The 144,179-nt window shown below is 44.5% G+C and overlaps 3 protein-coding genes across 8 annotated transcripts in view; all 3 read left to right on the top strand.

Moving 5' to 3' along the window:
• Positions 1-50,484: 50,484 nt before the first annotated feature.
• LOC117735185 (protein shisa-6) lies at positions 50,485-113,854 on the top strand. Of its 6 annotated transcripts, none has more exons than XM_034539667.1 (8): positions 50,485-51,038; positions 55,100-55,257; positions 61,541-61,636; positions 62,007-62,075; positions 103,263-103,325; positions 104,237-104,257; positions 105,676-105,834; positions 111,637-113,854. In XM_034539667.1, the coding sequence occupies exons 1-8, from the start codon at positions 50,485-50,487 to the stop codon at positions 112,269-112,271; spliced, it is 1,755 nt and encodes a 584-aa protein (XP_034395558.1). In that variant the 3' UTR covers positions 112,272-113,854. The 6 variants fall into 6 exon arrangements, 4 of the variants coding, with proteins under 4 accessions (XP_034395558.1, XP_034395559.1, XP_034395560.1 ...); XM_034539668.1 differs by lacking the exons at positions 62,007-62,075; positions 103,263-103,325; positions 104,237-104,257 and adding exons at positions 99,932-99,952; positions 100,825-100,850 and having other exon boundaries at positions 50,488-51,038; positions 61,541-61,645; positions 105,678-105,834; positions 111,637-111,725; positions 111,765-113,854; XM_034539669.1 differs by lacking the exons at positions 62,007-62,075; positions 103,263-103,325; positions 104,237-104,257 and having other exon boundaries at positions 50,488-51,038; positions 111,637-111,725; positions 111,765-113,854.
• Positions 113,855-141,441: 27,587 nt separating this feature from the next.
• Positions 141,442-142,849, top strand: LOC117735215 (transmembrane protein 238-like). The gene has a single exon (XM_034539716.1). The coding sequence runs from the start codon at positions 141,471-141,473 to the stop codon at positions 141,990-141,992; it is 522 nt and encodes a 173-aa protein (XP_034395607.1). The 5' UTR covers positions 141,442-141,470; the 3' UTR covers positions 141,993-142,849.
• A 1,093-nt stretch (positions 142,850-143,942) lies between these two features.
• The window catches only part of LOC117734480 (putative transmembrane protein), a 1,123-nt gene continuing 886 nt past the window's right edge, over positions 143,943-144,179 (top strand). The window contains exon 1 of the mRNA XM_034538489.1: positions 143,943-144,179. This exon is cut by the window's right edge and continues 74 nt beyond it. Coding sequence (XP_034394380.1) covers positions 144,124-144,179 — 56 coding nt within the window. The 5' untranslated portion in view covers positions 143,943-144,123.

The following is a 144,179-nucleotide window of genomic DNA, read 5'->3' as shown; positions in this document are numbered from 1 at the left end:
AATCGTTAGCAGCCGCACCTAAAGGGGATTGAGATCTTGCAATTTCTCTCGCCACTCAAACACAAACGAGCGTACTCCCAGCAACATATGTGACCCTTCTCTTCATTTTTAACCCCCGAGTGAACCGTACTCTCCGTGGGCTGTGACATCTGCCGTGGCCCCCGGGCCTCTTTAGCGGAGGAAGAGGAGTAAGGGGGGTAGAGGGGGGGGGTTGTTGTTGGAGTGATGGCTGATACGCCAGCCTGATCATTTCCCCAACAGGATGTCCTCCACAAAGTCAAGTCACACTCCAGTTGCCAATTTCCTTCCTCGTAAACAAGTGTGTGTGTGTGTGTGTGTGTGTGTGTGTGTGTGGCCGGCGTGGTGAACGCCGTGATGCAAATGTGGAGCGATGGGGAAGGCGGCCGGGATGTTAATTGAAAGTCAGACTGTGTTTCCCCGGCTTTGCTCTCCGACTGGAAGGGAACCGTCTTATTTCTACTTAACCCTCCGTAGCTCCGCCTCCCCTCCGCCTTTGTACACACTCTTTCAGGTGACTGTCAGGTGGAGGAAAACAACTTCCTCCTGTCGGGCGCTCTCCGGCTGCGGGGACACCAACAGCTTTATTGGCGCCGTTTGGCCTCTTTTTGTTGGAGCGATTTCCAAGTGAGATCGAGATCTTTTATATATTTTCACGACATTTGTAGCATTTTGACCTGAAACACTAACTCGACGTGGCTGCGTCGGCCTTCCAGGCGTCAGAAACTACTCTAAATTCTCCACGCTACTAAATTCTGCCGGCAGATGTCTTCGATCATCCGCTGAGCTTCAGCTGGAAGGCGCTCCTCTTGTTATCTGGAGGAGCTTCATACCCGACGGACATCCTTCCAACGTCTCACACGTTTTTAAAAAAAGTGCATAGAAGGATTATAAGGATTAGCATTGCAGTCAAAGTGTCCTCGTATGATATCGTACAAAAAGTTCCACCACATTTTACGTGCGTTTTACTCGTGTCAGCTTTAACACATGAAGCATAGACTTCTATACAACCAGAGGAGTCGCCCCCTGGTGGTCAGTAGAGAGAATGCAGCTTTAACAAATGAAGCATAGACTTCTATACAACCAGAGGAGTCGCCCCCTGGTGGTCAGTAGAGAGAATGCAGCTTTAACACATGAAGCATAGACTTCTATACAACCAGAGGAGTCGCCCCCTGGTGGTCAGGAGAGAGAATGCAGCTTTAACACATGAAGCATAGACTTCTATACAACCAGAGGAGTCGCCCCCTGGTGGACATAAGAGAGAATGGACAGGTGTAAACCCTTTTTATTTGAGAAATATGTAGAGCTCCCCTTTTAAAGCATTTTATTTCTCTGCGAACAAAGTGTCCTCCCTCTCTCAGGGGTGTGTCTGGGATTCGGCGTCTGATAGGCCGCGGGGCTGTGATGAGCGTCCCCGGGTGTTTCGTGTAGATCCGTCTCGCATAGTGCTCTTTGATTGAGGCTTCAAACTCTGCCGGGGGGTGATTATGTCTGCGGCTGAAAGGGACGGCTGCCAACCGGCGGAGCTTTCAGCCGGAGAAAGTGCAAATGTAGGGAAATGACGATGAAGACACTTTTATTTTCTACGTTTAGGTACTTATGCTCACGGGCCGGACAGGTCCCGCCCCTTTCTGTGACATGTAACGGCCGTGTCATTAAGGGGGGGGGGGAGGGACTTCTTCACCTCGTTGGATGAAATCATCACGATATATATTATGAAGATGCTCCAACTGTTGATTAGGGAATTCACAGATTGTTTTTCATTGTATGCAACAAAAATGTATTTTTTTTGTATTGTATTAAAAGCGTTAATCTTTTTTATTTGCTTCATGAACAAAACGTGCATCATAGTCCAGTTAGTTTGCTGTTGGATGTGTTTTCACTTTGAACTTCAAGGTCACACACACTGGGCCTGTTCGTGACCTTTAAGTTCAAAGCAAAGCAAAGTTTCTTTGGGTTGTTTTCAGTCTTGAGAAATGTGATGAAATCTATTATTAATGTTTTAATATTGTGAGACAGAGCTTTGAAGGCTCTAAAGCTTTTTGTCTTCATGGGGGAAAAGAAACAGTCGACATTCATTCCCGGGAGAAATTACAGTGCAGTCGTCCCCGAGTATTTATCGGATTCAGATAAAGAACAGTTAGTAACCATGGGGATATTGTTTACTGTTTACTAACCCTGTTTTCTGGCCCGTTGAACGTGACACCAGAAACCAGGCAGGAAGCTTCCATCGCCTGTTTTAACGGGTTTAAAAAACCTGCACTTTGGTGGAAAAATGTTGACTGACATGTGTTTACGTCTACAAACCAACCAATCAGAAAACAGCATGAAAAAAACGTGTCCTGTCATTCACAGTCGTAGCAGAATCGCTCCTTCTTCAATCCTCAGTGCATGAAAGAAAATATCTTATTCTTTTGATAAAAGGTTGACGGTACAAGACAAAAAACGTTGCATTGCATTTTGGGAAGAAAGCATTAAATCACCAGGCTTAAAAAATGCTCAAATGCGTGCCGATAATGGACACTTAAGATTAATGTTTTAAATCAGTTTGAAAAAATATTACATTCATTGCTAATATTTCTGACTCCGCCCCCAATAACTCTAAATATCTAAGAATTAAACCAAAAATATCTGCAGTGGTAAAAATACAGCACACACATTTTGTGTGTGTGTGTGTGTGTGTGTGTGTGTGTGTGTGTGTGTGTGTGTGTGTGTGTGTGTGTGTGTGTGTGCAACAGCTAAATAACCTCAATGGCTTTGAGAAATTAGGTGAAGGACAAATTGTGGATTGCGATTCATCGCTTGCCCTCACTTCATCCCTACTTTGAGCAGGCAGAAGAAGTTAAAACCACACACACACACACACACACACACACACACACACACACACACACACACACACACACACACGGACACACAAAGCTCCACTAGCTTTCTTTCAGGAGAGCTCTCGTCCTACTTAGAATTCCCCGTCAGTAGCGCCGGCATCGGGCCTCCGTGTGCAGTCGGCCGCCGCCGATCCGCCGCGTCAAACACACACTGTGCTCGTCATTAGTGGAACAACGGCTGAGCCCGACGACTCCACCGAGTTAAGATCTTCAAAGGGATTTCCACGAGCCGGAGAGAGAGCGTTTTCTTTGTGGTTTTCCTTCACGATTAGACGAGGAGCGCGTCGGCGCTTCAAGAAAGGTGATTAAACCGCTTCGCTGATTAATGTCAAAACGCCGGAGAGGTGTTTGTGACTTCTTCTTTAAATGCCACACACTTTAGTTGATGTCTCGATGACTGTAACAAGGGCCCCCCCCCCCCCCCCCCGGGGTTAAGAGGGTCCCCACTGAGATTGGGTGGACTGAACCATTTAAAGATAGCAGGAAAACGATCACGCAAAAAAACGTTTACACGTAAATCCGTGAAATTCTTATTTAAAGCTGCACTAATCAATATTTGTGGCGATAGACTCAAAGAATACGCGTATTGTGAAACGGGTGAACAAACCCAATAAATCGGGATAATCACTTTTTCAGCTCATTATTTTGAGTTTTTTCCGGCCCCCGTAACTTTACTGTTTTCTTTCTCAATGCAGCTGTTTTCAGAAAACCAAAACGCCCTCTTGTACCCGAGCAGCTGAACATCAGACCGACTCCATTAGAGACTCGCCGGTGAACAGACGGAAGCTGCCCGATGTTTCCAGGTGGAGGAGACCAAAAACGGAGAGAAAAGAGAGCCACTATTGGATTATCATTCATCAGGCGACGCAAACGCAAAAGAAAACCGTGCTCCGTAACGTCAACATATGTAATTATTATGTTTTACTCAAACAATTAAATAATTCAGAGATTTTGAATTTAATGTCTAACAATGTAAAATACTCCCATGTGATCATTACAGGGCTTCAAAGTAACTGAGCTGAAATGGATGTCCTCATTTTTTACATATTTCATGTAACAATAATAATAATAATAATGCATTTTTTTTTATAAAGAGTGCTAACAAACATTTTGAACCGCAAAACAAAGTAAACCGATGTTGGAAGTTTATTTTGAAAAAGACACCTTAATGCGTGTAACGTGAGTTGAGTGTAGAAATATTAAGTAGCAACAAAAGTATTATTCGAGTAAACCTCAGAACTGTATTGAAGTACTTTATTTACCCAATACGGTCGTTCTTTTTCCTCATGTTTTAATGTTTATATCTACAGTACCTGAGAAGAGAAGGTGTCGTAAGCCCTTTGAGGCAATTTGTGTTTTTTGGGATGGATATAAAAATAAAAAAAGGCTTGACTTTATTAAATATATTTAGCTAAATTCCACCACTGAGCCGGGTATATTATTCCGAGGGCTAATGAATCAATGCAGAAAGTACAGAGAGGAGTCACCTCTCCTGAGGTTTGGCCAAACGTCTCCGAACGCAATAATCCCGTGACATTTGCAGCTGAGCTTTCGACACACACACACACACACACACACAATTAATTACGGTAAATTCCAGCCCTGCAGAAGAAGGACTCTTAAGGTGGACTGTTTCACACATCCTCAGACCTTCCTGTCAGAGAGCCCCCCCCCACTTCCCCGAAGTGTCAAAAGATTTCCCGGCCGAGGAGCATTAAAAGGAACAAAGCGCTCGCCGGCTCCCGTTAGCCAGTGAAACGTCTTTGAACCCGTGACCCCTCCGGGAGGCCCCCCCCCCCACCCCCCCCCCGTCTGAAGAAGAAACAGCTCCCCTAATTAAGTGAAGGGATCGCACGGCGAGTCGAGGAAAGCAGCCGAGCGAGTGGACGTAAACTTTGACTAGAAAATAAAAGGTTTTTGCAGCGGAAGCACTTTTATTCTTTATGAAACCCGGGGGGGGGGGGGGGTTACGTCTGACAGCCGTGTGTGGAGGACCATCGGGAGGAACAGCTGATTAACTCCAATTGAGGACTCATTAACATTCCTGCTGGATCATCACATGCACGGTTGTTGATGGAAATCAGTACTGACGGGTCTGTAATTACAGGGGACGCTTCTGAGATGGGTCCGGATGACCCGACTCCCGTTTCAGGACGAGGAGGAACGAGAGGGAGAGTGGGAGAGAGGGAGAGAGGGAGGGAGAGGGAGAGAGAGAGAGAGAGGGAGAGAGAGAGAGGGAGCGAGAGAGAGGGAGAGAGAGAGGGAGGGAGGGAGGGAGGGAGAGAGAGATAGAGGGAGGGAGGGAGAGAGAGGGAGGGAGAGAGGGAGGGAGAGAGAGAGAGAGAGAGAGACAGAGAGGGAGGGAGAGAGATTGATTGTCTAGGGTCTTTATTTCTCAATCAAATCAGTTATACAGTTCATCAAATCCTTACAACAAAACTAAATCATGCAACACAAAACAAAACCAAAGAAGATATTAATAAAGAAAAAAAAAAACACAAGTCAGAAGTTCAGAACCAGAGCATCTCCTCTGACTGAACACAGGACGTCCTTCAGAGCCCAAAGGTTCACAAAGAGTTCTGTGTTGTTTGTGAGTCTGTAGAAACCAAACTCCACCCTGAGCCGAGCAGTCAGGAGTCCCGTCAGCATCAAACTCGCGTCTTCTGATCCTTTACCCAACACACGGTTTTTCCTCGTTTTCCAAATTGCCAGTTTGGCCAGTCCTGAAAGGAAATTCATTAGTGTGTGTACACGCTTCTTTTTAGCAGAGTAATTCGGACCATAAATAAACAGACAGAAAGAAAACCGTTCTCCTAAGCCCTGAAACCACGCCTGCAGGCGGCTGAAGAGTCTCACCAGTCTGGAGCACTCTACAAACAGATGATGGATGGTTTCTGTCTGAGAGCAGAAAGGACAGCCGTCCCCTGCGCCAGGATCGAGGTGCACCAGATACCTTTTCGTAGCTATGGCTCCATGTACAATCCTCCACTGGAGGTCTCCTGTCCGTTTGTCTACGGGGGGCTTGTACAGGGACCACCAACTGCCCCGTGGGGAGGATCCCGTGCCAAAAAACTCGGCCCACCTCGACACCCTCACCCCTGCCAGAGAACGCAAGTTAGAGACCTTCACACTGACCTGGTACGTTGCTTTACTCCCCAGAGTCTCAAATTCCCCCAGCTGGGGTGTCTTTAGAGACAGAAGGATGTCCTCCTCCTCCTTCCACTGTCCAACCGCAGGACAGACAACCAGAGGTGGGAAGACATACTCACACTCATCGTCCCATTGGTCAGATACTGTGGGGTCCCCAACAAACGCTCTGAGGGCTTCTGGCAGAGAAGCACAGACCTCCTCCACCAGCCTGAGCAGCAGCCTGCTGGACTGGATGTTGGTCAGTTCCGCAAGCTGAAAGATGGAGGTCTTCATTAGATGACCCAGCTTCACACAGCCGGCCTCTCTCAGTCTGGATCTCAGGCTGGCTGACGTCAGGACCTGGGATGAGACATAGCTGCTCCCAAACAGCGGCTCCTCAAAGAGCCACATCCCTGGTGTCGTCACAGCTCTCCGGTGAACTGTAAACACCTGCCATGCCTGTAGGACGGACTGGTAGAACGGTGTCAGACCAGTTAGGTCTACTGACTGGGGCTGAAGTAGAAATAGGTGCTTATCATACCCTAACCGTCCAGCCTTCCTCAGCAGCACACAGGCAGTGTCAGTCCATGGCAGGCCGAAGCTGTACAGCAGCCTCTGAGCCGTCTGCAGTCTGAAGGCTGTTATGCGGGATGCAATGTCCACCAGGCCCTGTCCTCCCTCCTGGACCGGCAGGTACAGCACCGCAGACCTCAGCCAGTGAAGCCCGGACCAGAAAAAGTCCACAACTGCCCTCTGGATTCTCTCGATCAGGCCCTGTGGTGGAGGTAGGACTATAAGTCTGTGCCAAAGGGTCGAGGCAACCAAGTTATTGACAATTAGGACCCTCCCCCTGTAAGAGAGCTGAGGTAGCAGCCATTTCCACTTAGACAGTCTGGTACACACTCTCTCCATAGCACCCTCCCAGTTCTGTCTCTGGAACTCCTCTGTACCCAAGAAAACACCCAAAACCTTCAAGCCCTGCCTTCCCCATCTAATGCTTCCTGGTAGTTTTGGTGTTTCTTTGTTTAACCACTGCCCAACCTGCAAAGCTTCACTCTTCCCCCAGTTTACCTTTGCTGAAGATGTCCTCTCATACAAAGCTAAACTGCTCCCTAGAACATCGACATCCCTCTGGTCTTTGACGAACACATTAATATCATCAGCATATGCTGACACCACCAGGGAGGGCCGCTGAGGCAGCCCAGGCAACATGAGTCCTGACAGACGGGATCTCAACCTGTGTAGAAGGGGTTCAATGGCAATAGAATATAACTGTCCAGAGATAGGACATCCCTGTCTAATGCCTCTCTGGACCTGGACTGGACAGCTCAGCGCACCCCCCACCTTCACCAAGCAAGACGCTTCCTTGTACATCAAACCCAACAGTGACACAAACCCTTCACCAAAACCAAAAGCCCTTAAAGTGGAAAAAAGAAAAACATGATCGACCCGATCAAACGCCTTTTCTTGATCTAATGATACAACACCAACATCAACATTATACAGTTTACAAAGATCCAAAAGGTCTCTCATGAGAAAAATGTTGTCCATGATGGACCTGTCCGGTACGCAGTAAGACTGGTCTCTGTGGATTATAGTCTCTAGAAAGTTCTTGAGCCGGTTAGCGAGCACCTTGGAAAGGAGTTTATAGTCCGTGCATAACAACGCCACCGGCCTCCAGTTTTTCAGAAGGGACAAATCCCCTTTTTTGGGTAACAGTGACAGCACTGCATGCCGACATGTTGCCGGTAACAGGCCTGTCCGGGCACACTCCTGCAGCACCTCCCACAGGTCGGCTACCAAACACTTCCAGAAGTGCTTATAGAAATCTGCAGGCAGCCCGTCCAGTCCAGGAGCTCTTCCAGCAGCCATTTGACCCACAGCAGTGGTCAGCTCCTCCAGGGAGATGCTGGCATCCAGGACAGCTCTGTCCTCGGGACCCAGCTAAGGAAGGTCTTGAAGCAGCTCGTCAACACTCTCCCTGTGGTTATCCTCCTTCCTGAAGAGGGCACTGTAGAAACTTACAGCATGCTGTCTCATTTCGGCCGGGTCAGTCGTCATCACACCATCAGGGAGGCGAAGAGACACCATCTGTTTGGTCCGAGAGACGGACTTCTCCAGGTTGAAGAAGTAGGAAGTCGGAGCATCCATGTCCCTAACACTGGTGAACCTTGACCTGACCAAAGCCCCCTTAGCTCGTTCTCGTAAAAAAGAACCTAGCTGTTGCTTCTTCTGCTGAAGCCTGTGAGTGTCTGTGCTGGTGTTAGTGAATAGACTGTGCTCCAAAGCCCTGATCTCATTCCCTAGATCCTCAATGAGCCTTGTGACTCTTACTGTGGAGTGACTTGTGTATTGTTGAACAAAGACACGTATGTGTGCCTTTCCTACATCCCACCACTGACTCAGGGACTCAAAATCGCTCTTCTTCCCTCTCCAGATCCCCCAGAAAGCCTCAAACTTTTGACAGAAATCACTGTCCTGAAGCACCTGAGTGTTAAAGTGCCAGTAAGAACTACCCTTGGTGGTTGGTGAGGTGTGCACATCTAAAGTGACTAAGTGATGGTCGGTGAATCCTACTGGGTGAATGTGACTGTTTAATAATCTGTTGCTAAAACTATGTGAAATGTAAACCCTATCTAGCCTGGCTGCCCTAATGTTCCCATCCAACACCTTCACCCATGTGTACTGCCTAGCCCTGGGATGTTTGACCCTCCAAACGTCCACTACACCCGACTCCGCAATCACCTGTGACAAAGTGGTAGATGACTGGAGGTGAGGTTCCTCTCCTGTTCTGTCCACTAAGGAATCTATGGTGCAATTCCAGTCCCCTCCCATCACTACACACTCGTTCTGGTCACACTGCTGCAGGACATCTCTCAGTTTGTGGAAAATACCCGTTCTGTGTGAGCCCTGGTTTGGAGCATAGATGTTAATAAAGACAAACAAAATGCTTTGTATGGAGGCTCTGACCACCAGAGCCCTGCCTTTCACTATCTCTGTGGAGGAGATGATGTTAACATCCAGCCCAGGTGCAAACAGAACAGCTACACCTGCAGACAGGTTGGTCCCATGAGACAGGACATACTGTCCCCTCCACCACAAGCCCCAGTCGACCTCATTATGTAGGTCACTGTGTGTTTCCTGCAGGAAAACGATGTCTAGTCGTTTCTGTTTAATCATCTCTGCAGAGACCGCTCTCCTCTCTCGGACCCTCCCACCATTAATGTTTAAAGACCCAACCCTCACCTTGTGCATTGAAATATGAAAAAGAAGTAGACAGCCAACAGTAACAGAAGTATTCAGTGCAGCACATCCATGACAGACTCACTTAATTATTTTCATCCTTTTGGAACTTTTATCTTTCTTCATCCCCCTGAGACCCGTCATGTATTTTTTAAGACGGTAGCGCTTCCTCTTATCTAAAACCTCAAACCCGACCGCTTTCTGGATCGATGACACACTCTTCATGAACTTTTCCGCATCTGGAAAATGCTCTAGAACCTGCACCGATTTACCAAACGTTTCATCGAGGAAGTTGTTGATCTCCTCCAACTTGTACAGATCTCCACTGTAAACCTGGGACTCGGCGACAGAGACACAGTCGGAGTCCGTCTCGTACTCCATCTCCTCCTCCACAACACAAGCCGCTCCACTCACCTCTGGACCAGCAGCCTGACTCTGGTCAGGTTCACCTGTCGGCCCTTCGCTGCTGCCTGCTCCACTTTCCTTCCTCCCTTCCACTGCCAGTGCTTCCTTCACCTTCTTCCCCTCTGTTTCTCCACTTTCCTTCCTCCCTTCCACTGCTTCCTTCACCTTCTTCCTCTCCGTTTCTCCACATTCCCTCCTCTCTTCCTCTGCTCCTGCCAGTGCTTCCTTCACCTTCTTCCTCTCCGTTTCTCCACATTCCCTCCTCCCTTCCTCTGCTCCTGCCAGTGCTTCCTTCACCTTCTTCCCCTCTGTTTCTCCACAATCCCTCTTCCCTTCCTCTGCTCCTGTCAGTAACTCCTCCACCTTCTTGCCCTCTGTCGTTCCACTCAGAACATCTGAGTTCTCCTCATTATTCTCTCCTCCACCTGCATCAGCTCCCTGCCCCCCGACCTGACTGTCAGTCTGCCCGCTGAGCCCCTCCACGGCCGCGGTGGGCGGGTCCCCGGCCGCAGTGGGCGGGCCTTCGGACACGGTGGGCGGGTCCCCGGCCTCCGCGGACGGGTCCCCGGTCGGGGCATCGCCGCCCCGCGGGCCAGCGATCACCACCAGCTCGCCACTCTGCGGAGCCCCGGTGCTACTTCCCTCTTCAGCCGGTGCGTCCCCCGGCTCGGGGCGCCCCTCGGCCGGCCTGTGAGGACAAGCGTCCCGCTTGTGCCCCGCCCCCCCACACTTAAAGCACTTGATGCTACCGGTGCTAGCGTATAGCATGTAGTGCCCGTCCCCGTGCTTCACCCTGAAGGAGATATCCAGCGTGTTAGACGGACTATTGAGGAACATTAGAACCTGTCTCCTGAAGGACTGGACATGCTTCAGCTTCTCGCTCTTACAGCCCAGCCCCAGAGTTCTGAAGCTACTCGCTAGCTTCCCGAAGCACTGCAGCTCGCGCTGCAACACCTGGTCGGGGATGAACGGGGGAACCCCGGACACGGTGACCCGGGTGGTGGGCACCGCCAGCGGGGACACCTGCAGGTAGACGCCGTTCAGCGTGACGCCGCTCGCTATTAACGCGGACACAAAGCGCTCCTCTTTCAGGAACACCAGCACACCTCGGTTCATCCTGGAGGCGGAGGACAGGTTACCGTGACCCACACGGTCCCCCACAGCCAGGAGAACCTCCTCCACCGGGACACCCGGGTCGGCCTGAATCCGAACCCCATGTCTCAAGGACGGCGTCTCAGAGGACGCCATCCCGGACAAGAAACACGGTTTATCCCCACAACAAAAAAAAACAAAAAAACACACAAAATACACAAACAGACAACACACAACAACTCAATCACACAGTGAACTATGAAATAAATGAATTGTAAACAGTTTGAGAAAAATCACCAAACATTTAGTCTCAGCACGCTCTCACCACCACCAGCTTCCTCCAGAGAGAGAGAGAGAGAGAGAGGGAGGGAGAGAGAGAGAGGGAGGGAGGGAGAGAGAGAGGGAGAGAGAGAGGGAGGGAGAGAGAGAGAGAGAGAGAGAAAAAAAAAAAATGACATTTGCAAACTTGGGCCCGGTTCTCATTGATTGCTTTGTCAACATGTAATCTCAGTGCGGCATCTCGAGGGGGAGAATGTGCAGATAATGTAAAGTGAAACGTGATGATGGGAACCTCTCTCCTCTCTCCTATCTCCTCTCTCCTCTCTCCTCTCTCCTCCTATCTCCTCTCTCCTCTCTTCTATCTCCTCTCTCCTCTCTCCTCTCTCCTCCTATCTCCTCTCCTCCTCTCTCCTCTCTCCTCTCTCCTATCTCCTCTCTCTCGCCTATCTCCTCTCTCCTCCTCTCTCCTCTCTCCTATCTCCTCTCTCCTCTCTCCTATCTCCTCTCTCCTCTCCTCTCCTCCTTTCCCGGTTCCGGTTCCGGTGAGCGGTGGTGGTGGAGATGCGAGTGGCGTTTTTTTTTCGAATTTGTTAGTGAATAGTTTCCAGTCCCTGTTTTCTACAGGGTGCGTACCTGCCTCATGTGCTGACCAGGTGAGTCTATAACTACCTGTCTTTGTGTTCGAGTGATCAGAGTTTTGTCGAGGTGGCGTCTCGGAGGAATGGCGTCCTCCGAGACGCCACCTCCGTCTCTCCGGCGTCACCGTGGAGGAGGTGCTGCTGGCTGTCGGTGAGCAGGTCGGACCTGAGCACCTGTCCTTCGCGTCCCGGATGAACCGAGCGGTGGTCGTGTTCCTCAAAGCGGAGGTTTATGTGTAGTGAGAGCGGCGCGGTCATCAGGGCCACGTACGTGCAGGTGTCCCCGCTGTCAGCGCCCTCCACGCGCAGCCGTTCATCCCCAGTGATCGCCAGTGGATTAAAAACGGTGAGTTTGGGATGTAAAGACCCCAAACTGAAGCACGTCCAGTCGCTGAGGCGGCAGGTGTTTATGTTCCTGGACTCACCTGCGCAGAGCCTGGAGGTGTCCTTCAGGGTGAAGCACGGAGACGGCGCCTACATGCTGTACGCCAGCTCCGCTGCTTCGAGTGTGGAGACATGGGCCACAAGCGGTCCGCGCAGAAAGAAGGCCGGCTCTGCGGATGCCGGCGAGGGGGCGGCGCCCGCAACCAGAGGACCGACTGGCGAGCCCGTCTGGCGGGTGAACTGGGCCAAGAGTGAAGCACTGTTGGTGGGGTAGAGGAGGGATCGGGCAGTGCCCAGTGCCTGGTGGACTTGACTGGGGGAGAGAGGGACTGAAAGTCTTGGGAAAGTGTGCGCTCGGTTATCTAGATGGAAATGGTTGCTACCTCAGTTGTCATATAGGGTAGGAGTTCTGGTTATCAATAACTTGGTAGCCTCGACTCGTGGTCTTGCTCCAGTACCCTTGTCGCCCCCCCCCCCCCCCCCTTCAGCACTCCGGCTTGTCCTACTTTCACAATGGGCAAGATTTACCACTTTGCAGACGGAGGAGAACACACTTTCACTGAGATGAAGGCTATTTATTCCCCCCTCCCCCCCCCACACACACACAGCGCTGCCTCCTCCCTTTCAGCGCGTGGCAGATTGAGAGCTTGATATACAGGTTATCACTGGTGTATCTAGGTTTCCTCCGCTGAGGATCGCACTCGCAGCCACATACTGTAGCCCAGTTCTATGGGGGGGGGGGGGGGGGGGTTGCACTGCCTTCATTCTGCCAGATGTGGAGAGCCGGAGAAGAGAAAACATGGCGGGTGATGAAGCGTTGAGTCACCGTGGTGACGCCTTTTCACCCGCGTGACGAACAGATGTTCCCCGACCTCGGACCTCCCTCATGGACGCCGCCCGCGGTGACTCCGCCCACGCTAATCGAACGCCTCCGCTAGCTGCTGTCAACCACGACCTCGTGCACTTTATTTACCCCGATAGAGGAACATTTTAATGCACTGAAAATATAGGCATGAAAAAAATGTGAATGGAAACACGACTACCGTCTTCTGGAGGACGTTTTTATGATCATCATCAAAGATAACGTATTCATATACTTTATATATTTTACTTGATTATGTTGTATAATTAAGACTACTTTGTACACACATCTATTACATGTCACATCACATCAGTGGTTCCCCAACAAAGAGCTTTTTGAAGAGCCATATGTTGATTTTAGGGCCATATAAATATAATTGATTTGACTTTAAATTCCACGTCCGATTAATATTTTTCATCTGATCTCGTCGTATAAGTATAAATAAATATTTGTACAATTTCTGACACTGAATTTCTTACACCTGCGCTTGTTTTGTGTGCTTTTCCACTCCAAACGCTCACCTGCCGTGAAACAGGATGTTTCTGCATTCACTAGGATCTCCCTGGACTTCATAGGGAATATTGTTGTTGCTTGTTATTTTTGTTGCTCTGTAACACCAACTTAATAAGCAGAGGATGTTTTCTTTCATCCTGTCGGGCTGCACGAGGCATCGGTTTCTATGTAAAACATAATCTTCCCACTTCAGACGTCTGTTTGACGCTTCAATTCGTGACCTTTCCATCACAGTTTAAGGTAGAAACGTGGCGAGGGTCCCCGGGTCTCGTGCTCCTGGCCGGGAAATATGAACGCCGTCACGTCGGCGGTCGTCGTGCAGCAGATCACGTTAATAAAAACGCCTCGATGCATCATTCTCTCTCCGGGCCCTCTGGCCTGGACCGCTGCCCAGAACAAAGAGATTGAAAGTCATTTGAATCGGGGGGGGGGGGGAATGAGAGCTGCCCGAGCGCACCGCCGGTGAATACCAATCAGCCGGCGAAGGCCATCAGAGCGATTGGGCCAGAAGAGACGTGGCGGCGAGGCGACTTATTCAGGTTTAGAAGAAGAAATAACGACACGTCGTCCCGATTCGTCCTCCAGGTTTTTTTTTTTAATTACGCAGAACGTTTTGAATCCTGTGTTCTTTAAATGCACCTTTCCTCTCTTTCACGACCTTTAGCTGACCTTTAGGAGATAATGGTAACTAATAAAACGATCCACTAGATCTGAGTAGAGTGCAGATCTACGCCGATGTCTGCAACGACCACTGCTGACCCCCCCCATCCAGACTGTGAGTATATCTCTCTTTATATCGACTCTTTTTTTTAACGCTCACATTTTAATTCATGCAGACTTCTGCAGGAGAGCGCATCGTTAAACAAACCCCTTTTTTATCGTGTTGACCCTTTGAGAAGAGTGCGCTGTCGCTTTAAGAGAAAAGTTAGAAAGACTTTGTGCTTGTGTTAAAACCGGGTACCGAGTTTCATAAAGGTTTCAATACCAAGACGGACGTGTTTGTGGACAGTTAAACATGTTTAATAAAAGCCATAACTGAGCACCCAAAATAGTGTTGCGATGTGGACGGACACCGAGGTGCACACTCACTCACGCACGAGCGAGAGATCACATTGATTCTCCTGACAGAGATATTAATATCATTAATTATGACATTGGTCTATGCGGTGGGGGGGCTGGCTACAATAAATAGAACAGGACTATAATTAATTTCATAAATTACTCCTGTGTTTACCCTTCATGTCAACACGCTGTGGAAAAGGGACTGCGGTCGCATCTGAGTGTGCAGAATGCAAACAAAATGTGGACACCCAGTTGTAAAAAATATAATTATTAAAAGCGTCATATTGTCTACTGGGCACTTTTAAGAGATTTATTTCTTAGAACAATCTTTTTTTTTTTTTATCTCACTGCTTAATTGAGAGACATTAAAAGAGCCCGTACACATTTTGACCATTAGATTTCCATGACCTTTCCATGACCTTTCCATGACTTTTCCAAGACTTTTCCATGACCAAACATTTTGTATTTAAACTAAGAACGACAATTCCAAAGCATACAGTGTACAACGTAAATGAACGTACGAATATATTACAAATTTCCATGACTTTTCCAAAACCTTTGGGATTTTAAAATTTATTTTCAATGTCTTTTCCAGGCCTGGAAAATAACCATTAAAAAAATTCCATGACTTTTCCCAGGTTTTTCCATGACCGTACGAACCCTGCGTAGCTCAAATAGAAACACGATTTTAATCGAGGGAATATGAGGAAAACGGGTTTAAAAACAATGAACAGCTGTGGATCTTTAAGATGCATCTCAAGAGCATCTCCCAACCGACCCCGAGTTAAGTTCTTAAGTTCTTAACTCCAACGAGTCACTTGAAGTGACCGCAGGTGGACTCGAGATGATCCAGAGACACGGGGAGCAAGTATCCTCCACGTCAATGGGATATTCCAGTTTTATTTAATCTTTAATAAACTTGCAAAAAGAAAATCACAACTTTGTCTTCGATGGTGTTTTTAAGTGTAGATCGACGAGGAGAACCCTTAATTTAAACGGCTGCAACATCACGACGCTTGAAGAGTGAAGGGGTCTGAATACTTGAAGGCACTATATATATATATATATATATATATATATATATATATATATATATATATATATATATATATGCTTCCATGCTTTAAAGGACGCATATGTACCACTTATTCATTTCTAAATGTATGGTACAGTGTCCCCATTAACTTTGCTCCGTAAGAGCTCTTCTCAGACTGTTTTTTATCTTCTGCAGCTCGTCGTTGGAGAAGATGAAGTGCACTGACGTCGGGTTTTTAATCCACGTGCACGCTGAAGAGTAAGTAAGTAAGTAAAGTCTGTGGAGCTAATTGCTCCACAAGGTACCAACACAGACAGTAACAGCCCGTCTGGACATAAACAAACACACATTACTGTAGTTCTGCTGCGTGGAGGTGATGAATGTGCAGCTTTTTTATCCAAAGAAAATTCCTTATTATTTTGTGTATGATTTACTTTTCATGCATTTTCACCACCCCAGCCTCACTTTTCTTTTTACCGTTTCAAAAGTCTGCAGGTTCTTTTCCAGCCGCATAATTAATTTAGCAGAAAAAAGCCTCAAAGGAGCCGTTTAAAAAAAAAAAAAAAAAGGAATAAAGAGAAACTGTGTTTGTTTAAATCGCCGCGACGACCTCGTTCAAATTAAAGAAGAGGCAAATAAAGAAAAGGTGAATAAAGAAGAGGCTAATAAAGAAGAGGCAAATAAAGAAAAGGTGAATAAAGAAGAGGCTAATAAAGAAAAGGTGAATAAAGAAGAGGCTAATAAAGAAGAGGCGAATAAAGAAGAGGCTAATAAAGAAGAGGCGAATAAAGAAGAGGCGAATAAAGAAGAGGCGAATAAAGAAGAGGCTAATAAAGAAGAGGCTAATAAAGAAGAGGCGAATAAAGAAGAGGCTAATCACGCCGACGTAATGTCGATAGCTGCGCGGCTTTAAAAACAAAAAGAAATGGAATAAAGATCAAACAGCTAACGGTTAAATTAGCAGACATCACATCTGCCGTTTAACAATTCATCATCAAATGATTCAATGCGGTGAAATTTAAACGGAGACAAAAAGAGGGCTAGCGCTCTTCAGACGTCGGAGATAAAAAATAAATAAAACGTTAGCATGAAAGCTAGAGTTTAGTCGTGGGTCCTCGGCTCAAAAGACCCGAGCCACGAAAAAACATGTTTCAGTGCAGATGAACATGTTTCAGTGTGCAGCCCTTCAGCTGATTGCATCTCTGTGGTTTTCACTACCGCTCTGATGCGTCTCAGGCCGCCCGCCGCGCACGGCGCTCGATATCACTGAGAGAGAGAGCGTCCCCGAATGACACTTATTTATTTATTAATCCAGCCCTTCTTCCACAGCGCTGCTTTTTGTTTTCCGAACTGACAAAACGTATTAGAGCTAATTGAATATGACCCACTGACAGCCGTCTGAAATAATGAAGCCTCTTTCCACCCCAAACACTCGGATGGCCTCTCACTCGTGCACTTCAGTCCACATCAAAGTGCCGTATCAGTGTGGAATCTGCAGGCTGGAGGGATTATTGATCGCACTGAGAGCCCCCGAGCCTCCATTTTACTGCTTCTGTCTTGTATTACGGAGCCAGAAGCCACGCTTTCAGAGTCCGGAGACGATGCTCGGACACCACACCGTGTTGGGGGTTTCTGGGGTTGTTTTTGTGTTGTTGTGTGAGATAATTCTACCCGAAACATCAGGGCGAGTGAAAGGGGTCTCCAAATGCAGCCGAAAGTGAGCGAGCGGTAATAGAAATCCATTTGTGGTGTTGAATGTGTGTAAATACGTGGGATTATGTTTGAGGTGCCCAAGAGACGGGTCCCAATTGCTTCAAATTGTCGAGTTGACTTTTCATTTCGGATGAAAAGCAACTGTAATCTCATTTGTACTCTTATTTATTTTGGAGCCTAATGACAGCAATCTCAGATGATAGAGAGAATATTTCAGATTGTCACGTAATGACGACTCGGCGTCACTTTCCAACACGCCGGCTAGTTAATTAAAACAAAACCACTTATTTTAGGTTCATAAGAACCATCATGTTTGGGTCGAAAGAACAACGCAACATTACAGAAAACACATCTCAAACATCTCTAAAAACAAAAAAGTGACTTTATTATATTTGTGTTTTCTGAGCTTTTCTCCACGGCCACCATGTGTAACATTTACCGAGGTTTACCGAGTACGTTCATGCTCCCCAGAGGATGAACCCTTTCCATTGGGAACAAAAGGGCTATGTATAAATGGGGACATTTAATTAATGTAACATATGAAGGAGTTTTACGGAGCTTAAATCTATATTGTGACCCATAATGCACCACGTTTAAAAACAAGGGACCCATGTGTTGTTTCCTGGTCTCCGGTTCACCCGCCATGAACCGCAGCTTCAGCTCCCCGGTATATTTATCACGACAGCTGACTTGACGCTTCCATGTTTGTGCCGGATTAATGCGGCCCGGTGTCATTTGTTTATAAGTGGAGATTGGCAGAAGAGGCTCTTGACATCTTACACAGTAATGAAAATGTAAATCTGCAGATGATTAGCCGAACCGCCGGCTGACAGGGTATTATAATGGCCTTCAGATTATAATGAGGTTACAGTATGTTAATAGACTGCAGTACGGCGGTGATATACCTCTCTCTGTTATGGCGATATTAGACGTATGCTGCAAAATATTCAAACTTTGAACTGGTTATGAAACAGCTGATGCCTCCAACGAGACGATCGGCTGTTTCCATGTTCTGGTCATCGGGTCCCACGGCAACGTCGAGGAAAATGTTTGACGGCACAAAATACGAGTGTGTAGGCGTTAATATCAAACTGTTATTTCTTCAACAATATGGCGTTACAAAAAGGAACCGACATGGCGAGTAATGTCAAAGGAATGCTAGCCACATTTTAGACATCTCATTACTCAAACCACTGGTGGTTATTTTGACGTGTTTTTTTAAAATTTGCATGAAACCAAAGTTCTGGCCAAATAACCATAAATCATATCGCCGTACAGAATTAGAATATTTCAGGTATGAATGTTGTCCGAGAAGCAGCATTGGTAACAGAGAGGGTTCTGGGTAAAAAAATGTGATCATGCATGTCGTAATTAGGGAATTCTAAATTAAACAATCACTTCATAAGTAATTATGACAAGAAATTCCACATTTCTATCAGAATAAAGTTCTGATAGAAATAGAATAAAACTCTATTTTTGCACCATTTTACAATTCTTTATTATTATATATTCCTTTGAACAATCACATACATGCCGTCCAACCCGAGGTTTCCACCTTGGCTGTTTCACTGCCACGTCTCACTCCGCTTTCTCTCACTTTCTGTGGACAGAACACGTATTTGCATTTTAAAAATGTGCTTTATTCATAAAAGATGCACGAGTGCAGACTGACTTTTCACACAGAATTCAGGAAGACTCTCATGACGCTCATAGTTTCACAGTCCCAGATATGTTTTTGCCCATATGCTGCGTCTTTTTAATAAGGAATGAGACCCACATTGGAAACTATGGATTCAGAGTTCGGAGCCTAGTATCGTTAAAAAGGCCCAACGTCTTTAGAATTGATCCAGACAATGAATTGATCATACCCCCCCTCCCTCCTTCTATCGTGTGGAGGTGTATTATTTATAGGTACTCTGGGCCAGAGAGAAGAAATACAACCCCGTTCATTAATTGTAAAAGTACCCCCGCGGACCCCCAGGCGGTGTCAGAACGAACGCCTTCTCAAAGGACCCTACCTTTTTTGACCAATTTACAATACGACGAATCATTAGACGATCAAGGCGACGTTCAGACCCCGCCTCCGATGCCTCGTGGATCAAACCGCTCATCAATCCAGATGAACTCCAGTCCGACGAGGGGGATGCGTCCCCCACACTCCCATCACAACTCACTTCCCCTCCGAGACTATTTCCCTCCACTCGGAAGATAACTTGTGTGAGGAGGAGGAGGAGGAGGAGGAGGAGGAGGAGGAGGCACGTCTGCAAACACAGCACTGAACTTTAAAAGTAATTTATTCAGCAGACAGGGGAGCTGAGAAAGATTGATGTTCATATTTCACCCATCGACGGTTTTCATAATTCACCACCATGGTGGACGGCTGCTAGTCAGAGCTTGTCAAGAAAAAAGCCGCGGTGGCGAGTAGCTTCTCGACTCGGCGGCGGGGGCTTATTGATAATCAAATATCAGCGGTGAGATGTCTCGTGGGCGCGTTGCGATCGGACAGAAGCGTGAACGGGCAGAAGCTCCGCAAAACCTTTGACGGATGTCTCCAGTGATCAGTCAGAAGCTTAATTTGACTGCGTAAATAAAGAACGCAGTTAAATTATTCAAATTCATGTTAAAACGTCCTAATTTTTTTTTGTCTCAGCTTATGTGATAATGAGAAGTTTCCAAAGTGAATAGAAGGTTTCTGATTCATCGTCGGCTAATATTTAGTTAGAATTGTAAGTCCCGAAGGTCAAGACTGTCCCAGATAATTATAAAGGTGGACTCACGGAGATCAAAAAGCACTGCGAGAGAGGAGGTTAGACGGGTCAAACCAGGACTTTAACCCAGGAGGCCGTTGTTCATGTCCTGGGAAACCAAGTCAATGTTATTTCACTTTAGTTTTGTTTTACGTAACTTACTTCACGCGTATCTAAGTTCTTTTGCTGCATATTTCTTTTGTTAAACCGATACAGACGCTAAGGAACTATATATATATATATATATATATATATATATATATATTAAATATATATATTTAATATATATAGATATATTAAAAAGATATATTAAATATATATCTACAGTATATTAAATATACTGACTCAAGCCCTGTGCTTGATTGTGGAGAGGGTGGGGACCAAAAACGGAGCTAAAAGGGAGAGAAATTAGACTAAAAATTAATAATAGTGTTGACATTGACGCAAAACAAAAAATAATCTTAACACACTTAAGCATTTCTCATCATTATCGTGAACAGGGAAAAAGATAAATATTGTCAGATAACAAAAGAAATGTTGGTGTTTTCCGTACCACATCAAATATTAAATTCCCTCTTATTACTTATTTATTTGACTATTCATTCAATTATAAGCTTGACTAATCAAACTATTAGTGTCACCTCTGGGATGACCTCCAGTTACCCCTGTTGTCTCTTGGAGGTTAAGCATCACTCTGGCTTCAGATATAACTTTTTGAGTCATAAAATCTGTAATTTCAGGTAAATCATAAAGCGATTGCGATTCATAAAAAAAAACATTTAATTGGTTCTTTTCTTGCTTTTTTTTTTCAATTTGCTTCAATTGAAAGGTCTTATTGACAATCTTAAGCCGCCAGACGTAAATAATTATATATATAATAACAAAAAAAAACAATAATCAAAATGCAAGCAAGCTCAGGCCTGTCAGTTAATTTTTAATGAGCAATATGCAGTTTGTGAAGAGGAAAATGGAATTACTGGTGGAATTGTTTCCCCTCCTCCTCCCTTCTCTTAATGTCATAAAGGGCAAAGAGTTAGGAGACGACTCCTCAGCCAAACCTGCAAGTACAGAAAATTAGAAAACTTTTCATCTTTTGCTTTATGTTCTCATTTTCCTTTACAAAACATTTTAAAATAAATATATATATATATAAATGTCTCTAACAAATAAAATATAACATGAGGCCTCAACTAGACCATGTTTTTATACAGATGTCACAAACATGTTGGGAACAGCTGGTTTAATCTTTAACAAAGCGTTATATTTTTATAAAATTTTCAGTAAAAAAAAAAAAGAAAATCTTAATGTCAAATATAGTGCTGTTTAAAGGACAATATTTCTAATGTAGTGGAGTATAGCTAAGAAAAATATAGCTAAGCACCTCAAACATGTATTAAAGTGTAGTAATAAAGTAAATGTACTAATTGTCAGTGGTAAAAATGTAAATAAGTAATTAGTAAACGGTTATTTCACATCCGTCTTACAGGCGATTGCATCAGATCAAGAATGAGGCGCACGGATAGATCTGAACGTCGTAAATAAATAATAATAAATAATAAAAGGGGAGTGAAATGTTTTTTTTTCTCAAATTAAAGTTCCTCAGATCTTGTCTTTCATTTCCTGATTGCCATTTGATAGTTTTCAAATGGCAACGTCATCGAGGGCAACAAGAATAAAAACAAGTAAACAAAGCGTGTCGTGAGAAAGACATTTATTCCCACAGCCGTAATGTTCTGTACGTCCTCCGAAAGGTGTGATCGTCCCCCTTGTGTTACAATGCAAGACCACAATGCATCAGACCTGTGAAGGAGGCCTACAGCTACTTCTTCCAACCTTAATTTGCACATTAATTCTTGCTGACAAGCATACAGATAGCCGGCGTGAAATGGCTCAGAAAATTAACCCGGTGAATTGTCCTAATAGGCCCCTAGCATTTTTAAAATAATACAAGTTAATGGAACAACGCTGCACAGTTTGTCTCCTTCGGGCATCCCAAAACCACTTTAGTTCAAATATTAGGACACAGATAATAATGCTGTTCATGAGTAAATGTGGAAATAGGAGCTCTAACTGTGACATATTGGACATTTGCAGGCACACTGATTTCTCATGCTGCAAATGTACTAAATTGAATCGTGAGTCTTTTTTTGTAACTGTGATTATATGTTTGTTTTTAAAGGCACTAAAAAAACACCTTTTTTGTGGTTTGGGTTGAAAGATTTGTTGGTGAACCACAGACAGTCGTCGGTTTGAGGACGGACATTTTGAAGCCTCAAGTCTGGTGTTATTGGCCGTCGCCATCTTTGATTTTTGCAGCCAGTAAACAGGAAGTGACCATATTTGGACTGTGGAGGGTTGACGGCGTATACGTCTCTAGTAGTGAGTTGTCAATCACCTGGTAGCCCCGCCCTAAAGCGACCCCTGCTTTATGGTCTGTTTGACTCTAAATTACCATAATTACTAAATGAACATCACGCTGTATTGAAGAAGACTTGAAACTAGAGATTGAGACCAAAAACTAATGTTTACAATGTTTACTGAGGGAATAAATCAAGAGAAGTAGAGTCATTTATATAGACTTCTATACAACCAGAGGAGTCGCCCCCTGGTGGTCAGGAGAGAGAATGCAGCTTTAACACATGAAGCATAGACTTCTATACAACCAGAGGAGTCGCCCCCTGGTGGTCAGGGGAGAGAATGCACCTTTAACACATGAAGCATAGACTTCTATACAACCAGAGGAGTCGCCCCCTGGTGGTCAGGGGAGAGAATGCAGCTTTAACACATGAAGCATAGACTTCTATACAACCAGAGGAGTCGCCCCCTGGTGGTCAGGGGAGAGAATGCAGCTTTAACACATGAAGCATAGACTTCTATACAACCAGAGGAGTCGCCCCCTGGTGGTCAGGGGAGAGAATGCAGCTTTAACACATGAAGCATAGACTTCTATACAACCAGAGGAGTCGCCCCCTGGTGGTCAGGGGAGAGAATGCAGCTTTAACACATGAAGCATAGACTTCTATACAACCAGAGGAGTCGCCCCCTGGTGGTCAGGGGAGAGAATGCAGCTTTAACACATGAAGCATATACTTCTATACAACCAGAGGAATAGCCCCCTGGTGGTCAGTAGAGAGAATGCAGCTTTAAGACACTTGGCTTCACTCTTCAGAAATGTTTAAACTATTCCTTTAAAAAAACAACCAAATAAAAAGAAAGACGTAAACAAACATGGTAATGGTGACTTTTGAAGGTCGTCCTGATTCCAACTCATGTTGGATGCAATTTGTAATTGAGCTAATGGTGGTGTGTGTGTGTATGGGGGGGAGCTAGAATTATGGCTTCTAACGGCATTCCCTGCATATAATGACTTTTTCTAATCACAAGTCTTTAACATGAGACGATATGAAGCATTTCAGCCTCCTGGCATCAACATCTCGAGCGGTTCTCCCTCTGCGACGTGTCACATTAACTCATGGCGAAGCTACTTGAGCACGTTGTTGCGTATTAATAGAGGGCGGTGGTGCACGTGAATCCACGGTGCAAATGTGTTTGTACTTGCTAATTCCAGTCTTTGTTTAAAACAAACCGCTCACATTCGTTCCCCCCCGATGCTCTTTAGAGTTCTCGAAAGCTGCTTCTGATTCAGTCGCAAGTCTAACAAATCACTTAATTGAATATATCATTTAAATCTAACTTACGGTGAATTTCCATTTATTTTTTGGGGTTTGTTTTTTAAATGTCAGTCTCAAAGTTTTAGTCCTTGAGCATTAAATTATTCACGAGGTTGTTACTCGACAAACTCATTTGACTGGATGCAGATTCCTCGGCTCCCTCGGTGGCAACAGTCGCTTGTACCTTTCAACCGCACGTCTGTTTTCATCGCTTCAACCAATGAAAGAGCAACCTGTGACCTGCAGCTATATAATGTAATTATTGCTTCATAATTAAAGTGTAATGTGGTGTGTTTCCGGACCTTTTTTTCTTTTTTAAACTGGCTCTAATTTATACACTGAGGCACATATTGTGCACGGAGCCATTGTATTAGCCATGCTTATTACGCCCACACGTAGCTCATTCATAATTAAGCCGCGTATCTTAATAGCTCCGGTTGATTTGTCTCACTTTACTTTAGTGGATTTTTTTTTTTTTATGGGGTGTGGGAGGTTGAGTGGGACTTTCCCTTTTTACGTTGCATTAATATTTGCACATTCGATGACTTCTAGTAGCTCCAAAACGAGAAAAAAAATGTCACAAAATGAAAAAAAAAAGGACAAAAGGGGTCGAGGAAAATGAAAAAGAATAAATCGTCACAAAGATCTGCCTCCTGTCGGTCGATGCCGTTAAATAAGTCAACGTGTGTTTTTCTTGCCTGGCGCTCTGGGGGCTGAAGACAAACCTCCACTGTAATTAGGAGATGTTTGCAACCTCCCGTGTTATTCCCCTTCTGATTAAAAATGTATCCCGATACTCGTTTGAGCCTCTGCCTGCCAAAGTCACACCCAAAACCCCGTTCCTCGTCGGCGCCCCTGCACATGAATACTATGAATGAAGCGATGGCGTAACGGTGTAGGAGGAAGTGGAAACGCCCTCCGGGCTTCATCTCTCTCCATCTAGTCTGTGGGAGTTGTCCTTCAAAGCTCTCAGGAGGGTGAAGCGGAGACGACGGCGCCCGACAGATAAAAAGCCCGGCAGCTCCACTGCGCCTCGTCATCCGGACGCCCCCCGTCACCGCGATAAAGATGGATGAGGTTGCCACGCCGATGGGAGAGGAAGATAGGAGCGCTCACTCCTCTCGTTCTATACGCATCGCTCACTTGAGGGGTCTTAATGTCGCGGCGTGCCCGGTACGCTGTAATTCGACCACAGTGGAAAGCAGTACGAGTAATTAACAGTTACAGTCAAAGGCTCATCTACACGTTCAATGAAATCTACTTTCACTTAAACTCTGCTGCCCCTTCGTCGCCTGTCACCCAGCGCAGCGTCGGGTTTAGATGGTTTCTATTAATTCTGCCAATTTGAACTTTTAATTGCGTCTCTGGAAGCTGGCGGGGGGGGGGGGGGGGGGGGGGGGGGGGGGGGGGGATTTAGCCACACAGATGGTTTCATTTTTTAAAACATTTTCTTTAAAGACGTGTTTCATGAACAACAGTTGTATTTATTGGTGTTTTAGATGAATTGACAATAACTCACTTGTTATTACTCAATCAACGGGCCCAACGGACACGGAGCGGCCCAAACCCAACTGCACGTTAGTTATTTAAAGGCTAAAACTTTAGATTTTAAGGCTAAAACTTTAGATTTTAAGGCTAAAACGTTTAGTTTTTAACGTCGTCCCAAAAAGAAGTCGTTCCTAGCGACATGAATAATAATTTTCGCATCGTGCATTCCTAACTCAAACCCGACGTCATTACCGTTACACGGGGAGAGTTTGAGCAAAACGATGCTGAATTGTTTTTTTATTAACAAGCGAGTTAAAATTGTTGGTCTACACTTTGTTTTGACAAAAGCAATCATCTCCACAAATGACTGGAGCAGCTGTTTCCTCTGAAAAAAAACAACTAAAGTTTGCTAATTGGATTTAGATGATCCATCCAGGCAGGTTTATCAAATATTGTACAAACGCTGATGATGGCTGTGTGTGTGTGTGTGTGTGTGTGTGTGTGTGTGTGTGTGTGTACAACGTATGCCTGCCTAGTAATGAGAAAACAGCCGTATTGATGAGCTGCTTTCTGGCCAGAACATCTGGCCTGACCTTGTACTGCGCAGCCAACTAAATAAGACTGATTGGTAATGATGTGTTCACTGGCCCGCGTCAATCTCCACGAGCAGGCCTGTGTTTACCTGCGCTCTGTTAGCATTGTGCTAGTTATCTGGCTGCTGTGTATCCTCCTCACATAAGGCTCTGTGGAGCGAGCAGAGCTCCACACCGACGTCTGAGTCGGGTGAGAAAAGGAATACCACGAAGAGACGCACCTGCATTCTAGTTTAATTCTACTTTAAGTGCAGCTCAGACGTCAAAAGACATCAAATTAATGATATTAAAGTCATTTTGTTATGTGCAGCTTGGAACACAGGACCCAAACGCCGTCAACGATGGAAAAGCAACTTTTATTGCTAAACAGGATTCCAAAACAGGATTCCAAAAAACCAGGATACAAAACATGCACACAAGATCTTCCACGATCTAGACAAGACGAACCGACAAAGGGGAATGACATGAACAGGACTTAAATACAGAGGGCTGGTGCAGGTGATTGGACACAGGAGGAAACAATCAGGAACAGGGCAGACAATCACAGGGACAGGAAGTGAAGAGAAACAGAGGACACGAGAGACAAGGACTTCAAAATAAGACAGGAAACACGAAACAACACTACATATCCTGACATAACCCCCCCCTCAAGGGGCGGATTCCAGACGACCCAACACAGTCCCCCAGGGTGGGTGGAGGGGAGCCGGAGGCGGGACCAAAAGCCTGGCAGAAGAAGTCCGGGGGACGGGCCGGAGGACGACCACCAGGAGGACTGACCTGCTCCGGAGGACGGGCAGGAGGACGGCCACCAGGAGGACTGACCTGCTCCGGGGGATGGGCAGAAGGGCGACCACCAGGCGGACGGAAGGGCTCTGGGGGACGGGCTGAAGGACGGCCACCAGGCGGACGGAAGGGCTCCGGGGGACGGGCAGAAGGAGGACAGGCAGAAGGGCGACCACCAGGCGGACGGAAGGGCTCCGGGGGACGGGCAGGAGGATGGCCACCAGGCACATAGACCTGCTCCGGGGAACGGGCAGAAGGGCGACCACCAGGCGGACGGGCTGAAGGACTGCCACCAGGCAGATAGACCTGCTCCGGGGGACGGGCAGAAGGGCGACCACCAGGTGAACAGACGGGCTCCGGGGGAACCCCAGGAACAGAAGCCGGAAGCGGCCATGGTGGCGACCGAACACAGGGAGCCTGAGTCGGCCGGGGCGGGCGACGTGACCCGGGGAACCGGGGTCTGCCGGGGCGGCGACGTGACCCGGGGAACCGGGGGCGGCGACAGGACAAGGGGAGCCGGGGACGGCCGGGGCGGCGACGGGACACAAGGAGCCGGGGTCGGCCGGGGCGCCGACGGGACACGAGGAGCTGGGATCGGCCGAGGCGCCGACGGGACACGAGGAGCTGGGGTCGGCCGAGGCGCCGACGGGACACGAGGAGCTGGGGTCGGCCGGGGCGCCGACGGGACACGAGGAGCTGGGGTCGGCCGGGGCGCCGACGGGACACGAGGAGCTGGGGTCGGCCGGGGCGCCGACGGGACACGAGGAGCTGGGATCGGCCGGGGCGCCGACAGGACACGGGGAGCTGGAGTCGGCCGGGGCGCCGACGGGACACGAGGAGCTGGGATCGGCCGGGGCGCCGACGGGACACGGGGAGCTGGAGTCGGCCGGGGCGACGACGGGACAGCAGGAGCCGGGGTCGGCCGGGGCGCCGACGGGACACGAGGAGCTGGGATCGGCCGAGGCGCCGACGGGACACGAGGAGCTGGGGTCGGCCGGGGCGCCGACGGAACACAGGGAGCTGGGGTCGGCCGGGGCGCCGACAGGACACGAGGAGCTGGGGTCGGCCGGGGCGCCGACGGGACACGAGGAGCTGGGATCGGCCGGGGCGCCGACGGGACACGAGGAGCTGGGGTCGGCCGGGGCGCCGACGGAACACAGGGAGCTGGGGTCGGCTGGGCCGCCGACGGGACACGAGGAGCTGGGATCGGCCGGGGCGCCGACAGGACACGAGGAGCGGGGGTCGGCCGGGGCGCCGACAGGACACGGGGAGCTGGAGTCGGCCTGGGCGCCGACAGGACACGAGGAGCTGGGATCGGCCGAGGCGCCGACGGGACACGGGGAGCTGGAGTCGGGCGGGGCGACGACGGGACAGCATCGGCAGGAACCGGCGGGGACTGCGGCCGAAGCAGGACCCTGTCTAACGCCTGGAGGGACTCCATCATGTCCCGGAAAGCGTCCTGGGACAAGGCAAAGGAAGCAAGGGCCGGCCGGAAGTCCAATAGGTCCCAGGAAGTTGGGGTTGGCCGGAACACGGAGGCGGCAACAGGAACAGGCGAGGGCTGCAGCACGGAGGCGACTGCGGGAACCGGAGTAGTCTGCGGCACAGAGGCGGCAGCCGGAACCCTCCACCGACGCGGTCCGGAGGTTTGCACCCCCCACTCCGGGGCTGGGCCTGGGTGACCTCTGCCCCTGGGGCTACGAGGCCCCCCATAAGCCAAACGGGTCCCGTTGAAGGGGTCTGGTGCCGAGACCCTATGGGGGTTGTAGTTCCCCTTCTGGAGGCTACGAGGGCCCCCATAGGCCAAGCGGGTCCCTTCGAATGGGTTTGGTGCCGAGACCCTATGGGGGTTGTAGTTCCCCTTCTGGAGGCTACGAGGGCCCCCATAGGCCAAGCGGGTCCCTTCGAAGGGGTTGTAGGCTGGGTCCATTCTTGGTCGGTTCGTTCTGTTATGTGCAGCTTGGAACACAGGACCCAAACGCCGTCAACGATGGAAAAGCAACTTTTATTGCTAAACAGGATTCCAAAACAGGATTCCAAAAAACCAGGATACAAAACATGCACACAAGATCTTCCACGATCTAGACAAGACGAACCGACAAAGGGGAATGACATGAACAGGACTTAAATACAGAGGGCTGGTGCAGGTGATTGGACACAGGAGGAAACAATCAGGAACAGGGCAGACAATCACAGGGACAGGAAGTGAAGAGAAACAGAGGACACGAGAGACAAGGACTTCAAAATAAGACAGGAAACACGAAACAACACTACATATCCTGACACATTTGTTCTGTACTTGTTCCATCATTACATTACATTACATTACATGTCATTTAGCTGACGCTTTTATCCAAAGCGACTTACAATAAGTGCATTAAACCATGAGTCCAAACTCAGAACAACAAGAATCAAGCAAGTACAATTTCTTCAATAAAGTTAAACTACAAAGTACTATCCGTAAGTGCCATTTAAGTGCTACTAAAGTGCTATCAGTAAGGGACATTTAAGTGCTACTACGGCATTTAAGTGCTACCTATTCAAGGTATAGTCGAAAAAGATGTGTTTTTAGTTTGCGACGGAAGATGTAGAGACTTTCTTCTGTCCTGATGTCAATGGGGAGCTCGTTCCACCAATGAGGAGCCAGCACAGCAAACAGTCGTGATTTAGCTCGAAGTGAAGGAGCTACAAGCTGATTGGCAGAAGCCGAGCGAAGTGAACGGGCTGGGGTGTGAGGTTAGACCATGTCCTGGGTGTGAGGTTAGACCATGTCCTGGGTGTGAGGTTAGACCATGTCCTGGGTGTGAGGTTAGACCATGTCCTGGGTGTGAGGTTAGACCATGTCCTGGGTGTGAGGTTAGACCATGTCCTGGGTGTGAGGTTAGACCATGTCCTGGGTGTGAGGTTAGACCATGTCCTGGATGTAGACTGGACCCGATCTGTTCGCAGCATGGTACGCAAGTACCAATGTTTTGAAGCGGATGCGGGCGGCCACCGGTAACCAGTGAAGGTCGCGGAGGAGCGGAGTAGTGTGGGTAAACTTCGGGAGGTTGAAGACCAGTCGAGCAGCTGCATTCTGGATGAGCTGTAGAGGTCGAATGGCATTAGCAGGTAGACCTGCCAACTAAATAGATGGATGGATGGCCTCTCGGCTAAAAACAACTAATAATAATACAGGACCTTTTTAGCAGATGAGTCATTCTTGGCACATTTGAGTGTGTAGTGCCGCAGCCAATAAAACAGGGTCGTGTTTACAGACCTTTGTTACTAAAGGTGTGTCTTTTAAAAGCTCTATCGGTACAGAGGTCAGGAGGTCAGCTGTATCCAAATTAACAAGGAAACCTTCTGTGTTTCTGTGTGTTCCAGAATCAAAGATCAAATCCTAGCTGGACTAAACATCCCCGTGTGTTTGAACTTCTAGTAATTATAGTAGAGGATGCACATTTAAGGATTCGGACACAGTTGAACCAATAGCCTTTCTCGGGACCCTGTTTACTGAAACTTTAAACTAATCCTCTCAAACATGTTTTTTCATGGTTTAAAACATTTGCTTTGATTATGTAAGTCAACGATTCACACAGGATGACTTCCCTCTGCAGACTTACCTACATTTGAATTAGAAACGTATTCTGAGCTGCCTCAATTATCACACCGAAAAAAAATATATATAATACATTATTAGCTGCATCTGAATGGAGGGACAAATGTGTTTTATTGTGAGTTTGTTGTTTATCTTCATGCTTATTGATTTAATGGACCAAACCAGCCATCTGAACCTCGTTTCCTTCGCCCACATCGAGCTGCAGCTTCATGCAGGGCGAGCGCTTTCAGAGACGTTCCTTCTCCCACTGAAGCGTCTCAGCTATAAAGAGAAATACCAGCCTCCAAAGTGCTCTGACGCACTCCCAACTGGACGGGGGGGGGGTCACTTAGTGTTTCTCTACACAATGCATTCAATAATCCAGGTGCTGTCATTCATCCTTTTGTTTGCGTTGTCATGGTGACTGCGCAGCCATAAGCCAGCAGTGGCTGGAGAATGGAGGACGGGGGGGGGGTTGCAGGACAGACCTGCACCCCCCCCCCCCCCGTCCTCCATTCTCCAGCAGTGGATGGGGGTGCTGGTCTGTCACCAGTTAGGATGCAGCACTGGTGATGCTGGGAGAGAGGCCACATCTCCTCCAGGTTCTAATTGGGGGGGGTCCAGGTGAGGGGGGGGGGTCCAGGTGAAAACGGGTGTTTTTGCAGGAATTTTCATTCACTGCGTTGTTGCGATGCACTCCGAAAGCATATTAACGAATAAGTCGCCTTTTTTCTTTTTTTTAAATACAAAATGACGAACAAGGGGGCACGTAGAAATATGTCACAGGCTGCCTGTTCAGATATGATAACGGGACGTTTCTTCTTCATACATCAATAACCGTGACCTGTTATCAATTATGATTTTTTTTTTGTGCTAAGGATGCAGGATGTACGCCGGCAGCGAGACGATATCGCCTGGCGATGAGAGATGGGACGAGCTCGCAGATTAATTTATGACAAAAAAGAGTCAACAAAGGAAAGAGGATTGTGTGTCACGGGGTCTAAATGATATTTGTAGACACAAACGTAGATGGATTACCTCTGTTCCCTGAACACTAAATTAAAATGCAGCAGTTTTCACCTCAGCCGGCGAGGTGAAAACTGTTGTTCTTTTTCTCTCTTATCTTATTTATTTGCTTATTTATTTTCACTCGGGGGCGGGGGGCGGGACGGAATAATAAACCCTCGTCTTTGGCGGTTGGTTAAGACTCATTAAAACTCGACTCCAATGTGGAATAGTCCGCAAAAATAAACGTTGTGGTGCCTCGGCCCACGTTTTCTTTTTCTTCTTCTTTTTTTCGAGGGATTTAAATTAATAAGACGGCGTGTGTGTGTGTGTGTGTGTGTGTGTGTGTGCAGTAATCAGCTAATGGCGAGCCCGGCCACGGACGGCTAATAGCGGGGGCGAGGTTGCGCAACAATTAGCTGGCATATCGATTGCAGGCGGAGGACGGAGAGGACCACGACGAGGAAGCATCTTTAAAGGATTATCTTGTTTACAAATATATATTTAACGCCGTCCCCCAATTTGTGAGCAAAATGTGCAAATGAGGCCTGTGATTTCTGACATCTGGATATCTGCACATGAGCAACTTTATGGCTCTTCATCTCCAGACCTGTCACATAACGCCGGCTCTTTTTAATTCACCGGTTAAACAAAGCAGAGGACCTGACCTCCATTCAGGAGGACATCATGTCAGGCGCTGCAATAGAACAGGGTGTATAAATAGGTTCCTCCTGGTCCTCCTGGTCCTCCTGGTCCTCCTGGTCCTCCTGGTCCTCCTGCCTCACCTCCCTTTGCCGTGTTCCTCCATCACTTCTGCTCTGACCAGTTAGTGAGAGTTAGTGTATTTCTGGCATTCAGATTCCTAAATATTATTGGATTGATGTTCAGATGGCATCTCGACACGAGAGACCGGAAACCGAAAGTCACTCCTTTTGGTTTTTGTGTCTGTAACTTAATAAAAAATTTTTAACCGAACCGTGAAGTTCGTAGTTAACAAGACAGAGTAGCTTTTTTCCAATTTACCACTTTAAATCACATTTCAGAAAGAAAAAAGGTTCCCCTTTTAAAACGTAAGTGGGAATGCGGTCGAGTCGATCGGGAACGTCGTGAACCACCAGCTTCATTCTTCTTCTCTCTTCGCGACTGTTTGAATCTTTTGGGGTTTTCAAGTCTCCGAGCTCGTTCGCGTTCGGCCTCTCGGCCCGTTAGCCCGACGCTTCCTGGGTCCCAAACGAATATTTTAACATAATAATTAAAATAGCACATGAATAAATAAAATAAGAATGCTTCTGCTTTGGTGGGATTTTCATTTTTTTTTTACTCAATGATATCTGCTACTTCCTGTCAATGAGGAACATCTTCATCTTGGCTTTAAGACCTTTGAGACCTTTGAGGCCTTTAAGACCTTTAGGACCTTTAAGACCTGACCCCACATTAATGCCGATGGTGAAGATTGCTTAAGAAACCTTCCGCGGGTCTCCGTGGTCACGCTTTCCCATTCACCCATTAACACGAGTGAATAATAATGACAATCTGAGCCAACAGAGTTATAGATTATACAAATTCATAACCTCCCGATTCTGTGATCTTTGTTCCTGGCCGGTAATTGAGGCCAAGACAAAGTCATTAAAAAAGCCGGGGAGTTACATTTATTAACTTTGCACATATGAATGATTAAATCTTGAATACACTTTGTCGCGTTTTTACTTTGCATTATGTGTATCTCTACAGCTCAATTAATAATATTTTTTGACTGCCGCTTCCAGTGAGGAGTGAGGACCCAGCGAGCCGAGCTCAGAGTTGTCTTTAGTTTGTGTTCCTTGCTTGGAGAACGTGTACTCTTGTTTGTCTCCGAGGTGGCGGAGCTACAAGCTGCATTAAAAGACCGAGAGACGCTTCCTCCCCCCCCCCAAACCCCTTTATGGTGGATTAATGATTTATCGCTCTGGCTTCTCGCTCTTCTCATCTTTACTTGGAGGGGGGGCAGTTTAACAAGCGCGCTCCTCCTCCCCCCCCCCCCCCCTCCCCGGCCTTCAGATAGTCCTCACTCACAGAGAAATGTGCCACGGTGCCACGGTGTGCAGCACAGCTGTGACCCAGTTCAGAGGCTTCTTTCACCAGAACGGCCTCAGCGGGGAGCAAAGAGATCCAGCAAGAAAAACCCAAACCCGACGGGCGCTGCTCCGTATCGCTGATGCACTCGTTAGGGTGGACGAAATAATGAAAACACTTGATGAAAAAAGGACTTTGAAGTAACTTAATTGCACCGTAAGGATGCATGAAAAGGGTCAACCTGGTCAATCGGCTGCCGAGTGAAGCCGATGCTTCATGTGTTAAAGCTGCATTCTCTCTTCTGACCACCAGGGGGCGACTCCTCTGGTTGTATAGAAGTCTATATAAATGACTCTACTTCTTGATGTATTCCCTCAGTAAACATTGTAAACATTAGTTTTTGGTCTCAATCTCTAGTTTCAAGTCTTCTTCAATACTACTTATTACTTATTACTGTGAGCAATGCTGCTGTAATCCTGTAATTTCCCCACTGAGGGACTAATAAAGGATTATCTTATCTTATCTTATCTCAATACAGCGTGATGTTCATTTAGTAATTATGGTCATTTAGAGTCAAACAGACCATAAAGCAGGGGGTGCTTTATGGATGTGACCTCAGCACATAATGTGTCCGATGCAAACTTCAGAATCATTACTTCTCTTACCTGTTATCCAGCAGCAGGTTGCATCTTCAAAACAATTTCTGCCCAGAATGATAAAATATGTTTCAAAACATTGAACATCGAAATCCCTTCAACACCATTCAGTGTTCCAGAATCAGCCAGGAGGGATTTTGGTTGGTTTCAACTTGTGACTGTTTGTCCATGCAGTGGGTATGTGTGTCTGTATTCCCATTACAATGCGTTGTTTACAAGGCTCCTGCAGTTAGAGATTAGATTTTACTTAAAAATTAAGAAGACCTTAGATTCCTCACGTATCTCATCATATAGGAACTGTTTTGTACTTAAATATGCGTTTGCATGCACTAATGTTAAAGGGGACATAGTTCTATTTGTGGTTCCTACTAGATTATTTTTCTCATGCCGTCTGCCTGTATTCACCTGTATTCACTTGTATTTACCTGAATTCATGTGTATTCACCTGAATACAACTGAATACACCTGTAGTCACCTGAATTCATGTGTATTCACCTGAATACAACTGAATACACCTGTAGTCACCTGAATTCATGTGTATTCATCTGAATTTACCTGAATACACCTGTATTTACCTGTATTCACCTGATTACACCTGTATTCACCGGTATTCACCTGAATACACCTGTATTCACCTGAATACACCTGTATTCATCTGTATTCCCCTGTATTCGCCTGTATTCACCTGTATTCACCTGAATACACCTGTATTCATGTGTATTCACCTGAATACACCTGTATTCACCTATATTCCCCTGTATTCACCTGTATTCACCTGATTACACCTGTATTCACCTCAATTCACCTGTATTCACCTGATTACACCTGTATTCACCGGTATTCACCTGAATACACCTGTATTCACCTGAATACACCTGTATTCATCTGTATTCCCCTGTATTCGCCTGTATTCACCTGTATTCACCTGAATACACCTGTATTCATGTGTATACACCTGTATTCACCTGAATACACCTGTATTCACCTGAATTCATGTGTATACACCTGTATTCACCTGAATACACCTGTATTTACCTGTATTCACCTGAATTCATGTGTATTCACCTGAATTCATGTGTATTCACCTGTATTTACCTGAATACACCTGTATTTACCTGTATTCACCTGAATACACCTGTATTCATGTGTATTCACCTGAATACACCTGTATTCACCTATATTCCCCTGTATTCACCTGTATTCACCTGATTACACCTGTATTCACCTCAATTCACCTGTATTCACCTGAATACACCTGTATTCACCTGAATTCATGTGTATTCACCTGTATTTACCTGTATTCACCTGAATACACCTGTATTCACCTGAATTCATGTGTATTCACCTGCATTCCCCCCACAGTCTGCAGCGCTTCGTTTTAGTGCCTGTCTCTTTAAGAAACCCCTCCCCAAAGTAGCCCGGGCTGCTCTGATTGGCTTGCATTAAAGTGCGTTTTCCATAATATGTGGCCTTAAATTATGAACCGAGTCTGTCTCACTTGACATTTTGTGCAGTTCGTCCTGATATATTGTCTTTATATTCACAGGAAATGCTTATTTTGATGCTGATAAGATTTAAAGCGTTTCTCATTTTTAAAGCTATAAACTTAAAGAAAGAGAGAGAGAGAGAAAGAGAGAGAGAGAGAGACCAAGCTAACCTATATTCATAAGACATTTACTTCATTTATTTTATGTTTACTACTCGGGAGAAAGCTTCTCGAGAGTGCGCCCAGACTTCAGCACGCATTGTATTAAAGCTGCAATAACCTTCAGGGTGTTCTCGGTGATTATGGGATGCTTTTGGTGCTGCACCAACATCATAGCCATAATCCCAGGGAAGAACACCCTCCTGGGTATTTTTGCTGGAGGCAATAACAAAACTCATAATCAATATAGTTTGAGTTTACGCCACTTATTTGCCTGTCAGGGGATTATAAAATAAATAAATATGTGCATTTGCAAAGATATGGTGAATATATATATATTTATATTCATATATATTTATATTTATATATATTTAAATAAAGATATATACATTTATATATAAATATATATGTATAAATATTTATTTATATGTAATTATATTCCTGTCCGTCACACTAGCGATCATATGCAGAGTGACGGGCGGCTCTTCCAAGAGAATGACAATAAAACAACATGACCTTCTTACATGAATAATAAAATAACACTATATCTCTCTTTTGATTTCCATGCTTATTGCATCGATCCACTCCAGCATAATATATTTAAAACTCAATTCCCCCGATGCCAAACCTCATCCTACCCGTTTATAACATTTTTAAATACCTCAGGTCGACTTCGTGGCACCTGGCCGATAGCCATCATAATCCTTCACTATCTTACGATCTATATCAATTACTTTTTAATTCTTTTTCTTAAAGCACAGGGCCTTTCTTATGCTCCCGGGTATTCGCTCTCTCACTTTCCCCCCTTCCTCTCTCTCTGTTCACGTCACTAATTTATGATCTGCGGTATCTCTGAAATCATTTCATTCAGAACTTTAATCCATTCGACCTGCAGAGTGACGTTCGATCTGAGAAACCACCAAAAGACTCACAGTTGGTATCAGTCATCAAGTCTCTGATTTGTTTCACAGCTTTTAGATCACAGGATTAAAACAAAAGGTTTTCCATAAAAAAATAATTAGAATGGAAACACAGTTTACCACACTCGGCTAATCAATATAATGATTCATAATTATAGCACAACTGTGGCTTTTTTTATGCGAGGCAAGATTATTTGTGTTGCACATTTCAACAACAAGGCAATTCAAAGTGCTTCACATAAAACCATTAAAAGCATAAAAAAAACATAATGCAAAAGAAAAAAAAGATTTAAAAACAATCGAGAACATTCATTAAAACATTTAAAAACAGTCAAAAAGCAAGAAATAGAATAAAAGTTGTAATGTAGTAGTGAGATGCAGAAATTGATTGATATCCTTGAATCGCGTTCAATTAACAAACAGAAGAGTCTTCAATCTGGATTTAAAGGAGTTGAGGGTCTCGTGTAGGCTCAAAGTTAAAATACTTGTTTTTGTCAATGAGTCTTTTGGCTTTTTCAAACATAAAGTTAGTTATGAAACATCCCGTTTTTGGGCCTAAATATTAAATGTATGGTATACGTAGCTAATGTCCAACGTGATGAAGGCGTTGCGTTTAGCATCCGGAGCATTAATATAGCATCAAGCTAGCAAAGAACGAGTAACGTCTACCTGAACTCAGATGAAGGGCTTTTAGTGCATGTGCGCGTTATGCTGCGTTCCCATGAGTAGATCCCATGCAAAGCAGAACTAGTGGTTATTTCTTCCGTGGTGGATATCGGAAATTAAAAGGCGCGAATGACGCGAATAAAGCACAACTTGTTTAGCCCGTCTCCTGTTACGCAACTCACCGTCGCCTTTGGTTGATTTGGGGGTTTCACATCGGACCGGAGCCTCTTAGGGGGGAAAGTCACGTTTGGTTTGGTCATGAACCGTCTCCGGGCAGAAATAAATGCTTTGTTATTCAACCGGTGACACCAGGCAGAGGAGTTTATCCGCCCCCCCCCCCCCATCCATCCAGGCCGGTCGGTGTCACTGTCACACGCAGCGCCGCCACACGGCGTGGGATGTCCCGCTCGTGGCTTCCTGTTCAATCAGCGCTCTCGGGCCGCCGGTGTCGCCCGGTGGCATTTTGATTGAATGTTTTTTTCTATTCACACGCAGAGCTCTCCTTCCCCCCGTGACAGTGATCCATACGCAGGTAATTACAACGGGCCGTGATGGATAGCCGCTGTCACGTGTACCGCGATTATCCCGAGATTAAACATGTTCCGGAAATCCCCCCCCCCCCCCCCCAAAAAAAAGATGTCACAAACCATCACGAGGAGGGGGGGGGGGGGGTCACGGGAGGAGTCGGGTTCTGCGGGTTCTTCACGTTTTTAACAGTTTTTTTTTTTACGAAATGTGAATTTCTTCTTTTAATGTTTGAAAAATATGTTCAAATATTTAGAAAATATCGTTGAATCTCTCACACGCATATGTGTGGTTTCTGAGGCTGAAGACCGCCGGACGTTTTTTAAGGACGTGAACACGAAGCCGTCGGTGAAGAAACTAAAATCCATAAAAATTGATAAAGTATTGGCGAGTGCCCTTTTTTAATATTTTTATTTCTCTTTAAGTTATTCAATAATCTTGTTGGCGTGAATCTCAATAGGAATTCATCTCCGTCGCAGTGAGAAACAATCTGCTCTAAATTGCCCCTTCCTTGTTAAATAAAGGTTATGGAGAAAATAAAATAAAATATTAATTAAATAAATAATTTAATCGCTCAAGGTCGTTCCCTGAAAGCTTCGGCTGGCCGCGCGCCAGAAGACTTTCCCGAAGTGAAAGGACGTTAAAGTCTAATGGGTCCTGATTGGAGGGAAGTCCTGAGCCAGCACTTCTGATTAAGTGGAGTGATGGAGGTGAGAAAGGCCGACTGGCGGGTGGCGCCGCGCCGCTAAGTGGGAACAATGAAACGGGGAAGCCGCAGCCGGGTGGGAACTGTGTCTCACGTTTCCGTGACATCGAGTTATCGAGTTATGGGCGAAAAAACATCTTCACACTTTCCATCCTTCGTTTTTATTCTCCTCGCGTATGTGTTCATGCTGCTGGACACAAACATGCTGCAATATGTGTACATATATATATATACATATGTATATATATATATAAGTATAAATATTTTTTTATATATAATAGATTTATATATAATATATAATAAATATAAATATTTATATATAAATTATATATATATATAAATATGTATTTATATATAAATATATATAATATATTTATATATAATATATATATTTATATATAATACATATTTATATATATTCAATTCAGTTTATTTTTTATAGCCCAATATCACAAATTACATATGTGCCTCATAGGGCTTGACCTGACCTTTGACCTCACATCGGATCAGGAACAACTCCCCAAAAATAACCTTTGACAGGGAAAAAAGGGAAGAAACCTTCAGGAGAGCAACAGAGGAGGATCCCTCTCCCCGGATGGACAGAAGCAATAGATGTCACGTGTACAGAATATAATATATTTATATATTATATATACGATAAGCCAATTAGGATTAATTTTCCTGTGGCGCAGACAGGAACAAGTAGAAACTGGGTTTAAGAACCATCACTGCAGCTCTCTTCTTCCCGTTTCCTGAGCTTCAGCTTTGAGCTTCACAGTTCACTTCCTTCCACGAGTCTCAACACTGAATATGAAGGAAAAAAATACAAGTGGAGATGCACTTTTATTTATTCGTGCGGTGCCATTTTTGGGGACGCGCGTCTTGATAAGGAATTATGTTGTTTTGCGTAAGGAAAAGGAGATATTAATGTTAATCCTGACTGCATTAAAACTGGATTCATCAAATCTGTTCATGTTCTCCCATCCAACCATCCTCTTCCTCCCTCAGGTTGTTTGTCATGGTTTTAGATGAACGTTGAGTTTAACGTGCTTTATTTGTTTATTACGTGACTACAAATGTGTGTTGAGGTCTAAAAGGCTCTGATATCTGGTATCAGTATATCAGTAATACTGTTATAAGATACATATTATTAAACCACATTACCACCCAAACTTAGAGGCCTTCACCTTTTTTATTTAAAGCCTGAATGCAGATTTTTTTCATTGGGAAATCATTTTAGGATCTCGCGTCATTTTGGTCAATGTGGTTAATTTCTTAAAAATAACCCATAATGCACTGCACAATACGCAAGTAAAAACACTTATATGGTGAACCTCTGTCTTCTAAGCTTTGTTATACGTCATTTAGGCCCAAAATCACCATCAATGGCGTTGTATTTGTTTCATGGAACACTTCTTAAGAGCGATGGCTTTTAAATGCTATAAAATGCTGTTTGGTCGGGCTTAAAATATGCACTTGGAATAATTACGTTAGGTCAAGTCCTTTTATAATCGCCTCCGGGTTATTAAAAGTAAACGTTCAATCGACTCGGCCTTATTGCTTGTTCTCCGAGACGCCGACGGGTGAGCGCTCGACGTACGAGGAACGTTGACAGAGTCGCCCAAAAAAGGTCATCCGTAGAATCTTTACGGGCGTCGGCCTGCATAATTAGGTTGCATCGACCCCGCCCCCTTTAAAGCGCCGGTTCCTTCTCGGCGTGTCGGCCCGGTGACATTTGTTTCCAAATGGTAATCGATTCAGACGGAGCTACAAAGTGTCCTCGTGGGGGGGCTAGGGGGGGCTAGGGGGGAGGGGTCAAGGGAAGAGGAGACACGAGATTCATTTATTTCTCTGCTGCTGTCGTTTTCTGTGTTTTGGGTAACAACCCCCCCCCCCCCCCTCCCCTCCACCCCTCCCCCCCCATCACCCCTTGCGATGGGAGAAAAGAGGTGGCATATACACTACACACACTCACACACTACACTCATAAGTACATACACACACACACACACATACACACAACACACATACACACTACACTTATACACTACACATACATACACAATACTCATAAATATATACACTCACACACATACACACATACACACTACACATACACACATACACTTACACACTACACACACATTCACACTACACATACACAGAGGCACTTAAACACTACACACACGTACACACTACACTCATAAATACATACACACACACATACACACTACACATACATACACACTACACTCATAAATATATACACACACACACATACACACACACACATACACACTACACATACACAGAGGCACTTACACACTACACACACTACACTCACACACACACAGACACACATACACTCATAAATACATACACACACACACATACACAAAGGCACTTACACACTACACACACATACACACTACACTCATAAATACATACACACACACATACACACACACACATACACACTACACATACACAGAGGCACTTACACACTACACACATACACACACTACACACACACACAGAGACACACACATACACACTACACATACACAGAGACACTTACACACTACACAAATACACACACTACACACACACACAGAGACACACACATACACACATACACAGAGGCACTTACACACTACACACACATACACACTACACTCATAAATACATACACACACACATACACACACACACATACACACTACACATACACAGAGGCACTTACACACTACACACATACACACTACACATACACAGAGGCACTTACACACTACACACATACACACACAGACAGAGACACACACACATACACACACACATACACACTACACACATACATAGACACACACACACACACACACACTTGTGCAGTTATTGATTGGAAGCCACTGTCAGAATGGACTTTGTCACAGGCGGTCCCCTCCGGTGTTTACCGGTGAGTCCGACCTGCGAAGTCGAGCCACCAGAATGGACGAAAAACAACAACAACAACAACAACAACAACAACACGAGGGACCGACAGGCAGCAGTAATCATCCCCAGATGCCGTCAGGCCGGCTGGACAGAAATAATGGCGTCGCGTTCCAGTGTGAAGACCCCCCCCCTCCCCCCCCCTCGGAGAGATCGTCATGGCTGTCGCTCACAATTACAAACCCGACACACTTACGGGGAACAGATGAAGCGATGATTGGCCGCATCATGTGACCTCTGGCCGCCGCCGTCAAGGGGTTCGTTGTGCTAACCACTTATCATGAAAGGCCCGGCAGAAGAAAGAAAGAAAGAAAGATGAATGGTGGCGCCTGAGGATCGGTCCTTCATCACGCCGATCCGAGAGTTGGTGTTCTGGAGCAGGAGGTTCGAAATGAGTTTAGCGCCACAAATCTTCGCTAAACAAGACAAATGCGCTCGTTTTTCTCCAGTTCGCAGCCTTTAATCCAGTCTCTCTCTCCCCCCCCCCCCCCCCCGACATCATTAGAGTGACGAAGAGGAGGAACTTGTTCGTCCAGGCCTATGTTTCCTCCGTTTCCTCACACACTCAGATGCTCTCAGGCTCTCATGCTAAACCACGCAGGGTAAGTACGCACCATCTCTCCTTCAGCGCCCAAAACCAGGACTCTTTTTAATTTGTCTATTTTAATTTGAAGCGTAGAGCGAGAGCCGCTCAGAGCGCTGCGATGTCCCTCTTACGGACCTTTAAAAACAAAAGATGCAACAACAAGTTTATATTTACCCCCCCGGTCCTCCTTTTTTTGTTTGCATTCTTTAGGAATTCATGAGGCATTCTTTACGACTCCTCCGGTCACTCAGGTCCAAATTAGGAGTGTGTTTTTAATATAATCACCTTGTCTGAAAAGCTGCTCCTGATCCCCTCAGACTGAACCTCCTTTCGAGATGTGTTTATTAAAACGTAGTGCTTTTATCCTCTTAATTGAGTTTGTCCACATCATAACCATAAACCCCTGAACACAGCGAGAAGCACGACGAGTCCGGTGAAACAGAACCGGTAACAAATGTAGCGAAGATTGGACCAATGTGGACCAATTTTGGTCAATGTGGTTGTATAAAAAAAAAAAATCTTACAAATAACCCATAATGCACTGCACAAATACGCAAGTAAAACACTTAAGAATATGGTGAACCTGCATCTTCTAAGCTTTGGAATGTGTCCTTTAGGCCCAAAATCATTGCAATGGTCAACGGCGTTGTATTTGTTTTCATGGAACACTTCTTAAGAGCGATGGGTTTAAAAAGGCGTGCAAAATGCTATAAAATGTTGTTTAAAAATCTTGAAAATTGCCCATATTTTCAGAGTTTTTTCCCTGGCAGACAATCGCTTGTTCACACAAAGTTACAGTTTTCTGTGTTTGACTGTGTGTTATTCACACGATATGAATAGAATACGACTCGATGTCAATAACATACGCGTCATTTAATTTTATTTGTAATGGCGCATAATCATACAACCCTCACCCGTGGTCATGAGCTTTGGGTAGAGATCCAAAGAAAGTTAATTCATGTCTGTGTGCTGTAATAAATCAAAGAAACACATGGTTCATCTTCATGTTGATGTAGCATGTATGTGTGTGTGTGTGTGTGTATTTATGTATCAATACTAGCAAGAAAACTTCACCATTAATTCTCTCCAATCCATATATCCCTCTCGGGTGTGAAGAGCACTCTCCGTGAAAAAAAAAAGAAAAAAAAAAGGCAATAAATCTGCGATTTCTCCTCATTTGCATATTATTTGCTAAATAATTCATCAGACCGTCATCTTCCTCCACATGGGAATGAAAGTTGTGGTGACAGGTGAGTTGGTAGAGTTGAACAAGCTCAGTCAGAGTGCACTGGCACCCTGATATCGCTTTACATTTGATCTATTAACTGAAATATTTTGTTCTGCCTCGAGAGAGTCTTGTAATTAATAAATAACATTTTGCAAGTAAAATTGTCAATCAAAACCTTTTTTTTTCTCACACCACTGAATAAAAAGCTGTTGAATAAATTTCAGGGAAGAAGCCGTCACTCACATACAAATGTTGTTTTTAGTGTAGAAATGTAATTGTGAAATAAATAGTTTGTGTAATAAAATGTGTGAAATTAACAATTAAAGAAATAGCTGAAAGTCATGTCAAAGTTTTATTTATTTTTGTTTCAAATAATTTCATAATGACATAAGTTATACTCACTTTTCAAGTGGTCCCGCCCTCCTACCTCTCAGCCAATCACACGTTCCGTATAAGCTAGCAAGCTCAACAACTGCTACCAAATTTAGCCCGTTAGCTCCCGTTAGCTACAATGCTAAGCATACTCTGTGAACCGACTAGATTCTACTGCTGTAAACAAACACAGCACACAAACACGGTAAGTAAACATTATTAACTTTTAATCCGTAGCCTACCGTATCTACCGTTAGCCGGCTACCTACCGTTAGCTGGCTCCCTACCGTTAGCTGGCTAACTAGCGAGGCTGGTAGGTAGAGTGTGTAGCCCCGTTAAAGAACACTGAACTGACAATTAGCTGAATTTACATTTTACAAGCTGTAACCCTGTGTGCCAGTGTATCATGGATACAGCCATTGGTCTCGTTATTTTGGGTGATTTCAGTTGAAATTGGCTATTAAAAGAACTTTAACAAACAAATCCAACCCTTAAATTGACCACATTATAATTTTTATCGCATAGTTAAGAAAAATACTTTAAAACATTTTATCGAGCAACAATTTTTAAATGATTTGCCTCACTTTGACCTTGAAATAGCTGAAAACCCGTCCGACTTCGACCCAGCTTTCAACAATAAACTCCAAAATATTTTTAGTAAATGCCTTAATGTTGATGTAATTTGAGTAAAACATCCTTTCCCTCACAAACATTTCCAGAACTCCTATTGGAAGAGATGCATCTTGGGAGGCAGCCAACACCATCAATAATCTGACTGACTGGCAGAATTTCAGGCATCAACGGCATAACTGTCTGAGACTTATTAGAAAAAGTCAAATCAGATCTTTGCAAATAACTCATTGGGAGTTTTGGAGAATTATCAAAACTCTGCCTTGCATATCAGCCAAAAATCAAATATGCGTGAAGCGTTTAATCATCATTTAAATTCAGTTCACCACTACTCCTTTAAGAGCTGGCTCACCATCTGCTGGTTCTCTACCAAATATTAATCACTCTGGAGATATTCTGTTCTTCATGACAGTAAGTGAGGCTAGTCAGAGACAATGCCTCTGTTTTATGAATAAACACAACAAAATAATACAGTTTCTCTCTCATTACATGCTTTGAGAATTGTTACATCAAGAGCCTTTTTTTGTGTGAAAAGTTCATTTCTTGAAACGAAATAAGACCAAATAATCATTTGTTCTGGGAAGAAAAAGCTTAAAACAACCGATTTATCGGAATATTGGGACATTTTTTAATTATCACAACTGGCCCGAAAACACTTTTTTCAAATCAAAAGTAACCCAATTGGGTGGAAAAGCAGGTAGCAGCGTACGATTGTCTGAGAGGTGAAAGGGTGGCGACAAATACGTGATATATTACGAAATACAAAGTGGCATAAGTACACAAAGAGTTATTATATTAACTTGTGGGCGCCATACCTTTAATGTCCCTCAATTATCCTCTTCACCTGTTTCCAACAACACGCTCTGTATGCCGATAACGTTGTCTTCAGGGGCTCTTGACCGTAAAGTTAAGATTTAAATGGAACCACTTTAAAGTCAACGGGGGGCCCTGAATGCAACGTCAGACACCTACAAGGTCGACGCGAGCAGCGCGGCCCCCTTCAGGGAACGCACATCCGCAACCAAAAACGGTGTTAAAAAAAGTCACTTTGCGTGGAGCGTTTAGCTCTTCGAGACACGGCGAGACTGCCTGGCTCATTAACCGAGGCGACGGAGCGGACCCCTCGGAACAGGGGCCGGTGTCAGAGGAGAGCAATTCCCCTCTGCACCAGAACTGGGGCAGACATTTCGGGTTGGTGCTCTGAGCTAAAGCCAAATCAAGACCAAAAAAATCCCTGATTGAAAAGACAAAATGTAGACCAGCTAGATACTAGAGAGAGAATGTGGGGCGAATATCCGCGTCGCTAATCAAGCCGACGAATACGAGGCGAGTGCGTCTCCAGAGCCCCCCCGCGGCGAGCGTAAAGCGCCGCGTTACTGTCGTCGTGGAGAGAAAAAAAACCCGCCTCCGCTTACAGTCATTCATTATTTTATTCTTCCGTCGGAAAAAAATAGCGTCTCATTATTCTTCAGCCAACGTCGACCCCGTCGTTACCTGTCAGCGCTTTTTCGCTGAGGCCGGCGTTGCGCGCTCGTAGCTGTTAAACGCTAATGGACCATCGCTCTTCCCGCCCCCCCCCCACCCCCTTTTTGTGCTCAACACGCCATCCGATGTGCCGACTTAACTGGCGCGGGGAAATGGAGGGGGCCCAATTTGCAAATGCTGACTTCCAAGAGCATCCCCAGTGTGTGGAGAGACATTCATCAGAATGTTTTTTCATGCCTCCTTGTCATATTATCTGTCAGTGGGGGGCGCCGTTGGAGTTGATCACACTTTATTTCCAAAGGTTTCCGGTCAAGGAGGTTCGCTGGTGACTTGAAGCACGGCCGCGCAATTAAAGTCCACTTCCTCTTCTGTCTGAGATGTGGAATTAACAAAGTCCAGAAGTAAAAGTGTAAATCAGGAATCGTATGAAATTACTTTTGAAGAAATGTCGGCGTCGTATGTTTCCGCAAACCCAAGAAATACGTTGAAGGACGACGTATCTGAACCGGAAATACGTTTCATATCGACTCTCGTAAACGCTCAATGCCACATGGTCGGGTAGAGGTTAGAAATAGTATCACGGTTTGTGTTCAAATAGTAACAAAACAATGCAACGTAACAACTGCAACAACGTAGCGAGTCTAAATGAATTACGCGTTTCTTAATGTTACATAACGACATAACGACATTGCCTTTTTGGTTTCACATGGGACCCAGACACAGGTCTCCTGTGTGAAAGTCCTGTGTTGGTTTGAGACAGTAACAAAACAATGCAACACAACTGTAACAACGTAGCGAGTCTAAATGAATTACACCTTCCTTAATGTTACGAGTTGTTCGTTCCATTACGCGTCCCGTGGAACGTCTTTTTTTGCCACGACGTTACAAAATGAAAGAAAGGATGTGACGACAAAACAAAAGTCAGGTTTAGGCAACAAACACAATTATATGAGGATAAACGTCCGTGTTGGGGCTTAAAATAACCATGTGCGGTTCTAGGAAAACCTTCACTAACGCCAGGTTGCATCCTCCTTCCCTTCCTCCCACAGTAAGTTGTCTTTTTGCCATTATTTAATGACACGCCCCTTTTCTCTGATCGTTGCACGGAGGCGTTTTAATGCGTTAGTCCACCAAGAAAACAGACCATAATTTGGCTTTGTTTTCGTCCTGGGCGACAAGAACAAAAAATGGTACTTTGTGTCCCCGTTCACCAAAAACCAATAGATTGCCTTTTGTGACAACAATATCGTGTGTTTTCATCCCCTCCTCGAGAACCCTGAAGTCCTTCCTACGTCTACATCATTTCATCTACAGACATATTAGATATGCAGAGATATGAGCACAACGTTTTGGGAAGAAGGTGACTCTTTAACACAAAGGGTGCACCATCAAAAAGAGGACACTTTGGACACCGGAGGAGGTGAAACTATCCCAATATTTGACTGTTCTTCTTCCCTAACGTATTCATCGTCCGTATGATTGATCGTCGTCGTCGCTGCTTTCATCAAGATTGTCGCCATCATCATCACCACCGTCCTCGTCGCCGATAAAAAAGGCAGAATTATCGTTAAGTAAACGTGAACCATCTGTCATCCAGGTGTGGGAGCTCCTTCCTGTGATGCCAGGTGGTTGTTAAAGGGAATCCAACACGGTCTTTGCCATCAGATGTAACATCTAACAGGATGCTCCTTTACAGTACAACCCGCTTTGAATCCTAACATCATTCTGGATCATAGTGCAGACAATAAAAAAATGTCAGCCTCGTTCTTTTTTTTTTTGTGTCGACATGTCGAACTTTGTTGGAAAGGCGCGGCGTTAAAAGAAACATGAAGTCTCCCTTTGAGTTTCTCCCCTTGTGTAAACATCACGGAGCTCCGACGAGGAGCCGAAACACGATCAAACTGAATAGATTTCATATTTTCAGACGCTGGGGGAATAAAAAAAATTAAAAAAGATGATGTTTTCAGCACCTGTAAAGCCACTGGAGGGGAAACTATGTACTTTAATATGTGTTAAGGTCTCAAGCGGTGATGTAACTTCTTCTTTCAGACAATCGTCACGCGCTCGACGAGCTACTTTAAATAATCGGGCGAGTAAAACCCATTTTTTGGGGCTCTGCGTGTATTCACTTTGCCTTCTGAAACCTCGCCGCTATGAAAGCAATAACCTTCATCAAACAGCCCTCGAGCCGGGGAAGACAAATATATCTGGGCCGTATAGTTGTGGTCCGGACACCAGATGGATGAGCTTTGACACGCCGGGTAATAACCGAGTGGACGAGGACAGAGGAGACGAGGACAGAGGAGGCGAGGACAGAGGAGACAATTTGATGTGGTTATGGGATGTTTGAACGTGGTCATTTTCACCGTCTGGCACAACCAGATTTAACCAGAATACGATTAATCCTCCATCAATATACCGGACCTTATTAATTATACACTGTTGTGTCCTTTTGTGTCCCGGGAGGAACCGATGTGTTAATTGATCTATTGATTAAATGAATGTTGATGCTGATTGGTTTAATGTGCTTAACGGCAACATGAAATCACAGAGGATTGACTTGTTTTCTTTTGCCAGATGTTTGAGTTCTGCAATCAAATTTGGGATTTTGGGAAATAATGCCATGATTTTAAGAGTCAAGTGGAAGGTAAAGAAAAATGTAAGATACTCGGAAGATAAGAGAATGAAGTCACAGACAGTGGAACCGTATAGGTGTAAATCAGAATGAATAAAGAGTGAATACAGTTACATTATACCTTTCTGAAAATAGAACATCAGAGAATAAAGTTATTATTTGTATATTATATTTTTTTATTTCAGAATTCTGTTGGTAAAATAAAGAATTTGAAGGTCCAGTGTCGCATTTTAGTGGGATCTATTGGCAGAAATGGAAAAATAATATTAATAAGTATGTTTTCTTTAGTGTATAATCATCGAAAAATAAGAATGATGTTACCGTTATAATGAGCTGTTCACATCTACACAGGGAGGCCGCCATATTTCTACAGGAGCCCAGAACGGACAAACCAAACACGGCTCTAGAAGGACAAGCTGAGCTTTTGAATGGTGACATTTGTAGATAAAATGTTTCCATGAACATAAACTGTGAAATCAATTCAAACGTAGAAAGGTGCTCAGCGTATCTCTTGCCTGCACATTGCTCTCCACATGGCGGCGGCTAGCGGCTAGCAGCTAGCGGCTAACAGCGCCGACCGAGCTAACGGTGTTCACCTGCAGCATTACCGGCTCTTTAAACAGACAACACTTACTTCCTAATGTATATCGTGTAGAGAAACTTAAACTTAAAATAAATATATTTATACCCACGCACACACACACACACACAGGACCCTTTACATACATCCAGTAATAACTAATTTAAATAAAAAACATTCCCAATTGGCACCAGACATGTTTAAGCAACTAAATCCTTTTCCACCTCCTCCTCGGCACTTACGTGGCATTTGATTTATTATTCTAAAGTAAACCAGCTCGGGCAGGTTTTTCACATTTCCCTGAACACACACACACACACACACACACACACACACAGAGGACGTGATTGGTGTCTTATGAGTGGATGCAGCTTGTGTGCGCACTGATGCATGAATGTACACCAACAGCAGCGCCTCGCCTCCAACAGACAACTTCTGCACTGTTATCTTTCTGTTTCTCTTTTTTTTGCTTCCTCCTCCTCCTCTTCCTCCTCCTCGAGTTATCGAGTGAAGCCTGGAGGCATATGCAGGGGGGGGGGGGGGGGGGCTGATACCGATTGATAATGAACTGAGGTACCTGAATCGGTGACGTCTGTGGAGAGTAGGGGTGAGGAGAGAGTGGAGGGGGGGGGGGGGGGGGGGGGGGGGGGGGGGGGGGGGGGGGGGGGGGGGGGGGAGGAGGCGGGCCGGAGAGGAGGGAGAGGTCTCGCCTCTTGTCTTGCTGAGGCTCTTTGATTCAGTGGCAGTGGCTGAGACAACCCCCGTTACCGGCCACCGTTTACCCGGTAAGTACTCCTCATCCTCTCTCTCTTGATTTTTTTATTATTATTTTTTATTATTAGCGTTCAATTCCTTCTGAAAGAACACATCCATCCATCCATCCATTTTTGTCTAAGTTAATGCTCCGTTTCCACAAGTCGGATAAAAAGAAAGTTCATGCGTAAAAAAAAACAGGCGAATGAAGCAAAAAAATAAATAATTTAAAATTTAACGGCGGCGTTTATTAATATTCATCTCTGTGTAATTCAGGAACTATTGTCGAGTTAAATGAGCCCGTGTTCGTGTTTGAAGTGAAATTAAAGGTCGAACCGTTGTGACTTGTGGATGCTGAAGCGCTCCAAATGGAGACGTGGGCGCTGTCCGTGGTGCTGAAAAGTGTCCTCGGGTCCAACGGTCGAGTTTACCCCCAATTATCGATTATTTCGATCACACCTGCTCATCAACGGGCTCTCCTCGTGCTTGACTTGGACCGACTAAATCATCCCTCTTGCCTCCCTTCTCGCAGCGCAACTCCCGAGCTTCCGTCACACCTCATGGTTGCAGGTTCCCCCCCCCCGGAGGACACCGCGTCTCCACCGCGTCTCCACCGCGTCTCCACCGCGTCTCCACCGCGTCTCCACCATCGAAATTAAAAGAGGACATTTTTGTGCCAAAAGCATAACTTTTTAATTAGAAAAAAAGAAGAAGAAGAAGAAAAAAAAAGAAGCCCATTCACGCTGGACCGAACAGCCCAAAAGGTGAGAAGATGCTGTGCGTGTCCGATGAGCCACACGACCCAGAAGGAGTAAGCAGTCCCCCCCACCGGCGATGAAGAACCCCTCCAGGAGCTCCACGCGGTAAGAAGTGTGGACGAGAGACACCGAGAGGGACCGGAGAGCCAAACGAACCAGCGCGTCCTCAAATGATGGGGATAAAGCACCTTCTGCTTCTTTTGATTTACTTCGACCCGCTGAATGTCCTCTGCGCCGCCGCCAACAAGAAGAGCAAAAACCCGAACCCGAGGAGGAACCCGAAGGTGAAGGAGGTCAACGGCAGCACCACCGCGGTCCCGCTGGCCGTGCCGGGGAAGATCACCCAGGTCCAGGCTCCCACGGTCCAGCACGACACCTGCCTGGGCTACTACGACGTGAGCGGCCAGTACGACAAGGAGTTCAGCTGCAACAACACGGACCACCGCTTCTGCTGCGGCAGCTGCTTCCTGCGCTTCTGCTGCGCGGACCGGGGGAAGCGGCTGGAGCAGAAGGGCTGCACCAACTACAACACCCCGGACTGGATCAAGACCCAGCCGCCGTCGCCGGCGCCCACGGGCGACACGTACGACCCGGAACTGGACCAGACCAACGCCACGGTGTACATCACGTGCGGGGTCGTGGCGCTCGTCATCGCCATTGGGATTTCTGCTAAAGTGGCCTACGACAAAGCCACCAAGCCCCCCCAGGAAATGAACGTGCACAGGTGAGTCTGCGTGGGCTTTTTGTCCACGATGAAGTGCTCTATGGCGACCTTAAAGGGACACTTCACCCCGTATTAGTGTGCTCATACCCAGGTGTGTGGATTATCTTCAGGAAATATATTTATATACAAGCCGTGTTAAATAGTCCCGTTATAATGCATCTCCAAAACTACAGTAGATTGATAAATATCACTTCAGGTAAAAAAACAACAAATGTATTTTTTGGGGGGTGAACTGTGCCTTTAAGTGTCAAACCGGGATGAACCCACTTTACAGTATAATCTTGGAGCTGCATTGCTTCTCATTTGAGCCAGAAAAACATGTTGGATTGATCTTCAGTCAGACTGGTACAAAGAATAGAGAAATGACTTTTAACGTACCACTGCATGTTTCTACCTGTCGGCACTTTTTTTTTGGAGTGTTCGGTCTACAAAAAAAATAAAACATGTTTTCTCTGTAAACGTAAAGTGTGAAATCACGATGGACACGACTCCTTAACGCGCAGCCTCAATATCACAAGTTCAGACAAGCAGGTGACCTTACACTCCTCCCCAGAGCCCCCCCCCCCCCCACATCTTCCTATGGTCCACATCCCTTTCCGGGTCCGTCTCGGGAGAGAGAGGAAGCGGCTAGTCGTCGGCGTACGTTCAAACCCCAGAGGGGTAAAAGTAAATGTCACTGAAAGCCATTATGATCACGTTCATCCTGATGGGAGAGGATTCTTCTCCAATGACTGTATGTTTTAGTCCTCAGGTCATCCATAGATATATAGATATAGATATATAACAAAACTCCCAGAGAGCCTTGTGGGTTTTGAATTAAGTCTCAATAGACCACCTCAAAAGATGAACTATGGGCAGATCTTCCCATTTGAAAGACTCGTCTGATAAACTGAGGGTCAGTTATTGTTCCAGACGACTTTCCAAAAGCTTCATATCAGGTTTTTTTTCTTCCTGATGATGTTAAATATTTTAAGTAACCCCATAACTGATTCATGATGAGAATGTGGCTAAATTCTGCTTGGTGCGCAGACGTGTGTGACGTCATCACTTTTTGAGCCCCGCCCACTTTAAACCAGTAATATATGCAAATCTGGGCCCTTTGTAAAAGTGGATGAATCGTGTAACTACAGCTGAAACGATTCCACGGTTAATCGGTCGACAGGACATTTCTTTTGTTTAAATCTTTTTTAATTATTGATTATTCGTCATTCTCTCGAAAATCTGAATAATCTGTCAACTGAATATCTTTGTGTTGTTAAGACTGCTGACCGGACCCAAACAAGCCATTGGAGCTGCATGGGAGTCCGTTATGGGCGGCTTTCCAACATCTTATCGATCAGATAATTAACGAATAATAAAAAATCATTGGTTGCAGCTCGACCAGTTCAACGTCTGGCACAGAGTTATGGTTAGTGTATTCTGTGGAAAAGCCCGAGGCGATGTTTTTAAACTCTCTACGGCACACACGGCTTTATGAGTGTCCGGGCGGTCTTTTCAGTGATGCAGCCCCACCGAAAGCAGGTGTTGAAAATCTAATAAAAAAAAGAAGTATAAATGGGTTTTTAATTGGTAGTTGAATCTGACTAAAATTGCATGTTTCCCACCCACTCATTGAGAATATAAAAAAACTGCTTGGTCATTGCTCTTAACCGAGAGGCCCCTCGAGTCAGAGGCCGACGTATTGCGTCGACTTAACAACACGAAGACGATTCGGCATTGTTATCGCTTTGGAAATGTCCAAAGAGGATGACTCTGCTTTCTGAGAAACACAGTGAGAAGTTTCTTGTTGATAAAGAAAAGAAAAAAAAGAAAAAACACACAAAGGAGCTCCGTCGTAGATTAAATTCAAGCTCCAGTGATTGCTGTAAAAGTGTCTTTTTTAAATATCCAGATGGACTCGTGAGACTTTATAATACGACATTTCATTTGAAACGACAACAAAAAACAAAGAACAACAAAAGCTCATGATGCAGCACTTTTCTTCCCCCCCCCCCCCCCCCCCCCCCCCATATTTGCTCAGAGAAATTGAAGCGATTGTGGAAGTGTGCGTCTCCTTTTGTGCTTTCATGTGGATCTGCTTAATGCCGCCAGTGGAGAGGGAGGTCCATGCAATGGGCCGGCATGGCTTGCTGAGGTTTTGCTCAACGGTGTTCTTTTTGCTTTTATCTTTTTACTATTTGTTTATTTTCACTCACCGTTTGGCACACGGTGACGTCTGCTGGAATAGAAGACCTCGGAGGCCTGGCGGCAGACGTTCGGAAGCAGTGCATCATGGGATCAGCTGTATATTGGGCAACGTTTAGCGGGGCGCTTCTCTAATGCACTTTGGTCTCTTACCTCCGCGACTGTGAGCAGAATACCGAGCTGTTGGCAGACCTTTGCTGTTCCGTCTGTGACCTTCACCAAAACACAACGAATGCAGAGTGAGAGCTGAAGCCAGCGGGTTTGAACGCTGTATTGATCACATTGTGCAGGCTGAACCGAGAGGCAGCGTACGCCGTTGGAAGGAAAAGACGACCGAATGGGCACAAACAGCTGCGGTAGAACTGAAGGTTCAATGCAAAAGGCTCAGAGAAGGCTCAAAGTCTCATAAGAGACTGAATCACAACAGGTTGCAGAGCGACGCCAAAGATCTGTTCGAGAACATCAACGTCCTTAAGAGAATGACGATGATGCTGGTGGTTTTGTAATTGGTACTATGGAGAAAACTCAAGGAAAGAACAAAACCGTCAATGTGAGACTCGTCTCCTTCCGAGTCCCAGACTCGAGACCCCACAGGCTCCTGCTGGAGGTCTAAATATTAACAATTTGATTGACATTGTATGTTTAGTTTTTTTCCTAAAATAGCTGCGGCATTAACCCACATGTGCTGCTCTAGTGAGTATCTGTGGGATTCAAAATGGTGGTGAAGAAACGTGTCACGAAGTCCAACCACCTTGATGAGTTCTTACTGCACGGAGGAAGATGAACGTTCGGAAACACACAATACTTGTTAGAAGGGTCGACACATTGCTAGCTTTGGCCTTTTCATTTGCTTTGTCGATATGAAAACTTTCTGAGGGTTCTACTTCAACACGGTTATGTTCATAGCTCTCAGAGGACAGAACTTTATGACGTCATATCAGACGTCCGTTTCTCTATAAGTCAGTTAAATCGTGGCCCAAGGGATCGTTTTTAGCCCATAGTTGTTTTCAGGATATAAAAGAGTGTAAAAAAAGAAGAAAAAAATGGGCTATATTGTTGACAGACGTTTTAAATTTCCAAATATCAATATTAGTACAACCCCCCCCCCCCCCCCCCCCCCCCCCCCCCCCCGAAAATGCAGTATTGATCCGGCTCTATTGCATTATAAACAGTTACAGCATTTCTGACAAGTTTCCATGCGACTTAAAAAACAATCAAAAGTGTTTTTTTAGGAGGCTAAATGTTTATCTCTCTCATTAAAAACCATAAAGAGTCCGGCCCACTGCACACGGCCGCCAGCAGCCAACTGGGACGAAGCAAAAAATCAGGTCGCCTGCGTCTGCGAGAAAAAAGAAATGGCTAAAGTGTCCTCATCCTGGAAGGGAAACGCTATTAATATAACGATATATCTCCCAAAAGTCACACAGAAGTTATGGGAAAGTGGAATGTGTGGTTGCTTTAGGTTGACATTGACACAGTTTAAATCGCCTTTTTTCATTTCCTTAAAGGAAAGAAACTGCCACCAAAAGTTGGAAATGGTGTTGGTTGAAATATCGCCTTTTTTATTCGTGACTTCAAAGAAGAGGCAATGGCTTCTAACTCCTCCGTAAATGTGCCTTGAGCTCGAGTCCGGACAGAATAATAGGACTTGTCTGTACTTTGTGTTCCGCGCTACTGAAGATCTCACTCCCTTATGACTCCGGGTGTAATTAGGATTTTCCTCTCTGCTGTCTTGTACCTCTATGATTCAGATTGGAGCTGTGGCTAAATAAATTAAGGAAGACATTCAAGGGGGGGATGACGAGGAGAAAGGGAGGAAAAAAAGCATGCTGGTAATTGCTCTTTTCCTCATTCGTGTGATGATTTTCTTTCTCCAGAGCCCTGGCAGACATTCTGAGGCAACAAGGACCGGTTCCAATATCTCAGTACGAACACGAGAACGTCGCGGCCATTGACGGATCGCCCAAAGACGAGACGCCAGTCAGAACCCTGAAGAATCATTACACGCCCGTTCACGCCAAGGCGTCCAACCACGGTAGGCGACACCGATCGGTTTCTATACTATGAGATGAGAGCCAATTTAAGTGTCTTGTGTGTAGCTTCCACTGCACGTCCATTTAAAAAATCCAACTTTATGTTATTATGATGCTAAAGCTTAAGTATCCACACCCTTCGCTTCCCTTAATCTGCCGCAATATTCTTTGATTGACATCCACTGAAATAGATGGACCTTGAATCTTAAGCTTTTTCCCCTCGATCTCTTTCTTAAGACGAAACACGTAAGGAAATACATGGAGAATAAAAAAAAGGCCCCGGTTCTTTACGCTGCTTTATGTTTCCCATAAGCCTAAAAATCTAAGATTGCAAATGATCATCTTCTGCGGGAGAGACGCAAGCTTTCTTTTCTTCTGTCCGGAGATAATTCTGTCGCGCAACGTCGTTTCCTCCCTACTTTTATCCGGTCCGGTCTCCAGATCCCGGCTCCGGGGATCAGCTCTACTATGGTGTCCCAGATTCAATAGTGTTGTGTTTTCACTCTTGTGTCACCCACCCGGCCTCCACCCTTCCTCTCCACCACCGCCACCCAACACGGAGGGAATGTGTCAGAAGAGATACAGACCGTACTGCAGGATGTGAGCAGCGTTTCTGCAGCACTTTTGACTATTTTCTCGTTGAGTAGATTACTTCGTGCTTGGTCACCAATATGAATCATGTCTTGTTTTCTACTCTACATTAGTAAATATTACCGCTGATGTTCTCAGACTTTAAGCTTTGCAATCAATGAAATCTGGGAGGAAACGTAGAGAATGTGTGGTGCTATTGGGCGTTATAACCAAAACCTCCAACGTATCTTGAACAAACGCCTTCATCCAGGTTCAGGTCAGATTTGACAGAAATCCATCACTCCTTCATACAATAGTAATTTAACCTTCAATATACAGTGTTGAGCGGATTTAAGACGGTTTAGGAAGTCCAGGAAGTGAACGTGTTCTTTGCAATGAACAGAAGGAAATCAAAAAGGAGATTATAAACCGGGGCCAATGGGCCACTGCACCAGGGTCACGGACCTCTCGGTCCACCAATTGCTTTGAGTCGGTGTTAATTTAAGTAATTGGAAATCTGTTTGATAATCCTGCACGAGCCACTGAAGCACGTTATGAATTAAAATGATATGCAACACCTGCGGTAATACTTGCTGGGGAGTTATAAATGATTTTTTTTTTAATTGTGCGTCTCTCTAAATACAATGAGGTAAAACAATCTAATAACAAACAATGCAAAACTTTATTGAAATTGCAATATGGCGTCCGGTAATGTTGCTGCTCAGATAGGCTTTACTATTCAAACTCATCACATGGCCATTTTGATTTTTTGTTATTACTACGTTGACCTGGTGCTATTTTCTGTGATATATTGCTGGCTGTAGGCCACTGAGCATCGAGTGTACGCAAGTCTCTGATTCACAAAAACCACACATGGTTATTTTCCATGCAGCGCCCACAGAAAAGATGTCTTGAATGTCCAACCTGTGTCATATCAGCTCCGCTATTGTTATTAATGTGTGAGTGGGACGCGACACTGCTCGGGGTAAGTGCTTTTGAAGGGTGGGTGTCCAAGTGGGGGACGGAGGCCCTGCAGGGAAGACATGACTCAGATTGATGACACATTCATGACAGTGATGGGGAAAGAAGTGAAAAAAGAAGATGGCTTTGTTCTTTTTTCACTGAGGAAATGGTCAAAGCTCATTATATTTTTAGTGCTACTTCTGGATATTATTTATCTTTAGCTCATTGATAGGCTTCTCTTAGTAGATTTTTCCAGGATGAACTTTTTGCATTTGAACATACCATTGAAGAACAGGAAGTGAATGTAAGGCTGCATGTGTGTTCCTCAACGTTGTATATTTTCAAGAATGAGGAATGTTTTTCTATTTTTTTATTTGTACATTTTGTGAGGTTCTGACTCCTTTAAATGGCTGTTTGGTTCAATATTGGGTTTTGAATTCCATTTAGATTTAAGGTTGATGATAAAAGAAACAAAACAAGGTTTTATTTACATGGAAACATTTTCTATACTCAAAACAACAATCACAAGGAGTTACAATATGCAGATGATGTCTCTGTTTATATAAAAGTTAGTTGATTGTAAAGAAGAACAATTATGATGATTAGCCTAATTTAGTCTTTTTATGATTAAGTGTATACTTTTTCTACTTCATTGTACAGAGTCACTTGTTTATATACATTTTATTTGGTTTTCAGCTACATACATGACACACTGCTAGCTATGAGCAAAACGTGACATGACATGTCAGTACTTTATTCATTTATGGAGCTGTCACTTCATTTAACATTGACCAACACATACTTCAAAATAAAAGCCTTGTGGTAACAATTAAAATAGATTCAGCCCACATTAAAATGGTAGATGGCTTCTTTTTGTTAACGAAACCGTTGAAAGTGTTGAAATTAAATGTAATTTTGTCATGTCTGTTACATATTCTACTCATGAAGATATTAACACTGTAATATTGTTGCTGAAATGATGAAATAGAAAGAGGATATATATATATATATATATATATATATATATATATATATATACATACATACATACACATAATGCATGATATATCTATTTGTGAGTTCACTACTTTATTTTTTTTATTTGACCTTTATTTAACCAGGTGAAATCAGTTGATAACCAATTCTCATTTTTAATGATGACCTGGCCAAGAGGCAGTAGCACAGTCCAGACAACACAGATACAATACAGTATGACAAACACATGAGAAAATGGCTAAAAACAATATAGGTAAATTAATAAACACTATGTACACAAAAAAAGGCGGATTACTACGCTGGAAAACAACTCGTGTTTTCTTATAAATTCTCCTTTCATGATGTTTTCCCCTCTCAGTGGAGAAAGAACAAGTGTCTCTCCTCCACATCTGATTCATAGGACGGCCTTCATGATGGGAAGAGATCCTTTGGTCTGGAACCATCTCCTGGGGTCACACTCAGAGTTCACGGGCGAAGATGATGATGATGGATTTGAATAGACTTTTTTTTCATGTAGCAGCATTAAGGAGTATAAATAATTGGTGATGTCAGAAGCCACGCTCAGTTTGATTGTGTCCTATATAATGTGCAGCTTATTTCCTCTTTTCAATCCTTTTCATCACTTCTTTTATATATACCCTCGGTGATAAAAAATAAATAAAGTGTCCTTAAGATAATAACTCAACAAATAGAACACTTTTATGGCATTTCTTCCATATAGGAAAGTATTAACCTGGGGAGGAGGGGCAATAAAGAGAAGCGAATGGCAATACAATGGTGGATATCTGGATTTAATATAGAAAACATCAGAAATACATGATGTGAACTTTCCCCCGCTTGCTGTTCCAGAAGAGTTATTATAGATGAGATGGTACTTCTCCAGGACTTTCCTTGAGTGGGCATTATCACTTCAATTTCCCATAGTTCTGCTCTCTCATTTTTATTTGTTCTGCTCTAAAGTTTCTACGGCGCTGTGAAAAATAGGCGACAAATGTCTTTCCACACTTTGCAGACGGAGAACGGACTCGTCTCCATCTTACTCTCACAGCTCGTTTGGGTTTTTCAAACCCTGCAGAAGTCGACCCGACTATAAAATGACACGAGACTGATATTATGTTTCCTACAAAGCAGTTGTGTTGTATGGGCTCAAATATGCTCAAAAACAATAGTCAACAACAGTCTGAAGGTTGTTAAAAGTAAAGTAATTTAATAAATAATATCCATGACATGTTAGGGACTCAAGTGTGCAGAAATGTGCACATTTGAGCCCCTAACTGACTCATTGTTCTCATAGTTCATAAATGTAACTTTTATCCAGAGATTTTGAAGTTTTCATCTCTAAAATAAAACACTTTGTTCATAAATGTGTGATGAAAACGGTCATTCACGAACGGAAAAGGTTAGCTCTGTTCTCATTATGCAAGGATGGAGAAAAAAAGGCAATTTTGAGGAACATTTCCAGAGATAATAAGGGGCTATAGCTATGGGAGCAATTCATATCACAGTCGGCGTCTCCAGCCACCTGATTCCAGCTCCACGGTGCCGTCCTTGGAGCATATGGAGGTTATGAATCATCAGCGTTTCACCCTGCAGGGCGACGTCATACAGATATACGACAATGTATCATCGGCATAGACGCAACAACAATTACAAGATCCAGGGAAATGCGTTTATTCCTTTTCTTCTCCTATTTACGGACTAGCAGAGAGTGCGTTGGTAACCAGTTCATATTCTATAAATATATATATATATATATATATATATATATATATATATTTATATAAGAAAAGAAACAAACGAGCCGCGGCGCTGGTGTGATGAAGACCAGGCCTAAAGGTCCCAGGTGTTTCTTTTCATTATGATAATTTGAAATGCTGTTCGATATCGGCTTCCCGAGGCCCAAAGGTCTGAGTGATGTTATTGACTTTGAAGTGGGTTCCCTTTGGAGGAGGAGGCATTTAACCGCTCGCCAGTTAATGTAGAAAAAGAGGGGGGTGGGTGGAGGGGGTGGGGGGGAGAGGTTTGATGAACCAACTCTCTTTGTCGGTACGTTTTTTCTTTCTTTTCGGCGTTTCTGTCAACACACTACCTTCTTTTATTCCTCCACTAAAGACTCGTCTGTGATTGACAGGACAATTGAACGCTGTCGGGGGTGCTAGCAGGCACCTTGTCTGAGGCTGCTTTGTGTTACAAATTACAGCGCTGGTGCGGAGGAGAGTTAACGGCGCTGTGGTACAAATTGCATTACGGAGTGGTCTCTTTAACACATGGGAAATCCAAAAAAGGGTTTATACCTGAGGTGTGTTGGGGGGATCCTACTGTATCCAACTCCAATCAGCCCCCGCCTCTGAGAAGCCAAAAGCATCGTCATTTTATTTTGTAATTAAATGTAAAGTTCACTCTCTGCGAAGGAGCGTTTGAGACGTGCAGAACTGCATCTTCGGCCTCCTCGTCGACGAGCTGATGATGCCACCCGAGAGTTGGTTTGGTCAGCCGTGCCATTTTAGCCCCGTTTAGTATTCTCGGCGTCGACAGCCAATCCGTCATGTGAGTGGCAGATGTGTTTCTGGGGAATTCAGTGCAGATACTCGTCAGTATTAAGGCCCGCGGAAACGGACACGATCGATGGGAGTCGCTCGTGGGTGTCACGTGTAGCCACCGAGACAGGACCCAAACTTTATTCTTCACTTTAACTAGTGGAACTATTTAAATTGAGGAATCACCAAAAAACAACAGGACTAACACAAGCGATCTCGAGGGATCTAACCAGGACGGACCAACACTGGGGAATGACGCAAACAGGGTTTAAATACACAGGGAAGGTGCAGGTGATTGGACACAGGAGGAACCAATCAGGGACAGGGCAGACAATCACAGGGACAGGAAGTGCAGGGAAACAGAGGATACGAGAGACGGGGACTTCAAAATAAAACAGGAAACAAGACACAAAAACTCCAGATCCTGACAGTGGGAACGGCGTCCTGCGAAAATCCATCTTTTCACAACAAAGTCGCCGCAATGAAATGTCGGCGTTGCACGTTTCTGATACGTTGAATAATCTCGACGTTTCTGAACCGGTAAATCACGCTTCACGGCAACTTATCGACGTATTTGTGATACGTGAAATACAAAAATAATCTGTGAGAAAATAGTTTACCCTCAAATCTTAATTGAACAATGCAGTTTTATTTTATGGGGGATACATTCTAAGGAGACATCCCCATCCCCTCATTGCCATGGAGACGATGCCATGCTCGAATCAGTGGCATCGGCTTTACCAAACTAACGTTTCTTTGTTGAGTTTGTGAACAAAACGTTGTACCAAAGTTTATGAATTCATTACGAAATCGACCCAGAATCCAAAATCGAATTATTTGAATCTTCACATTGTTTTGTTCGTTATAAAATCTGAATTGTTAAACCCACCGTTTGCCAAATGTCAAAGAATGTTAAACTCAGTGACTGGATGTGTGTGATGTACTGAAATGCACCTTGGGAGTTGTAGTTAACATCAGAACACTACAGAGAAAATTCTAATAATTTCAAGGCTTTCTGACTAACTAGCGCCGACATGTTTCATGTTGCTAGCTGGTTAGCCGTTAGCTCGCTAGCTAAAGTAGTTCAGTGAATATGCCCGTGCTACTAGTAACACCTATTTCAGGATAAATTCCACTGCACCACTTTCTGATGTGACCTTCAAGCCCCACTTTTTTTGCTGTAAAAATATTAATTTCCCACAACTCTTTATCCCGCCAGGGCACTATGGGAAAGAAAACCTGCGCGGCGGAGGCCAAGACATGCACAACTTCATCTCCTCTGGGTTCGTGACACTCGGCCGAGGCCACTTGAAAGGTAAAGCCCGTCCTCGTTCAGGACGACCATCGTTTCACCCACAAAGCCGCTGTGTCATGCTGTCGTTCTCTTTCTGCCAAATAATAAAGTGACTGCGACTTTTGTTTCAGCAAGTTGGACATGACAACACATAAATTGGCTTGAAGTGACATCTTGCAAAAAAGTCCACACACACACACACACACACACACACATTTATGATCCGTGATTAAATCCACACTTCCAACGACAAACTTAACACTTCCCGCCAGTGTGAACGCAGCACGGCACAGTAGTAGATTTCCCGGCTATTGTCCTAGTGAATCCGAAGCGAGGATGAGCTGTAAACAAGCGGCCTCGTCGTTGTTGTTGTTGTTGTTGTTTTTTACAGCGCAGCACTCCATAGACGAATCGGGGCAGATGTCCTGGCAGGGCGATCTGGACATCCCCCTCTCCTACGGTACGTTCCACAAATGTTTGGTGCCAAACGGCGTAATATATATATTCTTTTGGGACGGGGGTTGTGAGCCAAATCATTTGGTTTGAATGAAGGCCATACAGTTTTTTTGCATGCATGAACTTTATGGACAAAGCGTTACCATGGCGACGGTCGATAACGGTGTAAATCTTGCCAGCTGATGAACTTTCATTAGGCGTCTCAAAGGTAAGTGAACGTTTGATTTAAACACAACTTGACACACGTAATTCTGATTGAATCACCATTCCGTTGTTTCTTCATTCGTGGTGGTTTTGCTCTGTATTTGTTTATTGGCTCGATGTCGATGTCTATTTCCTTGAGGATATTTGAGGTTAGATGGTTTCTGCTCAGCCACGTGTGACGGGGCAGCCGATCCGGTACAGTTACGTTTTTCTGTCTGTTGTGGAGGTTTTACATTCTGGTTTGAAATAATTATATTAAAAGTGAATACATGAGCCGATTGATCAAAATGCTGGAGGTCCTGATTCACAACTATTGACTGTATAGAGGAAGTGGACGCAGTCAACCTGACGTCACCCGTCGGTTTGTGGACTATCGGTTTTGAAGCCTTGTGTTCGTCTTTTTTTCACTGTTGCCGTCTTGGTTTATGGTCGCCGCCATCTTGTTTTTTTGCAACCATAAGAGACATGAGAGGGTGGAGCTAAGTATGACCGAACTCTGAATAAAAGTTTTAGGCGAGCAAAATGTAACATTTAACTTTCTGGGACACACTGGGAAAGGTTTAGAGTTGTTTGGACAAAAAACACAGACAACTCCCAGACCGGACAATACCGTGGTGACAACCTGTCAATCAAAAAGGTAGCCACGCCCTAAAATCATACTCTGCATGTTATGCTCTATTTGACTCTAAATAGACAATAAACTCATGCTTACAATGTTTACTGAGAGAATAAATCAGGAGAGAAGTAGAGTCATTTTATATAGACTTCTATACAACCAGAGGAGTCTCCCCCTGGTGGTCAGGAGAGAGAATGCAGCTTTAACACATGAAGCATACACTTCTATACAACCAGAGGAGTCTCCCCCTGGTGGTCAGTAGAGAGAATGCAGCTTTAACACATGAAGCATAGACTTCTATACAACCAGAGGAGTCGCCCCCTGGTGGTCAGGAGAGAGAATGCAGCTTTAACACATGAAGCATAGACTTCTATACAACCAGAGGAGTCGCCCCCTGGTGGTCAGGAGAGAGAATGCAGCTTTAACACATGAAGCATGGACTTCTATACAACCAGAGGAGTCGCCCCCTGGTGGTCAGGAGAGAGAATGCAGCTTTAACACATGAAGCATAGACTTCTATACAACCAGAGGAGTCGCCCCCTGGTGGTCAGGAGAGAGAATGCAGCTTTAACACATGAAGCATATACTTCTATACAACCAGAGGAGTCTCCCCCTGGTGGTCAGTAGAGAGAATGCAGCTTTAACACATGAAGCATAGACTTCTATACAACCAGAGGAGTCGCCCCCTGGTGGTCAGGAGAGAGAATGCAGCTTTAACACATGAAGCATACACTTCTATACAACCAGAGGAGTCTCCCCCTGGTGGTCAGTAGAGAAAATGCAGCTTTAACACATGAAGCATAGACTTCTATACAACCAGAGGAGTCGCCCCTTGGTGGTCAGGAGAGAGAATGCAGCTTTAACACATGAAGCATAGACTTCTATACAACCAGAGGAGTCGCCCCCTGGTGGTCAGGAGAGAGAATGCAGCTTTAACACATGAAGCATAGACTTCTATACAACCAGAGGAGTCGCCCCCTGGTGGTCAGGAGAGAGAATGCAGCTTTAACACATGAAGCATGGACTTCTATACAACCAGAGGAGTCGCCCCCTGGTGGTCAGTAGAGAGAATGCAGCTTTAACACATGAAGCATAGACTTCTATACAACCAGAGGAGTCGCCCCCTGGTGGTCAGGAGAGAGAATGCAGCTTTAACACATGAAGCATAGACTTCTATACAACCAGAGGAGTCGCCCCCTGGTGGTCAGGAGAGAGAATGCATCTTTAACACATGAAGCATAGACTTCTATACAACCAGAGGAGTCGCCCCCTGGTGGTCAGTAGAGAGAATGCAGCTTTAACACATGAAGCATAGACTTCTATACAACCAGAGGAGTTGCCCCCTGGTGGTCAGGAGAGAGAATGCAGCTTTAACACATGAAGCATAGACCTCTATACAACCATAGGAGTCGCCCCCTGGTGGTCAGTAGAGAGAAGGCAGCTTTAAGGCACTTAGAACTGAGGGCTGCTTAATGATCCCAACTAATACACCGATGAGCTTATATTATCGATTTAATGTGAATTAATGTTTTCAACAACCTAAAAGGATCAGGACACGTTTTTCTAGAGAAGATTATTCACCCTGTGGTCTTTGTAGAACTTCGCCATCCACCTGCAACTGAAGAGATAAGATATCTCTCAGTTGTCTGACTGGTTCTGACTTCTCTCAGGTCTCTTATTGGAAAGAAATATGCTTTTCATTTTTTGTGTTGCTTCTCCAGGGGTCTGTTTCAGATCAGGTCCAGTAGTTTGGACCCTAGTTTCACACCTCTAGTTTTCTTAAATTAATGTACTGTTGCCGCTGTAAGCGACATAAATACCCAGAGAACGGCGTGCCATGAAGTTTCTCCTCAAGAGGGGTATTTTATTGAATCGATGAGCTTTATTTCAGAGCGTCTGTGATTTAGTGCGGCAGTTGAAATGGGTTTGTGAACATCGCAAAATATGAAAAGGAGCGTATGTGATTAACTTTCTATAATTAACCATTTGTCAAGATTTAGAGTTGCTAAGTGGCCCTTTGAGGCTGTTAGGAGGCAAATCTGAGGACACCTAAAAAAATACCCGCTTTGCTGCTGGTGATGAATTGACTGACATTTACTATTGGCGACACATTAAAATGACTCAACCCTGAAGATAAGTGACTATCACACACTGAAGAATAGGCAAAACGGTGTTTTATCCCCCTGCATTAAAATCATTTAAACTGAGAAAAAGAATAGAAATGTATACAGAAACTCAAAATTAACAGAATTGACCATTTTCCAAAAGCAGCAGACACCAGTCTGTGGTGACAGTCGGGTTGTCACACGTGTTCGTGAGGACTAAACGGGAGTTTGAACCGCCTCGAGCAAAAGACAACATATTTCAAAAAGGGGGCGCCCGAGGCAGCGACCCTCTTCTGACGGCACCCCGTCTCCCTCTCGCTGCACCCACAGGGTGACGGCGCCTTAGCGGCCTGACGGCGGCGGCTGTCACTTCAAAGCCGAGGTCCTGTCAGCCGCCGTCGTATGTTTAACACACACACACACACACACACACACACACACACACAGTGTCACCGCTGACTGCATCCAACGTCGATATCTGCACAGGTCATGTGACCCTCGGGGTGCGTCGCTTCAGGAAACTGGAGTGAAAGTCTCTATTCTGAGGGGAAATATTGCACTTTGTTCCATCTTTACTTCTTTTCTTTTTCTTCCTTCATTCCTTTGAAATTGTTTCACTGCATTTATCTGACGGACGATAACTTCCCATCTTTCGCCCCTTTCATTCTTTTGCTCCTGCCCCTCCTTTCTTTCCTTCCCTTGCATCCTCCTCTCCTTTAATGTGCTTCTCCACGTCTTCCTTCTCTCTCTCCATTCCCTTTCCTGCATGCTTCCTTCTATCTTTTCTATCTCCTTCCCCTCCTTTCTTTCCTTCCCTTGCATCCTCCTCTCCTTTAATGTGCTTCTCCACGTCTTCCTTCTCTCTCTCCATTCCCTTTCCTGCATGCTTCCTTCTATCTTTTCTATCTCCTTCCCCTCCTTTCTTTCCTTCCCTTGCATCCTCCTCTCCTTTAATGTGCTTCTCCACGTCTTCCTTCTCTCTCTCCATTCCCTTTCCTGCATGCTTCCTTCTATCTTTTCTATCTCCTTCCCCTCCTTTCTTTCCTTCCCTTGCATCCTCCTCTCCTTTAATGTGCTTCTCCACGTCTTCCTTCTCTCTCTCCATTCCCTTTCCTGCATGCTTCCTTCTATCTTTTCTATCTCCTTCCCCTCCTTTCTTTCCTTCCCTTGCATCCTCCTCTCCTTTAATGTGCTTCTCCACGTCTTCCTTCTCTCTCTCCATTCCCCTTCCTGCATGCTTCTTTCTATCTTTTTGCCCTCCGATCTTTTTTTCCCTGACATACTTTCCTTATTTTGTCTATCCATTCCTACCCCTTTCCTCCCTTCCTTCCATCCTTCATCACTACTGTCCTCCCTGCTTTCTTTATTGTCTTTCTTTTCTTCTTTATCTGCTCTAAAGAATTCCCCCCCCCCCCCCCCCCCCCCCCCCCCCCAAACGGAAGATGTGCTTTTCTTTTTTTTTTAAACCAGACTAACCTCTGAATAAATCTGCACTTTAATTTGGTGCCCAAGTGCCTTTCACGTCTCACATTGGTTGATTAAATATTGTAATTTCATATTTTCATATAGTGGCTTGTGTACTTACATTATAAACCTTCGAGTGGCAGCTTGTTCCGGCTGCTCTTATTTGCATTTTTCAGAGGTTTGGGGCGCTTTAGACAAACAAAACATTTCTCAATAATTCCTTGATAAACAATCCACAGTTTCTGAAGACAAAGCCCCGTCTGTCATGGAGGTTTGTTTTCGTGTTCAAAAAACACCTTGAGAACTGATTCTCCTTGTCAAGAAATAGTAATTACACATATACTTTAAATAAGAAGTGGACCATTGGTTTGTGGACTGATGTTTTGAAGCCTCGAGTTCTGCGGTTTTTTGGCCGTAACAGGAAGTGACCATATCTGGACTGAGGAGCAGTGACGTAGAGACGCCGTATACGTCTCTGGTAGAGACCTGTCAATCACCTTGTAGCCCCGCCCCTAAAGCATGCCCTGCTTTATGGTCTGTTTGACTCTAAATGACCATAATTACTAAATGAACATCACGCTGTATTGAAGAAGACTTGAAACTAGAGATTGAGACCAAAAACTAATGTTTACAATGTTTACTGAGGGAATAAATCAAGAGAAGTAGAGTCGTTTTTTATATACACTGATCTGCACTTCAGGCTAATTTCGTTCAAGTAGCCCCAAATCATGTTTTTCTTAAGTGTGTGTGTGTGTGTGTGTGTGTGTGTGTGTTCATTCTCACAATCTGACCAGCAGTACCCCTCCAAAAAAGGTAATCCGCTGCATAAAGCAGAGGAAAACCAATCTTCACATTTGAGAAGTTGATATTGTGTTTTATTTAATAAGGGGAAAAGATTTTAAAAAACAAACACAAACGAGGTTACGCAATCCCGTTTAGCGAACATCTCCCAGATAGGTTGTGTGCAACCCCCCCCTCTCATCCTCGGGGCTTATTCATCTCCCCACTCGCCTCCTCCGCCTGTGGCCTCCACTGATGTGCATCCTGCTTAATTACTTTTTCACGAGTTGCTCCCTGTTTTTCGTCCTGAGGGAATTGCCCTCCCCCCGCCCCAATTCACTTAAGGTGACCTTGCCTTTTTGGGACACATTGCTGCAGTGTAATCCCTGCAGGCCCACAGGGTGTCTGTGCACGGCTGCGTAGCTGAGCGGGAGTGCACATGGAGGGGGAGTCACGGCGCGCCGAGTAGGTATCACTCGCCCAGTGTGCTTCCATTACCGAGTCCTTATGTGCCCCCCCCCCCCCTTTGTGGTGGGGTTGGCTGTGGCTCAGGAGAAAAGAGCATGTAGTCCACTACTCTTTGGGCCGTTTGTTCAATCCCCAAGACACTGAACCCTCGTCCGGTGTGTCTTTGTCTGTGAAGGTAGAACAGCTCAGATGTCAGAAGAAGAAAAGGGAATTGTGTATTATTAACAGATGCTGTGTGATGATAAAGTCTTGACAGAGTCTTTGGACTCTACCGAGACACGCTAGTGCAGTACATGTCATTGTGTTACCGGGTAGAAGAGACCAGTTGATCAGAACAGCTGATATCGTGATTGACGGACCGAACAATGGCAGCAAGGAGATTAGGAGTGAGCGAGCCTGAGAGGAGTGAGAAATACACGGCGGGCTGAAGCGTGCGAAAGGAAAGTCTTTGATTGAACTCCATGAGGCTGAACTGGACCGTCAAAGGGAAAAAAGGACTTTGCTTTCACTGCATACCTTCAGCAAGATGACTTCCAACCGTAGTTTTGCGATTACCTGAACAGAAACCGTGCAATACTTCGGCATTTCGGGCTATTTCCATACATTTAAACTCAACTATCAACTGTCAGGTCGCGTACAGTTCATGTGTTGAGCTAACGTACAGTTCATGGGTTGAGCTAATGTACAGTTCACATGTTGAGCTAACGTACAGTTCATGGGTTGAGCTAATGTACAGTTCACATGTTGAGCTAACGTACAGTGCATGTGCTGAGCTAACGTACAGTTCACGTGTTGAGCTAATGTACAGTTCACATGTTGAGCCAACGTACAGTTCACATGTTGAGCCAACGTACAGTTCACATGTTGAGCTAACGTACAGTTCATGGGTTGAGCTAATGTACAGTTCACATGTTGAGCTAACGTACAGTTCACATGTTGAGCTAACGTACAGTTCATGGGTTGAGCTAATGTACAGTTCACATGTTGAGCTAACGTACAGTTCATGTGTTGAGCTAACGTACAGTGCATGTGCTGAGCTAACGTACAGTTCACGTGTTGAGCTAATGTACAGTTCACATGTTGAGCCAACGTACAGTGCATGTGCTGAGCTAACGTACAGTTCACGTGTTGAGCCAACGTACAGTTCACATGTTGAGCCAACGTACAGTTCATATGTTGAGCTAACGTACAGTTCACGTGTTGAGCTAACGTACAGTTCATGGGTTGAGCTAACGTACAGTTCACATGTTGAGCTAACGTACAGTTCATGTGTTGAGCTAACATACAGTTCATGGGTTGAGCTAATGTACAGTTCACATGTTGAGCTAACGTACAGTTCAGGTGTTGAGCTAACGTACAGTTCATGGCTTGAGCTAACATTAGCACTAATTTTATTGTTTCCGAGCAACAACACCAACAAATTTCAAACACAATATTATTATTATTTTTATGAGATATCTAGCCGCTTAAATACCTGAATCTCCCCCAACCATGTGTGCTGTGTGTGTGTGTGTGTGTTGCAAAAAGCCCGGTTTCCTCAGTAAAAACATCCGTGCAGCACAACAACAAACACAGCAATAGAGAAACAGCTTTGTGTCTTCATGCGATCAAAGCATCCTCAAGGCTCAAAGACCAGGACTCAGACTGGGGGAACCAGCAGTGAAGGCTTCACCCCCTCAGCCTCCCGTCACCCAACCGTGAACTTTTCATCCTGGGGATTTGTGTGACAGGTGGAAGCTCGTCTCGGCCCACGCCGGTGCCAGATATGAAGCCGGGCTCACGTAAATCTAGTAAAGCTGGGCATTTTGACCAAAGCGCCATCACTTTGGGACCAGAAGGCTTCTCTAAACATACGCTGAAAAACAGGAGAGACCCGAGTCTCTGTAGACCCGATCGAAAAAAGAAGATGAAGGTTAAATGAACCACTTTTTTGAGGCTCTTTACTAAAATCCATGTATATTAATTCCAAACACTAATTGACTGATTTGCATGAAGTTTTTTAGATTAGACATTTAGCCAGAAACCGCTTTAAACAGAGAATTAAATTTATTCTGACAAACTGAATAAAAGCATCTGTTCGGGAATATTTAAATATTCTGAAGGTCGTGTTGATGCAGGACTTGTTGATACTAAAAAAGAAAGATACTATATTAATATGAATATTTCATCAAAGTATAGGCAAAGATTACATTTTCAAAAAATTAGAATAATGCTCAGTTTTATAAACTCTGTAGACACATTTATGTTATATATATATTGAATGTTTCAGTCAATCTAGTCTAGCCAAACACAAAAATATACTTATTTGTTATCTTAATATACAAAACAAGGTTGTGAATTAACATGTTTCATGGTAGTTTTCCTTAACGACATCAAACACCTTTAGAGGCCTCGCACACCTGCACAGGTGTTTTCAGTCGTCTTCTTGTTCACACGCAGTGGAAACGGCTGTGAGGGTGAAACACATCGGCACACAATATGAACATATAAAGAAACAAACGAGAGGTTAAACACATTAAAATGCAAGAGTTGGATTTGGTTTTCAACCATTCAGAGGCCTCTAGCGGCGCTCAGATCCGCGGCCGCCAAATGCACAATATGAATTGATTCCTCTCTTTATCTCGGCGGTCCGTTAAATAGGAGGCTAATGAACCTGATTAGGTGAAACTCACACTCACAAGCCTTCCGTACCACATGGCCCTGACACACACACACACACACACACAGATAGCCTCTTAACACGTCTTCTGATCCAGCCGCTCCTCATGCATTATGTAGTGCATGTTCGTACACTGAAATCACATCTGAAGAGCTGACCGGATGGAACGTCAGCCGGGCTCTATCGCACATTTTAAAGCGTCACTCGCCTTCGCCAAACATTCTTTATCTCAAAATTGGAAATAAATATCTCGCCCTCCTTCCAATTTCATATCACGAGGCTACACCACATACATATATAGTGTCTGTGTGTATTTGCGTTAGGCGCGTTTTTTTCTATATTTTTTCATATTACAATATTCCCGTGAATTGGACCTGTTTGGTGAATGTGATTTGAATCTGGACTGAAGTGGACAATTACTCGTAAAAATACGTGCAATGCCTTTTGAGATCACTTGTCGGTCTGGTTTTATTAAAAATGGGGCTCTTGTGGCCGTTTGAGGATCTGCGGTTTTTGCCTGTTCCTGTTTTTTAGAGGTCGCTGCTCATCGCAGACGAGCAACAAAGCAAAAGACGTATAGAATCGTACAAACTAATTACTTGTAGCTGTAAACGAGACACAGTGGGAATGACAGTAATTCATGCACGAGAAGCCGAAGATATATCTTCAGCTCCTAGACACTGGAGCCTACACTTCCCATAATGCACTCATTCATCAGAGTCTTGTTGTTAGAGCAATCCAGCAATTATATTGATTATATATATATAAAGATCCATGGCCCCAGTCTGCAAGAGACCTTTAATGTAGCTTCAGAACCCAAACTATAAATCTATCTTCTGCAACATTAAAATAGAACACCTTCATCTTCAGCCTCCTCGTTTGTTCACTAAATCTTTCACGATTACATTTTCGGTGATATTAGTCCGCCGGCTCACCTGTAAACGAGTCACACCCTTCCCCGTGAAATGCCATTAGCAAGATAACAGAAGTGTGTGTGTGTTGAGGGGAGAGAAGAAAGCTGGCATGACTCGTGGAATCCTGTTAGGGTGCAGATTAGCGTTATCAGCGCCGCGACCTGTCAATATCTATTATGAGGACGACGGCGAGGAGGGGCAGAGCCGGACGTGGAAGTGCGTCCGTCAGCACAGTCGCCTTCAAACCAGATAGCACTTAAAGAGAGGACGGCAGGCATTGGTATGCAAGGATGGAAGGTTTCATCACAGGGGAAGTATTATCCCTTTACAATGAGGGGGGGCATTCAAGCCAGAGAATAATCCACAAAAAAGAAGCTGACACCCAAGGACGGAAGTGGCGAGAGGAGGCCAAGGGTTGATGGCTGTGAAGGACAATCTCCTCATTTGGAAAACAAACGGAGGGCTGGAGATGCAGAAGACTCACTCTGAGAGAAAGGTTACGACACGAGAAACAGTCAATGTTCAGCGTTATCTTAGCGAGGCCTCGGGAGAGGTAGAAGAGGAGAGGTAGAAGAGGAGAAAGGTAGGAGAGGAGAGGTAGAAGAGGAGAGAGGTAGGAGAGATAGAAGAGGAGAAATGTAGAAGAGGAGAGGTAGGAGAGAGGAATAAGAGGAGAGGTAGAAGAGGAGAAAGGTAGGAGAGGAGAGAGGTAGGAGAGGTAGAAGGGGAGAGGTACAAGAGGAGAGGTAGAAGAGGAGAGAGGTAGGAGAGGTAGAAGAGGTAGGAGTAGAGAGGTAGGAGAGGTAGGAGAAGAGAGGTAGAAGAGGAGAGGTAGAAGATGAGAGGTAGGAGAGGAGAGAGGTAGAAGAGGAGAGGTAGAAGAGGAGAAAGGTAGAAGAGGAAAGGTAGGAGAGGAGAGGTACAAGAGGAGAAAGGTAGAAGAGGAGAGGTAGAAGAGGAGAAAGGTAGGAGAGGAGAGGTACAATAGGAGAGAGGTAGGAGAGGAGAGAGGTAGGAGAGGTACAAGAGGAGAGAGGTCGAAGAGGAGAAAGGTAGGAGAGGAGAGGTACAATAGGAGAGAGGTAGGAGAGGTAGAAGGGGAGAGGTAGAAGAGGAGAAAGGTAGGAGAGGTACAAGAGCAGAGAGGTAGAAGAGGAGAGGTAGAAGAGGAAAGGTAGGAGAGGAGAGGTAGAAGAGGAGAGGTAGGAGAGGAGAAAGGTAGGAGGAGAGGTAGAAGAGGAGAAATGTAGAAGAGGAGAGGTAGGAGAGAGGAATAAGAGGAGAGGTAGAAGAGGAGAAAGGTAGGAGAGGAGAGAGGTAGGAGAGGTAGAAGAGGAGAGAGGTAGGAGAGGTAGAAGAGGAGAGGTAGAAGAGGAGAGAGGTAGGAGAGGTAGAAGAGGAGAGGTAGAAGAGGAAAGAGAGGAGAGGTAGATGAGGCTCTCCTCTTCTACCTCTCCTCTCTTTCCTCTGCCCCTCCTAGGAGAGGAGAGGTAAAAGAGGAGAGGTAGAAGAGGAGAGAGGTAGAAGAGGAGAGAGGTAGAAGAGGGGAGGTAAAAGAGGAGAGGTAGAAGAGGAGAGGTAGGAGGAGAGCGAAGTCGTACTGCAGTTCTTTCTCCACCAACACTGCTGATAAACACTGTAAACAACTAGCATACCAATAGAAAAGGAGCTATTACCACGACTGTAATATTTATTTATGTTTACGACTCCCGCTCAGAGCTGATGTATAACAGATAAATCATATTAAAGTGGTTCAGTGGACCCAACTCCACTTGAGTTGTGGTTCATTGTCATCCAGTGAAAACCGTGCGTCTTCCAATAGAGCTCAAAGTGACAGGAAGTGACATCAGAGCCAACCAAATACGACAAACAAACATTTGATTCAGAGCAAACAAAACTTCTAAAAAAAGGGACAAGACTTTTTATTTTTCGAGAGAGAAGGAACCTCTCATGTCGTAAACCACCTCCGCTTCCTCGCAAAAAAACTTGACCTCAAATGTTGTAATAAAACATAACTCAATCGCTTTCAGTTTCCCAAAAAGATCAAGTTGAAGTCCCGGAGCCGACGCCCACGGAGTGCGTACGCTTAGCATCGTGACATCGTGGGGATAAAACGCGTGTTGCTTATCCTCGTTTTACCATCTAGTCGCTTACGGCGGCGCCATTATGGACAATAATCCCATTCAGAACGTGAGCGCCATCGCCCCTCGAGCTGGCCGTGTACACACAGGAGGACAATGTTCTCAGGGCACACACACACACACACACGCACACACACGCACACACACGCACACACACACACACACACACACACACACACACAATGAGCTCATCAGAGACACAAACAAATCAGCGCCCGGTTGGGCTGAGATGTGATTTCTCTTCCACATCAGACCTCCCCCGCTCTCTCCCCCGCTCTCTCTCTCTCTCTCTTTCTTTCTCTCTCTCTTTCTCTCTCTCTCTCTCTCTCTCTACACGGCGTAACGTACAAATTTGTACGTACAAACGACATCAGAAAGAATTCCAATTGCGACTCGCCTGCGGGGTCTTCCCCCTCTGAGTCCTTCGTTAAGTCTCACCGCCTCTGATCGGTTTCTGTGAAGGGGAGAGAAGACGAGTGCGTCCGGCAACCGGCTTCCCGTGACCCTACGGGGCCGACCGGCAATCGCTCGAGTGATGCCTCCCACACACACACACACACACACACACACACACACACACACACACCTCGCTGCGTACCAATAAATCATTCGGCGTCCGTGCGGCGGCACGCTGTGACAGTCGGATCGTGGGACCGCGGGGCTCACCGCTGTGCACGCTTGCGGAGCGAGACATCGGTGTAAAGGCTCTGATTAGCACCGTCCCCCCGTGTGTCGTCTCGCTAAAGCACCCAGCATGCATTGCCCCGCCTGAAAGAGTGGCAAACAAGAGGGCGAGCAAAGCGAAGGGGAGCTGGTTGAATTGGAAAATGTGGATATTCTAAGAGAGTGTGGGGGGCGGAGGGGGTTCTTCTCCCCCCCCCCCCGTAATGTGAAACATCTATCAGAGATGTTTCAACAAGCAGTGCGGCCACTTTTTCTCAGCGCTCATTAAGAGTCGACACCAGCTGAGTGCCTGCAGGAATGCATGATGGTTCATTATAATATTTACCCATTTTGCTCTCGTTCATCACCGGGTATAATGTGGTTCGCAGAGCGCCATCAGCATTATTATGAGTGCGTGCAGCAGAGCAGCTCTTGTGCCTCGCGGTATTAAAAAAAAAAAGTAAAAAAGGTTTCTGGATGGAGAGTTTGGGTTCTTTCCTGGGTTTCATCTCGGCGCTTTAGTCTCCTTGCTTCGGTAGATCGGAGACGCCGTCCCATGATGCATCCTGCTTATCACCCGATGCATACATGCATGGGACAGGAAGGTCACACTTTAAAAGAAGGCCGCAACAAACAGAACGTTTTGTTTTCCATTCGCTGTTTCCGCAAAAACTTTATTATTTACAGTATATTACCGTCCCCTTAAAAACATAAATTCATGGCAGTAGTCTCTTTTAATCGTCATGTGTTGGGAGATGAATAGATTGACCTATTTGTTGGGGGGAATGTGAGTGACATCTTCAAGTCCAAATGCATTTCAAAAGAGTATCCCGACGATTCCGATCCATTTGTACTTGTTCAAAGATGTAATTTCTTGCATTTTTCGTAATGTTTTTTTTGTGCCACCTCCTGCCAGAGCACACGGTGTTACAATAAATATGTGGCTTGTCAGATTTGATGACAGTGAAGGGTCGGTATTGGAAGAAAAAAGAAAGACTGGTTGGTTTATAGATGTTGAGGTGAGGTTCTTGTGCTTTATGAAAGAATAATTACTATTATTATGATTCTAGTATACGAGCAACCAGCTTCTGTTCAATGATGTCAAAGTAGTAAACAGTAATAATAGTAGCTAAACTTGCAATCAGAAAAGAGAGGGACAATATTAAAACAATATAAAGAAACGATCATATTTTCTATATGCATCCTACTTATTTGATAAGTAGGATGCATATAGAAGTGGAAAACCACCTCAATCACTACGACATTTACGGTTGACCTCTGTAAAAATACAACAAAACAGAATACAGTGACTGGCAAGAAAGAAAAGAGAATCAATTCAACGATAAAGCGAAAGGTGACGTTGAATTGAATCGGTCATGGTAAGTCGGCGCCTCTCCCACACACCGGCGGATGATTGCCTAATCAGAGAGTGACGCCGCTCCTGTGGCGTCCGCTGTCCCTTCTCAGGAAAAAATACAGCAAGTCAAACGGCAAACTGAGGCCAGAGAATCGACTTGTTTTGGGGGGTTTTCTGGAGCACTGCCACTCCAATTTATGTGTTTGAAGCAAGCAGAAGCAACGATTTTTAGAGATTTTATTCGCGTTCAAGACGACGTCCGACTGATGCGATCTGTCAATTAACTCGAAACGCTTCCGTGAATTCAGATTAATTGTTAAATCTTCTGTTGGAACAAGATGGAAAAGAGACGTCTCCACGGAGCGGTAACGATGCATGCGGCCTTTATCGTCGTGATGCAAGCTTTAATATGCCGCAGAGCTGTGGCCCTATTGGAACGGGTGTGGCTCCGGGCGATTGGAGCCTTTCATGGGTGGAGGGGGGAAAGGAAAGAAGGAGCGGCTCGGGTGAATATTCTTGCCATTTCCCCCCCCGACTAAATGACCGCGGGTGCCGCCAACTGTGAAATTAATTGAACTTGTGATCCGAGAGGGTGTGCGGGACCATCATCCGGGCCCGAGGAGGCGAGTGTGCATCCGCGCTTACATTAGCTCGTGACGGAGGAACGGCCGAGCCCGGGAGGCGCTGACCGGATGGATCCGTGGTCGGTTTCCTCGACAAGATGTCTCCGGACGTGGCAGCAGAGAGGACTCTTCTTAGAGGGCATTATTTTTAAAGGGGAGAGCTCACAGATCCATCTTGTCAGGCTGATAATCGTTGCAGCGATAATGATTCAGTGTTCCGGACAGGTTTGGTGGCCCCGGGATTAAGAGTTTGGTCCGTCCGCCAACATCCAGAGGGGGTTTAAAAGGATTATGTGATTATTTTAGGGGCTGGTAGTTCAGGCCGTCATTTCTATCACTAATGATGAAATTGCAACTCATTGATTCAGCGACTAGACCAACGCGATCTCACGGGAAGCCGTTTAAATAGCACGACACTTTTAAAAGGACATTTTGTCTACGCCACATTGCCATGTCGCCACACATGGAGGCACGGTTCTATTTTCCTGGTTGGCGATGCGAAGGGCAAGATAAGAGATCATGGTTTTGCATTAAAATAAGGATGTTTTCTTACGTAAATTAAGTTTGGTTGAGTAGTCAACATCCAAAACACAGTTGACTTTTGGTTTCGCGCGGGACACGAACAGCGGTCTCCTGGGTGAAAGTCGTTTGTTTGTTCTACTCACCCGTCAGCAGTCTCTCACTCCTTGCGTGGCACACTTAAGGAAAAAATGTGAACCGACGACAAGCGAAATGACTTAATAAATTACACAGTTAGAAACTGTAATCGGAAATTAGCAACACTGTAAACAGTACAGTGTATTACTGGCAGGTTATACTGTGACAGAATTAACGGTAAGATACTGTTGAATTAAATTACGACAGTGATGCTGTAAAATAACGGTGGGATGACGGAGACCAGAGCTGCCATCAGCTTCAGATGTGCTCACTTCCTGTTTTACCCCACAAAGAAATATATATTTAGATAATCCCTCGTTGACCTTTTTACAAACCCAAAATAAAAACAGATGTTTTCATTCATCCTTTAACTCGTATTGGCTTCCTCACGTGTGGTCTGACTTAGTTTTAAGACTGCAGGATGCTCAGAATTGGCTCCGAAACAGAGAATCCATCAAATCACAGCAAACTGCAACTGGCCAAGTGTGCCGAGGTTGTGGAAGCGTGGGAGGGTATTAGCTCCTTTCTCTTTCTCTCTCTCTCAAGTTCTCCTTTGTCATCCTGCACACAATCAAACTTCTTTCTTCAACGACATGCCGCGATCGGCTTCAAGGACGGACTTATGGTACTGAGTGTGACCGTTTGCCTTCATATGAGTCTGGAGGCCTCCTCCTCCTCGCTGGCGGGTTGAACCTCAGATTAATGCTGAGTCATCGTGGATTATTTGTATTATTCTAATGTAGTCTTTTTAAAAACAGTCTCCACACATTCAAAGACAACGTCGTGAAAGAACATCTGGATCGCACTCTTGCATTAACACTTCCTTCTTTCTTGCTCCTTATGTGAAGGTAGTGTTCTTTGTATGCCTCTAATTCAAATACACATTTAAGACGCTTTTAAAGTCAAGATTTACTGTTGAAGCGTGATTTAATTGGTTCCCAGTCACGTTCAACGCCAAAAGAGGGAAAAAGTAAATCAACGGAAAAAAAGTGACAAATACGTCGTTGAAGCAACATCGGCCTCCGAGCTCCAAACCGTCGTCATCCACGAGTGTCTTTTCTGATGAAATTTAATCCGTAGGGAGTAAACGAATCAATTACTTTTCTCTCATTCTCCCTCTTGGCCTGCGACCAGAGAGCTGAGCCGAAGCAGACCGGAGGCTCTCGGAGTGAAGAGAGTAGGCCATCCTCTATCTGCTTCAAGCAGATCGTGTCCCTGAAGTTCCCCCCAGCTTATGCACTCCCCGGCCCCGTGGATACGACGCAATCTGCGCTGCCCCACATTAGATTTACGTGTCCTCCAGCTCTCATCCAGGTCACATCGCACCGCAGAGCGCGGCGACGGCTTCCAGGACTCGGCTGCCGCTGCTCAAGGTGGCGACGAACGTCCTGTTGGCCTGAAGAGTTTCAGGTCAGCTGAGTTTTCATCCGGCAAAATAATTTAGCTTCTTCTTCACTTCTATAAAGCTGGAAACCGGCTGAACACTGAAGCTTTTAGAAGGTCCAGAATCAGTATCATGTACAACCGGGTTAAAGTAAAGTCTCAAGTCCTTGAAGAAAAGACGCAAATCATGTCCAACAAAGTCAGAAAAAGTCCTGTCCAAGTCCTTGGAAACAAGTAATTTCCAGTCAAGTCTCAAGTCCTTGGTGAACAAGTCCAAATCAAGTCACAAATCCTTGGGAAAAAAAGTAATTTCAAGTCTCAAGTCATTGAAGAAAGACGCAAATCATGTCCAACAAAGTCCAAATCAAGTCTGAAGTCCTTGGAAACAAGTCATTTCTAGTCAAGTTTCAAGTCCTTGGAAACAAGTCACAAGTCCTGTTCAGTAAAGTTTAAATTCAGTCCTTTGAGACATGTCACAAGTAATTTCCAACTAGGTCAAAGGTCATGTCCAAAGTACAAATTAAGTCTCAAGTGCAACAAAGCCAAAATCAAGTCCCTGCAGACAAGTCCAATGAAGCCTCAAGTCTTGCCAACAAAGTCAAAATCAAGTCTCAAGTCCTTGAGGAGGACCCCTCGCAAGTCATGTCCAATTCAAGTGCATTAAAACGACTTTTAACATTTAAACATACCACCTGCGAGTCCCTGAAGACCTTCGCACCGACTCAAGTCCGACTGGACTTCGAGTCTCCGGTCGTCAGCTCTGCAGCTCAGAAATCTCCAAAGGCCTAAAATCATCTCGACTATTTTTCAAAAGCTCGTGGAGAATCCGCTCTGAATCGATTCTTCTTTTCTCGCCGCGGCTGAACCTCGGCGTGACGTCCATTTATTTATAGAGTCAAAGTATTTAGATATTTAATTAGAACTCTTTGTCGTTCGGGTATCACAAAAACAGCCTCCCTTTGTTACAAAGCCTAATGGCTGCCTGCTCGCCTTAATCAATTAGACGCGTAAGCTTTTAAGCTCATTCCTCTTGATATCTGTGATATGCATAATAATGACCTCATTACTGGAGGCGGCACGCATTGTGTTGGGGAGATTGGATGCAAACACACTGTCTTTTTTTTATCATTTGTAATCCATCCTGACGGGGCTGAGGTGGTAAAAAAAAAAAGATGGTTGAGAGCCGACTGGAAAGCTGCGGCAGAGAAACAACAAGACACGGTGTGAAATCTGAAACCCGTCATTCCAGACTCGAACACACGCACCCCCCCCCCCCCCCCCCCCCCCAACAACGCCACCGTATGTGGCATCTGCCGTGTACCTGTGTGGCCGGCCGACCGCGAGGTGGTCGAAAAAGTCACTTTTCTTTCATATAAAACATGTCGCTGTCAAACCCAGCTGCCAGAGGGGGAAAAAAGAAAGGTTGACCTTTGTTCAATAGAGGTCGGGCCTTGGACGTGTTCCCTTTCATCTCGCAAAGACGCCAGAGAGAGAGAGACCTTGTTTCAGTGGGAGGTTCATCCGTTAAAGGATAACGTTCCCGTTTGGATCGGATGATTGAATGGCGTTCGGTCCTGAGCAGAGAGCCTTGAACAAAGTGCTGGCTTTTTTCTCTTTTTTTAAAGAAATGCATCCAGATTTCAGCACGAAAAAAAAAAAAGAATAGCTTCATTACATAATGAGCTCCATTTGTCATGAAATAATTACTTTTGTAAATCTATAGAGGCATTCGGAGGCTTTTTGCAGATAAATAATTCATGGTTTCCTTTTTTCTTATTTTTCTCATGCCAACAGACCGTCTGAATGTCAAACAGGGGTGTGAAAAGCATCGCGAACAGAGCGGAGACGGAGAAGGGAAATAACCGGGCTCCAGTCTTCAGTTATCATTAAGAGACGGTTAACTTTAGGCCTCGGCTGCCCTTTAAAAACTCATTTTCAACAGACATGGAAATGTTCTGAATGCATTTGAGTAATGTGTGTCAGCACGGAAACATGGATTATTTAGACATTTTAATTTAAGAGAAAAACACATTGTGATGATGATTCGCTGTTGTTTTGTGGGATAATTTAACAAAATCAACATATCTGCAAATGGATCGCATGAAACACATCTGCAGAATATGATTTAATCTTTATAATCTTTTCATGAGTGAGATGTTGGTTTTATTTTGTATAAAAGGACATAAATTAACATACATGTGTCCTCTACATACAACGATGCAAAAATACTAGTATTGATGAACGTGCATATATTTTACCAAATTACATATTTATTTCAAACGAGTGGATGTTAAAGTGCGACATGTCTTTTATTTTTCTTGCATTATCTTCCAACAAAAAAGAACTGCAGAAGTAACAGAAGTTCCCCAGCTAAATATTCTCTTACTGGCACATTAAAACGACCTCTCCAAGGATTTTATGTTGTTTTTAACGTTTCCCAGGGTCAATATGTGGAAATCCTCTCCAGCTTCCAGCCTTCTGGAGTTATACTCCACGAAGAGTACGCCATCAAAATTGCGGTTGTTTGATGGTTATTCACATTAATACGTCCATGAAGGCTGAATGGATGGATCCTCTCCATTCTAACTGCATTTGAAACTTCCGTGTCCCGTTGTTCGCTCGCCACGCTTCTCCAATCTCTTACAATGGTACTCTATATCGAGAGCACAGAGACCTTTTTACTGATAATAATACAGTACATAACAAAAGGCGTCACCTTTTCTCTCCATAACTCGAGGCGTACAACGAGCTGCTCACATATTTAATGAAACTTAATTTGTCATTGCGCCTTTTTCATTTTCTGCACGTTTGAGAAACCACATTATTGGCGCGAGACAACACGATCAATCCTTAAACCCGTTTCTGACAGGTTTTTGATTATTTCGGCCCGTAAAACTTTGTAATTCATCTAGAAAACTGTCCCAGCAGCACATTAAATCATATTTCTTTTCCATCAGCATCAGTTACACCTTTCGATATCTCAGCTGTGAGGTTAAATCTGATTTGTGTTTTTGAAAATTACCCTTTTTTTGTTTTTGTATCTTATATCTATGGAAAAAAAAAAGTTTAAAAAGTTTATACTCTCTTCCTGCTGCCACCGGTTGCTTCTCATATCTTAATCTTCCATACATCCTCGTCTTCCACCACCCGGCGAGCTCGACTGCTGTGCACAGATGTTGTTTCTTCTCTTCCGCTCATCAGGGATCTTTGTTCGCTTAAAATAAGTGAAAAATGACGAGTTCCACCTGCAGCCGGGCGGGTTGGATGCAGTGGAGGAGGGGAGAATAGAGGCCTGATGAGGGGCAGCACACCGGCTGATGAGTCAGATTGTCACCAACGCTTTAAACTATCACTACCCCTGTTGTTGAACACTGAGGGCTGAAAACAAACGCAATCACGTTAATAAGGCGATTTATGTGTGAGATTGTCTTCCAGAAATTCACTTTCCTTCAGGTATTCATCAAAAGTCTGGATGATTTGCTTTTGTTTAAGGCTCCTTTCCGCATGCACTTTATATAAGAAGTGGACGTAGTCATCGTGACGTCACCTGTTGGTTTGTGGACTGATGTTATGAAGCCTTGAGTTACTACATAGAAGTGAACGTATACGTGTCTGGTAGAGAACTGTCAATCACCTGGTAGCCCCGCCCTAAAGCATCCCCTGCTTTATGGTCTGTTTGACTCTAAATGACCATAATTTACTAAATGAACATCACGCTGTATTGAAGAAGACTTGAAACTAGAGATTGAGACCAAAAACTAATGTTTACAATGTTTACTGAGGGAATAAATCAAGAGGAGTCATTTATATAGACTTCTATACAACCAGAGGAGTCGCCCCCTGGTGGTCAGGAGAGAGAATGCAGCTTTAACACATGAAGCGTAGACTTCTATACAACCAGAGGAGTCGCCCCCTGGTGGTCAGGAGAGAGAATGCAGCTTTAACACATGAAGCATAGACTTCTATACAACCAGAGGAGTCGCCCCCTGGTGGTCAGGAGAGAGAATGCAGCTTTAACACATGAAGCATAGACTTCTATACAACCAGAGGAGTCGCCCCCTGGTGGTCAGGAGAGAGAATGCAGCTTTAACACATGAAGCATGGACTTCTATACAACCAGAGGAGTCGCCCCCTGGTGGTCAGGAGAGAGAATGCAGCTTTAACACATGAAGCATAGACTTCTATACAACCAGAGGAGTCGCCCCCTGGTGGTCAGTAGAGAGAATGCGCCTTCTTTTGTTATTTTCTCTGTGCAGTACTATTAGTTATTATGTGACCTATATATATTATTATTTTTCATTTGTGTCTCTTTGTAGTCATTTTGTCTTTTTTGTTTTGTCTTTTTTTAGTCGCGTTTCTTGGTATCTTCTTTGTCGTCATTTCGTTTTTTATTGAGTCGTTTTTTGTCTTTGTGGTCATTTTAAGTTAGTTTTCTGGTCATTTTGTGTTTCTTTGTCGTCTTTTTGCATCTCCTGGTTGGCACGTGTCTCTCTCCAGTATTTCAAAAATAATAATTAATGTATCAGAGGTTTCTTTAACACACGCGTCACTCCGAGAGATTTAGTCGTTTTTTTTGCAATTAGTCGAGCAGTCAGCGGGGATCTCAAATGAAAAGTCACATTTGAAGAGTTCATTATATTTCAGGGGAAGTCACCGCGGCGACGGAGGAACCCTTCCGACAAACAACATGCGCACACGCAGCTTAACAAAAAGAAAACCGTCTCTCGAGTGATTAAAATATGTTGGAGGAGGGATTAGAGAAGGTTAACAGATGCTCCGCTTGGCTTGCACAAGGATCTGCCAAACACTTTGGTTTTAAGAGACTCACGTGTGAGCGTTTGTCAGACTTTTTAATTAGCTTTTTACTGTTTTGAGGATAAAAACCTCCGCTGCTGTAATGTCACTATTCATTCATATTTAGTCTGCAAATCACTTTGATGTCGTTGCGTCGTGATTTAAAATGAGTTGCGATGCTGCACCTATGATATATATTTCAGCTATTGTGGTAATTAAAGTGTCACAGAGGAGAAAAAAAGGCTTCAGTACGATACAGATCAGATCTGAGGGAGGAGAAAGAAGTGAAATTCACTCATGAGAGGTGACATGTTGAACACTTGACCTCCTTGACCTATTGGAGAGTGAGCAAAGAGGTGTGTCTCTGCTTCGCCGGCCATTATTGAAAAAAATGTCAGAAAATTACGTGATCCTCGGTCGGGATTCGCGGCCTACTTTCTGCTTTGATATCCACAGTGTCGAGATCAGGCTCTGAATTAATAACTCAAATACTCATTACGTCGCTTCTCTCTGCTCCCTCCAATATTAGACGTGTTCTTTTCTAACCTTATTATTTAACATCGTCTTCGTCCACGCTCCAAACTTCCAACTAGTTCTATTTTTTAAACCCGTCACTGATTCTAAAAGGAACGTAAAGAAAGGGGGAACATTTTGCATATCTTCCCTTAATCCGTCACAATTCATTACATTGAAACTACGCTAAGAGAAAAGGGTTTTGAAAATATGAACCGGGACCTTTTATTAGTTTTCAATCGAAGACTTGAATGTTTGTGATAGCAAAATGTCATTTTCTCTTAGACTTCTATACAACCAGAGGAGTCGCCCCCTGGTGGTCAGGAGAGAGAATGCAGCTTTAACACATTAAGCATAGACTTCTATACAACCAGAGGAGTCGCCCCCTGGTGGTCACTAGAGAGAATGCAGCTTTAACAAATGAAGCATAGACTTCTATACAACCAGGGGAGTCGCCCCCTGGTGGTCAGGAGAGAGAATGCAGCTTTAACACATGAAGCATAGACTTCTATACAACCAGAGGAGTCGCCCCCTGGTGGTCAGAAGAGAGAATGCAGCTTTAACACATGAAGCATAGACTTCTATACAACCAGTAACTCGCCCCCTGGTGGTAAGGAGAGAGAATGCAGCTTTAACACATGAAGCATAGACTTCTATACAACCAGAAACTCGCCCCTCGGTAGACTTTCCACTGACTCCTTTTTTATTTTGTATTCTAAATGTGCTAAGAACAAACATTTCTGTAAAATGCACCATTTCAATGACGGGTTTGTTTTGAATATCCACACTTGTTACTGCTTGTTACTACACACTACCGACAATATGCATCCTCCTTTTTTCAGCTCCTCAGCATCTAAATGCTCCACTTCGTTCACCAGATAGTCTCTTAGTGTGTCTGTCTGTCACATGAGGGCGCTGAGAAAGAACCAAACCAGTAAAGACGAGGCAGCTTTACACTTAATGAAAGAGGTTGGCGGTACCGGTCTGTGCGCGGTAACCATGGCAACACAGCTTTTGTATGCGGAGTTGCCTGTAGCGTGCAGGGCTGGAGGGAGGTTAGATATGATGTGCACATATGTGGACATGAGCCTCGCACTCCCCGTGCATGTTAATGCGCCGCCGCCCGGCTGGAGACGGCGAGCAGCCCTCGGGCGTTCTCCGTCAGTCCGTCGACAAGCTTCCTGTCAGGAGTGGCTGTCAAGACTCTTACAAAATAAACAAAAACAAGGTGGGGAGGTGGGGACCGTTCCCTTAACACTGCTGGAGAAAATAAATCCTTCACGGTCAGATAGTTTTAGGCGGTTTGTGGATGGATTTACCTGAGCAGGAGGGCGAGGAGAAGAAAAACAACCCAAGGCTTAACGTGTGAATCGCTGAGCAGGCTGTCCGAGGAGACTCCAGCTGGCCCAAGCGTTCTCATTACATCTGGGTTAAAGGGGCATTAAATGATCCGGACTTTTAAGACCCGAGTGCGTTTTGATTCAGTACCGCTCCGAATCTGGCATTCGGTTGTCAGACCGGTGATGAATGACCACAGATCTGAGCCCATCCGTATCTGGATGATGAAACTGGCCCAGAGCTGGTCTCGGTGCTGCCGGTTGGAGACGCTTTTGGATCCCGAACTGGCCCCAAGTCTGCCTCCTCAATGGCACAGCCAAATGTGGCATTGGGGGTTATTGCTGTAAACACAAATGACAGAACAGAAAGTCCATTTTCAAGGACAGAAACGCTTATGGACTTTGTTTCGTTTTACTTGGAAACCCCAGTCCCGGTGTTTCCAAGTAAAACCAAATGTCAGGCTGCATGTCGGCGAAATTGTATTTTATAAAGCGTTGCATGAGACCGCGGGCTGCAACTTGATTCATGTCTTGTTTTTCTTGCCTGTATTTTGTTTAATAATTTGGGCGAACTGAATTATAAGTATGCAGAAATAGCCATGTCCAGACAAATATCAGCAGATTGCTTTCATATTATATATATATTTTATATGATATAACAATGTAACCAAAACGTCCTCCTAAATTGAAAGAAAATTTACTGGAGGGGGCAACGTAACGAGAAAATCAGTTTAATCAGAGTTTAAGAAGTTAATTGCAGACTGAGCTAATAAAACATAAACATAATTAGTTTGGCTGAACGAGAACAATTCCATTTCAAGTCTCCGGTTAGTTGAATTGATTCCACGTTGAGCTCAGTCACCGGAGACAATCAAATGAAAAGGAGGCGGTTGTTTCTGTAAATATTTGGCTCGCTCAAACTCAAAAACCAAACCAATTTCTTTGTCTTGTTGTTGTTGTTTTCTTTCCTTTAATCTTTGCATTTTCACTCTAAAAGTATTATTGCTTCAACAAGAAGAGCACGAGGTGACGCGACGGGAGAATAGCTGCTGTTGCATTGTATAATGCAGACCATTACAGGAGCCGCAGAGACTATCATGACTCACATTAGATTTGACCGGGCTGCTTTCATCGTCCCCGGGGCCACATTCATCTTGTGGCAGTCGCCACATATTGACTGTAATGGTGACGAATGCGGTCTGCACAGTGCGACACTTTACGGCTCGTATTGTGCTCTCCTGTATGAGGCCGGTTCATTACTGGAATTCATTATTCGTGCAGGACAGACCGGAGCTGATGCTGTAAGAATTGAAAGGCGCCAATTTACTTTTAACAATATGCAAGGCTCCCCTTAATCCCTCGCCGTGGACCTCATCAGTGAAACGGATGGCCGTGAATATGCAGCCCATGAATCTTTAACCACCGGCGCTCCATTTCGCTGGTTTTTATGGAGAGAAAAAAAACACCACCAGTTTGTAGAAGTCGCTTTAATTTTTTTCGTTGGCAAAGTGCGGCGCTTCCTGATCGATCCCGAACATCGCAGGCCTTTTCTTCTTCTTCTTCTTCTTCTTCTTCTTCTTCTTCTTCTTCTTCTTCTTCTTCTTCTTCTTCTTCTTCTTCTTCTTCTTCTTCTTCTTCTTCTTCTTCCCGAAGGTGTCACGTGTCGGGTTATGTAACTCGTGGGGCGGGTTCGCCGTGCAGCGCGCGACACCCCGAGCCTGGTGCGCTGCCCTAGTTTAAGGGGTATTTTAAGAGTTCCCACACGGGGTTCCTTTGCCCTCGCCTCCTTCTCCAGTTCAGCCTTTTTTTGTTTTGTTTTTCCCTTGTCGAGCATCCTCTTTGGGGTCGGACCGGAGAGAAGCAGCTCAGGACGATTATTACGCGGTTTCACCAACAAGCCATCACACGACCTCTTTCAGCTCACATCGGCTGCTTGAACTCCAGTTTTAAGTGTAATTCTGCCGGATTACACTGGTGAGCTGGTCCACCAGCACCGGAGCAGCCCAGTCCATGCACGGCCTTTTAAATTCCTAATTGCAGTAAAAATCAATTATTGTCGTGGCAGGAGAATCCCTTCATATTACATTATTATATTATAGGACTCGTATTAAAACGGACAAAGTGAATATGACATTACTCTGGACAGTTCTGGAGGTAAAATGCCAAAAGCATAATAGATTAAAAGTAAATTAAATTAAAGCCCACAGTTTCCAAGACATTGACTTCCCCGTGTGCCTTTGACGACCGTCGTTTTAAACGGCGAGGAGCACATCTGGTCTCTGACCATTTAGACTGACCCCGTATGACACGGGGAGGACGGCGGCTCCACATGGTCCAAGGTCACCGGCGTCAGGCGACCACCTGCTGGCTGCGCACCCGTTCTTTTTTAAAATTGTTTTAGGGGACATTTGATGCCAGTTTTAGAGGAGATGGAGAGGGTGAACACCTCGGTGACGTCGGGCGTCTGATACCGAAGCGCCAAAGTACCTTTTTATTGTCTGTGTGAGACACGCGGGTCACAAGTGTGAAACCCATCCACGTCTTTATTGGACCATCAGAGCAACGGATGTGGACTAAAGTGTGAGTCAGAGAGGAGGTCGAGTTGGATGGACGGGTCAAACGAACACAGGACTTTCAGCCAGGAGGACGCTGGTCATGTCGTGTGTCGAGTCGGCGTCGGCTTAATTTATCCAACTTTTGTGACGTAATTTATGCATTTAAAGCAACTAGGAGGAATTTTCATTGTGTGGTGATTCTGGCGCCCCCCGTGGACTAAAGTGGTAGTGTTGGTTCTGGTGCCCCCTGTGGACTAAAGTGGTAGTGTTGGTTCTGGCGCCCCCCGTGGACTAAAGTGGTAGTGTTGGTTCTGGCGCCCCCTGTGGACTAAAGTGGTAGTGTTGGTTCTGGCGCCCCCTGTGGACCAAAGTGGTTTGTTGGTTCTGACGCCCCCTGTGGACCAAAGTGGTTTGTTGGTTCTGGTGCCCCCTGTGGACTAAAGGGGTAGTGTTGGTTCTGGTGCCCCCTGTGGACTAAAGTGGTAGTGTTGGTTCTGGTGCCCCCTGTGGACTAAAGTGGTAGTGTTGGTTCTGGTGCCCCCTGTGGACTAAAGTGGTAGTATTGGTTCTGGTGCCCCCTGTGGACCAAAGTGGTAGTGTTGGTTCTGGCGCCCCCTGTAGACTAAAGTGGTAGTGTTGGTTCTGGCGCCCCCTGTGGACCAAAGTGGTAGTGTTGGTTCTGGCGTAAAGGGGACCTTCTATACATCAGGTTATACACAAGTTGATTTAATGATGCGACCCAGCGGACAGTTTTTTACTCTTTCACAACTTTTTTATCTTCTGATGCGATTTCAGATGAATTCCGTTTCAATAACGCTGCCGTCAAACTGCCACCGGAGTCGCTTTAATGACTTTTAGCCGACTTTTTAAACCGTCGTTACATTTCTACTTCTCTCTTTTCCTCCGGTCTGGTTTTCGTGGAGATGAGTTTATGCATTTGGATATGTTTGTTTTTTAATGTGCCGCGGTGATGTCAGCAGTAGACGAGGAGTTCACTACGGAGGCTCGTCACCTCACAGACTCCAGATCAGCATTTCTGGGGAAGTTGTTGGAGACCAATTTTTTTCTTTTGGTAATTAAATTTTAAATCTCCTCCTCCTTTCAATTATTTGAAGAGCTTTGATCTTGATGATTTGTCAACCAGATAATTTAAAAAAGTTAATCTACGACCTCCATCGACCTCTACAATACTAATTACAACAGAGCAAACTGATGTGAATATTTTACCAGTGTATGTGTATGAATTAACTGTTTTGTCGTACAGCAGAGATCTAAAAAAGATATTCAAGCAAAGACTATAAATATCGATAATCTTAATCTTTTACTTGTTTACCTGCAACTCGTGAGCGAAGTCATTTGTGAAAACTGACTTCAAGCTGCAAGAATATGGAGAGGTTATCTTTTTATGTATGATACAGTTTATCTTTATGGCTGAAATGAAGCGCTGGCAGCGCCGCCCTTCATCAAACGCCAAGCCGTCGGCGGGGATTCATCAGCACCAGATATACTTATTAACGCTCGATGTATTTTGTTCTGCGAAGCAGCTCATTGGTGCCTCCTGTCCAATATAAAACACACACATATAAATATATATATATATATATATATATATATATATATATAGCTCATCTGCAGATTGCTCTTCGCAATCCTGGAGGAGCTCCTGTTTTGACACCGCGTTCCCCCGTCAGGGAGCGTGCGGCGGGCCCGACTCGGATCGCTCCACGGAGTCCAATCACGCGGCGCCCAGCTAGGATCTTCGTCTCCGAGCCGTCGTAACCCCCCCCCCCCCCCCCTCGACCCCCCCCAGACAGATGCGTCTGGGGCGCGGCGGGAGGCGAGGGCTTGTTAGTGCATCACTCCGTCTCGTGCCAAGTGCCTGGATGTTGTTCGCTCCAGCAGATCTCAGAGGTGTGTGTGTGTGTGTGTGTGTTGTTATTTTTATTTTATCGCACACCGATTCCTCCGGCATTCTCATCTCTCACTTATTTTGGGGGAGGGGGGTGGGGGGGGGGGGGGGGGGGGGGCTTGGTTTTTATTTACTTTTCATCTATCAGATCCAAGAAGTGCAATTTCCTGTTTCTTTTTCTTCATATATATTTATAGATGTATATAGAAATATATATAAAGTTCGACCACGCTGCATCGGCTCATATGTGCAGCAGATACACTGAGACATCTTTGTTAATGCAATATCTCTCACATTGAATAATGTATTTTAGGTTTAAGTCTCTTCCTGGGTCTAATTAAAAAAAGTGAGATGTTAGGTTGGAGAGGGGGGGGGGGGGGGGGGGGAGGAAAGAGTGAGAGACATTAAAGCAAAGATCAAGATGGTTGCTGGTGCCGAGACTGTCAGCAGGAGGTGTCGTGGACTTCATTCACTCCACACACACACTCCCCATCTCTCGACCAATCAATCGCCAGCGTTTGATTTCTTGACTGTAAATCAAACCTCCCAGTGTTCATCAGAGAGCAGAAAGCGTCAGGTTCGTTCTCCTTCTGTCCTTTCTGGTGCAGCTTTCAGTCAAACGTCGAGAGGTGTTGTGATTCCTGCAGGATGGGGGGGGGGGGGGGGGGGGGGGGGGGGGGGGGGGCGGGCTACCGAGGTGTTGTTTGGGCTTTTTTTTAAAGGCTGAAGCTTTTGCCTTTGAAGCGACACATCAGGCGCTTAAATGGGAGAAAGAAAAGCAGCTTTTCAGAGTGGAGGTAGCAGGAGTCGGTTAATGGTGTTACAAATGTCATCGCAGCAGGAGGTGCACATGTTGCTCCGGAGGAAACGAGCCTTCAGACGGAGGCCGGCGTGGGCGATCCAGGGAGCCACATTTGTTTGACAGGATTATGCATTCATTGAAAATCTTTGTCAAGAAACGATGCTAAACTTTTAATTTGTATTTCCTCGGGCCTCACAACTTTTAGTAGTTTTGAAAAAAAATAAATGTACATCTATATTTTTTAATTGCATATCTTTGAGTTTGGACAAAATATATATATTGAATAATAATTGTTGAGCGTGAAAGTTTGTGTGGACGCTGAGAAAACAAACGTACGTTTATAATTGGGTGGCGACCGCTAGTCGTCGTAGCAACCAAGGAAACACAACAGCGTCGCTTTTGTTCATTTAAAACGTTTGTAAGATACTTTAACTAGACCTCGTCTTCTAGAAGAGGTTTGAGGTTGTTGCTCCTCCTCCTCCTCCTCATCATCGTCCCTCCTTTGATGTCGTCCTCCTGTTCCAAGCTCTCTTTGTTTGTTCTCCACCTTGTCCTCCTTATCTCTCGGCCGACCTCCTTTTGATCGACCCAGACGGCTCTTCAAAAGCCTCCCGTCCTCGTCCTCTTTCATCTCCAGCCTCTCACCTGCTCCTTATCGGCTCCTCGTTTCCTTTGAATCAGAAAGCTTTAGATCGGATCGGAAGACACCAATCAGGCTTTTTGTGGTGGGAACGTTTTTTAAATTTGTTTTATTCTTTTTGTATTCAGGAATGTCCGCAAAACATTTTCTTCACTCGCCGCGATCGTAAACAAATCTGTTTTTTTCTCTTCCCGTCGTGGTAATCTGATCTCGCATCGCTTCTTTGCCGGTGGGCGATCATCACTTTCATATCTGCAACGCACACCTGTAAGTCAATATCGTATTTCATGCAGAGGATTGTGCCTGAGAACAGATAAATTAGAAGGGAAGCGCTTCTTGAATTAGAGGTCTTGTGACTAACGATGGGACACCCGAGGACATAGAGACCTCCCTGACTCGGCCGCCGTATAGCTTCCTGTCACCAGGAAGGTAGGTACCTTTTCGTAGAGTGGGTTAGAAACAGGCAGGAAGGGCCTTGTGCACCGGCCTCGTAATGAGAGTTCTTATTCTCCTCTTGTGTGTGATGCAGCCTCGACTCAACCAGAAGCGGTTCTTCCTGTCTTTTGCCGGACCGCGTCGCCGGTAACGTCTACGTTGTCTTTCTTGGTGAACGGCGATCGCCTCAACGCCAACGTACTTGTGCATTCACAACGGTTATTTAAAGAATACTTCATAATAAGACAAAGCACGCCGTTGGCGTCCATGTATTAGAAACAACAGCGTATGTTGTTGTTTTCAGAAGATTGGTCATAATTAATTTCTTCAGGTCGTGCCCAACGTCTCTGGGCACAATCCAGGCCGTGACATTTGCCAACGCTTCGCGTTTTGGTAAAAAAATGTTAAGTATCGTCACTTCTAGGAGGCTGTGACATGTGTGCCTCTTGGGGGGTGGGGGTGGGGGTGGGGGTCTCGGGTCCTTGTGAAACATGCAGCACGAGTGAAAGTGTGTCAGGGTTATTCCGGCGTGTCCAAGGAGACGGTCAGAGAGCCTCCCACCACACACCTTGGCACACACTCGCCGGCTCAAGAACCCCGAAGGCTCTTTGGGCTCCAAGCCGACGTTCTTTTTAATAAGCCGACCTCCCGACTGCGTACCCGAGACTGGAGGGCGCGTTTTGACTTCGGGGGGCTTCAGGCGCAGACGATTAGACATTTTAAAAGCACAGCGGGGGGGGGGGGGGGGGGACAAACACTTGATTGTATTCTGAATACACAATGAAGACATTTGTTGTTTTCCTCTGACATTTGCAAAAGTCCCACTGCGCTCGAATTTTTTAACGAGTGCCGTCGTCGCCGCCGCCCGAGGAGTTCATCTGAGATTCTTTCTGATGGAGATTGAGGATCCACCTCATCCATTAGATCCTGTGAGGAGCAGATCTTCTACTCCGTGTTTGTCTTAAAGTCTCACAACGAACACCGTTAAGACGTCTCTCGACGCGTACCGCCTCTTGGCGTTTTGAGCCGCCGTTAATTAGCGCCATCGTCCCCTCCCCCTCCCCCGATTGTTTACTCGTGCCGAATGATTATTTAATTATGGAACTTCAGACGGAGGATCCAAATATTGTGGATGGATCGGTAGCGAACGGCTTCCCACGGCGGCTTAAGGAAAGCTTAACTCCGTGGGACAAGTATCAATCACATTTATATGTATAGATGGAATGATCTGTTTCTAATCATCACGCGTTACTCACGAGGCAGAAGGGAGAGAACCGTTGCTCCGATTCTGTGAAAGTGGCCGAAGTGTGAAGGAGACAAAGAGTCGGGAAGTGTTCCAAACGGGCTGTAAAATAACCCCCGCTTATTAGAAATCCTCCTGAGGAAAGAGTCACTAGATGGTCGAGACACCGAACACCAAGGTTAGTCTGTTGTTGTTGTTGTTGTGGTTTTTGGGTTTTTTTTAAGCAAAAGCTATCGAATCCGCAGAGAAAGTCTCCGGCTTGGATTTCATGAGTCACCGGCTCAGACAGCAGCTTCTGATATCGTGTTTCCAGTATTTTTATCCCCGTGCGCCGCAAACGCGTCATCTCAACGGGTCTTTGGTCGTAATGGGAGGCGCTTTTTTTTGTTTTTATGTTCTTTAAAAGGTGCAGCGATTCGGTTGTTGGCGGCATCTAGTGGTGAGGTTGCAGATCGCGCCCAACAGAAACGTGTCAAACGTGTGGAGAACTGCGATGGTCGACCCCCAGGAAAAAAGACGTGAACATATTATTGTCTGTATCTGTGTTCTGTTGGTTTGGTTGGGACGACGTGCGCCGTCAACGAAAACACAATGATTTTTAATAACAGGCGATTGTTGTTGAAGTAAACTTGCATATTGATATTATATTCCAATATATTACCGTAATGCTATCTTTTTTTGTGTCACTATACCTCGGAACATTTTGTGGTTTTGTGTTATTTAACTTAAATATACAGAGAAAACTATCACGTTACATCTCTGCTCTGTTTACAGCCTTCATTTGGACTTTTTTAATTTATTTGTATTTCCGTTGGAAACGGTTCTAAATATTCTTTACGGTTCTAAATATTCTTCCTGCACTGTCAAACTTTTGTTTCTTCTTGTAAGTAATGAGACTCCTGACAGGCAGGAAATGCTGGGGGATGGAAATTCTAACGATTTACAATTTCAACTGAAGTCAAATTTAATAGAGTTAAATTATATTCACAGTGAAAAGGGTTGTTTCGTCATTCTGCGGCCCCTAAACGCCTTTGGTTTGGGATGCAAAGACGTTATGAATAAAATAAACCAATAAAGCTCCGCTACATGTCCAATTAATGGAAAATAAGCTTATTATACAAACAAATCCCCCCCCCACCCCTTCAGGAAAAATGAAGGGCAAATTGCTCTCAGCTGCAAAAACTCGATGGCCGTATCATTAGTGCAATGCTTCCTTCCTGGGAATAAGACGGGGCAGATATACTGCAGACGAGACCCGGCACGTGTTTAACTGGAGGATCTAAACCCCCCCCAAGGTCACCGGAACCCACCAGAACCCACCGGAACCCACCAGAACCCACTAGAACCCACCAGAACCCACCGGAACCCACCAGAACCCACTAGAACCCACCAGAACCCACCAGAACCCACCGGAACCCACCAGAACCCACCGGAACCCACCAGAACCCACTAGAACCCACCAGAACCCACCAGAACCCACCAGAAACCCACCGGAACCCACCAGAACCCACTAGAACCCACCAGAACCCACCAGAATATAAAAGGAGCCGGTGGCTCCAGCGCTGGATAACGTGGAGATTTGTATCTCGTAAAAAAACATCGTGGCCCTCGCTCATTTATCACTGCTGTGCTTTCGTGGCCTGCAGAGCTCGAGAGTCTGTTTGCACAAGGTCAGCCTGGAGGGGGGGGGGGGGGGGGGGGGGGGGGGGGAGAGACTGGGGACTGGGGGGGGGGGGGGGTGACAGGAGCGTACGCTGCACTCAGGAGCTGCGACACACGATCCCCCGATCGATAAATGAGAAACGAAGATCCTCGGCCTCGACCCCCCCCCCCCCCCCCCCCTCCCCCCCCCCCCCCCCCCCCCCCCCCCCTCCCCCCCCCCCCCCCCCCCCCCCCCCCCCCCCCCCCCCCCCCCCCCCCCCCCCCCCCCCCCCCCCCCCCCCCCCCCCCCGTCGTCGTCATGCCGACTGTCTGCACCACACACACACACACACACACACACACACTGATCTGTCAGAATTCTCGATGGGACTGGGAGGACGGCACAGACGGCCTCCTCCCTGCTGCAGCTCTGGAGGTGTCGACGTGGCCGTCGGGAAAGAAGACACCAAACAAAGTGTTTGTTCGCTCCAAGACGACGAACACTCGACGAGGGAAGTCGTCACTTTCATTGCTTCTGGCTTTTATTATTGTCTCGTGTTCGTCCCACGAGTCTCAGGACAGTATTTCCACTCGGTAGAAGAAGCACAGATGAAAGATGGAAACTAATTCCACTATTTGGCATCTGGGGGTTGAAGAAAAAAGAAAAATGGACTTTATGAAGCGCTGAAACTTATATCAATGCTGGTCGGGGTTTTTGTTTTATTAAAACATGAATTAATCTGCAGGTATGGACGGTTGATTCTAAACGGCGAAGAATTCTATGCAGCAATTTATGACAAAAATATCTTTATTTATGAAATGGAAAACGCAAAATCTAAAAGATATTACAGAATATTATGCTCATTTCATGCTATTGCTGCTGAGGCTACACACACACACACACACATCGTTTACTTTTAACTCTTGATTAAATGTGCATGTGGCAACTATTCACGTCCATACATCGATCTATTTTTAATTAATTTATAAACCCCCGCGACTTTGATAGGTCACGTTTAATAATGTGTGTAATTTGTTTCCGCTGCTCATGTTTCAAATCTTTCCGCACATTTGGAAACATTTCACTCACCGAGGTCTCTCGTCGTTATATTTTAACATAAAAGTCATAACATCCCGAGAATAAAGATATCATTTAATGAAAATAAAGTCATAATATTTCAAGAGGAAAGAACATTTGAAATATTAAGAAATTCAAGTCAAATTTAATGAGAATAAAGTCATAACATCCCGAGAATAAAGATATAATTTAATGAGAATAAAGTCATAATATTTCGAGGGAAAAAAAGTTGTAATATTGAGAAATTAAGGTCAAATTTAATGAGAATAAAGTCAGATTTTGAGTTCAAATGTTTTGTGAATGTTAACGTAAATATAATAAATACATATATCATTGTTGCACTGTGAGAGAAAAGGAAATGGACCTCGTTTTATAGTTCGATCCATCAATGTGGTGCCGGTTCTGGTCTGAGCTGCGGTCCCAGTTCATCCCAAGAGATGTTGTTCATGTTGCATCATCATCCTCCATACTTCTGTGCATATGCTATGTGTGTTATGTGTTAGAATGTGCAGGTGTTCCCCTCCAGAACCCGAAGAAGGGAACCGGTCCAGCATCGGTCCCACATTCCACGGCGAGGATAACGGCAGCTTTGTATGATGTTACTTCTGACATATCGGAGAAGACATCAGATCAATCTGTGCTTATCCTTGTCAGTAATTCACAGACTACCCCTCCCCCCCCCCCCCCCCCCCCCATGGGACACCGCCGCCGGCGGTCCGGCTCACGACAACCGCGAAGGGTGAGACATCACGCAGCGAGACATCACGCAGCGAGACAGGCGGCGACAGAATTAAGTGCAGGAAGAAACCGCCATGATTGAGTCGAGTGGAAAATGCTGTTTAATGGATGAAAAAAGAGGACAGATGTGGTACCAACATGTCGTTAGAGATGAGCATGAGCTGCATGAGACACGTGCATTCACAAAAACACCTCTATAATGTTATGTATAATCACCATTTTGTTTCATTTCATTCATTAAAGCCAAGACGCGTCTGTTTCTGTACCAGCTGCAGACATCTCCATTTCTCACGGGTGTAACTATTGTTTTAACACAGATGACTTTCTGAATAATACAACGTTAATAATTATTTATTTTTTTAAAGCCAATAAAAAACTTTCTCCGGGCGTCCATTGGCGTGATCGTGATGTATCACGAGGAACGGCTGCAGGGAATCTCCTCTAATTTAGCAACAAACGTCCATTTTGACCATCAAATTTCTAATGTGCCGTAACTAATTAATATGCTAATTATGACATTTTTGGACAGCGATGAACGTAATGAGGCTTACAGCTGTGAGGCGGTACTTCCTCTAAACTATTTATCTTGAAATGTCCCCCGTTGTTTTATATTCATCGTGGGGGAAGTGAACATCAGATCGGACACATTCATCAAAAGAGGCCGAAGGAAAAGAGACCTAACGGGTAAATAAGACGATTCTACAAACGGTGAATACACGAGGAACCGATCGGATAACAGGACATGTGGGTCTTTCTCATTTCCTGGTTTTGTGCCTCCTCGATTCCTCGCTCCTCGGACTCGGGACCTTGAAATTTGGTCTCCGGAGCTTGAAGGACGTACCGATTCCTAAAAGGGCAACGGGAGGAGCGAGGAAACACCGGCATAGGAGGCGAGGAAAGGTCTTAAGGAGGCACAAAAAAGGAGAACAGAGCAAGGCTGACGAGACAAATGATGCACAGAAAAATGGAAGACCGTAAAGACAGGAAGTGAAACAAAACCCAAGATTAATGAGAACATTGTAGTTTAAACGGCCTTTTTGTCCGATAACAACGACATTTCTTCCGATCTTTCGCCCGTCCATCGTTTTTTGATTCAGATTCTGGTCCTTGAGTTGTACATTTCTCCATCAGAAGGCCTGAGTAGCTGGAAGGTGAAAACTGTCTCTCTCTCCGTCACACAAGGGCAAAGCGAGGTGATCCGACCCACCGGGTCCCACATGGCGCCCTTCGCACTCTTTGCCAGCATAACGACAGAGCGAGGGCTCTCTCTCGCTCTCTCTCTCTCTCTCTCCACAGCCGGCGTCTGTCCGTCAGCTTCCCCCAGAGCGAGCCGTTTAAAATGGATCTGGGTCACAGCGGGATCCCCCTCCGTCCACCCCGCTGGGACCTGGAAGCGTTCGATTCATTTGTGACAGGGTCGCTGCCAGCGGTACTACGGTCCAATCCATGTGACACACTTCACGGCGGCGAAGGCTGCTGCATTATGTATTAAATGCGATCGGGTATTTACGTTCTCCTCCTCTGCACATGAGACTGATATCGGGAGGTGGAATGAATCCTCCGCGACATTTGCTCCACTTTCCTCGGGACAGTTGTGGGTTTTTGCAGCAACAGTTTGAACCCATTTTCAGGACCTGGAAAGAGTGGTGATGCACGATGATGCTCATTATTGACATTTTTTTAAAGATGGCTGGCAACATTTTTATTGCACTTGGAACATTTAAAACTTCATTGATTATTGTCAACGAATCCCATGAGAAGACCAAACACCATCGTTGTCCAAGACCAATTAAAAACAGATCAGTGCTGTTGCTTCATCACCATGATTTTAAATAAAAAACACACGCCATCCTGCTGCAACCAATAAAACTAGAAATGTGGATTAAACCGCTGCTGAAAATAGTCTCCAACTAAGGCGAAGACGGCAACCTCCAGTTCTGAACATTTAAGTTGATGCATAAGTGTCTTAAAGCAAAATGATCTCTACTGACCACCAGGGGGCGACTCCTCTGGTTGTATAGAAGTCTATGCTTCATGTGTTAAAGCTGCATTCTCTCTCCTGACCACCAGGGGGCGACTTCTCTGGTTGTATAGAAGTATATGCTTTATGTGTTAAAGCTGCATTCTCTCTCCTGACCACCAGGAGGCGACTCCTCTGGTTGTATAGAAGTCTATGCTTCATGTGTTAAAGCTGCATTCTCTCTCCTGACCACCAGGGGGCGACTCCTCTGGTTGTATAGAAGTCTATGCTTCATGTGTTAAAGCTACATTATCTCCACTGACCACCAGGGGGCGACTCCTCTGGTTGTATAGAAGTCTATGCTTCATGTGTTAAAGCTACGTTATCCAAAGGTGATTGACAGGTCTCTACCAGAGACGTATACGACGTCTCTACGTCGCTCCTCAGTCCAGATGTGGTCACTTCCTGTTCACTGGTTGCGGGAAAAATAGCATGTAGACGGACGTAATCCAAGATGGCGACGGTGAAAATGCTGAACTCAAGGCTTCAAAGCGGCGGTCCACAACGTAGTCGACTGTATGTTTCCAACGTTTTCAAAGATCCCAAGGGATGTGCCTCTTTTTTTATTGTTTGGGCTATACTATATGTTTTAAAGCAGCTCTTTAAGGCTGCAGCACACACTGTTATTTTAAAACACAGTCGGCTTCAAACTTTGTGGCAAACAGTTGACAAAGTTTCTGAGCTCAAAGCCGGGTCCATAGAGACATAGTTCCCCCTGGTCGCTGCATGTTATTCCTCGCTCCCCCGGCCCTGTGTGCCTCTACTGTCAACCATCCAATAAAGGGTGAAAATACCCCCCTTCAAAAAAACCCAGAAATACACGTTTTTCCCGTCCTGAAATTGCCTGGCTTGCACAGAGCCCCGAGCTCAACCCAATCCAACACCTCTGGGATGAACCGCATCGCCGACAGAGCCAGACCTGATCACCCAACATCAGTGTTGGACCTCACTGGCTCTCTCTCTCTCTCTCTCTCTCTCTCTCGGCTGAATGGAAAGCAAATCCCTGCAGCCGGGTTCAAACATCTGGTGGGAAAAAACAATGAAAGCAATAAAGCAGCAGATTAACACCTTTTTGGTTTTGGAACGGCACAATGTTCAATAATGGCTGCAATCTTTCAGTGTCCACATATGTCTGCGCACGTCACTTGTTTGTAGAAAAGTGACAAACAATGGCAGGAAACTCGGCTGTCGCAACAGCCTGCAGTTTATTGCACCAGCGGTGGACTGAATTTCATTAACGCTTCTCTTCTGGTGGAAGAGGACGTCTGAACAGATCAGATTCTGGTGTCGCCGACTTTAGGTTTGAACACGTCTTTTGTTTTTTTACGTCTCTCGGTAGTTATAATCCTGATAATGCAGTTTAGTTTGCAAATAACTGAGACCCAGCAGTCGATGGATGATGAAAGACGGAAACACATTCAACCCTTCCTCATAAACCAAATAATACATTTGTTTATACAATGCGTGCTCAGTTTAGAGGCAGAGTTGCTGCAGAATAGTAGCAATAACAGTCATATTCCTCATAAAGGGGATAATTGGATCGCACACGTGTAAAGCCGGAGCTGGAGATTATCTCGAAGAAAAGAAGGAATAAAAAAATAAAAAATTGGGTGATAAACTTTTGAGCCTTGCTTATTAAACACTGTGAGTTTTAACGTGTGGAATGTTTACGTGGCAGCTTCTCAAAAAAAAGAGTTTCTGCAATTACACAGATAGTAAAAGGTTGTTATTTATTTGGTGCAAAAAAGAACTGCTTTCATAGCAGAGTAATTTAGCTGAGCTTTCGTTAGCTGCTTTAATTGGTCCCTTGATCAAACCTGTGTGATTGGAACGAACAGCTGCAGGGAAAACGGACCAAAGCCGTGTTTTATAATTACGGTACACGGCTACTTAAATCCACTCAACCAGTCTTTACAATCCTCCCTTTTGCCTCAACTGAATATCGCTTTCAGTCAAGATTGAAACACAATTCCAACACCACTTTTTTATAAGTTTATATTTACATTGGCTTTTGGATCTCAGCAAAAGTCAGATAATATTTGTCAGAAATGTCACATCCAGCCATCGGGGGGGGGGGGGGGGGGTTGTCATTGAAACACAGGCGCTGATCTTTAACAAAAGAACACAACCCCCCTGTAGTCAGTTGAAAGCTCGCTAAAGAACTCGTATGTGTAGGTTTTAGCTATCAGAGAAGTGTTGTTTTTATCATCTTTAGCTCCCTTATCGGATGATAAATGATCACATTTAAATGCAAATAAGGCACAACTATCGCATATCCGTGTTTGGTTTGCTCCGCTGTTCAGAAACACAAAGCCTAATTGAATAAAGGCAATATTTTCACTCTGAAATTATTCAAACTCCCAGAGCTGCATGATGTCGCCTTGTTCTTTAACCACTCAAAAACAACACGTAATGATATCAACGCGGCATCAAATGACTCACTTAGAGCAAAAGATGGATCACCGCGAGGAGCGGCTGCCTCCGCCTTACCGGATAAAGAGGCCGTGATCAATCACTTTGGGGCGAGGCAGCGACACTGTGGATTTTGTCAAATGAAGAAACGCTCGCGAGTCCCACAACTGAGCCGTGACGGGGTTTTTTTCCTGCTTACTTGAGACGCTCTCTGCAAATTAAAGATCTCATATCTGGCAAACAGGGACCAGACCAGGAGGGTGGCGTTCGTCAGGCTGCTAGTTGACGAGAGGGTCTGTATAGCCCCAGAAAATAGGTGTTTATATATCACGGCTGAACCGTTTAATAACGCTCTTAATGCACCGCCCAGCAACCACCCAGAAACCGTCCGTCAATCATAGGATCGGCTGCGTGTCGATGTGTCCTCAGGCAAGACACTTAGTCCCAAATGGCTTCAGTAGGTTGTGCCATTCAGTTTATGAATGGCTGTATGAATGACTGAATGACATGTATTGTGAGAGCGTTTTGCTTGGTCGTAAGACTAGAAAAGAGCGATACAAATACAAGTCTCCATTGGTTGTGCTGAACTTTCTTTAAAAAAGGCGATCTTAATCAAATCCCAGAACATGTCTTTCTTCCACTTGTCCGTGGTGACAGTGTATCTAGATCATCAGGGGGTCTGACCTCCCTACTTAAAGACCCCGAGAGAGAGAGAAACAGGTTGAGGAAGGTTTAAGCGTTTATATTAATCCAACATGTTTCCCATTTTCAAGAATCTAGTAGTCTGATGGAGCAAACAGTTTCCCGGTGAAACGAAAGTTAGAGTGTCTTTCACGACGTATTCCCCAGTGACACTGAATATTTGGTCATGAGAGTTACAAGAGTGATTTGAGAGCTACAGAGGGCCGTTTGACAGTTTCCTTGAATGAATTAAACTTGAGTCCTTTATTAGCACTACGGTCTAACAACACAAGTACAGAGATGAGTCCTTCATCAGCACTAGGTCTAACAAAACAAGTACAGAGATTAGTCCTTTATCAGCACTAAGGTCTAACAACACAAGTACAGAGATTAGTCCTTTATCAGCACTAAGGTCTAACAAAACAAGTACAGAGATGAGTCCTTTATCAGCACTAAGGTCTAACAAGACCAGTACAGAGATGAGTCCTTCATCAGCACTAAGGTCTAACAAGACCAGTACAGAGATGAGTCCTTTATCAGCACTAAGGTCTAACAAAACAAGTACAGAGATGAGTCCTTTATCAGCACTAAGGTCTAACAAGACCAGTACAGAGATGAGTCCTTCATCAGCACTAAGGTCTAACAAGACCAGTACAGAGATGAGTCCTTCATCAGCACTAAGGTCTAACAAGACAAGTACAGAGATGAGTCCTTTATCAGCACTAAGGTCTAACAAGACCAGTACAGAGATGAGTCCTTCGTCAGCACTAAGGTCTAACAAGACCAGTACAGAGATGAGTCCTTCATCAGCACTAAAGTCTAACAAGACCAGTACAGAGATGAGTCCTTTATCAGCACTAAGGTCTAACAACACAAGTACATAGATGAGTCCTTTATCAGCACTAAGGTCTAACAAGACCAGTACAGAGATGAGTCCTTCATCAGCACTAAGGTCTAACAAGACCAGTACAGAGATGAGTCCTTCATCAGCACTAAGGTCTAACAAGACCAGTACAGAGATGAGTCCTTTATCAGCACTAAGGTCTAACAAGACCAGAACAGAGATGAGTCCTTTATCAGCACTAAGGTCTAACAAAACAAGTACAGAGATGAGTCCTTCGTCAGCACTAAGGTCTAACAAGACCAGTACAGAGATGAGTCCTTCATCAGCACTAAGGTCTAACAAAACAAGTACAGAGATGAGTCCTTTTCTGATGTATTTAAGAGGTCATTAGTGATTTTAGTGAAGTCACACAACTGATTTGCGACCACTAGAGGTCGGTCTGTAGTTAGCCAACACCTCTGGATCAAGACAGCTACTTTTCATTGAATGGTTTTCTTGTAAACGCCTCTCAGTTTACAGTTTACAGTGCAGGAAGACTCATCACACGTTTGGCAAATGAAAAAGAGACAAATGAAGACTTAACACAGGGACACAGGATTAAAAGTGTATTTTTCATTTCACTGTGACTTGACCTTAATATCAGTTGAAGTGGCGACTACAACTATCAAGATGATGCATTCTTTTGTTCGGGAAAAAGAAATCTTCTCCAAGGAGAGTTCCCTCTGCCACGAGGTCGTTCAACAAAATCAACCCGAATTGATGGTTCCAGTTACAATAAAAATGATTTATATAAAAAGTACAGCAAACACAATTACAAATTGAATCACACTAATAACTACACAAAATATATGTATGTAGTCAATCATTTGATATCACATAATATATATATATTTATTTATTTGTCTTGACCCTCCAACATGTAAACTCATTATATTACACAACTGCAATCGCTAGGAGCGCCATTAAACATAGTTTTCTCACACTTTACCTTCAGAGTTGCTGAATGCGATTGGGTCTGCAATGGATTTGATTCATCATCATCTCCAGACAAGCAAAGTACCGCCGGATTGTTAAGGCTTTTCTCAATTGCTGGTTTGTACATCCTCGTTTCCTTTCCTCGCGAGGAAAGAAGAGTCGAGGCAACTGCCTCTCTTTTATGTCACAGGTGCCAATTAGACTTCCACTAGTGTTTCCTCGCTTTTAGCTCCTCTGGCAAGCCTCCTCGCTCCATGAGAAGCATCTTCTTTTGAAAAGGTGACGTCCTTTAAGATGGATCGCTTAAATCGATTCCCAGGTCAGAAGTCAGAGGCAAGGAGGCAAATCTTAAAGACACATAACAGCTATTGAGCTCCCGGAAAAGGTCAAAAAGGGGGAAAATATATTTAAAAAAATGTATTTCCTTGAGTGGACCCTTTACCATCAACCATTGCCTGATGACACGTCTGATTTTCTTCTTGTCACTTGAACCCACCATCTTGAAGTGAAGTGTTAACGCTCTGCTTCTTCTTACAATAGGAAACCATCACCACGACTACCAGCACAGCCACCTGGACCTGACCGCGCTCACACCTAAACTGGGTAAGAAACCACAGTGAAGCTGTGTAGTTTACATGTGGTGCAACACGTCTGAAATAAGTGAAAATAAAAAAAAGTTTATATTAGTTTGGGACGCATGCCAAAATGAAAATCCCAGGCTGCTCTTACTTTAAGTGGCGGTGATTGACCCGACTTGACTTTCCCCAAATGATCCGCCTCATCATCCGTCTCGAAAGGAAAGTGAGCCAAACTATTCTTTCGATAAGACTTTGTTTTTCTCAATTTCAAGGACAAAAAGTATATCTTTCACGGGGAAATTAAAATCTAAAAGAGCTGATAAAGTCCTTGTGGTTGGGAGGGGAGTGGGGGGGGGAATGAAAAGCTAAACGTGTATGATAATCAAAGGATCGTTCGCGCGATTTGATGCAGTTATTGAAAACTCAATTACGGTTATTGCATCCCATCTATTTCTCTAAATGTGATTTTTGTGTGAAGGGAGATCAGCTTTTAGTCGCCGAACGCTCCAAAAGAAACACTGTGGAATAAAAGAGGGAGTCTGGCCTGACTTGTTATATACAGTATATATATATTATATATTCTCAAAACTGCAGTGTCGTTGAGTCATTAGAGCAACGTGTCCTGCCGTTAATGGAGCGTCCACATCCCACCTCTTAAACAGCGCGGCCTGTTCACGGAGAAAATGGGTTTGGAAAGTACTTTCAGCTCCAAATAAAACTCTTCAAACAGCGCTTTTGAAGTCTATTTAACTCCTGATGAGGGACGGTCGTCGCTCTGCATAATTCCACACTTTGCTGCTTTTTGGACTCTGGCGTTAACCCCGCGCGCGCCAACGTTCTCGGCTCTGAAACCTCCGGTGCGAGAGGTTCGGTTGAAACATTCTGTGGGAATTGTTGATTGTTATTGATCCTTTCTTTCTCACTTGGATTCGTTAGCCCACAGACAAATGAGGCACGGTAAGTAATACACATGCACACGGTGTTTATGTGTATTTATGTATTCCACATATATCATGTAGAATTAAAAAAAAAAAAAAAGTCCTTACCTGGGGGTCTTTTTTTATTATCTTTTTTTAATTTGAAGTGCTTGTGTATATACTTTTTTTTTGCTGTCACAACAATTCATGCAGCTCCATGACCTTTTAGTCCGATGTCAAAACCCTCTCCTTCACACTTAATTTTTTTCTCTTTCACTCCACCTAACCGGCTCTATCTTCCCCCCCCCCCATACACACACACATACACACACACACATGCCGACATGCTCAGTGGATGTCTCCCCTCTGCACCATATGTTCCTCGGTGTTGTGTGTCCCTGTCCTCCTTGCTGCAGTAGTCCCCCCCCCCACCCCCCACCCCCCAACCACGCCCCCTGACCCGCGATGGCTGGGCGGTCCACGTACTTTGAAGCCACTGGAGCTCCGTTGCCGCCGCCCAAAACAGAACCCGAGCACAACGAACCGACATCTAACGGTTGCAGCTTCCAGCTCAGAACGTGTGAAGGCAAAGAGGCACAGATTAGTACTTTTTATTGATGCCACAACTCGGCCACGTTCAATAAACAATAACCTTGAAAAAGCTCAAAGGAAAGTCAGCAGACTCCCTTCAAAAATCAACGGGTTTAGTTTTCCTCACGAGGAGAAACTCGACACAGCGTCTGTAACCGGTTCTTAATGGTTCTCGCCTCCTTCATCACATCATGCCACCTTTTATTAATATTAAGCTGTAATATTAAGCGGTTATCAAGCTGCTGGATGATCGAAAGCCATATCTCGTCCTTTATTGGGTGGTTGAGCTCGTCATCGCCGTGTTAGTTGAACATTATTGGTTGTCGGCTCGGTGTTATGCAGAATGACTGCGGATTTGTGCAGTATAGCTTTTCTATACTTTTAATAATAAAAATATGCCGCATGGGTTGTGCATGCATTTATAAGAAAAACCCAAGCAAGATCAGATTTTCTAAATCTCTTTGCACATTTTTCAGAGATCAAAGAAGAAAAAAAAGACAGCGTCTGCAGTAAAGTCACAGAAAAAATCAAGATTTCCTTATTTTTTAAGTATTTAAATGAGTCATAGGGCATAATGTACAGTCACCGCCAGCGTCTGTTGGCAGGAATGTTCTCAAATAAAGTAAAGGCAAAACTTCCCTCTGCGTTTGCTCTGAAAGCTCCTTTTTACGCAGACGATATGAAGAGGCTCCCGACCTGCAGCCGCAATTACGGAATCCTTTTTGTTTTTGAAAGCCTTTCCCGATCCCCACGTCTCCCCCACATCACACCTCCCTTTCCTCTCCTCCAGTAGAGACCCCCCATCCCCCTCAGTGTGTGAACCCATCTCTCTGACTGACTGTGCTCTGACTGCACCGCCCCCTGTAGAGAGACCCCAGCGGATGAACAACATCCTGACCTCGGCCACGGAGCCCTACGACCTGTCCCTGTCCAGATCCTTCCAGAACCTCAGCCATCTGCCGCCCTCCTACGAGCTGGCCCTCAAGTCTGACTTAAGTAAATACTCCTCCTCTCTACACAAATTGAGTAGGTGGTCCTTCATTCGTCCTTCGTCGCCGTGTTTTTTGCTTGATGCACACAAATTATCATTTATTTATTTATTTTAAACAGACGGGGGGGGGGGGGGGGGGGATGACATCACCCTTGTGCCCCCCTGAAGGATTAAAAGGGTCACCGCATTCTCCGTGTCCGGCCTGATGAAAAAAACATCTGAATGTCCATTACGGAGACATTACCATGAGCATCTCCAGATGTTTGGCGGCATCGTCATGCAGATCATCTTCACACCTTTTTAGGGAAATGAACTCCTTAAAATGCATGACGGAGCCTCCGCTCTCATTCCCATCCACTCATCTATCGGCCCATCGACTAACATCTAATTGGTGTGTAATTTGGCTCCATCTGCAGCCCGTATCGTGTTGCTAATGTCTCTTAATGACGTATTAAGAGCCGAATGGCTTCCATTCGCCAACAAGATGGCGCTTTAATGACATGTTCTGCTGGATGCCACCTCAGTGCACGCCCAGTGTTCGTCACATCGCTGGCATGTTGTTGATCTTCAGTCTTTTCTTTTCAATGAGTCTTCTTTGATTAAACTATCAAGAAAGCCGTCTGTATTAGCAGCATACATATTTATGCAAGATGCAAAAATTGGTAGCCATGGTAAGGGTCAGTTAGAACAACTTTGATGTGTGTGCATCCCACTTCGTCTGGTTTCACATTTCCAAATGTTCGCTCAAAGCCACGAAGATATTTCAAATTAAGCGGCAAGAAAGTCCACAAAAGTTCAGGTGGAACAAACGCAGGACTTTCACCTCTGTGTGAATACAAAAGGAAAAGTTGATCTCACTCTCGTTATGGAACCTTACTTAAGAAAGTCTGCTTTGGTAAATGGACGTTTAGTTGTGTAGCGCTTTTCTAGTTGTCCGACTTTAACACTACATGACATCGTTCACCCATTCACACCCTGATGGGAGGCGCTAAGGTTCCACCTGCGCGTCAGCAGTAACTAACATTCACACACCGTAGGCACCGCTACGGGAGACATTTTGGGGTTAAGTGTCTTGGCCAAGGACACATCGACATGGGCTAGCGGAGCCGGGGATCGAACCGCCCATCCTCTGATTGAAGGTCGACCCTGCTCACCGCTGAGCCAGTCGCCCCCCCACAGTTGTGGGTTACACTAATTCAACATAAAAAATGTTCTAACCTCTAAAAAGTCTTTTCATTTTTTTTCTAAACCAAACCGATGGTTTCACAACGTTAACCAGGTAGAGGCTGATGTGAAAAATCTGGTTGTTAAAAAGTGAGTGAAGCGTAGCTAACACACAGTAACTATCAAACTAAATATTGTAGTAATATTATGTATGAAGTATCTCGTTTTTGTCATGCTCCATTTGTGCAGAACAAGATTTAGAAGGTTGTAAATTGCATTCAAGGATCAGTTTCAAATGATAACTGAAGTGTGTTGGTCCGTAACACCCTGACTTCCTGTTGTATACCCGTTTATTTCGGCATAATTGAGTGAAAATGTAACGCAGATAGTGCAACTCATTTCTTTAATCTGAATGTTCTTTTGGATGATACCGAGGTTTATAAAAAGCAGAACTGTGTGTGTGTTTATGTCTCTTCTGCTTCAAACTGATGCTCTGGAGGGTTTTACAAACGTGGTTCAAAACGAGCCTTTATTAAAGCACCGGGAACAACAATATTTCATAAACTCTCCTATTTTTAGTTGACTACTTGCACTCCAGATCTTCCGCTGGAGACCGATAATATTTTTCATGCGTCCGTTTTTGGAGATGAACCGCTTTTAATTTAGATTCAGAGCGAGGGAGGCGGGGGGGCGGGAGCTTTTCACCGTCAGACTTCCTGTTTTCAAGTAATCAGCTAACGGTGTTTTGGCTCAAGTGCGACCGCGGTAACACACACACACACACACACAAAGGTAATGTGTGGCGTGAGTTATCGCATCGAACCCATTTGTTGACGCAAAAAAATATTTTTCCAGAAAAAAAGAAGAATTTCCATTCTGCGTTTACGGTGATTCGTCAGTGGGAAAGAAAAAACACTCCAGCTTGTGTGCGTTCTTTTTCGTCAAAGCATTATTTTTTTTGCAGGAAAGAAGAAATTCGATGCATAGCATATTTCCCAAATTGCTCCAAGCGCGCGCGTGAATGCACCGTTCGCCGTCCTTGAATCTTAAAGAGACGTCGCGGGCTGAGAGAAAAGACATTTAAATGCGTCGTTGGTTCATGCGACAGAAAAACACGCGTCGGTCCAATCTCCCCTTGGCGCATTCAACATTCGTCTTTTTATACGTCTGTCTCTCTCCCTTATCGACTCTGGGCTTCGCTCTTATCTCGCTGGAGCCTTGTACACACAGAGAAAACCAGAGATGAATCGCGCTGAACTACAAAGAGGCTTTTTAAAAATTATTTGAGACAGGAGCTCCGCAGAATTTGTCAAACGAGCAAGCAGTCGTCCCCTGAACAAAGCACTTCCACTGGGGAAGAAAGAACAGGGGTGGGGGGGGGCTTCAAGCATGAGTGAAGTCTTTTGGAAACAGGCCTAAAAGTAATATAATTAGTCATTATTTTAATTAAACCATCTGGGGAAATGATGATGATTAAATTAGTGTGGTGTGTTTTTGTGACTGCTCGTCCTCCGGTGATGTCAAGGAGGTTGAGATGGAGGAGGCAAAACATCTTGTTCACCTTAATCACCCTAAAAGGGATTAAAACACCTTTTAAGAACAAACAAAGCCGCCTTTTAATCCTCCCAAAAAAGAAAAACGATTAAATGAAATTGCTGCTTTTTTTTTTTTACTTCACCGCTCCAAACCTCTCTAAAGATCACTTTATAATTGATGTTTCACGAGTGTTGGTGCATTACATGATTACAGTCTTGCGTGATCAATAGCTGACACATAAATATACTGTTTATATTGAATGTAATCTAGCAGAGTGGGAGCTGGGGTTTAATTAGCCGCTGCGAGCCATTTCCTGTGTTTTGCAGCGCCGCCCCACGTTCGGGACCTTTGGGCCTCTCGCAATCACGTTAATTGTAAAGTGCTGCATTTTATTGGCGCCGCAGAGATGAGACGGAGCGTTTATGCATCAGCCCTCTTAAATCTCCTCAGTCACTTAAAGTGTAAACGGCGTAACATGTGTACACTCTTACAAAAAACTGGTTTTAAAATCAAGTGTGGGGGGGTAGTTATAGAGGAAGAGGAAGTGTATGTGTAGTTCAGGTAGCAGAGGAATCTTATTTCCCTCAAATAGTGGCTGAAGTCTCGAGTAAGAGAGGCCTAATTTCTCCTGATTGAATATGATTTGATGGGTTTAAAAGATACCAAATATACAGCTGCAGAAGTCAAAACATTTCAGTCAATGACTAAATTACATTATTTCACTGCTTGGTCCTTAAACTAAATATCCTGCTCTCTCTCCCAGGTTTAAGGGAATAAAATCTTTTTTTTTTTTTTTACTTCATAGTCAAAAAGGCCCAAAGAAATCCACATAAACGCAGGTCGTCCCTAACGTCCTCGTAGATGGGACATGGTGACGTTCCTGTGCACATAGAGGTGTTCATACAGGGCATGAATCTCCTGGGTTCAAGTCCTGTGTTTGTTTGACCCATCCATCCATCTATCGCTCCCCCTACGCTGTCTTTCTTGCTCTTTATACTACGTCGGTTGCTTTGACGGTCTAATAATGACACGGATGGGTTTACAATGGAGTTACATGAAAAAGCAACTGCATCCCATACAGACGCTCATTTCCAGGTGCTTCTGCTTCTGCGAACGCCACCAGCACAGAATGGTTTGCATTAAAGGTTTTCCAGGAAATCAATAAAGCATACCCTCCTGTTCCTGCTAAAGTTGCTACAATATTTGAGTCCTTCTTTGACCTGCAGAAGTACCCAACTTGGGGTCGATTTGCACTCGATCCACCTTCCAAATGCTGGGGAAAAATATCAGAATATAGAAGTGATAGGAAATTATTCCATTTCAGTTAGAAAAGAGTGGCATGACCCACCTCCCAGTTGCTTTTTTTTAGTTTATGTCTATTATCTAAGACTTGCTTTCTTATTTCAGATGTGGTGTCTTTTTCTATCATATCAGGACATGATCTATCAACATATGAGTGTATAATCACCACAGATCTCTCCCACTGACTGGAGGTTGACCTATCAACGGAGCTATGGGCCACGGCGTCTCCATTGTCTGTATACTTGTAGCCTCTGGTTGAGTTCGGTTGACATTTTCTGCCATAATGTCACATTTAAAATAAGCCCTCAGGGGGGAAAACGCTGCAGCACATCGCTACGGGCCAAACGTTGGCCGTTCTTCATTAGGAATACACAGAGCGGTGGACATGAAACCCCTCATGGACGGACAACGGGGTGACCTTCTGCGTCCAGAGACATGACTTCTCTCCCAGAGAGCCGAGCCATCCCAGCATCCCATTTCTCCACGATGCGGTGACGCGTGGTGCGCACATTCGACCTCTGTGTTGTGCAATAATTAACTTCTGCAGAGGTAACGACCCTCATCCGCTACAGTTAATCACAGAGCACCTGTTGTAGTGTCCACGTCCACCCCCATTGCCGCCTGTGGTGCATACAGCCGTAAATGACTTAACCATTAGGAGCGCCCAGCGGAGAGACCGAGGAAGGAAACGACCGGTTGACCGTTCAGGCACAACAGGAAGTGTCCTCTTGACGCTGAAGGACAACTACACTGAGGAAGCTATTCAAAACAGTTGGAATGGGAGACTCCAGATACTGTATGTTGCGTACTGTTGTCACCTCACCCCCCACAACAGCAGCCAGAAAGTACAGGACGGACATAACGGGGACGTAACCCGTTGATTATTTCCTCCCTCGAGCTTTTCCGCCACTCGCGGTCCGAATGGGCCGTTTCACAAAAGGGATTTGTGAGCACATGCAGATTTAAAATAATGGAGCTTGTAAATTTCCTGCAGGGCTCTCGCATCCATATGCATGGGTTGCAATCATTATTATTATTTGAGTCCCTCTGATACCAGTATTGTAAACCGATGCATCAGCTATCAGCGATTACACACGTCTATATGCATCAATACGATATCCCTGTTGTCAGCTCATTTACGCCACACAAAGACAACAACACGTGTGACTCGCTACTCGATCCGTAGATCGGTTAGATTTATTAAACACTCTGGTGCACTCCCATGTAGTGCTGGAGGAGAGCTAGTTAACGTTAGCAGCTAATTGTTAGCAACTAACGTCAAGCTCCGTTCACTAAAAATTAGTATTGGGTGAATGTAAATTAAACTTTTATCATGATGTGTCGTCTTGTTCAATTTAGTTTTTGTTGAGAACCTTGAATAAATGCGAGAAGAAAATGTTTTCACAGCAATATGAAATAGATATTAGAGAGAATTATGACCTGTTTCACTTTAGCTCAGAGGAGCTGTTCATACATAATCAAAAGCATAAATGAATTTGTTTTTAACACACTGGTATTATATCATTGCAACTTGCATGTTGTAAGAACTGCTGACACGGGCTCCAGGTGCCGTTTCATGGCATATGTTGTGGTCTTGCTGCCCCACTGTGACCAAAAGACTTCCCCAAGTGTGCATGATACTGAATACTGTAAGTATAGATTAAAGTCTTGAATGCAGCATGCTTGTGGGTGTTCTTGGATGTCCTTCTCGGAAATGTAGGACTCCGTAGAGTAGAATGTAATTCAAATCGTACAAGTGTCCAGGAGTGTATTTATTCCGGCAGTCTTGATACTGTCATTTCCCCCTTGATGACCTTGGTCTTCTTGCTCCTCAGGTGATAAGGACGTAGATGAGTACTACGCGAGAAAGCATCACCATCCTGAGTTTGGCGGCCGCGGTCCGACCCACATGGTGAAGCTGAACGTGGATCCCCCGCAGCACCAGCAGCACCAACAGCACCAGCAGCAGCATCATGAGCAGCGGCAGCGGCCCCGCCGGGTCCAGAGAGCCATGTCCCAGGACCATGTCCTGTCCCCTCCCAGGACGCCACGCCGCGGGGACTACGGCTTGTCTTCGTACGGCGTCATGGCGGCCGCCGCGTACAGCAGCAGCCGCCACCTCTCGGACGAGCAGCTGCTCTCTGCGGACCGCCTCCACTCCCAGGATCCCCTGCTGTCCCCGGCGATGAGGCGTGACAAGTTCCGGGAGAAGGCGATGGCGCGGGCGATGTCGCACGCCGACATGCTGCTGCCGGTCACGCCCGTCATGGACCGCCACAAGATGACCAAGATGCACTCTCAACCCACTGCCTCGAACGACTACAACACGCTGACGGTCAACCATCAAGGGACCACGTCCAAGAGGCAGGCGTTTGCCTCCCGACGAACACACACGGTGGACCACCTACAGTACATTCCCGGCCACCACCACACATACCGCACTGCCAGTAAGAACGAGGTAACTGTTTAACCGCAGAGCGGTTAGCTGAAGGGTTCCTGAGACACACCGAGGACGTCGAAGAGAAATCTCCTAAGCAGATACGTTCTGTCTTCGTATAAAAACCTCCAAGATAAAAAAAATTTAAAAACTCTTCCTGCTTTTCAGCACAAGCTTCCTGTGTCATCCAGAATCAACCCCGGCAAAGACTTCTCTCTCTTAGAGCATCTTAAGGGCTTTGCGCGTTGACACAAAGACGGAGACGTTTCACAGCCTGAAGAAAATATTTTTTAAACTCGACATGGGAGTGGCAGGGAATTGTATCAACTTTATAAATATATAAATATACTATATTTACTATTTGTATTTTCAGTCCTTGTTATAGCGTTAGAGATTGACTGATGTAAGCACTTCAAGAGGTGCCCCTTAAAAACGGTCCCATTTCAGCCATGAAGTGGATTTGTGGGTTAAAAAGCACAATTAATGAATTATCTTCTTTTGTTTGGTTTATTTTACTCTAATTTGGTAAACGGCCAGAATCAGCTTACTAGTGAAAACAGAGGTTATTTCTGTTGCATACAATAGAAGATTGTAAATAGGCTAAATTATCAGCATTAAAACAAGAAAAGCTGGCCTTTTTTGACATTATCGTTTTGTTCGGTTTTCGCCCACCGGGAATCTTATCATGGATTCTCAATTAATAATTTTACTTTTAGATAAGGCAAAAATCGAATGACTATTATTTCCACAGATGTGGATAATATGTATGTGGGGAGTATTTTTTTCTGTTTTTACCTGTGCTTGTAGCATAGAATGATGAAACCCCACAGGAATAGAATAGAAGTAGAACGGACATTAAACTTATTTTAGCAGTCATTTGACAAAAGAAAATGGCACTAGTAGTTATGGTAACAAGACAAATGGCTGGCTAGTTAGCTAGTTAGCTGGTGCTTATAGCACCGGGGACCCAGCTCTGCTGCAGCACACCAATCCGCTGTTGGGCTCAATTTTCTGTAACATGTAAAGTGTAGCATGAAGGCATGGTGGAATTAGTACAGCTATCTAACTAGCCAGCTTACCGTTAGCTTAATTCCACCGTGCTTTATTTCTACAAAAAATAAGCTGAACACAGTTGTCACTCATCTGGCGAACGCAATGTGCTTTAAATTTGACTCATGTGTTCTCTAAGCTTTGTTTACTTTACTTCTCCGCTGCTGGTTTGGCAAAGATACACATAAAAATGGCCGCCGCCCACCTCGCAATATTTTTTTTTTGCAGGGGAATGTCTGTTCTACTCTAATTCTATTTCTATGGAAACAACCTTAAACCGCAGCCGATCGGCTGCTTCAGTCTGCAGACGTAACTCCACGTGTGAAAAATCAAGCCCGAAAATGGTTGTTGGAATTAGATGAATTTCTGTTCAGCCGCGAGGATGCCCCTCCCCCTTTCCCAGCAACTCTGCTTGTTTTGTGATTGGCCAGCTGCTTCCATCCCTACAGATCAGGTACCCGTTGTGTCGGAGCTCATAGCTCGTAGTTTTGTGCCGCTGTGTTGACTGAAACAATCAAGAGGACGTCATAATCGCTAGTCAGTCAAGCATTAATTAAAACTGTGAACTGTTTGTCCAGATGTTTCATTAAAGCAATGCCTTATTGTATGGAATCTCATGTGCTCTTAATTAACAATCATGCTTTTATCGCACGTCTCGTTGTCTTAGCTTTTCTCTGATTATAGTCTATGTGCAACTGCAAGATAATTGGTTTCATGCAACTGTTTTGAAAGACAATAGTAAATCCAGATTTAAATCTAGGGTAGGTAATATACTGGTTATATTTGTCAAAATTCTTATTGCATCTTTATAGGAATCAAAAAATCGAATGCTCTGACGCAAAAAAAAGAAAAGTCCTACATAACTCTAACCACGTTCGTTGTTTATGTTCATAATGATAATTTTGGGGGAGTGGCTTTGGAGGAAGGCCTGAGGGGGCGGACTGTCAGTGTTGCCCAGGTCCGAAAGAAAAGCCCCGGACTTTGATGAAAATTTGACATAGGAACCAAACGGTGAAATTACAACTTCCCGGTCAGTCACATGAAGCCATTGTGCCCCAATATACGTACTTTTATATTGGGAAAGACATCTATAAATTAGTGCATAAAGTATTTTTTTAAGCTATTCAACTTCCCGATACAAATGCCCTTTTTTAAATCATTAGGTCCTAAAAGTTCTAAATTGCACAGATCGTTGAGAGGCGGGGTTAAAAGAAACAGTGGTGCGCTCGCTCTACGATAATCGCTTGAAGATCACCAGAGGATCCGGGCTATTTTATTCTCGGAAGTCAAACCTTTTTTTATTTTTTTATTCATGCATCACCGAGCAACTTTTATAGCAATGAACGTGGCTCCGCCTCCAATGTGTGTCAATGCTGATTTGCTAGAATTATGCTGCGAGCTACTATTATTTGAAAAGCGTCGTCAACACCATATAAAATCTAGCCTACTCTTGTAGGTTTTCGCCAATGGTAGCTACCCAAGCTTTTAGGTCCCAAATCAAGACGGTGAGTCCAGAATGTGGACCCATGAAGACCTCTACTCAAGAGTCCAAAGGCCTTGACAATATCTTTGTCTATTTGTCTAATATCTTTGAGCAACGTCTCATTACACATGAATCCATAGCTGAGTTGGAATGGGCTCATGTACATGTCTATGTGTTTTTTTAAATTTGACATAGGGATGTGGAAAGTTGGCCAAATTAATTCAACATTTAAGTTTTCTTTAATTCGTCTTAACTTTAATATGCATATTTTCTCTTTTTGTTTATGCCAGGACTGTTTTAAATGGTGTCAATTAGAGGATTTGTGTTCATTGTCTTTGTACATATATTGAGTTTTTGTTCCTTGGAATGAAGTACATGTAATAGCTATGGGTGTGAGACAGAGCTCCAGACTATATATCTGTACCCTTCCACCTCGCTAAACTAATCTTCTCAAACTTCTTTTCCCTTAATTAATAATGATGTCATCCCAAGAGCTTTTTTTTCTTCCTTTTTTTTATCTGTGCAATATTTGCTGGTCATGCAACATAACTCTATAGCCACTTCTAAAATGTTGTGAGGTTCATTCGCTGCCTATGGCTTTGTTGTCCTTTTTTTCCATGTGGGGCTGTTGTCTTCATAGTCAAAAAGGTTTTGTTTTATGATGCAGCTAAATGTGGTATGAATGAAACGTGCACCAATAACTGGAGACTAATTTAAAGGCTTCACAACAACAAAATACGACTGTTCTTGTGCATTTTCTGTTTGTTTACAAACTATTAAAGCACATTATGTGTGTTGTATGCATCAATTTAATCTCTTACGTTTTCATGGGAACGACTTCCCCACATTGTGTGCAAAAATAATGGCCAGTTTTGAGTCATATATCCTGACGTTTTTTTTCCTGTGGGCTCTGTGGACCAAATTAATAACATTTTGGACAAGAGTCCGGTTAAAAGTTAGAACACTTCATCCGAAACCGGCGAGAGGTATTAGTATTCAAGCCCTTGCACCATACTACACATTTGTTGTACTTTTAAATAATCTAAATGAGCTGTCGGCCGTATAGAGACTTATGGAGAGTTATGGCTTTCCGTTCCACCAGCTTAGGAAAATCACTGCAAACTCCGAATTTCTTTCATGTGTGTTCACTTTTTCATATCCAAGACAATTGTACGTCCACTGCAGCAGTAAATAAAACCTGTAATGATTTGAACAAAGTTAAATGATGATTACCTTGTGAAAGGCTGTATTTATTAGTTATTACCAGAGTTCTTCTAATACCAATCAGAAATCTCTCCGATACGGCTTAAAATGCTCATCGGCTATTGGCGAGTGTTCAAGCCTCCGCACCGATCCACCACCCCGATATAATATTCATCAGCTCATTTAAGCTACACAACAAAAGCAACAACAAAGACAACGCGTGTCGGTCGCTGCGTCTGAAATCCATGATGGATGTATCCGAGGAGTGAACCGTCTCGCTTCTTTCTCGTCTCTGTTGAGTTGCAGATGCTCAGTGCCGACGGTGAAGGGGCTATCAGGGGCTGGCCAGAGCAAGCAATGTCAGCAATTTGGCAATATTTTATCTTAAGCAAGCAATGTCAGCAATTTGGCAATATTTTATCTGTCAAACTAGTTAATAAAGGAACGCTCTATGACATGTATTTAATGTTTCATTAAAGGGTTTTATCCTGAGCCAGGCCCTAACATTGAACACTACTCACATCCATACAGGATTATTAATATTCAGTTGGAAAAAAAAGAATAATATATATAAATATATTTGTGTTCTTAACTCACTGGTATCAGATTGTCGATGGGAGTTTTTACAAGGTTTTCCTCCCTGAAGTTTGTTTATGTTTGTTATGTCTAATTTTTTGTTGGGGTTTTATCCATAAAGAGATTCCCTCTTCCCGTTGCTCTGCCACCTCCATCACAGGTTTCTTTTTGTATTTCATCAAAAGAGAGCGCAGATGTTTGCGGAGCTCTTTTGTTAACGGTTCAACGGCGGTGCAGCCATAACGGTAATGGAATGCGGCACTTGAGAAGTGATGCTTTCACTTGTCCCGCGATCAGAAGGAGAACGGAGTTAAAGCAATCTGGGGATGTGATTGAACAAGCGTTTACTTAAAGGCAGTCTTTGTAAGGTTTTTATCTCCAATCCTTTTATCTTCTCGTGGGTTAAAAGATGTGGTCAAAAGGCCACTCCTGTTTGCCGTTGCGTTGTTGTTATTGTTGTTGTTCCCGACACACGGCTCCATCTGTGATGATTATGTCCAAGAATGCAAGTCGATACCTGTGACCTTGAGTCGCTTTGCAAAGAGAACGACTTTCTTACCTTTTGACATTGTGCACAATCAATAAAAAAAGATAATAAAAAGACGCAGCGCTTTTAGTTTCCTAGATGGTCACAATGGAACGTTCCCAAAGGATAAGTCATCCGTGTTGTGAATATTAAGACTTACCTAGCATTTTTAAAGGTTTTTGTTTTTAATGCAGCAGATTTTCTTGATTCCGTGGAGCAGTTTCCTTTTTTACATTAAGGTCTCAAATGCAACTTTTACCTTAAAAAAAAGAAATCCCAAGACAACCAGGGTACGTGATGCTACACCGAACTCAGAATGCAGTCAAAGTACATTCATATTGAGTGTCACCAGATTTCAACATATTCGACCATGGGATGCCCACCAAGTGTGAGGTAGATCGGATGGGCGGTTCTCGAGGAATGCGAAGGACAGACAGACAGACCTTCTTTGCTTTATCGATATCCAAACCTCCTTTTCGCCTTACAAGCTAAAACTTTTGTTGTACAACTGGTCACTGACACCATCAACAACAAACAAGCATTGAGACTCCTATTTCATCTATGACACATGTATTAATACCCACTGTTCCCATCTGAAACCTCATTGAAATTCATTGTGGAGCGAGCGGCCGATGTGTTTTCTCACAATACCAGACGATGAGAAAACGTACGCTTACAACAGGCACAGAGACAAATGGGTAGATAGCAAATGGAACTGGTTCCCACCTTCAACACACCTTACATTTGCATTTAGATGGGGAAAAAAAAGGCACCGGGGCTATTTGGACAACTGCGCCCCAAATGGAGGAGCAACGGTCAAATGTTTTGTCCGTTAAACAATTTAGTTCAGTCCTCATCGTGGACTTGTGAGGGGAATTAATTCACCGCGATGCTTCAATGATCCCGATCATCGGAAACGACCATTCTTTATCTAGTTACCATCCTAAAAGGGGATCTTGTGTGCATTGCAGCACACACTCTTATTATCAGTATTTTAACCATCCGAGGGGTTCATCTGTGCCTCCAGGAAAAAAATACGGTCTATTCAAACTAAATGCCACTGCCAACAATGAAAAATATCCCCGTTTGTCCATAAATCTCCCCGTTCAGTCGTCCTGTTTCTCTGAAGTCTTGCTCTGATGGGATGACCTTTCCATTTTGTATGGAAGAAAACACATGCAGAGCTCCGGGATGAAGTCTGAACTTTACGCCTTTATTTCACTTTATTCTATTATTCTGGCCGCCTGGTAGCTGAGTTGACTGGCAGAGTGAAAGATTTTTAAAAAATTAAAAAATAAATAAAGAGAAGGCAGCAGTTGACCTTATATATCACCGCCGACCTGATCCGATCAGAAGCCGCCGCGTGGCGAGGGACAAGTTCTGCTCCGAGTGATTGATGTGCCACACAAAGGACAGAAGGACCAGAGGAACCCGGGAGGATCCGAGCCGGTTCAACACAAACAAACACCAATACCGTTACGTTAAAGTTAACGCAATGAAGTTTTAACTGGTTATGAAACAATCTAAATGGCATACTGATAGCCACTCTTTAATCAAGATTGGCTATTTGTTTGTAGTTATATGGATGAAACTATTTGAGACATGCAGAACCTCAGACACCAGCAGGGCCCAGACCCAGCTCCTCAAGTCCACGTTGGTCCGGATTGAACCAGTCAAAGACAATGTTGTGGTTGTGAGGATCTTTGGTCCAAGACAACCTGGACGTTGAGTCTGATGGAAGCGGAGCAAAACTGCACCGGGACAACAGGGTCCGTCTGCATGCTGCAGGACCTGGAGCTCACCGCCTGGACCTGGAGCTCACCGCCAGGACCTGGAGCTCACCGCCTGGACCTGGAGCTCACCGCCTGGACCTGGAGCTCACCGCCTGGACCTGGAGCTCACCGCCAGGACCTGGAGCTCACCGCCTGGACCTGGAGCTCACCGCCAGGACCTGGAGCTCACCGCCAGGACCTGGAGCTCACCGCCTGGACCTGGACTGAGCGGGGAAGACTGTAAGAGGCCCGCTGCAGTAGAACGATTTCTAAAAGGGACTCTGAAACAATACCACTTTTGTCCACAGGGACCGCCAGAATCAAAATGAAAGTAACTTGCGGTGATGAACCCAGAGAAATGTTACCCCGACTCTGCAGTTCCCCTCAGGGATTCATGTTTTCAGCTTGTTTTGGTTTCAAAACCCACATATTGCCAGTTTTGGTTCACTCTCTCTCTGCTCTCAAGAGTGTTTATTGAAAATCACTGTGTACATTGAAATAAGAGATAAAATAAGATAATCCTTTATTAGTCCCTCAGTGGGGAAATTACAGGATTACAGCAGCATTGCTCACAGTAATAAGTAAAACAAGTAGTATAATAACAGAAATAAGATAAAAGAGTAAAAAACAAGAAGAATATTATATATACAGACGGAGTAGAAATAGAATAAAGTGTATAAAATAAATTTTAAAAAGTACTTAAACGTATTAGTATTGCACAACTGGGCTAAAGTGCGAAGTTCAGTGCGAAGTCCAAAGTGTTCAAGTGTTTGTGGCTACTGGGAGCTCAGCTTGTTATGAACAGTGATGTACATTCGACTCTCTGTAATGGTTTTTAATTCATATTCTTTGTTTTTCATCTCCTTAGATTTGATCAAATCCACATGTATTTTTTATTAAATATTGTCAGAATTAAATATTCTTACTTGTATTCAATATCCCCTGATTTTTTAAAGTAATTAATTTAATTGTAATTAATGATGTCCTAAACACTGTCTTGGAAAGTCTCAAATCTATAACGATGCATGAAATTTTGTACTGTAAACCCAGGAATGTATCAAATAAAAAGTATCTAGCACCTATACCTACACTATGGACTGAAAAGTAGAACATGCTCAGATAATAAATGTATTTGTTTACTCCCCCACTGATGACCAGCCGCCTGGACAGAAACAGAACCATTAACTGAGCTGCAATTACAACCAAACAGCATCCGACCCGAGCAGAAATTGACCAGTTCCTGTTAGTTATGGTCCACAGCCCGAGCTCCTTTCCTCTGGGGAGAAACCAGTGGATGTGGGCATCAGACACGCGGGGCGTTAATAGAGCCGGTTGCTTAAGGAGTGCGTAAACAGCGGAGCGTTCACCGGTGCCTCCATGGGAGTCTGATGATGAATGCAGCTAATAGGCCGAGGCAGTTCTACACACACACACACACATGTACACACATATGTGGTGTTCATAGGCGGCTGGTATTGATCCCCCCCCCCCCAAACACACTGCTTCACCACTGCTTAAATGAGAGAAGTCAATAGCAGAGCTGTCTGTGTGACGCCCCGAGTGTCTGCAGTGGAATGGATAGTTGTTGAAAGAGGAAGCAAAGATTTATCAAAACTACGGACTAGGGAGGAAAAAATCCACTAACACAAAAAAAAAATCTATATCTGTGTCTTTTCTGCAAACGCAGACAATCTGAATGTCTGAATGTTTTTATTTCTTTCTTCTCCTTTTGGTTTTATGAGCTCCTCGAAAATTGATACGAGTGTTTTCCCACGGAAGGCGTTGACCTTCGTTATGGTCGCGATAAGAGATTGTTTCAGGCAATAAGATTTATTCATCACCGGCCATTTCTCCAGAATAAATCATACGCTGTCTCCAAAAGTATTCTCTTGACATTGAAGAGTCAATGCCCTCCCCGATATTAATGGTAAAAAGTGGAAATTGTAGTGTGCCTTTATTTCTTTGATTTATTTTCTTGATAATCCAGCATCTTACTTCATTCCAACTGGAAACATTAAACGCATCATCACCTCCAGAGGGATTTTCTTACCAGTGAATCCTCCACCAGATGCTGGAGGTTCGGGACCGAAAACTTGACATGAATTCTTTAATTTGTACTCCTTTCTTTAAAATGTCTAATAGCAGAGACTCCATGTGTCCTCACATTAACACTGGGCTCTCTCTCCCTATTTTCATAACTCAGATCTTTCACAAATGAAGACGTTAATGACCACGAAGAGGCCACATGCAGGTGATAATCCACGACTTGGATATGATTTGAGCCGTTTCCTAATGAGGCTTGGCAAAGCACCGGCGGTCAGTTTCACCCACCGAAGGAAGTTACCGGCCATCAGAGCATCGGGGAGGAGGAGGACTCTGACCGCAAGACGATGATGATGATGATTAGCGGCACAATTGCAATCACAATAATTATGGGATTCATTATAAAATCCCTCCTCAAATATCATGAAAATATCCTCTTCAGTGCTCAAAAAGAAGTGTCGTGTTTATTACTGCAGCTGCTGAAGCGCCGGTTTCTATTAAAACCTTCACGTCTGGTAAAACAAAAGGAAAAATAACGACTTGATTTGAGCACTATTTGTTCCACAAAGCCAAGATATTGAAGAAAGTTCCTGGAAAAGAATGGTCGGCCTGTTATGTGCACAAAACGTCCTCTATTGCGTAACAAAATAAGTCACACTTTCTTGTATAAAACAATAAAACCTTTTTTTTTTTTGTTGCCCTCAAAGCTATTCTGTTTGATCGGATAATAAAAACAAAAATGCCAAAGTGTATCCAAAATGTCTACATTGTAAAAAACTAAATGTGCAAAAGCATCTGCCAAATTAAAGTTCTGTATAAAACCCTTTAACTGGTTCAATGCTCTAAGAACTGTATTTTATGCATGTTTACCATAAACGGGATGCTTAGTTTAATGCTCAGAAAAAGAAAAACCCAAACAAACAAACACAGGACTTTCATCCAGGTGTTCGTGTCCCGAAGTGTTTTTAGGTTACGCGAGTAATGTTCGTGACACGTTTTCTATTCTCGTGTTACATTGTTGGCGTTTCACTTTTGTAAACATACTTATTTTAAGACCTTTAAGACTTGTTTTTCCCCCGAAACCCAACGAAGTGATTGAATTCACCTCGTGAGCCACGCAGAGCGACGCGGTGGAGTCTCCTGGCCGAGAAGGGGGTTCAGCAAACTCCCGTCTCTCGGCTTTGTTCCTATAAGAAGTCATATTTCTACGCGAGAAAAACATTCTTTAATTATAGCCGGAGCCTCCTGCCAGACTGATGAATTAATATCCCGCCTGCTTCGTCTTATTGACAAGCGGCCGTCATTAATCACAGAACACACAGTTCAGTCTCCATCTGCTGCCGAGATAACAACGGCGGTGGTTTGCTAAATTCTCCACACACCGGTGTATTACTCCTACTCTGTCATTCTCCACCTCCTTCCTTCTTTCCTTCCTTTCATCTTCTGGTCAATGTCACTTTGAGGTTGTTGTTGTAGTTTTTTCTCTTTCCAGGACCGGACCGTGAAGCCATGAAGCCGAGCAGCGATCCCAGACTTCAGACGAGTCCGGGCCACAGAGCGGATCAATGTGCAGCGCAGCAGAGATCAGGGCCCTCTCCAGAGGCTGAGACCGACTCATATATAAACCATACGTCCATTTGATCAAATGCCAGCAGAATATATAAATATATAGAGCAATGTGAGAGAACACCGAGCTCGGGTTCATCAACTGCTCAGTTTACCGGCTGTAGAAACACGAGCTCTGTTGAGCAAACAACCGGCTTCTCGGATGAAAAGACTCTCAACTTGTTGAATCTTCACTCGAACGTCTCCGATGAGGGAACGCTGCAAAAACGTGTTGAAATGTAACAAAAGTTGTTTGCGACTCATTATCACCAAATCTGCAGCTGTTTGAATAGTGGACTTCCATTCACCTGCGTGGTCACCATTCCCATGATAATGTCAGCCCACATTAGCCAACCTCTGCCCGCTGAGTTTGTGGACCGCCGGTTTGAAGGCTGGAATTTTTGGTCGTCGCCATCTTGTATTACGGACTTCACCATTTTAGCTTTTTGCGAGCAGTTAAAGGAAGTGACCATATTTGGACTGTGGAGGACGTAGAGACGCTGTGTATGTCTCTGGTAGCAACCTGTCAATCACCTTGTAGCCCCGCCCTAAAGCGTACTCTGCTTTATGGTCTATTTGACTCTAAATGGAGGTGTGTGGACCTTAACGAACCGGACAAATTTGATCCAGTGCTTTTTGCGACAGACCGAAACATGATTGAGGACCCAAACCATTGAGTTCTGTACATTGTTCCCCCTTCATTCACCAGGTGTGGCACAAGAACGTAGACCTCTAGGACTTGAAAAAAACCAAACATTTTGTAGGATATAAACCTAATTAATGCTGTTGACAACACATTTAATGTGACGTGTATAATATAACCTTTCTCTTTCTTAGTCGACATGTTTGCTTTTGACTACTTTTACTGGTTCCTGGTGCTTAACACAGGAACATGATGGGGCACCTCCTGTTTCCTCTGTGTGAGGGAGGGGTGAGGTGTGATGGTGAGAGGCTTCCTACTGTTTGAACATGATGAAACGAGGATGTTCGCGACGAGATGCTGCTGATCAGACGGCGTCCCGCTGAGAACTATCTGACAGAGGAGCCACCAGCAGAGACCAGCGCTTGTTTGTGTGAGTTCGCCATTCGTCTGTATAAGTGTCAAGGTGTTTTTCACGCGATAGTTCCTATTCTTCCAAGCGTTTGGATGTATGAGACTTTGTAAGTGAGGGGGGTTTGAAACATCTTTATGTGCCTGCCTGGACATTTTTTTAGATGTATTTGCAGTGAGGGCAAACCTACTCTTCTACATTAAAAAGTTGCATTCCAGCTCAAACCGGCAGAGATATTTAATCTGGGCAACTAGGCTGAAGTCTCTCAGAGGATTTACTGGAGGGGGCCAGAGAGCAAGCACACACAAGAAAAGAAAACACTCACCCATACATTTCATCGGCAGTAAAAGCTCCAAAAGGCCTCCGGCAGGTTGGCTATTCACATCACAAATTCATCCATCAACTACAGCGGCCGGCGCCCGGTGGATGACCAGCTCCAGTTAGTGTGGCGACTGGTGCATTTTACACCAGTACAAATGGACTCGAGTGAGCCGCCGGACAGCTGTGAGATAAAACCATGCACGACTCACTTTATGTGTTTTTTTTTGTGTTGCCGTTTTTTGTTCGCTTCCCCGTCGCTCTGCCACCCTAATGTGAGATGGATGAACAGCTCGTCTCATGAGGAGAACTGTCCTAGATTATAAAAAGACACCGTGTGACCTTGATTTCTCCAGGAGAGAAACCTACGGAGTGCCGCTTTATTTCCTTAAGCCTGAAGGGAAAAGCTGCACCTTATGTGTGTTGAGCAGCGTGATGGAGTTGCAGCCTACTTTAAGCTAAGGAAAGGATTTTGAAATCAAATATTCTAGTTTTGGCCCATGTTCCAAAAAAAGGACAATATTCCTACGAAGCTGTTGTCAATACATGGCTAAAGACAATTAATAATCCACTGATATTCCTGTTTATATGGAGCTGTGCGTATTCCGTTTAATGTAAAACGACCCCATTCTCTGCTGTGTTTTTATGGGTCGATGTTGCATTTATCACATAAAAATATGGAATAGTGGAACGGCAGGAGCTTCTTGTGCATCCCGCCCCAAAAAATGTCACAACAGTGGTTGTTGAGCCGTGTTATCCCAGCTTTCCTCTTTCCTTCCTGCAACCACTTTCTTGAAAAGGTTATGGGTTGCAATATTGTTCATATCCAAACATATATGATATGTCCTTCATGATGTTTAAAACTAGGCGGGTTTCTCCTAATTTGGGCTCTTCTCCAGCTTTGAAAATGTTGCATTCTCGGTTTGTGTTCAACACACAAACTGCCATAAAAATCATATTTAGACTCGTATTTCCAACGTATTGTACACAAATCCAAAAGAATGCTCGAAACACCTTAAAAATATTGCATACGTCTCAATCGGAAAAATGCCACATTCGTAATATGTTGTTCATATAAGCCACATCAAATTCAGAATATTGTCATTTTTTGGATTAATAGTGGAATATCTGCATTTAAACTTAGTCACTGACTTCAATGCATGATGTGCAAAAGCGGACATTTGTTCTCTGACTTCGCCGCCGTTCTTCTCATGACCCTGCTAGAAAAACCAGCATAGAAAGTATGCGGGGAGGAAGTCATTTATTTATTTCCAGGATACAGATTAGTTTCTTTGCCGTCTTCCTTTTATTGAGGTACAGGTTGAAAGACGTGAAGTGCCGCCTGTTAATGTCTCAGGATATTTTGCCACCTAAAAAACGGGGTCACATGGCATAAGAAAAAGCTGTTTCAATCAATGACTTCATGAAATGCAAAAATTAAAAGTGCCACATTCGATTCCTGGGATGTGGGAAACCAGGCTAACGTCTAACCTAATTAACGTGTCTTCCCTCCTGTGAGTGCTAATTTCACCCAGCGCTGCACAAGCTAACGAAAGCCGAGAGGAAAGTGTGCGTCTTCCGTTTGTTATCCAGTAACTGCCGTGTGTCGGTGGACGTGCTCCGGTGTTGCGCAATGCTTTTGACTGAACAAGAAGCAAGATGGAGATAAGAGTTCATTTCAGGGGTGTAAAGTTGTATTTATTTTTAAATCCGGGGACAAGAGCACACACAGCTTTTAAAGACTTGTTTCACGTTCACAGGTTCAGAGGCCTACATAATCTGCCTTCTAAATCCAATACTTTACATTTACATATGTTGAGACTGTCAGAGATTTGTTGATTTAATTCTGTTTGAGGTTGTCGTTTTTTTGGTTATTTTTGCAATTGCAATTACAGACTAAAAAAGTGCACTCAGCAGAGTGCAAAACGTCCGCCATTTGGGGTCTGCAACGACCACTTCTGTAACGTTTGATTGAATCAATACAAACAATTCAAGATGCATTTTTCATTTGAATCTATGCAGATGTCTGCAGCAGCTCCGTGCAGCTAGACAGCAGTTTAGCGGTCGACATGAAGACAGTGAACAGCGGTGTGTCTAGTTCCGTTAGCTGGTAGCTCCGTTAGCCGAACACACTGTAGGACTCCCATCAGCTAACTAGCTCTCTTTCCAACAAGAAGACAAACTCAATGGGTGATACATTGCTTACCTAGGCGGGCAAATAGGGAAACAAGAGTCCAGACTTGTTGACGTCAATAAAATATTTTAACAAAAAGATATGTTTTCAAAAAGTGAATCACTGAAACCACAAGACGTTAATCATGTGGTCATTAATGAGCACTAAAAAGATCTGGCCAATGCTCATGTGTCTTTAAACCTGCATTCTCTCTACTCCTTTGGTTGTATAGAAGTCTATGGTGCATGTGTTGAAGCTGCATTCTCTCTACTTACCACAAGGGGGCAACTCCTCTGGTTGTATAGAAGTCTATGCTTCATGTCTTAAATACAGCATGATGTTCATTTGTACATACAAGTACAGCAATATTAAAATGCACTATATATATATATAAAGAATATAATAATATTAAATTACCAACAATAAATAGTGCAAAGATGTCACCAAACAAACAGTGTAAATGTGTTATGAATTAGTTCCAATGACGGGAAATCTTAACAACACAACTTAATAGTCTTCTGATGCGTTGCTTTTTATGTTTTCAAGTTTTTCTTCTTCTGCTTCATTCTTTTGTTGTGCTGCACTCATCTGCGGAAAAATAACCCAGGAAGCTCCCCACCTCACCTCCACTGTATCTTTTCTAATTCCCTGAGTGAGCGCAGGCTCTCTTCACCCGATCCCATCTCCAGTCTGAGTCTCTGGTTTCTGGCTTTTCTTCACAGTCACATGTATTGATTTTGAGCCTACGAGATCGCAAGAAGATCATCGAGAATTTCTTAAATGTGGATTTATGGGCCAGCTCTCAAAGCCTGATATCGAGAAAGAGAAAATTGGTTTTATTTATTAACTTCATCTGGCCTTTCAACTGTCCTGCCAACCACTGTGATTAATCCGCTAAAGTGTTTTGATCTCTAATGGCAAAAAGATCGCCCCGTTAAGGTCAAACCTCTTTGTGTTTCCTCCAGAAGTCGATGGAGGTGGCGGGATAATTAAAATGCGGCGTGACAGTTTGGAGCAAATAAATAAATAAACAATAACTGATTCGGGAGAAAAAAACAAGAATATGCGCTCATGAATAATTCAAAACGCTCATCTTTCTGCAAACACCACTTTATAATGAACTGTGAGTGTAAGAAAATAAAAAGCTGCCAAGAACGTGTTGATACTGACAATGTTGGAGACAATTAGGAAACACGAGCGTGCAGAAAGGAGGTGGCGGATACGATCACACGTACAGTTTTGAGTATAACTTTGCAAGAAAAACATTTCCAACTCGTTTGTTTTGAATCTTTAGACACGCTGTAATCATCCGCCCGTTCCCCTCTATGAAACGAAGCAAGCGAAGAAGAAAAAAAATATGTTTTTGTCTCGATAGAGAGATGAAAATGAAGGAGGGGAAAAAAATCAATTGTTTCGACATAATCTGGGGGAGTTAGCGTTGCTCCGTTTGTTCGTGCTGAACCGAAATCTTTAAACCTGAATGAAATCTTTTAAAAAGCTTGAAACGGCCCGGGAGGAAGTGATACTTCCATGATCACAGAGGAGTCCATCGATCAATAAGTTGCATCATCATCGGATGGCAGCGGCTCGTTGAGGAAAATAGTCTGGGTGACGTCGGCGTCCGCCACTGTGCGCTCTGCTTGGTTTGCAAATGGATAAAAGTCCATTGAGGCTTTCTTGTGAAGACATTTAAGCACCAATGTGAGAGGAGGAAAGTCTCTTTGTTAGTTTTACATTTAAAAAGAAGACGTTTCACCAAACTGTTCCAACAGCAGGAGAGAAGGCAGATTGAATTCAAGCCATTCTGGGGGGTTGTTCTTATTGTGTTGTTGCATATATTGTAATATTTAATCAGCGTTGACCTTCAACCTTTGGTTTCTCTCTATTTTTGCTGGACCTCAGGGTTTTTATATTACTTTGTCTGTCGCAACACTTCGTGAAGTTATTATTGTTATTAAAGAAGTTATAAACAGCTGACGTCACATCACGTCCGGCACAGATTCATCTGAAGGGTTTTGGTGCCACGGAATCATTTGTGAAGGTTTCAGAAGATGTGCGGGAAGCTACTTTGTTGCGTCTTGCATGTCCAGGTCGTTGCAAATGTATGAACTCAAGTTTCACTGACAAACATCCAGAGTGTTCTATACACACTGGAACATGTTCATATACGCCAATATACTGTATGTATATACGTCAATTGATTACAGGTCAATATTTCAGAGCTTTCGCACCGTGAAGAAAGGCATCAACCAATCAAGTTGATCGTAATAAGTTGCGTCTATATTTAGAAATCGATCAGAACGAAGGGTCCGTGGTCCAGATCAAGATTGCAAACTTGAATTACTCGTTTCAACCTTGAAATCTGGCACAGACCAGATCCGCTCCATCCGTTCTAACCTTTCACAATAAAAGCCCAAGATGAATAATATTCACAGGCGAGTATTTTACATTTTCATGTCGTTTGTTCGTCATGCCCGAGGTCTGTAAACACCTTTTTTAATCTAAGCAACTATCGTCTACCTCATTCTAAACTTTCCTTTTACAAATAACATTAAAATGCATAATTTTGTACTTTTTATTTTTATTGAATGCTTTAAAAACAAGAATCACTTGATTTCCATCTTTTTAGCTTTATTTATAATATAGTCATAAAATATTGGATTAAGTGACACTTTAGTCGATTGATTCATTTATTTCTAAGGCCCGAAAAGAACATTCAGAAGTCGTCATAACATGACATGTGTGCATTTCATTTTTATTGTATTTATTTTATTTTTATTGTATTTATTTTATTTTTCCTCTGGTGGTATTTAAAGCACAGCTGTGTTATGAGTCCACGATGGATAATGTACTTTTTTTTGTACAACCTCTGAAAGGAAAAAGGGTCTTCCCGAACTGCCGGACTCCTCAAAGTGACTGGATTTCTCTCCACTTTTCCTCAACGCCGCGCTGCATAACAAGCGGCGCCAACGTACACAATGCAATCAGCAAAAGAGCATAAAATCAATGTGTGTTTCCCTTCCCGACACACGAACGGAGCGAGTTGAACGGGAGGTCCCGTCTCATCTGAACAATGTGCCGTCTCCACGCTGAGGGGGAAATTAACAAGAAGACCTCGTGACGGCACGAGAGGCGGGGGCCACTCGTCACACTGAGCGTTTGTGAGTGCCGGTTGTCCGTGAAACCAACATCCCCGATATGTGAGATGTGAATTCTGTAAATCATCCTGCAGGGTTTCTCTCCATCAAAAGGCAGAGACGTCTCTGTACCCTGACTGGGAAAATCTCCATCATCGCTGCACCGCGTTCATCCCTTTGACCCCGGCCAGATTGCTCTTATTTCCCATGGTTCAGGAAGCCGAGGCCCTCTCGATATCTGAAATTACATGTCTGAGTCTCTCTCGTGAAGCGGAGTCATAACTCGCCGTTATATTGCTTCACCGGGGGTTTGTAACCTCGACCGAAAGCTCTCCACTCCGATTCGGGGGGCCGACACCATTAGAGTTTTATTGCTCCCGAGAGGATCGCGCAGAGTTTGATTTTTTGTTTGAGAGCTTTTTTCTCACTTTCTTTGTGTTTCGCCACTGAATCTTCTTCGGTGGGATATTTCGATTCCCTTCCCCTGCTCAAAGATTTTAAACCACAAGAAAACAAGCCTTCACACCTTCAACGACTGTCGTGGTCCTCTGTGACATCTTGAAAATGTGATATTCGCAGCACAGGCTCACCTGTCTGCTGACAAACATCCAGAGTCTTCTATACACACCGGAACATCTTCATGTACGCCAATATATGTATATACGTCAATTGATTACAGGTCAATATTTCAGAGCTTTCGCACCGTGAAGAAAGGCATCAACCAATCGAGTTGATTGTAATAAGTCGCGTCTATATTTAGAAATCAATCAGAACGAAGGGCCCATGGTCCAGATCAAGATTGCAAACTTGAATTACTCGTTTCAACCTTGAAAAACAGCCATGCAGACCACTACACTGTATCACCTTTTACGTTGATACGACAAAGATGTAGTTACGGAGCGACACCGTCATTCTTTAAGAGTCTCCTGATCAATGAAAGTCCAATATTCTCTCTTTTATCTCTGTTTTTAGTCTCCACCACCTCCTGAGAGAAATATCTGTCTCTTTAGCTTCTTAATGCTCCACTATGTTCACCAGTATGTCTCTCTCTCTATATATATTATACAGTATGGCTGTTTTAAGCCTTAATACAGAGTAACAACACAATTCAAACCACACTTGTACTCTGTTAGACATTGTTCAGGTTGCATATATTAACAGGAGGACCAGAAAAACCCTTTCACACAGCTCTTATTGCCCTTAAGTGCACTCTACTCTACACAGTCTTTTCTATATTTCTGACTAGTACTTTAAGTATGCGCTCCTCTAAACATAAAACACCTCTGATGTTCTTTGATGAAAGTTGTACAGAGTTCATTATTAAAGCCAGGAAAGAGATGGGAGCTGTTATTCTTAGAGTTTTTTTTTATCATTAAGTCATCTGTTGGCCTGAGTTATAATATATAGAACTGGCTAACATATAAGACTAACAGCATATGCCTTCAATGAAGAAATGCATAGCAAAATACACCTTCAAAACCTTCAGTAATTAACAGTTTTTTACAAAAAAAATGAAACGTAAAGATGTCACGTTGTGGATTTACAGGGATTATGTATTTCTTGACCGTGGGATTAACTTCCTGAAGTCACGGGCCACGAAATAATTTAATTATCTCTCATTATCAGAAACGTGGCCAATAAACTCTCCACCCTCTTGAGAAAATATAGGAAACGAAACTCCTCTAAAAGCATATAAAACATAGACACCATGTGAGCAGCACCAGCCTCCTCAAGCTTTCCAAAGACATTTTACATAAATCATAATATGTAGAAAAAACAACATGTTTTTTGGGGATTCTCAAGTGCACGTTCCCCAAATCAAGGTTTTCCTCTCTGCTGTGTTTCTGTCAAAAGGCTGCTGGCCCAAAAACATGACTCATCACAGACTCATAATTAGATAACGTTGTGAGGGGAAAAAACGCATCAAATTATTCATTTTAAGTGTGAAAATCGCCCTTTGCGTCTTCTTCCGGCCGGCGTCGTTCACCCACTGAGACTCGGCGTCTCCGTCATCGCTGGCCGGTTCATTCTGGCTGATTTCTCACCTAATCGCACAGCGTTCGTGCAGACGGGCGGTGACGCTCCTGTGAGCCGACACCTCGGGGTCACCGTTTATTTTCTCAAATCTCTTCTTTTGGCTCGATACAAATATATATATATATTTTTTAAGCTTCCTCTTTGTAGCATTAGAATTCATGTCTCGCTGCAGTATTGAAAAAAAGAAGAAGAAAAACAGTCTAGTGGGTCAGATATGGAGGAAAATGTTAATGCACTTTGCTTAAAAGCTGCATTATTGAACCGTGGAGGCCGCAGGTGATCGCCAGATTTGTGTGTTTTGAGTTATTCTAAAGAGTCGAGGCCTCTAGATGCTGCTTCGGCTGTAAAACAAAAGATGTGGGGAAATAAGCTTTCTACCCTGGAGTTACATGAAGATAAATATCATAATAAATAAGGCTCCCAGCAGCAGCCGGTTAGCATAGCTTAGCACAAAGACTGGAAACGTCTCTCTCCAGATATGGTCTGACTCACCGGCTATAAGAAGCATTCTCTTTCTTCTGATATCTGCGTTTTCTATTTTGTAAGATCATGTGACTGGTTGAAAGAAATACAAACAAGTGTTTGTTGTTGTTGTTGTTGTATTTAGCAGACTGATGAGAGATAGCCAGAAAGGTGCATCAAATACAGACCCTAAAACAAACAGGATTTCGGGTAACGTATTTATATTAATGTTAACATTAAATCCCTCGTGACGCCACTGAGTCGCTTGGCGATCTTACCTTACCTTTTCCAATCCTAACCCTTAGTTTTATTTATTTATGATTAATAATGCTGGAGGCAGTCTTCTGCATCAAGAGCGTAGTATCTTCACGCTGAAGGCTTCCTCCAGCATTATTAATCATAACCATCAATCGATATATTTATTGATCATGTCTGGCTGTCCAAAGGTCACAAGATCCACCTCTGAAGCTCAGTAATTAAGTAGTACGGAGGTCAACATGAAAGCCTCAATATAGATGTTTATGCTTTTATTCTCAGAAAGCTTTCTGTTGGCTACAGTTAAGAATATGTAGAAATCAAAACATCAAAAACTACAAACACAAAAAGGTGTTTGGTTCCCACTCAACATCCCAAAGTCTACACATGCCTTCAATAAAGGCACAAATAACCAAAATCCGCCCCCCAAAACCTCTGAAGCTCACTAATTATCACGTTATATCTCGTTTGTTTTAATCTGTGCTGAAAACCGAAATGGTAAAAACATCCCGTTGAGGTTTTACCGGGACTATTATTACGTATTATTAAGTATTTAAATTTCACAAAACAGAAGTATCGTCGTAATGAGTTATTTTGGGGGTCAATGAAACGTGTATCTATATGCGTGGATGTGTTGAAGCAGAGAAAGTGAGGTTTATGAAAAAAGGGGCAGCTGGACGATCGTGAGTCATTTCTCTTTTGATGGGCGAGTCATATTTATTCTAATCGTGGTCCACAGACGAGTGGATGAAGAGAAGACGAAGAACGGAGGCAGAGATTCTCCTCGTGTACGATGTTTTCGCGGATGAGGCGTGCAAAGTTACCTTGACCCCCACCCCCCGGCCGCAATTACGAGCATAAAAATAGAAAGAATTGTATAAAAATAGAAAGAATTGTATAAAAATAGAAAGAATTGTGGGAAAAAGAAACAACGATATGGTTCCTCTGTGCATAAATGTGTGTATTTTCTTACTGACAATAAGTGTCACATTTTAGTGTCCTGACTGTATGAGTGTGTGTGTGTGTGTGTGCGGTCAGCTACAGTCCATCATCCCCACCTTGACAAGAATACAGCAGTGAGCCCCAGACGATCCATCAGATCCACAGGAGTGTGGCCCACTTTGTTATTTGCCCAATTATCAGATCCGGGGGGAAGCAAATGTGTCAGAAGTGAGATGTGGCTGAGCTTATTGATCTGTTTATACAGTCCACATCTTTTCCTCCGCAGCAGCATCAATTAGCGCCGCCTTTCTCCGGCGGTGACACGCCGTAGCAGGAGGGCGGCGCAGGGCCGCTGACGTCGGGGAAGCATTTCCCTGCGAACGGCATCTATTGTGTGCTCCGCTTTCATTCCAGTGTGGCACGTGTGCAAACATTCGATCTTCAAAGCAAGGAAATTGCACCAACCGTCACTTTTTTTCCTCCGCTGAAAAAAAGCATCCACCTTAACAGCTTGAATAAACATTTGATTCATGTGGAGAATAACATTGTCTCACTCGATGAAACCAACGTTGCTATTCCGTCACGACGCGCTCATTAACACACACTATTAATACTTATTAGTTACAAAGATGTGTTATTGCTCTGCCTCCTTCCTTTGTAGTTGCATTAGGTTGTATATAAGTCTATGCTTCATGTGTTAAAGATGCATTCTCTCTCCTGACCACCAGGGGGCGACTCCTCTGGTTGTATAAAAGTCTATGCTTCATGTGTTAAAGCTGCATTCACTCTCCTGACCACCAGGGGGCGACTCCTCTGGTTGTATAGAAGTCTATGCTTCATGTGTTAAAGCTGCATTCACTCTCCTGACCACCAGGGGGCGACTCCTCTGGTTGTATAGAAGTCTATGCTTCATGTGTTAAAGCTGCATTCTCTCTACTGACCACCAGGGGGCGACTCCTCTGGTTGTATAGAAGTCTATGCTTCATGTGTTAAAGCTGCATTCTCTCTACTGACCACCAGGAGGCGACTCCTCTGGTTGTATAGAAGTCTATGCTTCATGTGTTAAAGCTGCATTCTCTCTCCTGACCACCAGGGGGCGACTCCTCTGGTTGTATAGAAGTCTATATAAATGACTCTACTTCTCTTGATTTATTCCCTCAGTAAACATTGTAAACATTAGTTTTTGGTCTCAATCTCTAGTTTCAAGTCTTCTTCAATACAGCGTGATCTTCATTTAGTAAATTATGGTCATTTAGAGTTAAACAGACCATAAAGCAGGGGATGCTTTAGGGCGGGGCTACCAGGTGATTGACAAGTCGTTGTCACGCCGTTTTCCGGTCTTGGAGTCGTCTTTGTTTTCAGTTAATTTTAGTCGCATCAAAATGTCTTATTCAGCGTTTGTTGTGCTTCCATCCGCTCGTGTCAAAAAAAATAGAAATGGCGATGGACAAAAACCAAGATGGTGACGGCCAAAGTGCTGAACTCGATCCTTCAAAACGAGCGTCCTCAAACGGAGTACGTCCACTATACATTTATACACCGTCTCTGGCTGGACTTATATTAGTGCCCAATGGCTTCTGCAATGCAGTAATAAGCAGTAATCTCTGCCCTTTATGTCCACCCGTGTTTGTTGTGCTTGTTGCACAGCTGAGAGACAAGGAACACAACCACAATTTACCATAACTCACCGTTGACAACGTGTTCCTTTAAATTATTACACATGCTCAGAGAGTTTGGTGAAATGCAGTATTCTGCTACGCAATTAGAATTAATCAGAAAAACAAGCGGATCTCGGGGATTTATTCCCGAAAGGTCAAATCTTCTCGGACTCACTAAACCTCTCAACCCGCTCCCTCTTTTTATATGAAGTGCTTTTGAATGATTTTTTATTAATAATTTCAAAGTGCCGCTCAAATGGGTAACTTTTAAGGTGGAACGTTTTCTTTCTGTTACTCAATGCACACCTTAAATGCCAATAACTGTTTTTATTAAATAAACTTTAGAGAATAAGTGTTTTAAAAAATGTCTGAATACTATTTTTCTGTGTGGTTGTAATACTTAAAGGCTCGATTGTTGGATATTAGTCTCATGATGTGCAAAGAAGGTTTAATCTAAAAATTCTTGATTGATAATAATAATAATAATAAAGTTTATTTATACAATACATATCAAGACAAACAGAAAAGGCAGGCATAAGAAGAACAACCGATAGCATGCAATGCAGATACCCACACATTTCCACATTAATATATATTTACAAACACGTGTGAATAAATCCGAACGAGGGTCGCAAACTGCAAGCCGCCTCCAGATCACATCAAACAGGAAGTCACTGTTTCTGTGACTTCCTGTTTGTTCTTCGAAGGCCGGTGAAAACAAGTCAACTGCTCAGAAAAAGGCCGTTACGTGAAAGTGGAAACGCCCACGAAGTAGATCGTAACTTCAAGACGACTAAAACAATCACCGTTTTCCTCTGTGCATTCCCCTCATCTCTCTCTCGTGTTTCCACGTGTGAAAGAACCTTTACGCTGCGGTTGTTTGCGTGCCTCCTCCCACCGGGATTACCCAACAAAAAGCTGTGAATATGCAAAACAGGATTAATTACTTTCCCAAGGTCACCTGTACAGAAGAGAGCGTTGATATGAGATGCGCCTGCAGACGAGTGGATGTTCTGCAGATGAGCCGCCGCACAGGATTTCATTGATATTTGCTCAGGAGTTAACGAGGCTCTGTGCTCCGCTTGGCCCTGAAAAGTATTTTTTTCTGTTTTAATCCTGTAGCCTCGGAAAGAAAACCTGCAAGGGGGTCGGAGTTGTTAGAGCATCTTAGTTCTGGTGGCTTTAACCGGAGGGTGAGCGGCGTGCGCCTCAAAGTCCACGGTTCATTTGAATCCAGTCCTAAACCCGGCGTGCTGACTCCAGACCGGGTTTATTAGCTCTAATCCCTGGCAACCCTCTGTGTTTGTGTTATCCAATAGGATTAGAGGGATACCTGTGTGTGGCTTTACCAATATATTGGCTCAACTTTTAACTTCGTGACACCAACGAGTCAAATAATCCTGTGTTTCGACGGGTTCTCTACACGAACCTGCGTCTGGGAAACACGCCGCTAAATTTTGATTGAACGTCATTTTTTAACCTGTTATTTTAAAATACATTATTTTATACGTGTCCTTGTGTATATTAAATAGTTCCTGACTATTTTGTAGTTGATAATACATAATTAATTCAATCAATTAACAACCACCCATACCATAAACTTCTGTGTGTCACATTTCATCTACCGGCACAATTATTACATAAACTCATGTTGACAATGTTTACTGAGGGAATAAGTCAAGAGACAAGTCATTTTATATAGACTTCTATACAACCAGAGGAGTCGCCCCCCTGGTGGTCAGGAGAGAGAATGCAGCTTTAACACATGAAGCATAGACTTCTATACAACCAGAGGAGTCGCCCCCTGGTGGTCTGGAGAGAGAATGCAGCTTTAACACGTGAAGCATAGACTTCTATACAACCAGAGGAGTCGCCCCCTGGTGGTCAGGAGAGAGAATGCAGCTTTAACACATGAAGCATAGACTTCTATACAACCAGAGGAGTCGCCCCCTGGTGGTCAGGAGAGAGAATGCAGCTTTAACACATGAAGCATAGACTTCTATACAACCAGAGGAGTCGCGCCCTGGTGGTCAGGAGAGAGAATGCAGCTTTAACACATGAAGCATAGACTTCTATACAGCCAGAGGAGTCGCCCCCTGGTGGTCAGGAGAGAGAATGCAGCTTTAACACATGAAGCATAGACTTCTATACAACCAGAGGAGTCGCCCCCTGGTGGATAGGAGATAATATATATATATATATATTTCTATTAATGCTTCATCTACACACTGATTCACATGATGTAATGTGCCCATAGCTTAATCTCCAGACACAGAAAACAGAGAACAGACGTGTTCTGTGTTTGTAATGTTACAAAATCATTACTGAAAAAGGTAAACATCGTAGATTCAAACGGTCGATTCCAGTTTATGAGCTATATTTAACCGCGAAATGCAGATTTGTATACATTTTGGAAGGAAAGGTTAATATTAACAGCAGCATTCATGTGTTTCATCACAGTGAGGTTGAATTATTTAGCTTATAGCTCATGTCTTGGGACAAACTGTCCAAAACTTACAAATATTCTATTTATTATCACATAAAAAAGAAATCCTTACACAATGCTCCCCCTGACGTGTTGACCACGTAGACCTCGTGGTCTTTGTGAACCACCATGTGGAGGTCTCCATCTCGTCCTGCAGCGGCTTTACGAGACGACCCAACACACTTAAATGCACCATTAAAGAGAATTAGCCGCGTCGTGATCACAAGATACTGTAGCACATCACATGGAATGGTTAATTAATTTCTCATAAGTGGCTGCAAAATAATAATAAAAAAGGATTGGATCCATAAGGCGCGTCAGAATGAAATCGAGGCTATAAAGTAATGACAACAATACGGAATTAAGGCTAAATCATAGTTTTTCATGCACTGCTTCTATATCACTTTTTCTCTGAGAATAGTGGCAAGAAAACATCCAAAATACACATTGAATATACATTGAAATACGACTTACCATTAAGTATTTGCCTCGTTTACACATTTAAAAACAACATTTCAGAAAACTTGGTTATTTTGTGTCTTCAAAATGTACAAAACATCTCTTTTAAAATGAGTTTTTTCTCAGATATCTCCACTTCAGCAGCTCTTACTTTACCAAACTTGACACGTTCATTCATAAATAAATGCTGAAGGTTTCTGTAGAGGGGTTTGTTCGCATGTCATTCACAGCCTGATTTATACAACCTTTTATGAATAAAAAGAAAAAAAAATTTTTTTTATGGCAGTGTTGACAGTATGTTCAGATTTTTTTTTAAAAGTCTGACTAATATATCAAAATAATCAAACAATAATTTAGTATCTATATATATAACTACTAAATATATATATTTAATTTGTATATTTAAGCATAAAATAATAGAAAACCTAATTGTAAATGATCAACTGGGTGAAGTTTCGTGGTGCTATCTATGAGTTAAAAGGTTCCCCTCTTCTGAATAAACCAAATAATAAAACTAATCCTGCAGAGAAATATTCCACTAAAAGTTAAGCTCAACCCACGTGCTGAGACCGCCCTCTGCTGGCCGCGGCGCCTCATTGCATGCACCGACACGGAGCCCCCGCGGTGTCGCCCCACAGGCACCACAAGCAGTTCATTTAAGGAGTTCACGCAGCAGCGGCCGTGTTTTATTAAGTAAGTACAAGAAGAGCGTTAAAGAGAGAGAGGGAGCTCGTGTTCGGATCAATGGCGACTCGCCCCGACACTCGTCTTCCCCCAAAGACACAAATGTGATATGAAGGGCTGCTTAATGGAGGCGGGGGGGTGTCGTGTTGCAGAAGCATCCCCCTTGTGGGTTTCCCCCCCGGGCCTTGTGAATCTGAAGCGGGACCGTTTTCAGACGGTATAGATGACAAGATGGTAAAAAAAGAGAAATAATCATCTTTAAATTTCTTCTATGTGACTTCTTTAATCACGCCGACGTCATCGACCTCGTGTTCGGTAGGGAACAAACACTACAAGTTGCAGTTAATTGCTTCGGAGTACTTTGGGATCAATACGGTGCCAACGTATCGGGCCGTGTTGGAAAGTGTCCGCTGATTGCTCGCTCCATCAACCCGGCTCCAACGGAGAGCGGAGAGCCACTTCCGGCTCCTCTGTGTGTGGGAAGAGTGCACCGCTCCATTGAGGCGGACATCTTCCCCCTTTCATTGTCCTTTTCAGGCTTCTTAAACAACAAGAAGAAACAAAAAGGAAACGCCCGAGCTGGAAGTTTGTGAAATGGCCAACGAGGGGCGTCGGCCTGAGTGGTTTTCGGGGGGGGTCTGTGGATATCCTCTGGGGGACCGGAGAGAGGCTCCTCGCTCTGGATGCAGCATCACGGACTGATGATGCTGGACGATGGTGAGGGGATGTTGGTGGTCACAGGGTGTCTCTTGAGGAGGTGGAGATAGAGGGAGGGTGGGAGGGTGTTTGGTGGGAATCTGGAGCGCTGCATTTGTTACTGGTTGCTCTGGTCGCGACGCTGGGCGGGCGGACATTTTTATTTGGTTTGTCAGCGTCCTCTCCTTCACATTTCTGGATATTTCTGACGGTTAAGAGATTAAAAATTTGTTGTTGATTCTTCGAGAAAAAAAGACTCGATCCAGATTTGAAGGTGGGTTGCTTTTTGAACTGTCGCTCCAGTGAAAGTAATGTTGCAGCTAGAAGACTTTATGATATAGAATATGTGTTATTCCGTAAGGCTGATTTGTGGGAAGAGTCAACATTTGTACTTTTAACAGTGGGAGCATTTTTTTTTTTAGAATTTGATTATGCATTTATACTTTACTGCTGTTTTTTTGTCAAGAGTACTTTTTACACTTGAATTGGAATATTATTTGAATAAAAGCACCATATTCATTTTCCAGAATGAGGTTGATTTTTGATTAAATGCACAATTATCTTGAAATAAGTTTTAGGAATATTTTTACTTGGCTATTCACTCGTCGTAAATTTGTGTATTCGAGTCCGAGGCCTCAGATGTGGTTCTTGTGTCCGCGGTCCCCCCCCCCCCCCCCACACCTCAGAGTCCCCCAGGAGGCCATGCAGGGCAGCCCGGAGAACATCCCCCTGGGGGTGTGCACCCTCTCCCAGTCCAGGGACCAGCTGACGCCCCCGAGCCGCACGGAGAGCACCGTGTTCAGCCTGTCGCGCAGCGAGTCCGTCTGGGACGGCGGAGACGTCCCGCGGCCGGTGCCAGGAGTTCTGGTACGCCATCCACCTCATGACCACCGGGGGCAGCTTCCTGGCGTGCGGCATCATCATCAGCGGCCTGTGGTTCGCCGGCCACTGCAAGAACGTGACCACCATCCTGGGACCGGCCCTGCTGTTCCATCGGGATGATGGGTGTTCGTGGTGGGCGTGGTCCTGATCCCCATCACCAAGGAGAACAGGAATGCGGTCGAGCATGAAGAAGCCCCCGAGTTACTACAGGCCTCGGTGTTCAACCTGTGACGCCCCCCCGTGCGAAGCGAGAACCTTTTAAGAGCTCGCTGGATCCAAATAAACCTTTTTTTCTTCTTTTTTCAGCGCAGGAAACTCGTATTTAAAAGACTATGCGCGTGTTTTTTCTTTCTCTTATCTCGAGTGTGCAATGAAAACCTTTTTTTTTTGCATTAATAACCACGTGGCTGTGGAGAAAAAAAGGAGCGCGTATGGACGACGACGTGCTCGTCCAAAAAAAATGCGATTTGTTGGCCAACTTAGCGAGAAGGAAACGAGGAAGCAACAACCGTCTCTCGTGAGTATCGTGAGGGGGAAGTGGACGAGGGGGATGTCCTGATGCAGTATATGCAACCGATTCGTGAATTATTAAAGGCTGTGAGAGCTTCTTATTGTCACTTCCCCGGGGTTTTTTTTTGTTCCCCGTGTCCTGCTGAATCCACCGTACGCCCTCAGTCCCGCCTGCGTTCATCCTGGAATATATGTAAAGGATAAACATTTGACTGCAGTGACCTGGAAGCACATTTTCATAAGATTTAAATATTATATTGAACCCCCTTCTGACCCAATCACGAAGCCATGAAATATGCATCGCCATTGAAGATGCACTTAAACGTGTCTTCGGGCCGAGTAACTGAGCGGTTAGTATTTAAAAGCATAATCAATATGTAATGGATCACATGACTACCTGTATCTCAAATTCAAATACGCTTTATGGGCATGACCTTTAAAGTTAAACACAGGAAGTTAGCAACTAGCTTTGAGAAGCATTCAGCATCCAAAGAGACGGATACGTGACGTTGGAGGAGGTCAGATAAGTCAACGTTTGGGTTTGAGTTTAACTGAAAGTGGTTTTAGAAGAAGCAAACACAAGATGTAGACAAACGAGAGTTCAGAGAACCACGGTGGCCCCAAAAGTAACGTTAAAAAACAAGTTTGAGCATTCTGGGCCAGGAAATGTAATGTATGTGAATATTATATCACTTTTCTCCAAATAGATCTGCATAAATGCTGCACACTGGCCCTTTAATGCTTCTAAAGTGGTATATTACACTGCACAAACATAGTGTGTGTGTGTGTGTGTGTGTGTGTGTGTGTGCATCACATTCAGAGAAAGACTCAGTCATGATGCATCAAAACCCCTGGATATCAATTTGAATGTCAAATCACATGTTAAAGTCCTTTTGCATCCACGACACAGACGACATTTAGATGTTTTAATGAAGAACAACACGACGTGTGTGTGTGTGTGTGTGTGTCCGCGTGTGCGTGTGTGTCCGTGTGTGTGCGCGCTTGTGTGTGTGTGTCCGTGTGTGTCCGTGTGTGTCCGCGTGTGCGTGTGTGTCCGTGTGTGTGCGCGCTTGTGTGTGTGTGCGTGTGCGTGTGTGTACTCTGAACCTGCCTGGGGAAATGCCTTGTTTACCGTCACTTTGGAGGTGGGGCGTTGCTCTCCAGGTGTCGCCTGCGCGCGGCCCCGGCTCGCCATCCTCCCCGTTATACGAGCTCCGGGCGGTCATGTCCTCGCCATGGGGCCGAATGAAGTGCATCGGGGGCTGCCTGCCTCCGTTCCTCGCCGCCGTCCTCTTCGACGTGCTCGGCTTGACCCTGCTCTTCGTGGGCATCTTCGGCGACGTGCGCGTCGGCGGCCGCTTCTACGGAGACTTCTTGATCTACACCGGCGCCCTGGTGCTCTTCACCAGCCTGGCCTTCTGGTTCATCTGGTACGTGGGCAACGTCCGGGTGGCGGAGGACGACGGCGGCTGGGTGGGCAAGAGGAGCGGCGGCGCGGCCGGAAGCGTCGCGCGCCTGGCGAGGAAGCTCACGGAGCGGCTGAGCCACAAGATGACCGCGGAGGCCCCCGTGAAATGCGTGGAGGATGAGGAGGAGCACCAGGTGGGCGCACCTGCGCGCGAGGCCGGCCGGGTGACGTGGGGCCGATCCACGGCGTACCACAACGACGGCTACGAGGAGTCGGTGGACTCCTTGTCCGTGGAAAACCCGGTAGAGACGGACCCAGAAGAAAAGGCTCCGATCTGAACCTCCACCTGATGGGTAGCTTCACGTTTCATGTCCCGAACAATGCATTTATTGTTATGTCATGCACAGCCAAAGCTAAAGAGATGTTCATAACCCGTCCACATTTAGACCGGACACCAACAAGGTGTTATTCTTTTAAAGATAACACTTTATATCTCACAGGTCAATACGTTTCCTTTGATACTGATAAAGAAAAGAAAGAGTATATCGAGACGCGTTAACTACATTAACTTATGAATCAATACCAACATGTAAAGTCTTAATTACGTTGAATTATAACCAACTTTCATGGTTCTTTCCAAGAAACTTTTGAAATTGTGACGCTGGAGAGAAAAAAAAGAACTCTATTTTATTTCACGATATTTTTTGTATATTTTATTTCCAACATCGAGGTCCAAATGATATTTCAAAGATTTCTTTACACTGTTATGCTAAGCTGGATTGAAGTGTTTAAAAAACCCCAATTATATACAGTATATATATATATATATATATACACACTGAAGCGCATAATACATGTAGATGTTGCAGAACTGGTTGGACCATTTCATTCAGGTCTTATTTTGAAAGGGTTCAAATCCAGATTCAGAACCTCATTATGTCTCCTTATGTTGGACTGATTAACGTTAACAAGTTCTCTAAAAGCCGGCCGGAGCACGTCGGCGGTGCTCGGTGTCCTTATTCAATAAAACCACAATGCCGAGTTCCCTTTAAGTGGTACGAAGAACTCCACTTGATACGCATCATGTGAGAAAAGATGGCGGCTGTATGGGGCTGTAAATGTCACCTCAGCCGGCCAATCACAGGTCAGCATTACAGTGATGAAACCCACACAAATAGTCCATTTGTTTCTATATCTGGGCCCAAAAAGGATCGGTTGGATAATAGTTGGTGCTGGGTTGTCTCGGGGTGTCGAGTACCCATTGACCCCACCCCTCCCCCATTCCTATCACAGAAGGGGGGAGGTGTGTGTGTGTGTGTGTGTGTGTGTGTGTGGGGGTAATCTGACCAAATTCTTTTTTTTTAGTTGCTGAAATATATAAATGTGTAGTCCATTCAACACGGTGAAATGTTCCTTTATTTGAATAGTTGTTCAATGTTATTTCTCCCCCACAACACACTAAACAGCTGACACACACACACACACACACACACACACACACTCACGCTGTGTGAACTGAAGTCGTGTTTGCTCCTCGACTGGTTGTGAAAGCAACATGAACACTGGTCCGACTGGTTCGCCTTGGTGTTGGGTAAACAAACCTGAAAATCCTCAACAGGATCATGTGAGATGCACAAGCTGCGTCTCCACTGTGTGTGTGTGTGTGTGTGTGTGTGTGTGTGTGTGTGGGGTGTCTCCCCATATTTCATTTGGACAATATAGACCGATCTGCAGACAAATGGCATTCTTAAATAATGGCACACCTTATGCAAATGTACCAGACCTGCCAGGGTTTTGTTTATTGCAAGTGAACCTTTAACACACACACACACACACACACACACACACACACACAGACAGACAGACAGCCTCACACTCTTTAAATCAAACACACGACAACGTTACAGTGAATAAAACATAATTCATCAGCTCTGGTCGGGAGCAGAAAGACAAACAGCGGCAGCTCGACTGGTCAAACAAGGCGCTTCGCTCGGGGAAGTTTCCATTTCCTCTTTTGTCAGCCGCTTCACAATAAGGTGTCATTATTGTCATTATGGTGACTGTCATCTTTTGAAAGGTGAGGGCTCGGATGCGGTATACGTGCGTCCTAGTTGGAATATAAATAAAAGGGGGTGGATTTATTTCTCTGGGGGTAAAATCTCAAGAGTGGGAAAAAATATGCAACACACAGATCGTTAATTATCAGGCGTAACAAGCGGCATCCGATTATGAACTATATATTAAATCTGCCGCATGTGGGGTTGGGGGGGGGTGTGTGTTGCAAACAATGGGCCGATGATGTCACGAAAAGGAGCCAAACAAGTCAGCCCTGCAAAGGAATGAGGCCGGACCGAGCGACAGTAAAGAGTGAGGCGTGCTGAGAGTGAGCGCTTCAGAAAGCACTTTTCCCACGTAAGAGACTTTAGCCGAGACGACATCCACCTCGTCCGCCGCCCCCCGGCCCCCGCCATGGAGCAGGGGAAGTACACCATCTTGTTCGTGTCGCTGGCCGTGATCCTGGACGT

This window comes from Cyclopterus lumpus, chromosome 8, assembly GCF_009769545.1.
Source record: "Cyclopterus lumpus isolate fCycLum1 chromosome 8, fCycLum1.pri, whole genome shotgun sequence".
Classification (NCBI taxonomy): Eukaryota; Metazoa; Chordata; class Actinopteri; order Perciformes; family Cyclopteridae; genus Cyclopterus; species Cyclopterus lumpus.
Note: the sequence above shows the minus strand (reverse complement) of the source record. Positions and strands in the feature narration are given on the sequence as shown.

Bases quoted from the DNA above. Each gene is read 5' to 3' on its own strand.
- LOC117735185 (XM_034539667.1), top strand. From the start codon at position 50,485: ATGATGGGGATAAAGCACCTTCTGCTTCTTTTGATTTACTTCGACCCG. The intron at 51,039-55,099 runs GTGAGTCTGCGT...TTCTTTCTCCAG, and splicing joins CAGGAAATGAACGTGCACAG to AGCCCTGGCAGACATTCTGA. The intron at 61,637-62,006 runs GTAAAGCCCGTC...TGTTTTTTACAG, and splicing joins CGGCCGAGGCCACTTGAAAG to CGCAGCACTCCATAGACGAA.
- LOC117735215 (XM_034539716.1), top strand. From the start codon at position 141,471: ATGTCCTCGCCATGGGGCCGAATGAAGTGCATCGGGGGCTGCCTGCCT.